The 144,179-nt window shown below is 44.0% G+C and overlaps 1 protein-coding gene across 1 annotated transcript; it reads left to right on the top strand.

Annotated features, from left to right (window-relative positions):
• The first annotated feature begins 64,996 nt into the window (after nucleotides 1–64,996).
• Nucleotides 64,997–92,136, top strand: LOC147696967 (uncharacterized). Its single transcript, XM_086936095.1, has 4 exons — nucleotides 64,997–65,012; nucleotides 88,991–89,086; nucleotides 90,661–90,798; nucleotides 91,766–92,136. The coding sequence occupies exons 1-4, from the start codon at nucleotides 64,997–64,999 to the stop codon at nucleotides 92,134–92,136; spliced, it is 621 nt and encodes a 206-aa protein (XP_086792221.1).
• Nucleotides 92,137–144,179: the final 52,043 nt, after the last annotated feature.

Here is a 144,179-nt window from a genome sequence, read left to right on the forward strand (position 1 = left end):
ATAAGTAACTAACAGTATTGTGTCCCCTATTAGGTGTTTTTAATGATAACTGTTAATATTGTCTTTTTTAATCTGTGCTTTTATGGTGTTATTTAAATGCCAAATAAAGAATATTTTGACTTTGAACTTTAAAATAGAAAAAGAATGCAACATTCACGAATATTACCTTGGTCACAGCGTCATAAAACAACTTAGTTGGCAATATTCACGTAATAAGCAACAGAGATCGTTGTCTTGACTTGATTGTAAAGTCTCATTTTCATGGCATAATGTAGATTTACATATGTTCATCATTTTGCATAAAACCATGTTAATTTTCCCCTGAATGTGTGACCACCAGAAGAAGGCTAATGTGCCAGGGAATAGATTGATTTTGCGCTGCATTAGAGCAGGAAAAGTAAAGGCAAACCCGTTCAATAGACCTTATTTGCCCTTGGATTTTAAGTGGGGAACTCATTAGCAGCATGGAGGAAAGGTTTTGGAAGCTTCTTCCAAGCAAAGTTGCGCTCGTGGTCTGTGTTTTGGCAAAAAAACAAGTAAGCAATGGAAGCCGGAGTTGTACATTTAAATTTATTGTTCCATTGTGCTATATTTTTTTTTTACTATTGTATGTTACAACCTCTGGAAAGCAGCAGGGCTTATACGAAACACGTGTTTTATTAAACAGAGCCCCTTTATGAATTATGACATTGAAATTCGTCAACTATTGTGTTAAATGAAAATTCACCGCTGCCACTATCTAGAAACAATTATAGTGACATATATTGGACAGTATATGTTAGAATCTGATCAGTTGTTGCCCCCAATCACGTTCTTTTTAACTCCTTAAATACTGAGGGACATATTTATGAAAATTGTGGAGCAGGGCGGCGCAGCAAGTCACCTTGCTGCGGTGCTTGCTGTGCTGCGACAAATGGAAAGGGCAGGAATGAGCCATATTTATCCAAAAACTGTGCTTTTCCATCATTTTCCCCTGAACTGGTGCCGTTTTGGCAGTCTATTGCTGATGCAAACACCCTCCCACAATAGTGGAAAGGAGTCAGTGTTGTAGGCAGGATTGTTTTTGTGCAGGCAGGAGCACCTTCCTGCTCAAAAACAATCCTAAGAGGAGTTTTCCTCTTTCTGTGTGTGCTGCAGAAGACAAAAATAAAGGACCTGATTACGGTCTTGGAACCGCCGTTGCATTTTGGCAATGCAACCACCCGCTACCCTGGTGATCTGATCACCGGATCACGAGCAGGGCATGTGAACCGCAGTCACGCCAACATGTCTGCTATCGCAGTGACAGTTTCAGTGCCAGCCCATAGAGGTAGGCACGGTATTTCCACCGTCGGGCTGATAATGACCTGCCTTTCCACTGACCTTTTCATCGCAGGGACACCACCATATAAAGGTTGGCAGAAAGGCTGGTTTTAGGACACAAACATGTCTCCAGGGCGAGTGTGCCCGTGAGACATGTTCCTGGTTCCAGCTGTGCTCGCCCCCATGCCTTTGTCACTGTTGCACGCACTGGTTCTCTTGCAGGCCATGATGCAGGGAAATAGTGCTCCCTTACACACAAGGGCATGGCAGCAGGTTGGCATTGGCCACGGTCTCTTTCGTAGAGCCACCGCACGCCGCCACCATGTCTGTGCTGCCGATACACCACCAGCCCTATGATAATGTCGCGATAGGGCAGTCAGGATGCCACCTTCTTTGTGGCGTGTTCCCAACCACCACCACAGCGGGCTGGCAATGTATCTGCCAGGGTCATAATCAGGAGCAAAGATATTTCTCCCTGTAATTCCTCCTCTGGGGAGGCATATCTTTTTGGCACATTCACAGGTTTGCGGTTGTTGTTATCTCCGTGCACACCTTAATATAGAACAATGTTTCTAAAGGTTTGGTTTGGCGCAATCCTTGTCGCACTGTGCCTTTCAGTGCCTTATGTCAATGTGAGAATGTGTGATTGGTAGATCACAAAGGGCGCGCTCATTTAACATGAAACCATGGGGTTTCTTCTCTCGTTGCACATAACTTAGTAATCTTTAGTTTTTCAAATTAGAGAATCATACAGCTGTTGAGATCATCAAATTATTTCATTCATTTCCAATTGATATCTTTGTCAAATATTTTGAAAAATCCATTGAAATCGTGAGAAATGAATTGCATTACTTCATGCCCAATTCATTTCGGGTTGATCAGAATAACCCTTCATCAGGGGCTTGTGATGTGGTGAAACTTCCAACCCACATGGGGGTTCTGTAGTATGCGATGCGTCCACAGTAGTTAATACTGAAGTACAGTCTCCTGTCCACCTCTAACTCTGGGTTCTCCAAGCTTAATCTCTTCAATCTGTAAACCGCATCACGCCGCGCTGACTCCTAACCGTGTTCGGTGAGACTGATGATCTCAACAGCTGTATGATTCTCTAATTTGAAAAACTAAAGATTACTAAGTTATGTGCAACGAGAGAAGAAGCCCCATGGTTTCATGTTAAATGAGCGCGCCCTTTGTGATCTACCAATCACACATTCTCACATTCACAGGTTTATTAGGTTTGGCTAATCTGGGAATGCATCAAAAACCCTGGTAGTCGTGTGGGAACACCCACCGCAATGCCCACGGAACGCCTCCTTGGAAAAGAGTAATGCAACGCAGTGATTTGTGATGCAGTGTTTTACTCAGTATTTTTTAAGCCATTCAAAGCCTCGCAAAGTGGCTTTGCATGGCCTCAAACATATGACTTAGAGGTTTGTGTCGTGCATGTACCACATTGCATGGTGAAAGCATAACTCAAGCTCTCCTAAATATATGCTGGAAAGTTTTTCACACAGATCAGGGGCAGTTCACACATGAGTCTTCATAAATTGTTCCCCTTAAAAGTATCCAGGCCAAATGTTTGCTCTTTTCCCCTCACATATTTAGGATTGTAATAGTACCCTGATTTTTTTCTTTCCACTGGAGGAGCCTGAGCAAACAGCCAAAATGTACCAAAAGTTTGGTTTGCTTTTTCACAATGAAGGTGAAAACAATTCTATGCGAAAGGGTGGTCAGTGGGTCCTATTTCTGTGGCTTCTACCCACTTGCAGTTTGTGGGGGAAGGAGGTGGGAAACCCATGTGTGAACCAGAAAGCTATACATTTCTGAAAAACAAAAAATAAAACCTGAATTCATCAATGGGTCATTTGTGTAGATCACAAGGATTTCCTAAATAATCGTATTGTAAAATAAAAAAAATAGTGGATGCTGGAAACTATGAACAAGGTTTTCATTTGTAATTGTTTGCAATGACACCTTATCGGAAAGTAATGTATAGTTGTATCCACAAGACTCTTATGGTTGTAAATATGTATAGCTTAGATGATTGTCCAAAACCTCACAATACTTGCAGCCATCACACGCGCTGCAGCAAGCAATGATTTTTATTATACACCAACCATGTTTCAATCTATAATGTAAAATATATTAAAAAGAAAATCGGTATGAAGAAAAAGCTATGCATTTTTAAATATAGCCAACAATCTGAATTTAGGCATATGGGTTATTTGTACTTCTCCAACTTTTGGGTTACCTATAATACCATATTATAATAAGGGTGTTTTTTTCAAAATCATAACAAATGACCAAGAGTTTTGCATTCCTACACTTTACCCAATAAAAATGGTCTGTTTCATGGGACATAAATATGTGACTATACAAATAAAGAAAATTATGCTTGGATATGATAGACGTTTGTGGTGATGGTTGCCTTTTGCATTTGTGGTCAGGGTGTGTCTTAAAGAAATCTAACAACCCCAGACATTGCTAAAATCGAGACAACAGGAAAAGTCCAGGTTGTTGTGGCTTGCATGGACAACACTACTGTTTCATACCCAGAATGCCCTGCAAATCTCAGACTTTTGGTGAAAGAACAGAATGTTCTCGCGTTTCTGTGACAAAAATCTCCAGAATCTGAGGGAAACAACACAAGTCTTACAATCCAGCCTTTCCACACTTCTCTAAATCAAAACAGTACGCTACGTTTTTATGAATGGGAAGGGAAAGGAAGGGCCTCAAAACACAGTGTGGAAAAATCAAGACTTTTGAATTTAGTTCCAATCATTCTTGGAATGTGGTAGCCATGATGGTATTTAGACCTAAGAACTGAGAGTACCTTGAGAAACCTACCAACCAGAGATATTTCTTAAAACAAGAGATCAAGGGGAGGCCAGGAGGCTGTAGATTTCTTGCTGAATGATACTTTTTGAAACTAAAATGACCTTCAAACATCATGAAAGTGCCTCAAACGTTAAATTTACTCTCACTGTCTATGGGGTACTGCTCCATTATTCAGGCCTGGGGTCAGACGGTACTCATGGAAACCTACCACTCCGACATTTCTAAAAATTAGAGACACAATTGAACACTTCAAGTTTTGTATAATCAGTTTCCCCTGGGGGGGGGGGGGTGGGGGGGTGATATATTAGATGTGTGCCTATCTCTGTCACACGAGTAGGGAATTAGGGTGTATCTAGTGGTGCTTTTTTAATTCCCTGCTTGATGTTGTGATTCCCTGGAACAGGCAGAGCATATAAGAGATCTGGGTACATGGTAAGAAACATACTTTCATCAAGGTCGATGATCTGCCTCCAGGAAGAGCATTTGATGCCTGTATTACACAAAACGTCCCATTCACTTGTCTCCTATTGTGGTGTCATTTCTTTTCAAGGCCCCCCACTATACATACCTCCAACCCCACTGTACTGAGAGAGTCTGTGATCTCCTGTCACATGGCAATCATCTCCACTCCACTGAGGGTTTGTGGAGGCAACTATGGGTCTTATTTACGAGAAACTGGTGCATCTGTATAGATGTGTCTGTTTCCCCTCGCCTGTGTGCGAAACCCTTGCGCCACCATGGATGTGCCATATTTATCATATGGCTCACCTTGGCACAAAGATTGAACGATGCGTCAGAAATTCGACTCATCTGTTGGCGCAAAAGTCACACATTGCTGGAGTTGTGTCGCAACCATGATGCAACTCCAGCAATGCATGGGGAGACCTATTCCTAATACACTACATCACTCCTTACGCCTGCTCCAAGCAATAGAAGGGTTTTGACGCAGTGGCGTCGTTAAAGTGATGCAGTGAAATCTTGTATATTTCACGGCATCACTTCTACAAGGCTTTCCTGTGTGGAACGCCCACCCTTGATACATTATACCTGACACAGGTATAATGTCACGTAGGGTTTTATAAGGTGATCCATCTCCCTAGATGTGTCACGTTGTAAATGGGCTGCAATGTGGCACATTCTTCACGCTGCTGCTACATCACAAAAAGTGATGCAACAGCGGCGCAAAAGTCTCGCAAGGGGTTTCGAAATCTGCCCCTTTGTAGTTCCCTGTAGTGATCTACAAGGAAGCAAACTAAAAGGTATATCTCGTCATTGAGAGTCCGGGGTGTGAGTTCAAATTGTTTGCTTCAAGTGTTAATTTTTGTCAGGTGGTTTGTTTTAGTACAGGTTAATGTTGCCTCCCTTCTTTCTTCTAATCGGAGTTCTACACAGCACAGGCAGAGAACTCCACCTCCGTCCTGTAGATCTGTGTTAAAGTCCAGTCATAATATTAATTCTAGTGTCTTTACAGTCTAAATTGCAGACGCGAATGACTCCATTTCTTTATGCACAGGATGGAGACATGCAGTACTCCCACTGGGCGATTATCTCTGCCTGGAATTAGTAAATTCCACTCAGGTGTAGGCACGTAAATCCCGCTCAGGTGTGTCCACATGTCTAGAGAATGTAGATTTGCCAATGTGAATTTGGCACATATGATGTTATAGTTGCTGAATCCTTGCTTTTAGTTGTAGAGCATGCCCTTCACAGTATCTTTGATATCTGTTGGTATATGCACCCTATTTGTTGAGTCTTTTCTTAGTATGAAAATCTTCCAGATATACTCAAATTTAAGATTACATTCTTGTAGTCTTTCGGCATAGCACTTTCATCAGTGTCTGTAGCTAGTATGCCAAGACATACAGATGAGAGGCGAAGGCAGCAAAAGAGCATAATATCCAGGAGGTGCAGCAACACAGAAGGGCAGATGGCAGACGAGCAAATAAGGGGATGTTTCTCTGTGGCAGTGTTTCCCTACTCAAGTTTCAGGGTGTCTCAGATCTGGTGCCATAGTATTCCAGAGACATTGGCAGTCCCACCCAGACATACGTGTATCAGACTGTCCCTGTCTGCATATTCCCACGTCACAATATGGGTGTGCCCGTGTCCAAGTAGGTCCATTTACAGTGTTGAAGTTGCCATAGCACATTGTCAGAAATGGTGTCCTCCAGAGTACCACTGTCACAGTGTAAGTGCCTGTGCATTTCCTTCCCAGCGTACTGGTGCCCTTGTCACAGTGTAAGTGCCAGAGCTGTCTGTGTCATATGTCCCTGTTCTAGTGTCTGTGTGCTCCAGTACCATTGTCAGTGTGCTCCCCACTCTCCCTTTCCCGGTGTCAGAGACTTCCTGTATCAGCATAACTCTATTCCAGTCTCATGGTCAACATGTTTTCGTTCAGTATCACTGAGTCGATATTCTAGTGTCAGTGGGCCCCTGACAGTGTCTCCCGTCCTGTTTTGGTACATTTTTGCCCCAGTATCAATGTTATTGAAGTTGCTTGTATCACCTTGGAACTGTTCAAGTTAAATGCTTTAAACAGAGGAGGTATTGCTATACTGCGTTATTAGAGTGCCCCTCCTAATCATTGCTGGCTGACTATAGCCATTTGTACTGTAGCCATGGCCTTCCAGTTGCTCTATTCTGAGGACCATCTGGGATTCTGCTAGACAAGAGTTCAAAGGGAGCCTCGTTTTGTGCTGCTACGTGAGTGACGTGTGTCTGCTGGAATCAAAAGCAAAGCTTCGATTATCCATCCACCGAGGTGGTTAGTTTTATGCAAATTGATTGACAGTGCATTTGGCTGTTACTGCATCAAGGGGAACCACCAGGGGGAAGCAAGGGTCACCCTAAGTTATTTTGAGGTAACAATCGCATCATGGATTCTGGAGAAACAGCAAGGCACACTTCAGTCATGCAAATTATTGTTGTGGGACGTGAGGGTGGCGAGGATTAGCAGATAATTAGCTGTATTGCGAAGGTGGAATGTTTAAGGATGAAAATGGGGCAGTGTACGCAGGAGTAGTGCTAGTTAGTGTGGGTTTGTGGTTGGGTGTCCATGAGGTTTGAAAAGGCAGATGGAGGATAAGGAACTTGTGGCAAATTACGTGAATGGCAACGGGCATAGGTTTCGACTGTGTCCTTCCAGGTGAAATCTTATGTTATGCTGCATAAGGATAGCTTTTTAACAGAGACAATGGTCCCTAAACAGACAAATTAGTTCAATGAATATAGACTAGATAGTTCTATATTGATGTCCAGCCGGACGGTTTTATTTAATTAGATGATTGATCATATCAAACTTTTAAAAATGTAAGTGGGACACCAGCCGGTGCCCGACTAAACACACTCCACAAGAGGAAACATACAACATAAATTGTAGGCAAAACAAGGGGCAGTCTGATTGGCATAAATTATGTACAGACAAATCATGAACTACACATATGCACACATAAATTCTTAATACATTCGTGACATTTGTGTATGCTGTCGACGACGTTTCGAACTTCAATTAATTAAGAGTTCATCTTCAGGACTATTGATCCTTTGCCTAATCTAAATGGCTAAGCGAGCCCGTCACGGTGGTGGAAGGAACACGACTGATCTAAGATGACAGTTCCGTGTTGAGGTGCCCCGTTACAATGTCGGAATTAAAATGCCAGACGTACAAGGCGGTCGGCACACCACCATAAAACACGGTTGCCACGGTCCTAAGTAAAAGTGTAGAATCCGGTACCAGTACGCAACGGATCCACAATGGGGGTTCGATTTCCGAAGGGGCAGTTACCCGGAGCTATTCAAAGTAGCAGGTCCTCAATGGGGGTCCATACTGCTTGCGGCTGAACTCGCGCTGAACTACCCCTTAATTGAAGTTCGAAACGTCGTCGACAGCATACACAAATGTCCCATAGGTCCCTAGCGATTGCACCTTGGGTTCCCTTGTTTTGTGAAATATGCATAAGGATAGCTTAGCAGTGACTTGCAAGGTTATTCCCTCAAGCATAATGTAAAATCAGATGGATGCTTATGTTATTTGACATGGTGGATATCTGGAGCCAGTGGAACATTAGTTAGAGTGAATATTCTTTAACATTTTATTCTATGGTATGCAATATTTCCTGGATAATGTATTTTAACCCTGCTGTAATTGCTACACAGTTGTGATAACCATTTTACCTGTCATGCATGCTGTCTAACTAGTCTACCAGACCTTTTGTTTCATGTTGCTCTCAAGGCATGATCATTTACTGAAACCTTGAGCTACTGAAACACAATGAGGTGTGTGTGAAATGCCCCAAAACTGTTTACTGTTTAATTGACTTATCCCCTCGTATGTCCATTCAAGTGTCATATGCATCTTGTGTTGTTATTCATCATGCTTTTCTGAGTCGTTTTTCCAGGTCTGTCTTACTGATGGGCTTCATAGGTGTGGTTATAATCATTTTACCCCTAACCCGCTTCTGTACTAGCTGTCACTTGACTGGCAGTTGCATTTGGTAGTATTCATTGTTCAGCTGGGCCTCCATATGCTTATTACCTTGAGCGTAGAATCACTGCAGACACCGTCCAGTAATGGAGAGCTCGCTTACAGTTTTAAGTAATGTAACATTTGATGTGGTTTAGGTTTGTTGATGGTCCATCCTTGAGGAGCTGGTGTCACTGGTGCTGTCCACTGTGGCATTTTCTATGTCAGGTATAGTTGTTTTTCTCAAGCATCTCTACCAGTGCTTAACTTGAGCTGGTGGTTGCAGCGGAGGCCCGCTTGTACTCATTTGTTACACGGAACACCAGTCTTTGACCCAGAACAAGTGAGATAAAAAACAAACAGACAAAAGAAGGTGGAAGAGAAAGACAAAAAACTGTGACAAAGGAAGAATGCAAGAATTAAATGAACCTGAAAGAGGAAGATAAAGAACCAGGGAGCATCTGGCGGTGGATTAAAGAGACGTAAGGTGGATTGAAGACTACGCACACTTGGTATTCAGTGCCATTGACATTTAATACGGCTTAGTGTGTTCTTCAGAACAAAACCTTGGGCACTAGCACTTATTCTTTTAAACATTAAGCACTGATCTCTCCAGATCTACTGTAGGTTGTCACATGAGTTGGAACTACTCCACTGACGTCCCCATTGCACTGATGTATTTGGATTCTCTTCCTGAATTGACATCTGGCATACCCTCCGTAAACTGGCAACCCTACAGGTGTCTTACATACATACATACATGCTTGTTTACAGATTTGCATGTAGTGCAACAACCTGCTATAGGAACACTGTTACACTGGTATCTGCTATCCAGGTGTTGATGTGCTCTTCAGTGGCTACATTTTTTTCCCATCAAAACAATACATTTTATTTTTTTCCCTTTAAATACTGCTTGCCGAATGGGCCAGGAATGGCATGGTGCGATTTTGACATGAAGTTGATGTAAGTTTGGGAATCAAATGTGGCCTCCTCTGTTGTGAATGAATACTCTTCCCACCCCCAACATCAGTTGTCTGCGATAATACAATTATGGTTCCTCAGGGCATGATAATATGCTGCTTTGTCACGAAGAAGTGTAGCTATTCTGTCTTGCAAGTGAACAGTAGGTGGTGTTCACAGGAGCCACCCCAAGCACGCACATTTTCTGTCATGATCTGTAGGGCTGTTTGGACCAGTGTTTGATGATGTGCCATGTTCTTCCCTTTTGCCAACTGCCTTCATCTGTGGCATGCAATTGAGACAGCCTCATGCTCCCCTATGTTACAGCCTCATGTGCCATAGACACTGTGCTAGATGTGCCCTGGTTGTGTTTTATTCTTGTGCTTTATTATTCCTAATAAGGTCAGAGTTTTTATATTATTCAATGGTATTAATGCCTTGACTTGTCAAATTTATTATTTTGGCATGTGGCATGTGTACATGTCCATGCTCCTTGGGAAAGGGAGATATAAATGAGCAATGTGTTTGCCATTCCGTTAACATTTATGGGTCATTTTTAGACACTGAGTGCTTCTTTAGGTCGCGCCTACATCATTGCTTTAGCAATGCAAGTTTGGCGAGATTATATTAAGGCTTTCAAAAGTCTACCCAAACTGCGGATTAGGTACAGTTCATGTGAGCCAGGCGCGTGCACATCGCCACCCACATCATACACCATTTGTCTGAGCCTCGGCATCAGACTTCAAAGGAATCTGCTCCCCCGCTCACCATCAGACTTCAAAGGAAGCCGCTCCCCCGCTCCACCACGCAATGCCGAGAGCTTGTTAGCTTTACTTTCTCTCTCCTTCCTTGATCCCTTTTTCGTTCTCATCTCTCTCCGTCCACACTGAGTCACACACCTTTGCAGTTCTTCTGTTTCCACTGACTGCTCGTCCCTGATTTCCCGATGCCTTACTTGCTCATTTCTTCTTTCTCTTCCATCTCACCTCCTGCTGCCTCTGTGCCACCTCGCATTTCTTGACCTGTGTTCGTCACCTCTCGAGTACTGCACCTTTGTACCTTGCCATCTTCTTTGCTTCGCATTTCTGCCTTCTCATGTCTGTCTAAAATCCCTTACTTTACCCTATTTTGCCGCCACCTTTTCTCACCCCTTGCTCTATTTCTATATTTTCACTTTTGTCCTGTGTCGTTCATCTCCTGCTGTCTCTGTCTCCTCCTCTGTTGTGTAATCTCCTGATCTTTCCTCTTTCCTTTCTTGGATGCATGTCACTGCTCTCTGCTTCTCTCCTATCATCCTGTCCAGAGTGTTGTGTTTGCCCTCTGTCTCTTTGTTCACTTCTTCCCCTCTGGACGTTTTCCCAATTGCAGTGCATGAATATTCATGACAATATATTAAATATGCCCTCGTGCCAAAGGAATTCTCTGAGAATTGATAGAACCATTGTGGTGCATATTTGACAAAATGTGCATTCTCACGATTCACAAAGGTAATTTTTTTTGTGGGGGGAGTGGTTGTGATGGCATTGTGAATTATTCTACTGTAGGCTTCCCAAGGATTATGCAGGAAGTGTGATGCGCTACAGCTGCTGCATTTTCATTATTACCTCCTTGCCAGTTTCCCACACACACAACCCCCCCACACACAACCCCCCACACACACAACCCCCCACACACACAGCCCCACACACACACACAAACCCACAACTACACCACTCCACACACACAAAACCACCCACAATCCCACAAACAACCCCCCCACATACACACATCACACACACACACAACCCCACACACACACGCACAACCCCCCACACACACAACCCCCAAAGACACAACCCCCCCCACACAACCCCCCACACACACAGGCCCTCCCACACACACACACATCCCCCCACACACACACAACCCCACAACCACAAAACCCACTCACACAACCCCACAAGCCCACACACACAACCCCACACACATACACACACCCCACACACTCAACCACAAAACCCCACACACAACCCCACACACACAACCCACCCAAACACACAACCCCACACCACACAACCCCCCCACACACAACCCCCCACACAACCACAACCCCACACATACACACCCACAACCCCACACACACACAACCCCACACCACACAACCCCCGCACACACAAGCACAACCCCCCACACACACAAACCTCACACACACAAACCCCTCACACACCCCCCCCACACACAACCCCCCCCACACACACACACACAACCCCACACACACAACCAAACACACACACACCCACACACACAACCACACATACAACCAAACACACATGACCCCACACACACACACACAGCCCCACACACAACCCCACACACACAACCACACACACACAACCACACACACACACAACCCCACACACACAGAACCCCACCCACACACACAACTCACCCCACACACAAAACCACACACCCACAACCACACACCAGGATAGCAAAACATAGCATAGCAAAACAAAACATAGCATAGCATAACATAACATAGTATAGCATAACAAAACACAACAAAACATGGCATAGCATCACAAAACATAGCACAGCATACCAAAGCACAACATAACAAAACAAAACATAGCATACCATAATACATAGCATAGCATAACAAAACACAACCAAACATAGCATAGCATAACAAAACACAACAAAATATAGCATACCAAAATATAGCATAGCATAGCACAACACAATAAAACATAGCATAACAAAACACAAAACACACAGCATAGCATAACAAAACATAGCAAAGAATAACAAAACATAGCATAGCATAACAAAACACAATAAAACATAGCATAACAAAACATAGCAAAACACAACAAAATAGCAAAGCATAACATAATACTACAAAACATAGCATAGCATAACAAAACATAGCATAGCATAACAAAATAAAGCAAAGCATAGCACAACACGACAACACATAGCATAGCATAACAAAACATAGCATAGCATAAACAAAAACAACAAAGAAGCATAGCATAACAAAACACAACAAAACAGAACGGTATAACAAAGCATAGCACAGCATAACAAAACAACATAGCATAACAAAACACAACAAAGCTTATCATAGCATAACAAAACATAGCATAGCATAACAAAACATAGCATAGCATAACAAAACACAACAAAACATAGCATAACATAACAAAACAAAGCATAGCATACCAAAACATAATAAAACATAGCATAACAAAACATAGCAAAACACAACAAAACATAGCATAGCATAGCAAACTACAACAAAACATAGCATAGCATAACAAAACATAGCATAACAAAGCAGAGCATAACAAAACATAGCATAGCAAAACAAAGCATAGCATAATAAAACACAACAAAACAGCATATCATAACAAAACATAGCATAGCAAAGCAAAAGACAACAAAACATAGCAAAGCATAACAAAACATAGCATACCATAACAAAACATAGCATAGCATAGCAAAACACAACAACACATAGCATCGCATAACAAACCACAACACAACATAGCATAGCATAACACAACAAAGCAAAGGATAGCAAAACAAAACATAGTATAGCATAGCATAACAAAACAAAGCATAGAATAGCAAAACAAAGCATAGCATAATAAAACACAACAAAACAGCATAGCATAACAAAACATAGCATAACATAACAAAGCATACCATAGCAAAACACAGCAAAACATAGCATAGCATAACAAAACATAGCATAACAAAACATAGCATAGCATAACAAACCATAGCATAACAATGCATAGCATAACAAAACATTGCATAGCATAACAAACCACAACAAAACATAGCATAGCATAACAAAGCAAAGCATGGAATAGTCAAGTCAAGTCAAGTCAAAGATTTATATAGCGCGCTACATACCCGTAGGGTCTCAAGGCGCTTGTAGAAGGGTGGGGAGTTACTTGTCGAATATCCACGTTTTGAGTTGCTTTCTGAATGCTAGGTGGTTCTGAGTAAGGCGAAGGTGAATGGGAAGTGAGTTCCAAGTTTTAGCTGCTAGGTAGGAGAAGGATCTACCTCCCATGGTGGTTTTGTTGATGCGAGGTACAGTGGCAAGGGCTTGGTTGGAGGATCGTAGCTGGCGGGAGGGGGTGTAGAAGGATAGTCGTGTGTTGAGGCATTCGGGTCCGATGTCGTAGAGTGCTTTGTGTGCGTGGGTTAGGAGCTGGAAAGTGATTCTCTTATTGACGGGGAGCCAGTGGAGGTTTTTCAGGTGATCAGAGATGTGTTCTTTACACGGGATGTCTAGTATGAGCCTGGCTGAGGCGTTCTGGATGCGTTGTAGTTTTTTCTGGAGTTTTGCGGTGGTGCCGGCGTAGAGGGTGTTTCCGTAGTCCAGTCGGCTCGTGACCAGAGCGTGGGTGACTGTTTTTCTAGTTTCGGTAGGGATCCAGCGAAATGTTTTTTTGAGCATGCGAAGAATGTTGAAGCAAGATGAAGAAACGGCGTTGACTTGTCTGTTCATCGAGAGTGAGGAATCCAGGATGACGCCCAGGTTCCGTGCGTGGTCCGTCGGGATGGGTGCTTTTCCAAGGGCCTCTGGCCACCAAGAGTCGTCCCAGGCAGAGGGGGAGGTACCTAAGATGAGGACTTCTGTTTTGTCTGAGTTCAGTTTCAGACGGCTGTGCTTCATCCATTCGGCTACTTCTTTCATTCCTTCGTGTAGGTTGGTTTTGGCCGTGTTAGGTTCTCTGGTGAGTGATAGGATCAGTTGAGTGTTGTCGGCGTAGGAGATGATGTTGAGGTTATGTTGGCGTGCGATGGCCGCAAGGGGGCTCATGTAAACGTTGAAGAGGGTGGGACTGAGTGAGGACCCTTGAGGTACGCCGCAGATGACTTCAGTGGCCTCTGACTTGAATGGTGGAAGGCGGACTCTCTGGGTTCTTCCGGAGAGGAACAAAGTGATCCATTCCAGTGCTTTTCCTTGGATTCCGATGTTTTTGAGGCGCTGTAGAAGGGTGCTATGGCAGACTGTGTCGAAGGCTGCGGAGAGGTCGAGGAGGATGAGGGCGACTGTGTCTCCATTGTCCAGTAGAGTTCGAATGTCGTCTGTTGCTGCGATGAGGGCGGTTTCGGTGCTGTGCTTGGCTCGGAAGCCGGACAGTGAGGAGTCGAGGGATTTGTTGGTTTCGAGGAATGCGGCGAGCTGGATGTTGACAGCTTTCTCGATGACTTTGGCCCGGAATGGAAGGAGTGAGATAGGGCGATAGTTTTTGAGTTCGGTGGGGTCAGCTGTGGGTTTCTTCAGGAGGGCGCTGAGTTCGGCATGTTTCCAGCTTTCCGGGAAGGTTGCGGAGTTGAGGGAGCAGTTGATGACGTCTCGGAGGTGCGGTGCAATAATGGAGTCTGCTTTGTTAAAGATGTGGTGAGGGCAAGGGTCTGTGGGGGATCCTGAGTGGTTAGAGTTCATCAGACGGATTGTGTCCTCAGTGGAGATTGGTTTCCAGTCATTGAGGATGTTCAGGGGGGGTGGGGGTCCTGCAGGGGATTGGGTGGGTTGGTCTTCGGGTTGGTTGTCGAAGCTGTTGTGGATGTCTGCAATTTTGTTGTGGAATAATGAGGCTAGGGAGTCGCAGAGGGCTTGGGAGGGGGTGATGTCGTTGGAGTTGGCTGAGGGGTTGGTAAATTCCTTGACGATGTTGAATAGTTCCTCGCTGTTGTGGGCGTTGTTATCTAGACGGTCCTTGAAGGCTGCTTTCTTGGCATTTCGGATTAGTTGGTGGTGTATGCGGGTGGCGTTTTTGAAGGCGTCCTTGGTGCTGATGGTTGGGTCTTTTTTCCAGGCCTTCTTGAGGGAGCGACATAGTTTCATGGATTTCTTAAGATCATCGTTGAACCAGGAGGCCTTCTTGCTGCCTAGTTTGATTTGTCGTTTTTTCAGTGGTGCTAGGGTGTCGGCGCTGTTGGACAACCTTTGGGTGAGGTTGGTGGCTGCTTGGTCTGGGTTTGAGGAGTGGGCGGGGGGCTTTTGGAGAAGCGATGAGGAGATCTGGTCGATGGTGATTTTGTTCCAGTTTCTTAGTAGAGTGGGTTGGGGGTGGTTGTTGGATGTGGGCTTGTTGTAGGTGAAGTGAACGCAGCTGTGGTCAGTCCAAAGGAGAGCTGTGGTGTGGCTGAAGGAAACATGCTTGCTGGAGGTGAAGATAGGGTCGAGTGTGTGACCTGCGATGTGGGTGGGGTAGTGACAAGTTGTTTAAGTCCGAGGTTTGTGAGGTTGTCCAGAAGGGTGGTGGTGTTGCGGTCGTTGTTCTTTTCAAGGTGAAAGTTGAGGTCTCCCAAAAGGATGTAGTCCTCGGAGGGGAGCGCGTGTGGAGTGATGAAGTCCGTGATGTCTTCACTAAATTGTGCGCGGGGTCCTGGTGGCCTGTAAAGGAGGGTGCCTCTGAGTGTGGTCTTTGGGTCGATGTGGATCTGGAAGTGAAGGTGTTCAGAGTTGGCGAGGTTGACGTCTGAGCTGGTTGAGATGCGGATGGAGTTCTTATGGACGATAGCGATGCCTCCTCCTGTGTGGCCGGTACGGTCCTTGCGAATGATCTTATAGCCTTCCGGGATGGCGATGGTGATGTCTGGGGCTGAGGAGGCGTTCATCCATGTTTCTGTTAGGAAGGCGACATCCGGAGAGATGGTGTCGAGTAGATTCCAGAGGTCAATGGCGTGTCTGTGGACCGAGCGAGTGTTGAGCAGGAAGCATTGTAGGTGGTTGGGATCGGATATCTGATGTGTGTTCGTAGATGAGGAGTTGTTCTTGGTGCCGTCGAACTTGCAGGAGTAGCAGGAAAAGGGTCCATGGGTGTGTCCAGGAGCGGCTTGGATGCAGATGGGGGAGCGGCCAGGGTTAAGGGCTAGGAGGGTGGTGGCATCGTAAGTAATGCGGGAGGGGTGGGCATTACGGGGTCCAGGGGCTCTGGCGCTGGGCGCGGTCCAGGCGCGGACGGGCGTAGACGGGCTTACCTTTGGCGCACCTTTGGCGCGGCCGTAGCGCGTGGACGCTGCGCTTTGGAGCATCTGGCATTTAATGGATGGTGGAGGGGCGGAGCGTGGGAGGGTCAGCTGGGAGGCGTCAGCGGGGAGGGTGGGCGGGCCAAGGGAACACACAACAAACCAGGCTCCAAAATGGAGAAAGGAAAGTGAAACAGAGCTCGGCTCCTACAAGTGTCTATTCCACTAATTAATAAGGCAGAACACAAAAAATGCACAATGCAGATGGCAACAGCAGCCACAATCAAATGAAATAAAGCTGGGCACAACCGCAGGTAACAGCACGAGGTTCGGCGCAATGCTACAGACAATGCGCCACGTCTCAAGGATAATTGCCGTTAAGCGCGATGTCCCCCAGAGATAAGCAATTAAGCGTGAGGCACGGATATAGCTGCCCGGTGGTGAAACAGTTTTGAAGATATAGCTGCCCGGTGGTGAAACAAATTTGGGGCAGGGCACTTCGGAAAATGAGCAGCTCCCTGGGTAAGCTACTCTCGCCGACGCCCAAAGAATGTGTCCTTAACGTCTGGGGGGCCAACGACCTGATGGCTCAGGAGCTCCAGTGGGCGACATTGGGGTTCCTGTTGATTAAGCGTTCTATAGCAATGAAGTGGGGATCGCCTGACAGGCCATTGGTGGTGGGCTGGGTGGCTGAAAAGGATCGGTGTATGATTGCGGAAAAGACAGTTTACAAGATTAGAGGGTGCCAAAAATTGTGGGACAAGAAATGGGGGCATTAGAATGCTTACCGAGGGGAACTATGTGACTCTCCTACAGCGGAACTGGCTATGTCCCGTATCGGACCTGCGGGTGGGATTGTACGTTAAAAAGTGATTGGCTTGACCTATACTTAGCTTATGACTGCACTGTAGTGCTCATGACTGCTTTTTGACTCCGCCTTCATTGTTTTGTTCAATTGTTTATTTAATCTAAAAAAGAAAACGGACCGCCAGTACCGCCTTACAAGCATATGGTAGTTTTGTGTACGCCTTACTTCATTACGCCGCCGGACCCCAGGGTTGTCGGCTAAAAGGCTGTGTTTATTTACCATCGATGTGCAGACTGCCGCCGGCCCCTGGGTTGTAGGCGTTGAGGAAAAGTAGAAAATGACTCAGTCTCCCCACCAGGGATCTATCCAGCAGTTTGCATAATAAAGCAGCAAAGGAATTGACAGCCAATCTGTAAAATTAAAAGACATCTTTATTATAATTAATTATGAGGCTTCGTCGTCCAACCGTAGTTTTACAATTGAAAGAGGGAGCCTGCCTGAGCTTTCTCAGGCAGGCTTTTTATACAAAAAGTTTGCCCCTAGGCTCACATTCTTGCTGTGACACACATCATTGTAGGTCGCTCCCATGGTACCATAACAAAGCAGGCTATAATTATGAATTCCATTCTACTTGCCCAAACTGACCAACCCATCTTCCATCATGAACATATGTCAAACTTCACATATTTTCCTGTGCAGGCCGGAGAAGCTCACAATAGAACTGGTTTCCTCCCCATCATATAAACAGTCACCTCCCCATTGTAAAAGCCCAGAAGCAGAGAAACAGAGCCAGGTGTGGAAGATAGAAGTGTAGGATAAGGGATGCTTGTGGGTCATAAACAGGCATGGCTACTGTATTCGGCCTTCTAATCTTGCTCAGGCCAATGTACACAACAAGTTGCTCAGATCTTTAATATAGATTGACTAGAGGGCATGGACTGGTTTGGTGAGGCCAACATCACGTAGGCAGATTCAGCCTGTTCAGGTCATGGAGAAGTCAGAGAAAGGTGGACGTGTCCTTTGGATCAATATTCAGCCTTTAATCAATTGACTATATGAGGGCAAGACACAAGATGGATGCCGTGGGCTCAGGACAAGAACAGTGGTTTAAGGGTGATAGCATCACTCGATCGTGACGCAAATACACAGGCATAATGTCCTGATCATTACCGGTCTATTGATACCAAATTCGTCGTGGTATGATGATATTTTCTGCACAAGTGTTTAGGCCTTGGTACACCATTATGGCGGGGTCCGGAATTTTCAGAACCACAGACGCTCCTTTTGCCCTTATATAGGCAATAACCTAAACCCATGTCAGTCTGAATCTAGGTCTATACTTATCAGATCATCAAGGGGTTGCTGTAGTATTATCTTACTACTTAGCAACTCTCTTGGGACAAGTCTTCTTACACACGTAGTGGTACAAAGGCCATATATGGCAGGACCAAATAGTGAACACCTCTATCTGTAGTATGTGGTATAAGATCACCCACCCAACAATTAGTGATGTTCTAGTGTTGATGTAGAAGCTGTACAGAAGGGTCTATCAGTAAACTCTGGCCTAACCAATGTATGTTCAGGTAAAATATGAAAGTCATGTGAAGAAACAGTAAAGAAAGAGTAGGTTGAGAAGTTGGTGCAGACGTCAATTGTGCAGAAGAAATAAACCAGAATATAGTAACTAATAGAATACATAAAAGTATTAAAATAGATAAAGTTATACCACACTTAGAGAACAACATTCTATAATTTCGGTTTTTCATCTCTTGCTTTTTATCGTCATTCCTCAATACAATCTCCATTTTCTAATGTCGCTCACGCAATCTTGATAGAGTACTTCAGCTGTGATTATTAGCAGGTCATAGGGACACTGCAAGTCCTGCAGGCCTACTGCCACTACTCAGGTCACAAACTGAACCGTTTGTACTCCTACGTGACCCTGCAACTGGCAAATGGTAACCAATCAAGAATTTAACAAAAAAACATAATACAATTTCAGAAAAAAAAGCAAGAGAAAAAGAAAAACAAAAGTCAAATGCAAAATACTTGCACAATCCTAAACAGAAAGCAAATCCTAGAATTATCTAATAACATTTTATATAGCTTCCTATGCATTTCAGTAATTCATTATATGTTTAAGTGAAACAATGGTGTTCCTGATCAATGTTCTCAGATGAAAAGGGATACTGTTCCACAGAGGGTGGACTTTATTCTGCTTTTACTAAACAGAATAGTACTTTAAAACAATGCCAGAAAAGCAGCAAAAATTAGTTTCCAAACTTCAAGTCTATACAAGCTCACAGAGAATACCCAGAGTCCATCAAAGCCTCTCCTGGCAGGCTTCTATTATCCATCAAATCCGCTTCCAGTGTCTTCTTCGCGTTGGGCCTCTTCAATTCAGGCTTTTTCATGAGAAGACAATATTGTTTAGTAGGAGTGCCCTCCGGGCAAACACTCACAGCTCACTCGAAAGTCTCAATGTCTCAAAACAATGCACCAGTGTCTCTTCTTTGTGGCAGACACTACAAATGATGCGCTCTTCATTACTCAAGGGCACAAAGCATCTCGTGCAGATCCAAGCACCATTTAGCAACAAACCTAGCAAGGTCAGCAGCACTTTCAGACTCCAACACTCATCATTTAGTGTCAGAGGACGCTCAAGCTGCTCTCTCATGGGCACCAGAATGTAGTGCCTTTTTCCAAACGTGGATTCTCAGGTGCACTGCCTTTCTGCTGGAGCAAAGGGAAAAGAGGTGTGTGTGGGGAAAGGCCAAAAACTCAGGCCAAGGGGGTCAGGGGACCGCGCGCTGCCAGAGGTTCAAGCACATGACAGTTTGAACAAATTGCACAAAGTGGATGACAGTCCTGCCATCAAAAGCAGGGATCCTTCGCATCTTTGCACTGAACTTCTGAGGCAAAACAGAAAATCAGCTCCTTTTTTTTTCTTTTCTTTTTACAACGCCTTCTGATGAAACAAATGGCTTGCTTAGGAGGTACCACTGGAGGCACGCTGATGATCGCTGTCCATGCTGATGACCGCTACCCACGCTGCGGATTGCTGTTCACGCTGCTGATTGCTGTTCATGCTGCTGATTGCTGTCAGGAATTGTAGGGCCAAGAAGTCTGTAGTCGTCTGCCATGCTCACTGATGGGGACCAGGCTTTTTTGATCACCGGTCTGCAGGGTAACATTCTTCCTTTTTGACTCTGGAAGATTCCCACAGCCTAGTGATATAGGAAATGTAACACAATTGTTAGTTTCCTTCAAGTCAGATACAAAAACAGTTAATGGGTTGGCTTTTTAACAAGAGGACTGCAAGCAAGAGGCCTGCAATCTGCAAAGGAGTGGCAATACGTCATGGGAACCTAAATGGATGCTCTCACACAGTGGCATTATCTAATGGGATACATTATTTAATGGGGTAAATACATATTCTCCTTAATGATGAAGCCTAGGTGTTCCTAAACTCCTTATCTAGAACATCTCAAATAGAGAAATGACATAATACACATTATCAAGGACATGAAGATTTCCCTTCTTTAAACAATGTGCATCAAATGCGCTATGTAATACAAAGGCTAATGATCAACTGTGCAGACAAGAGGACAAGAACTAGAGAGTCCTGGTATCTGCATGATTAGAACACATCTTATTAAAAAATTGAAACAGCAGAAACAGAAGGGAACTGAAAAATTAAAAATAGACATTAAAAATATGCCGTACTAAAAAGAATGTAAACTTGAGATATCTCCTATTGAGATGGAAAACTTGTATTGGGTCAATTTAACCAGGCTATCACTATCCTGACAGTCAGTCTGAAAAGATATTTGAAGTGGGCCTAAAGAAAATTCTCGAAAACTAGTCTGGTCACACAAAAGGGAATGGTATGTAGCATAAGGGGGGTTCCTAGTACATCACTGCAGTCTAAAAGTGTGAACATGAACAATACACCCATAATAATAAATGGGTTGACTGGTGAAAGGAAGATGGAGAAGGGAAAATGGAAGTAGGACACAACTAAAATCTTCAATAACTCAACATGATGCAACATTGGTCAGGGAAGAAGCAAAAAGAAAAATCTATAGGAAGGACAAGAGTTTGCTTGGGTGGCCTAAGGCATGTGACACAGCACCAAGAGCACAGGGATACATGAAAGACCAATGTTACAGAAATTTAACTCTACCGCTGACAATCTATACCCTACACGGTAATTCTAACTAATGTTCAGTTGTCTCTTCAGGGAAAAAAAATGAATCCATAAACTTATTCAGGAATCAAAAAATGCGATAAAAAAAATGCGATATCGAAATTAGGCCACCTTTAGTCACGGATCTATAATTCCATCCTTAGGTCCAATCAAGGATACATAAATGCAGAGCTGCCTGTCCTTAAGGAAAAAGGCAGTAAGTGACTAAGAACGGATAGCACACTTTAATCCAGTATATCATTTTAGTTTTCTTAAAAAAATCATTACAGCCAAATTTAGGCATGCACTGGAAAAACTGCTGCCTTACTCGCTCACAGTATGAGATCCATATCTGTGAAATTTATCTTAATACAAATTCATCCAATTTATTGTGAAACAATGCATATCGTCATATGCGTTCCTTCCCAACACAGGGGAACTTGTAATTCAAAGTAGCACCATAGAACAGAACATACACACAAAAAATTAAAAAAAATAAATACACATATCAAGCCATATCAAGCCATAAGATATACTTGCTGTATATCAAGCACAAGGAAAAAAACAGCCCAGACAAACAAACAGCATATATGAATAAGCGGTCATGCACAATATTATGGCATATGTACTTTACACTATAAACCTGCAGCCCAATCTCAATTGTCAAGTCTAAAATCCTATACCGTCCTTTTGACAGCAGGGCATCAGGTAATTGATACTCTGCTGTAAAATATAGTGTCGCTGTGTCAAATAACGCGTTTCAGTGGACCAAATGTATAAATGAAATATAAACACACTCATTTTTTCCTTAAAGAAATTACGCAAAAAAAACCCATTTCTCTCCAACCAGCCAACTCACGTGTCTTGTGAATTAATCCATGAATTATCTGTAGGAAGAAGCAGAAAAGATACACAACACACACATTTCTCATAACACAACATCAATTATAAACCCTTTTTATCAGACTACAAAACATGACACAACGTGACATACAAAAACTTTTCATTACTTACCTGTAACTTTTTTCCATGTACCTTGCAAAAAACGCCCATTCTCACTCAGGCCTAAGGCCTTTAAGTTGCAGAATTTTGGGGAAGGGCTTCTACTTACTAAAACTTAATGTAACACTTCGTTTTTCTTTTTGTCAAATAAACTTAACTAAAAAAAATTAGTTCCTAGCATGGAGACACACATATACCAGTTCTACAGATCATTTAGCAGAATGTTTGATTTTTTTCAAAGAAATCACTTTTGCATTTGCCCTTTTGAAATCATGTTCCCTCATTTTACACAGTGCTTAATTTGTAAGACATGAAGTGCAGGTGCTACAATTTTGCATGAGGAATACCTTTCCTATTTGTTTATTATCTCAGATGTGCGCTTTTAACGCAGATGTAATGTGAATGCGGCAAATGAGAACAAGCCAGCCTGCAATGAATGAAGGTTACAAATTTAAATCATGTACAATCAACTACATCTCATATAAAGCGCTTGTGTGCAGCATTTTGAAAGCAACTGGGAGCTATGTAAACCACGTGTGGGCTCTACAATTTTTCAGGGTACTGACAAATGAGGCTGCAGTTTTACAAATTAAATAGTGTTCCTTTTATTATTATTAGCGGGATGCAATGCTGTGTCAGCCCTGCCGTATTTCTAATTTGAGACAAATGTGTTGATGACATAATTTACCGAACAACAAGCGTTTTGTGGGAAACATGCTGGAGCTATTATTTATTCTTTGGCTAAAATGCAATCATCATTGCTGTACATGGCCCTGCATCCTTTGCTCATTTTAGTTCCCAAAAACGAAAATCCCATCCCAGCTAATGTCATATTTGTAACGCTCTAAGAAGATACTTTTAAATTATAAACATGAGCAGGAATTAAATTTATCGGAGCAAGTCAGGCTATTCAAATGGCCTCAGGTCAGTGAAGGACTGGGTTCTTTAAGACCCAGCGGTGCCAGGGCACAACACCTGAAATCTTCGTGGGTAACCTGCTCCGGCGTACGAATGACAGAGACACGGGACACTTCCTTCGGCGTCAAAGATTCAAGGTTTATTTACTGCAGGGAACACAGAAGTCACGACAAGTACAACACGTGCAACTTGGGGAGACTGCTTCAAATTGGTTCTGTGGATCGCTCCTTTTATACAGATTTTACCCATAGGACAACATGATACACAAAGGTTTACAACCCGGTTCCCATAATTATCCCCCAGAGGGGTCGCTTTGGTCACTTTGATACACATAAGGTCCGGAACATAAGTGCGGAAACATTTGGCGGTTCCCAACTGTAAAAACCCATCTTCCCAACATTAGTGCATTCCAATCGGCAGTAAAACAGATCGAAATAGGAACAAAGACAGGTGCAGAGGAAGACGGAGACAGTCGGGAGATCGGAAAGGGTGTAAAAGGGGAGGTATCGGGAAACACGAGATACAGGCATCAAAAGGGACGTGCCTAATGAGATGCACGGCTGAGACAATAAACCGGCACGGCAAGATGAGCCTCGAGCGGGGCCATCTGCCTTACAGTATCATCCCCCTCGTCATAAAGACACTTACAAAGAACATGTGTCTTCCGCAAATATCTTGGGAGTCCCAGGGTCGCGAAGCGGACACCGTCCGTTCGCTGGCTACTTGAGGGCAAGAGACAAAATGGATGCCGTATCTAAGATGGAACCCGTGGGTACAGATGAAAAACCCACATAACAAACGAACGGTTTAAGTTAGCACAGCGAAACTGTGCACACTTACTAAACTCGTCATTTGCGGTTCATAGATACCAGACTCGACCATATTCGTGCGAGTCGAAAACACCACTTACAATTGTCACGGAACCTCAGACGCTCCTTTTGCCCTCATGTAGGCAAGCACTAGTCGGAATCATATTCGATATTCATCAGACCATCGAGATGTTGCTGTAGCATAGCTCTGTCCAACCGAGTCCCCTTGGTAACAGGTGGCTGTCTCATACACGTTGTAGCACAGAGGCCACATAAGGCAGGACCGCACTGCACACAAAGGCAACACGTGAACAGGAACGCCACAACGACTCCGATGATCATCAGAATCTTCCAACCCCAAGTCGACATCAGGCCCCAAAACCACCCAAGTAGCGTCCAATCCCCTACATCCACGTGTATGGATTCGGAGATCTTATGCAACTTCGAGATGGCTTGATAGACAGTCGGAGCGTTATCAGGAATGAAAATACAGCAGCTCGAATGGATCACCTTACATACCCCACCTCGATCTGCTAAGATCACGTCTAAAACCATACGGTTTTGTAACGTCATAAGTCTATCCGCCTGAAGTTCAGTGGTGATGTTACCAAGGGCACTGGCAGTAATATTAGCTGTCGATTCTACCACTCGAGTCAACTGTCTCAGGTTCCTACTGTTAACCATAGGTCCCCAAAACGGGAGGAAACCCTTGAAAAAGTCTCCTGCCTCTTGACCGGCAGTATCCTCTTCGCTAATTACGCATCTCACAACTCTAGTCTTATGATAATCTGCATCTACAGTGAACGTCGGAGGCAGCAAGTTTGCGATGAAACATGAGCCCATGAAGTCAGAGGGCAACCATGCATATGCACGATCATGACAGATAAAGTATGTACCCTTGGCGGCCAGGAACACAGGGGACGAGACCATCGGCAGAATGTAATTTTCAGTGCAAGCACTCTCTCCAAGTTGGGCTTTCGATCTTCGGCCGCGACCTATGAGGCAAAAATTACCAATGTGGGGTACGACCCATATCGGAGGCGAGCTTTTAAGCTGCTTTTCACTGGTGAACACACTATATTCGCCTCTACTTAGGACCCTATAGGCTTGTACCTCTTCTTCAGGAATAAGCGAGGGATCATAGATATCGCTATCTAAATCCTCTATTGCTATCGACAAAGGTTTTTGATACGAGGTAGGACCAGAGTAGGGGGAACGTGGTTCTCGAATGGGGTGGAAACCCAGTGCGCTTCGAAACATTGTCTGAAATGCTCGAGCAGACCCTTGGGAACTATGCGGTAACACCATATATGGAATTCCCTTATCCGTAGTATGTGGCATCAACCCACACACCCAACAATTAGTAGTGTTAACCACTAACTGATGCTGATGGAGGAGCTGAATAAAGGAATTATTGCGGAATTCTGCACGTCTAGCCTGCTCGTGTTCAGGTAAGATATGAAAAGAGTGAGGAGAAGCAGTGGAGGTAAGTTTAGGGTCAGGGGTAGGAGTAGGTGTAGCAGAAGGTAAGAAGTAAAACATCGTGTAATACACCCCACCCGCCAATAATGCAGAAACAGTCAAAAACAATACGAATATTTGGAATATAAAATATTTGGTACGACTGAGTTGCTGCAGCTTGAATCTATGAGCCGGAGCTCCTTCCAAATCCGTCAGCTTCGAAAATGCCATTCCCTATGACCGTCCGCAACGTTTCTTGACGCACTTCGTTCTGTGTAGCAATAGTCAATCCCTAGGAGTTCCCAGGAACCGACGGTCTTTAACCTAGCGTCAAGACCTACTAACCAGAAGGAAGTACGCGCGCGGCCCTACGGCCTTTACTTCACAAGTGTATATGCAAAAACAATGTCTCTCAGCTGTGGAAGCAAAAAGTGTAAGGAACGAAGCTCAATGAATATGTACAAAATAATTACAATGGTACGAATGTTCAAACTGATCGTGGAAAACGGGATAATGCAATTATAAAGGGACAGAACAGGATCTTTTATTAGTCTTTAGTGCTGGATCGCAAAAAGTATCGGGTTTTCCCAGGACGTGTCTGTTCGTCAAACAAAGGATCCGTTGAAGGGACCACGTCCTGTTGATCAGCTGAATGTTTTGGTCTTGAGCCTTTTGCTGACAAATGTTCAACAGTGTCTCTCTGCTGCACTGAGGATTCTCCGACAGGTTGTGCGTCGCTGAAAGGTACAAACGCCGGCAATCCTTCGGTTTCAGTTGATGCAATGCCTTTCCTCACCCACGAGTCTGCTGGCAACGGGATAGGGACTTTTTTGGTATGGGTGGCGTGCACCCAATTCTTCCGCCCCTCAAGACGAACTGCAGTTCTCGTGGCAAGGAGGACCTGGTAGGGTCCAGTGAACCTCGGGTCCAAGTTGTTCTTGCGCGAGAAGTTGCGCGTCACCACCCAATCTCCGGGCTGGAGCTGGTGGCCTGGACCCTCCGTCTGCGTCGGCAATGCTTCGTGAACCTGTTGGTGAATTAACCTCAGTTTAGCAGTCAAGTCATGAAGATAATCGATCAACATTGGATACTCAAGATCACAGAAAATACCTGGCCTAGGAACCCCCCAAACATTCGCAGGACGACCGAACACTATTTCATAGGGACTTAGCCCTACTCGGGAGTGTACAGTCGCCCTAGTTGACAGTAATGCTAAGGGTAAAGCGTCAGGCCACGAAAGACCAGTCGTAGCCTGAATCTTCGCTAGCTTTAGTTTAAGGGTGCCGTTATACCCTTCAACCAAACCAGCTGACTGGGGATGGTTGGCGCTGTGGAATTTCTGATTAATTCCAAGGCCCTTGCATACACTCTTCATCACACTCCCCACAAACTCACTTCCGTTATCTGACCACACGATTCTAGGCATTCCATACCGAGGAAAGTATTCCTTCAGTAGGATTTTCGCAGTAGACAAAGCAGTATTATCTTTGAGAGGATAGGCCTCGATCCATCGGGAGAATGCGCAAACCACAACTAAAACGTATTTCAGGTTATTGCATCGCTCCATATGGATGAAGTCCAATTGAATCACCTCAAAGGGACATGAAGGGGAAGCAAAACTGCCAGGAGGAGTTGGGGTTCCCTTGCCAGGATTGTACATCATACACACCATACAGTTCTTAACCAAGCGTTCAGCACATTTCGTAATACCATCATTCTTCCACACAGGGGACAACAATTTACAAATACCTTTCGCGCTAATATGTGCTAACCCATGCGCCATTGTCACAACGGCCAGTACATACGCATCCGGTAACATCCATCTTTTCTGATCCGACAAATCAATCCAACAACCATTCGCATCCAACTTTCCCGTACTTTCTTTCCACTTCGTCTTTTCAGTCTCGGTGGCCTCATTCTGAATTGCCTTCACACTCTCAATAGTGTCTTCACACATGCTCGACTCTGTAGGCCACCTAACCGAACTCGTCACATACATTCGAGTGCTAAGGTTCCGGGCAGTCTCCTTAGCAGTCTCATCCGCAAACGCATTACCACGACCAACATCATCCGTCACCTTACGATGCGCACTACATTTAACAATCGCCACTTGCTTAGGCAACGTAAGTGCATCCAAAAGATCATTCACAAGCTGGCCATGCTGAATCTTCGTACCATGCGATGTTAGAAAACCTCTCTCTCTCCACAAACGTCCAAAACCATGGGCGACGCCAAATGCATATTGGCTGTCGGTAAACACATTCACACGTTTCCCTTTCGCTAACACACACGCTCTAGTGAGAGCGATCAGCTCTGCAGCTTGGGCAGAATTCTGATTTAATCTTGCAGTCTCAACAACAGTATTCAACGTTACAACAGCATAAGCAGTAGTCACATCACCATTCGGCAACTTGAAACATGAACCATCCACATACAGTGTACCATCTGGTTCTTCCAATGGGGTGTTTTTAAGGTCCACTCGACCTTTCGTTTCCTCCTCTGTCCTCAAATAACAATCGTGTTCTGTTATTTCATCTGACTCTGAGCTAATTGGTAACAAAGTTGCCGGGTTCAGAACATTACAACGTTTTATTTGAATGTGGCTTGCCAACAGCGTCAACTCGTACCCAGACAACCTCGCACTCGTCAAGTGCTGGGTTTTCGTACGATTCAAAAGAGTATCGACTGCATGCGGAACCATCACCGTAAGCATATTATCCATGACCAATCCTGCTGATTGTCGGATAGAGACCGCGGCTGCCGCTGTTGCTCTCAAACAACTCGGCAATGCTCTAGCTACCGGGTCCAAGGTCGAGGAAAAAAATGCACATGGACGTTGCTTACCACCAAAAGGTTGCGTTAAGACACTCAACGCACAACCTTCCCTCTCGTGAACATATAATGTAAACGGCTTGCTATAGTCAGGAGTACCTAACACAGGAGCCGAACACAATGAATCACGTAATTCAGAAAAAAATTTCTGACATTCTTCCGTCCATGGTAAAGGAGTCGAAACATCCTTGCACGTAAGAGCCACTAATGGTTTCGCTAGCAATGAAAAATTTGGAATCCATTGCCTGCACTACGACGTGATACCTAAAAAGGCACGCACATCTCTTTGGGTTGTTGGCACAGCCATTCGCGCAATTGCTGCAATTCTCTCTGGGGTCAACCGCCTTCCCTCCTTTGACAATAAGTGACCTAGATAGGTTACTTCTTGACAACAATATTGGAGTTTAGAAGGTGACACCTTGTGATTTAACTCGCAGAGATGTTGCAGCAGCGATACCGTAGCAATTTTGCAAATGTCCTGAGTATCTGCAGCTACCAATAGGTCGTCAACGTATTGGATTAAGGCCGCACCAGCCGGCAACCTAAACGCATCCAGTTGACCCTTCAAGGCTTGACTGTAAATCGATGGACTTTCAAAGTAGCCCTGAGGAGCGCGTTTAAACCGGAAGCTGCGTCCACCAAGAGAGAAACCGAACAGGTCTCTGCTCTCCTCTGCAATCGGGATGCTGAAGAACGCATTCTTCAAGTCAATCACCGAAAACCACGATGCAGAAGCTGGAATCAGAGTCAGTAGCGCCGTGATGTCAGGCACAACGGGGAACTGAGGAATCACAATTTTATTCACCTCCCGTAAATCGATAACAAAACGATAAACAGGTGGTTTCGAAGGATCAGTACGTTTTAGAATGGGTAGTACAGGGCTGTTGCACACGTTTCCCAGTGTTTCCTCAATAACGTCTTTCTCGATCAAATCATAGATGATCGCCAACAATGCTCGTTCACCATCAAGAGAGATACGATATTGGGGAATACGTGGCAACCGCACATTGGATTTCAGCTGAACAACATAAGGTGAGATATCAAGTAGGCCCACATCATTGGGACCTGTTGCCCACAAAGACGCAGGAAGAGAACTCAATTCCGGTGGAAGCTTATCGAGAGACAAGTACATGGGAGAGACAACCCTCTCTCCCAACGTAAGCTTTACACCCACAGGAGAACAATACAAAGTTGCATACAAACGTTTAAGCAAATCCAGGCCCAAAAGATTTTCACCACAACCCGTGGTTAAAATCAAAGGAGCTTCTAGCTCACGAGGCCCAATTGTAAGGGGCAAAGGGCACGAAACTGGATTGCTAACGGGGGCGCCAGAGAATCCAACGGAAACATTTGTTAAGCCAGACAAAGGTGCGCCAGGGAGTCTCGAATGCTTAATGGAACTTTTCGCTGCACCAGTGTCCAACAGAAAAGGCTCAACGACGCCCGATGTAGCAACTGCGACGTAAGGCCCTCTCTGATCAACCGGAACTGATACCACTCCCTTTCCTTGTCTATGGCTGTCCTAGTAATTACTGTCGTCAGTTCCCTGATCGACGTAATAATCGTCTACATTGTACTGCGCAGATCGTCCTTGCGACGATCCACGTTGATCAAAACAATTATCGGAATTTGATGAGTTATCTGAGCGATCGTTCTGGGCACCACGACCTCTACCACGTGGTGCCTGCTGCGAACCACCACGACCTCCTCTAGATGAGTTACCACTATTACGTTTGTTTAGAACAGGACAATTGAATTTAATGTGACCCTCTTGTCTACAATAAGCACATTGATTGTACCCTAACGAGGATCTTTGGGAAGAGGAGTCATTACGAGTTTGGGATCGGTTCGACTGCGGCTGCGATCTATTTTGTTGCGAATTATTCTGATTCGAACGTGGAGGATACGCTTGCTGAAGCAGCACTTTAGTTTTAAGCTCTTTCGTCTTTTTATCGGCACGGTCGTTCTCTTCTTTCTCTCTGTTCTCATAATATTGTGCCGTAGCCAATATCTGAGCTGAAGTAGAAACGGCCCACGCACTTTCTGAATTCTTTAATTTATTGCTCAAATCGGGCAATAAGTTCGAAACAAATTTATCCACAAACAACCTTTGACCACCCTCAGTGCTCATATCCTGACCACTATGATCGATGAATGCCTCCTCAAACCTCGTAAAGAAGTCGGAGACACTCTCGTCCTTTTTCTGCTTACAAGCTGACAATTTGTCCCAATTTACCCTCATAGCTGGCATAAGAGTTTTCATTAACGTTATTATTCTTTGAGGGAGAGCAGCAATCAACTGTTCAGGCTTAGCACCACCAACTTGCAACCCATCCGCCGCTATAATGGCCGCCCAATCACCACCTAATTCGTTTGCGTGATTTTCCTGACGAATCTTAGCCCATACCGGTTGCGGTACAACATTGCCAAACAGCATGTCAATATCGGCAAGATTCATTATCGTAGCATCTACAAGCTGCGATAACTCTTTGTAATACCCTGCAGGATTTTTGCGAGGGTCAGGCAAAGATTGCTTCACCTGCAACACTTCTGAGCGTTTCCATGGGAGATGTATCCATACTCTCTGAAAATACGGCAGGATAGGTGGAACGTGAGCAGCATCACCTGGCATCAACACGGGTGGAACTTCACGCATAGGAAACTGACCAGACTCATCTGGCTGTCTTTCAATATCCTCAACAAACAAGGCTTGAGGTATAGGAGTGGGACGAAAAGATAGCAACCGCTCAACGGCTCGTCGAACGTTGGTATCCACTATCAGTCCAGCCGAGAACTGAAGCTGTAGATCAGACAAAGCGGTCAGCACCTTGTCAGGTGCGTCGGCCGATATCTGATCGCGAAGGACCTTACACATTTCCTCGAACACAAATCTCTGGGTTGGTATATTGAACTGACAAAATGTATCGAGTACAACACGTGGTGGATTTCTAAGGGGGTGCGTCATCCAACCCATCGCCATATTATATAGCGAAGCACGTTCCCTATTACCAGGAAGCTGACTACGTCTCTGAGGACCATCGGAACCAGCGGACCCAAGAACAGGTCCGAGCGAATGAAAGAAGCTAGCCGCAAGAGGAGAATTACGACTACGAGTAGAGGGAGAAGTATAGGACACAGGACTAACAAGTGAAGGGGTAGAGACAGAAACAACAGCAGGGGTCAACAAAGCAGGAGCAGTAGCGTGAGCAGGAGTATGTGGAAGCGGAGGAGCAGTAGGAATAGCAACAGCCAAAGGAGCAGGAACAGTCGGAAGAACGGGTGCAGGTTGAGGAGCAGGCAAAGGAAGAATGGGTGCAGGAACAGGTACAGGGGGAATCACAGGGGCTGTGATACCCTGTACGTACGGAGGTGGCGATTTCATAAGATAGGACATTAAAGGATCCTCAACTGACTCATCCTTCTTTTCCGACTCCGTAGGCAAAGCAGGATAGCATTTATCTATAGTCATACGCTGTAATCTGTCAAACACTTCCTTTTCCTTAACCTCCTTATCATGCTGGAACTGTTCTGCTTTCTTTACAATGGTACCAGCACTATCTCTCTGATTTCGCTTAGTCTGTCTGATTTCTTTCTGCCGGGCTTCTTTACGCCACAACCGAAAGGCATCAAACATGGCCGGCCTTGACTTTTTCGCGAACAATTTAACCTCTAGATTATCTAAGATCGGGGCCTCGAAGCTACCATGTGGTGGCCAGCGAAGGTCACCGTCCTTCTTCGTGTATTTGATCCAGTATTCATTAAAAGTAATCGGGCCTAGCCCATGTTTACTGTACAGTTCATAAGTCAGAGTTCCAACCGGAGGTATCGGACACGAGTCCTCCAGTCGGGAATCCACACCACAAGGTCTGAAACAACTGAACAAAGTACTACGACCAGGCATCTCGCACACTAGCCGAGTTTCACAAACTTCAAGGGTTACGGGATTTTACCAAGTCCCAGCAAAGAACAAAAACCCTCGGTTTTTGGCGGCTGCAGTCGTCAAATAACACAACAAAGTACGCTAGCAAAGTGTCACCGACAAAAACACTCACACAGCGTCAACAACAAAAACACTCGCTAAAGTGTCAACAACCAAGAACTCTGGGAGCGACCCACAAATACTTAACTCAAAGATCGATGGCGTCTCCTGGAAGGCCCGTCAATCGTCTCGCTATACCAAGGTCTACGCCAGGCGCCAAAACAGGTCTACAGTCAGGGCAGCAGTCCGTCGCAGCCGTCAGGAGGCGGGAATCTTCGCGGGAAAAGTCTTCGGGCCACTTGTTTCGACAACAGGATCGATGAAGCGGAGTGCACCTTCCCTCGGAGATTTCACACGAAGTTCCTCACGATCGTCGGGCTTGGACCGGTACCACTGATGCAGCCCGACGTTGGGCGCCAACTGAAGGACTGGGTTCTTTAAGACCCAGCGGTGCCAGGGCACAACACCTGAAACCTTCGTGGGTAACCTGCTCCGGCGTACGAATGACAGAGACACGGGACACTTCCTTCGGCGTCAAAGATTCAAGGTTTATTTACTGCAGGGAACACAGAAGTCACGACAAGTACAACACGTGCAACTTGGGGAGACTGCTTCAAATTGGTTCTGTGGGTCGCTCCTTTTATACAGATTTTACCCATAGGACAACATGATACACAAAGATTTACAACCCGGTTCCCATAATTATCCCCCAGAGGGGTCGCTTTGGTCACTTTGATACACATAAGGTCCGGAACATAAGTGCGGAAACATTTGGCGGTTCCCAACTGTAAAAACCCATCTTCCCAACATTAGTGCATTCCAATCGGCAGTAAAACAGATCGAAATAGGAACAAAGACAGGTGCAGAGGAAGACGGAGACAGTGGGGAGATCGGAAAGGGTGTAAAAGGGGAGGTATCGGGAAACACGAGATACAGGCATCAAAAGGGACGTGCCTAATGAGATGCACGGCTGAGACAATAAACCGGCACGGCAAGATGAGCCTCGAGCGGGGCCATCTGCCTTACAGTATCATCCCCCTCGTCATAAAGACACTTACAAAGAACATGTGTCTTCCGCAAATATCTTGGGAGTCCCAGGGTCGCGAAGCGGACAGCGTCCGTTCGCTGGCTACTTGAGGGCAAGAGACAAAATGGATGCCGTATCTAAGATGGAACCCGTGGGTACAGATGAAAAACCCACATAACAAACGAACGGTTTAAGTTAGCACAGCGAAACTGTGCACACTTACTAAACTCGTCATTTGCGGTTCATAGATACCAGACTCGACCATATTCGTGCGAGTCGAAAACACCACTTACAATTGTCACGGAACCTCAGAAGGACCGTGGCAGGGGCAGGGATTTAAATACAAAGAGGCAGCTGAAGTTAGCATCAGATGCATGTTTAACCATGTCATGCTGCATTCCACAGGCGAGGCCCTAAAAAGGTCACAAATGTCAACAAGACAGCCTTACAAGATAACATCTCGGCCCGCTACTGCTGGAACACGTTATACAGGTTCTGCCAGTCCCCTGCTCGTGGTAACTGAAGCTGACAAGGCCAGTAGGTTTAACCACTTCCACATAACCTGCAATATTTCACTATATTTAAAACAATTTCTATGCCACATTGACTCGCTGAATCATAAGAAGGCACAACCTGCAAACATATATATTAAGATCTAAATATATGTATTTACTAAAGAGACACTTTAAAAAGGGGCCCTGAAACTATTCAAAACAGTCTATTTATCTGAAAATCGACTTTGGTATTCTAGATACCAAGAAATACATATCCTACAATTTTTTTGCATAATGGGTATTACTAGAATGTATAGTACCTAATTTATGAGTCATACATTTGAAAATAATTATTTATACCTTATAGAAATGAGCTTGTTTGCGCCTAGGGTAAGGGAAATTGCGCACAGAAGTGTTTGGTCATTTTCGTGGTACAACATAACTTAAATCAAACATTTTAATGCTAGGGGGTCATAGTATGAGTGTTAAGCTTCACAAATATTAAAAAACGATTTTTGTAGCACTTGTTTTTAATAATTATTTTTCATAATTAATAATTATTTTCTCCTAATGAAGCCTAATTATTGCTATTTGTGACTGTTCTACATATAAAACGCTCACTACATCCCTAGCCTATTATTTAGATATATTTTAACACACAAGCCTAGGTGCAGCTGCCTAACTGGGAATGCGTGAGATTACTGAACAGGCAATTTCGTTTTTTCATTTTTTTTTTCTTTGGAGCCTTATTTACATCTATTGAACGTGACCCATACACATACATACATTGAGCTCATTTCAGACAAAAAACAGAAGGGGGGTCAAACACTCAGGACACACAAAACAGCGTGCTCTAAACATTTCTTGTAAATCGCGCCGTCGCAATTTACAACAAAACCCACAAACAACATATACATTTAAACACACATTTTAACACATAGGTCAACACTTAGGACAGGAACAAGGAACAGCCTACAGACTGTGTTCAAAAATAACCTGCCAATACTAGTTGTAAACCATATTTACAACAAAAACGTTTTAGTTCCTATTTATTTTTTATTTTTTTAAATTCTTCAACAGATTTCCAGAAGGCTGCAAAAGGGACAGCCTCACAGACCTTTTAGAGAGAGCTCATAAATTGGAGTTCCAACCGGAGGTATCAGACGCGAATCCTCCAACTGGGAATCCTTTGTTGCAACCTAGTCAGTACTAATACAAAACAAAATACCGCGACCAGGCATCTGCGCTCACTAGTCGGGTTTCAAACTTCATGGGGCTATCTCCAACGATATACACGCAAATGTACGTGACCCACGGTTTTTGAATACTGCAGTGTTCAAATAAAACTAAGGAACCAATACTGAGGAAGATTATCCAACGATAATCTGAACCACAGCAACCAAAGGCCTACCAACTGATTCAAATGTACCGGTACCCAAACCAAAGATTATCTTAACAAAAGCAACCAGTGATAATCTACAAAAGCAACCAAGACTAAGGACCGCGTCACATTTCTGCGACCAATAAATAACTAAGGACTGCGTCACATTTCTGCGACCAATAAATAACTAAGGACTTAGAACCGAAAAAGGACTGGGAGCGACCCATTTTTATTCTTCAACTAAAATAGATGGAGAAAATATCTCTTCAACTGCCTATACAAATTGCAATTTGCATATACAAAAATATTTGTCCAAATTATAACTGTCAATTCCCCACTGCACTAACAGTCTGTTAAAAAATACTTACAGCAAAAAAAGAATGGGTTCCTTAGTCAGGAGTGGCATCTTTAGGAGAGTTTTATGTCAGAAAAATCAAAAAACATACTGGGCCACAGAGACAGATAATCCCCCAGAAAACCCTGTGCCCAGAGTACCTCTTTGTGGTAGAATTCTGTCTTGTCTTCCCCAGTAGTTTTTCCATCCTTTGACAAAACACTCCTGCAGATAACCACTCCATGATAAGGCCCGAGTTGGGCAGCCAACTGAGGAAAAGTAGAAAATGACTCAGTCTCCCCACCAGGGATCTATCCAGCAGTTTGCATAATAAAGCAGCAAAGGAATTGACAGCCAATCTGTAAAATTAAAAGACATCTTTATTATAATTAATTATGAGGCTTCGTCGTCCAACCGTAGTTTTACAATTGAAAGAGGGAGCCTGCCTGAGCTTTCTCAGGCAGGCTTTTTATACAAAAAGTTTGCCCCTAGGCTCACATTCTTGCTGTGACACACACCATTGTAGGTCGCTCCCATGGTACCATAACAAAGCAGGCTATAATTATGAATTCCATTCTACTTGCCCAAACTGACCAACCCATCTTCCATCATGAACATATGTCAAACTTCACATATTTTCCTGTGCAGGCCGGAGAAGCTCACAATAGAACTGGTTTCCTCCCCATCATATAAACAGTCACCTCCCCATTGTAAAAGCCCAGAAGCAGAGAAACAGAGCCAGGTGTGGAAGATAGAAGTGTAGGATAAGGGATGCTTGTGGGTCATAAACAGGCATGGCTACTGTATTCGGCCTTCTAATCTTGCTCAGGCCAATGTACACAACAAGTTGCTCAGATCTTTAATATAGATTGACTAGAGGGCATGGACTGGTTTGGTGAGGCCAACATCACGTAGGCAGATTCAGCCTGTTCAGGTCATGGAGAAGTCAGAGAAAGGTGGACGTGTCCTTTGGATCAATATTCAGCCTTTAATCAATTGACTATATGAGGGCAAGACACAAGATGGATGCCGTGGGCTCAGGACAAGAACAGTGGTTTAAGGGTGATAGCATCACTCGATCGTGACGCAAATACACAGGCATAATGTCCTGATCATTACCGGTCTATTGATACCAAATTCGTCATGGTATGATGATATTTTCTGCACAAGTGTTTAGGCCTTGGTACACCATTATGGCGGGGTCCGGAATTTTCAGAACCACAGCGTATAGCTGTGTCTTTCGAAACTGTATAATAAAGGTCTTTAAAAAAAAAAAAAAAACATAGCATAGCATAGCATAACAAAACAAACCATAGGATAGCAAAACAAAGCATAGCATAATAAAACACAACAAAACTACATAGCATAACAAAACATAGCATAGCATAATAAAGCATAGCATAGCAAAACAAAGCAAAACATAGCATAGCATAAGAAAACATAGCATAGCATAACAAAACAAACCATAGGATAGCAAAACAAAGCATAGCATAATAAAACACAACAAAACTACATAGCATAACAAAACATAGCATAGCATATTAAAGCATAGCATAGCAAAACAAAGCAAAACATAGCATAGCATAAGAAAACATAGCATAGCATAACAACGCAAAGCATAGGATAGCAAAACATAGCATATCATATACCATAACAGAGCATAGGATAGCAACACAAAACATAGCATAGCATAACGAAACAAAACATAGCATAGCAAAACACAACAAAGCATAGCATATCATAACAAAACACAACAAAACATAGCAAAGCATAACAAAACACAACAAAACATAGCATACCATCAAAAAACATAGCATAAAATAACAAAACACAGCAAAGCATAACAAAACATAGCATAACAAAACATAGCAAAACACAACAAAAGATAGAATGGCATAACATAACACTACAAGACATAGCATAGCATTACAAAAAAAACAGCATAGCATGGCATAACAAAACATAGCACAACATAGCATAGCATAACACAACAAAACAGCATAGCATAACAAAACATAGCATAGCATACCAAAACACAACAAAACATAGCATAGCACAACAAAACAAAGCATAGGATAGCAAAACAAAACATAGCATAGCATAACAAAACATAGCATAACATAACAAAACATAGCACAGCATAACTAAACATAGCATAGCATAACAAACCATAGCATAGCAAAACAAAGCATAGCATAATAAAACACAACAAAACAGCATAGCATAACAAAACATAGCATAGCAAAGCAAAACACAACAAAACATAGCAAAGCATAACAAAACATAGCATATCATAACAAAACATAGCATAACAAAGCATAGTATAACAATACAAAACATATCATAGCATAGCAAAACATAGCATATCATAACAAAACACAACACAAAATAGCATAGCATAATAAAGCAAAATAAAGCATAGCACAGCATAGCATAACAAAGCATAGCATACATAAGGATAGCATAGCATAATAAAACATAGCATAGCATAACAAAGCATAGCATAGCATATAACAACACAACAAAACATAGCATAGCATAACAAAACAAAGCATAGGATAGCAAAACAAAACATAACATAGCAGAACAAAACATAGCAAAACACAACAAAGCATAGCATAACAAAACACAACAAAACATAGCATAGCAAAACAAATCAAAACATATAGCATAGCAAAACATAGCATAGCATACCAAACACAACAAAACATAGCATAGCATAACAAAACATAGCATAACAAAACATAGCATAACAAAGCATAGAATAGCATACAAAACACAACAACACATAGCATAGCATAACAAAACATAGCATAACAAAGCATAGCACAAAAAAGCTTAACATAGCATAACAAAACATAACATAGCATAACAAAGCATAGCATAGCAAAGCATTGCATAGCAAAACACAATAAAACAGCATTGCATAAGAAAACAAAGCATAGCATAACAAAACACAACAAAACAGCATAGCATAACAAATCAAAGCATATGCTAGCAAAACAAAACACAGCATAGCATAACATAACAAACCATAGCACAGCATAACAAAACATAGCAAAACACAACAAAGCATAGCATAACAAAACAAAACAAAGTATAGCACAACATAACAAAGCATAGCAAAACATAGCATAGTATCACAAAACATAGCATAGCATAACAAAACAAAACATAGCACAACATAACAAAACATAGCATGCCATAACACAACATAGCATAACATAACAAAACAAAGCATAGCATAACAAAACATAGCATAACAAAACATAGCAAAACACAACAAAAGATAGCATAGCATAATAAAACACAACAAAACATAGAATAGCATATCAAAACAAAGCAAAGCATAGCATAGCTTAACAAAACATAGCATAATAAAGCATAGCATAAACAAACACAGCATAGCAAAACAAAGCATAGCAAAACACAACAAAAGATAGCATAGCATAATAAAACACAACAAAACATAGAATAGCATATCAAAACAAAGCAAAGCATAGCATAGCATAACAAAACATAGCATAATAAAGCATAGCATAAACAAACACAGCATAGCATAACAAAGCATAGCATAGCAAAACTCAACAAAACAGCATAGCATAACAAAGCAAAGCATAGCATAACAAAACACAACAAAACATAGCATAGCAAAACAAAACATAGCAAAGCACAACATAGCATAATATAACAAAACATAGCACAGCATAACTAAACATACCTGCATACGGAGACTCTGCCTATCGCCACTGGGTGCCTTTGCTTCACGCTGCCTCACGCTCCACGCCTCGCGGCCCCCGCTCCGCGGGAGCCGCTCGAGGCATTCACTGCACTGGATTGCCTGACCAAAGAGGTGACCGCCGAGGGACATCAACAGCTCCAGGGACTGCGAGGACCAGCGGGCACTGCGTTTCCTAACTCGCCGCAGCTGGTCCTCTTCCCGCCCCCTCCCGCTATTTAGAGATAGCCACTGACGCGCCAGCGGGACGGGCGCGGGACAAAGCGCGGAGCGAAGCCCGGGCAAAGGGCGGGCCCTCTTAGGCCCTCAGAGGCCTGAGGAGACTGGACTGGGCCTGACCCCCTGGCTGTGGGACCGCACCCAAGTAAGTTGCGTCATTTTCCTGTACCTCTACATCATTGGAAATGGCTACTTCTGTGCACAGTTCACCACTTGCTATTGCCTCTACCACTGTCCCTGATAAAATAGGGAGTTTGGTGAACGGCACCCTTTATAACTATTTTCCTAAACTTACCTTTGAAGGGTCAAAAGACTTATTACTAGCAGAACGCCGGGCTGATCGCCGTTGTTCTATCGAACGAATGAAGAAAAGGGCTCTATCTGAACCTATTCCCAATGTCACAGCAGACAAGGATCTGTGTGCCGATACCATGGACATTACATTAACAGGGGACAGTGTTCCTATACTTTTAAGGGAGTGTCTAGCACCTGCTAGCGGTTCAACACAATCTGAATCAGCCACCATTTCTCTTGAACCCTCTGGTACCCCTAATGCATTAAACATTATAATTTCACCAACACCTAGGCCAGGGAAGGTGGTGAGAGGAAAAATAAAGAGGCCCTTACCACACACATTCCATGGTCCTCCACCTACGAAAAGGAGACGCAAAAAGTTGGACCCAACAAAGCCAAAGATGAGTCATTCCGATTTTGGAAGGAAGCCCAATTCTACCTGCTCTGAAGCCTCAGGAATTTTGGTTGCTAAGGATGTTGCAGAAATTGCGCCAAACTCTCCAGCACTATCTTTATCTACCCCTCATCTGGTTACTGAGTTCAATACTGAATACGCTGCAAACATAGAAGGGTCTACATCTATTCCCACTAGTAATTTGCTTGACAGTATAGAACTCATTGTGAGGAGTTACACCCAAGCTATAGTTGAAGACTTAAAGGAGTGGAGTTAAGACTGGGGAAAATCGAGGTAGATCTGGCCACACAAAGGACCTTTACTAGGTCCTTAGGAAATAAAGGCCCAACAACAGTAACAACCCCCAGCCAAGCATCATCATGGGCGCTCACTCCTTCATTAGATAACGCTGTAGCAACATCTTCTACTACCACTCCTCGTAACAACAATCTGACAACAGCCTTACCAGCTGCAATTAATAAACAGTCTACAAGCATTTTATCTGCACCCAAAAACCTCCCCACTCCCAAACCAAGTCTGTCTAAAATATCAGCACAGAGACCAGCTACAACTTTGAACCATATTCCGGACACTGCTGTTAATAATAATTTAGTAAGGGAACCAGGTAACTCATCTAATGGGTTGCCAAGATTGGAAACAGTTGAAGCCAGACACACAAGAGGAGCCCAAGGCAGGAGGCCACCTACTGAACTCCCGCCAGAAGCTGTACCTTATGTGGTGGTGCTCACTGGGGTACCAGAACTATCTGGAAACAAGCGGGAAGGCTTCTTTCAACTCAAGAATAAAATTATGCACTGGTTATCCTTATACAGACCAAAAGCCAGCAATGTTAATGGTGAAATAGTTTACGTCCGACGTTTGCCTTGGCTAGGTGGAAGACCAAAGGATATAGGGGGAGACGTGGTTGTGGTCAATTTCAGAGACACAAATGCAGTTCAATATATACTGTCATGGCCACATGGTAATGTGAATAACTGTATTATACCACGCCCACTAACCTATTTTTATCCAAGATCTATAGTATTTCCACAGCAACCGGTAACTGGCAAAGCCCTCCTTGATAATTATTTTCCCAATATGGAATCTGCTAATAACCCTGTTCATATGTATCAACCACTACCAGCCCCTGTTGCTTCTGGGTGGAATACCATACACCCCAGATACAACACAAGTGAACACAGTAGAATGGCCCATCTACTCCCATTTACGCCATTGGAAACATCGAACAGGTTTGATGTGTTCAGTGGGTTGGACGAATGTGATTGATGTTTAATGAACAGTGAGGGAAACAATGGAGACAGTGGAGGTGCATATATTTGTAATACTGATGGCACTAAGGTGAAAGACGGAAGCAGCCCCTTGAGGGCTGAAAACTTTGATATTGCAATTGGCACTGGGGTTAATAGTGACCCATCCTCACTTATATTAGCGGGCAATTGTGGGTCAAATGAAGGGCCCTCTCGAGCTACACTAGTTACACTAGTTTCATGGAATGTTGCGGGGGTGCGTGCAAAAATATGTGACCCTGATTGGAATTCTTATGTGAACTCTTTTGATATTTGCATGTTACAGGAGACGTGGGCTACGGACCGGGTCCATAGAGTGGGTTATAAAACATTTCAGATAGAGGCTGTGCCTTCATTAAGAGGACGAGCCTCAGGAGGCCTACTAATATGGATCAGTGTATCTATTAATATCGGTATTAAAATTTTAAATGCCGATTCACAAGATATACTCGGTCTGGAAATAACCACTGAGGACAATAGGGTGATTAACTTTATAAATGTGTATAATAGTCCTCATCCATCTCATAAGGTGTCGCCATGTATTGAAAAACTGGAGACTTTCATGGATACCCTAGAGCCAGATGCAAGTATAATTTTATGTGGGGATATTAATTGTAATTACGAACCGATCACGGGTATGGTCAACTTGTTTGAAGAGGAGGATATGGCTAACAAGATACCTCTCCTGATTGATAATGGAACCGGAGCTGGGACTACTTTAGCTCTTCAGATCACTAGACTCCTAACTAGCCATGGTCTGAGAGCCTGTAATGGGCGCATGCCATCCCATATCCCAAAAGCTCCCACCTTTAGGAGGCGAGATTACAAAAGTAACCTAGACTATGTTATTATTTCTTTTGACCTGTGGCCATATACAATTGATCTAAAAGTTAAGGAGAGATTCGACAGTGACCATTACCCCCTGGAAACTAGTTTTCTTAAAAATTTACTAAAGGGGCAGTGAAATACAGAGGGAGGCGACATACAAGCACATTTACCAACACTAGACAATATCATAGTAAGTAATAATCGAAGGGCCGTCAAATGGGCATACATACTGGAGAGCGAGGATCTTCTATCCAGTATTTATTGCGCCTTTGCAAATACATTTGAATCGTATTGCCCTCTCAGCTATGAAACTGGGGAATTTATTAAATTACACAAGTTATTCTTTAGTCAACTGCTGGGTCTTTTAACTAAAAGACCAAAAAAAGGGACTGGTATAGGAAAACGCTAAACCAGCCGGGAAACCTTGGTATAACAAGGAATGCCGTGCTGCTAAAACCGCATTGATTGAGGCAATTAAAAGAAAAAGTCCAGAGGAAATTAGAGACAAAAGGAAATTCCACAATGTAACTCTGATAAAAGCAAAAACCTCTTGGGACGAGGATCTGTGGTCCAGCATGTTACAAGCTGCCATAACCAAGGACCAGAGGCTTTTCTGGGAATTAACGGCTAAGGGGAATAAACGCGAGAAAGGCTCCAGAGAGGTTTTCTTAGATGAGACCACGTGGGTCAAACATTTTACAATGTTGTATGCAGATAAAACCACTGAGGCCACACCCCTGGAAGAACTGACTACAAATCAGTCAGTGAATCTATTCCCACAGGTAGTTTTTGATCTACACGAAACGGAGTTGGCACTCGCTTCAGTTAAACAAGGGAAGGCACCCGGACTTGATAAAATCCCAGGCGATCTTTATTTGCATAGCACGGATGTTTCGGCGCCATATTTAAACCATTTCTTCAATGCTATTGCGGCTGGTGACCAAATCCCAGACACCTGGGAAGGAGCGGAAATCCTCACCATTTTTAAAAAGGAGGATAGGGGCGACCCAGCCAACTATCGCCCCATTAGTCTTTTAGATATGACTCAAAAGATATACGCCAAGCATATATTAAATCGCATAAACACATGGCTAGATGAAAAATTAGTTTTATCAAAATATCAGGCGGGGTTTAGGGAAAAAACTGGGACCATAGATCAGGTATTAAGGATATGCTGCTTGTATTGGAAATATGTCATCATCCGCAAGGGCCACCTGTACGTGACCTTTGTGGATTTACGAGCAGCATTTGACCTGATACCACGTGACCTACTATGGAATTCCTTGGAAAGTCAGGGACTCCCTGGGGAACTCCTAAAATTGGTGATGGGCCTGCATCAGGAGAACTATGCCAAGGTCAGGTGATGCCCAAATGGGGAACTCACAGACCCAATCCCAATAAAAAGAGGAGTGAGCCAGGGATGCGTACTGGCTCCCACATTATTTTCCCTTTTTGTCAATGATATTGCGGCCTTTATGGAGAACTGTGATAACGATTCGCCTCGACTGGGTGGGGAACGTGTACCGTCCCTCCTTTTCGCGGACGACACGATCCTCATTTCACAAACCCCACGGGGCCTCCAGATTCTACTAGACAGATTCCAGGAATATTGTTCTTTAAAAGGGTTAGAAATCAACGTAAAAACCAAATATATGGCACTAAACCCGCACAAAAGTTTTAAAAAAAATCTAATTTTAAATGGTCATAAGCTCGAATATGAACAGAGCTTCACATATTTAGGGGTCTTATTAGACTCATCAATGGGATGGAGATCCTAGATAGAAAAATCAAAAATATTGTTTAAACAAAACTGTCTTCCTATTCTAAAAAGACATAATAAATGTGTAAATAAGGCAGTAACCCCAGCAATAGAGATCTTTAGGTACAGGGTCCAATCAGCTGCTCTGTATGGGGCTGAACTATGGGGACCTATTTGTAGGAAAACCTTTGAAACATTGGAGAACAACTTTGTTAGGGGACTAATAAAAATACCCACTAATACTCCATTGGTCCCACTATTCTTAGATTTAAATATTAAGCACACTGACCACCATGCTATGCTGAGACCATTACTATTATGGGTTAGATTATGGACAACCCCTGAACTGACTGACTACAAAAATGGGTTGAAAGAAGTACTGAACCTAGATAGTGGTAGCCACATTTATTGGTTTAAACACGTAAGAGTTTGGTTATCTAAACTTGGTCTAGCCCATTTCTGGAGTGAGCCAGAGTCCTTAATTATGGCCTCTAAGCAAATTGTAAAACTGTCTTTTTGGTCCTATGTGAGCCACGATTCTGCGTACGTTAGAAAGCATGTTCCTTTAACTGAAAAATTTCTAATGGTTAAAAATGTGGCTAGTTTTGAATCATTTCTTGATGAGGTTCAGCCGCCATTGGCTAAAACCCTGTACCTTAAATATAGATACGGAACATTGAGAACTAGGGTATTAGAGAAAAAATGGGGGATGGCAAACAGTGACTGCTGCACTTTATGTCCTAAAAATATAAGGGGAAACACTTTACATATATTGTTTTTCGGCCACAGTTACAGCAAAGTAAGGAAAAAATGGATCGTGCCACTATGCCCTTTCATTGGCTCTAGATCCCATAAGGAAGCTGGTAGATTTCTAAAAACGGATACCAGCCAAGTAATTGTGTTTGGAATTAGTAGATTTCTTCTGGCTGTAAATTTCATTAGGTTGAAAATGTCTCTTCCATTCTAATCATTATATTACGTGTATCTGACCAAATTATGGACCATGTTTTCTTGCTTGTTTTACCCTTGACAAATTTTAAACCCTAGGCCCTGGCTGTTATAAAGTCCATTTAATGATTTTTTTTAAACTTGTAAGGATGTATTTTTAAAATATTTATTAATTTTGTGATGATTGTAAACTATAATTGATTATTCCATAGTGGTAACGCATAGCATTGATTACTGTTTTTTTTGTATAATGTATTCTTTCATTATTGCATAATTGTATTTCTTTTATGTTGCATTAGCAACGAAATAAAGATTGAATTGAATTGAACTAATCATAGCATAACAAAGCATAGCATAACAAAACATAGCATAGCATAACAAAGCATGGCATAGCAAAACACAACAAAACAGCATAGCATAACAAAGCATAGCAGAGCATAACAAAACACAACAAAACATAGCATAGCATAACAAAATAAAGCATAGGATAGCAAAACAAAACATAGCATAGCATAACAAAACATAGCATAACATTACAAAACATAGCACAGCATAACAAAACATAGCTAAACAAAACAAAGCATAGCATACCAAACACAACAAAACATAGCATAACATAACAAAACATAGCATAACAAAATATAGCATAACAAAGCATAGCATAGCATAACAAAACATAACATAGCATAACAAAGCATAGCTTAGCAAAACACAATAAAACAGCATAGCATAACAAAGCATAGCATAGCATAACAAAACACAACAAAACATAGCATAACAAAACAAAGCATATGATGGCAAAACATAGCATAACAAAGCATAGCATAGCATAACAAAACATAACATAGCATAACAAAGCATCGCATAGCAAAACACAATAAAACAGCATAGCATAACAAAGCATAGCATAGCATAACAAAACACAACAAAACATAGCATAACAAAACTAAGCAGAAGATAGCAAAACAAAACATAGCATAACATAACAAAACATAGCACAGTATGACAAAACATAGCAAAACACAACAAAGCATAGCATACCAAAACAAAACATAGCATAGCAAAACACAACAAAGCATAGCATAGCTTAACAAAACACAACAAAACATAGCATAGCATAACAAAACAAAGCATAGCTCAACATAACAAAGCATAGCAAAATAAAACATAGCATAGTATAACAAAACATAGCATAGCATAACAAAACACAACAAATCTTAGCATAACATAACAAAACATAGCATACCAAAACACAACATAGCATAACATAACACAACAAAGCATAGCATAACAAAACATAGCAAAAAACAACAAAACATAGCATAGCATAACAAAACATACCAAACAAAGCATAGCATAACAAAATATAGCATAGCAAAACAAAGCATAGCATAATAAAACACAACAAAACAGCATAGCATAACAAAACAGCATAGCATAACAAAACATAGCATAACATAACAAAACATAGCACAGCATAAAAACATAGCAAAACACAATAAAGCATAGCATAACAAAACACAACAAAACATGGCATAGCAAAACAAAACAAAACATATAGCATGGCAAAACATAGCATAGCATACCAAACACAACAAAACATAGCATAGAATAATAAAACATAGCATAACAAAACATAGCATAACAAAACAAAGCATAGCATAATAAAACACAACACAACAAAATATAGCATAGCATAACAAAGCATAGCATAGCAAAACATAGCATGGCATAACAAAACATAGCATAGCATAACAAAACATAGCATAACAAATCAAAGCATAGGATAGCAAAATATAGCATAGCATAACAAAACAAAGCATAGGATAGCAAAACAAAACATAGCATAGCATAACAAAACAAAAAATAGCCTAGCAAAACACAACAAAGCATAGCATAGCATTACAAAGCATAGCATAGCATAACAAAGCATAGTATAACAAAACAAAGCATAGCATAACAAAACAAAGCATAGCATAACAAAACATAGCATAGCATAACAAAACATCACATAGCATAGCATAACATAGCATAGCATAGCATAGTAACATAAGAAAACATAGCATTAATTTTGATAAACTCATAGTAGCGGACCTGCTAGCTTAACTGGGCAGTGACTGTAAGCAACTCCGTCAACCCAGAGGCAGTAACTCAGCCACCTTTGCTCTTGTATTGCAGTGGCTTCATTTATTAAACAGTGCCCATATTTAAACTGTTAGCACTTTATTTGTGCAAATTTCAGAGTTCACAAAACCTTGATGAATCGAAGTTCACAACTGAGGCTATTACGTTCGCGCTATATAAAACCCCAAGGATAAATGAAAAAACATTGCCATTTACAATGTGAATAGCTCCAACAAATACAAGACCTATTGCAAAGTACAAAACATTGCCACTTACAATGCCAATAGCTCCAGCTCCAACAAATGCGAGACCTATTGCATTTCCAATGCTTGTTAGGTCTGTGTGCATTCACACTGTGTTGAGAATGATTTTGTTATTCTTGCAGTATTTTTCAGTTTCTTATACACTGTGCCCAAGTTTTATAGCATGTGAGTGGGCATATTTCTTTCTAATATACTCATGAGCATGTGTATATGGGTGTGTTGTCATCTCGTATTCAGTGGGGCTTTGATTTGCAAAATGTATATATTTTTTTGTTTTAACTTCTTTATTTGGTTATAGCAGTGAAACGAAGACCATCATATACTTATTTATCCACCATACATGTTTGGTATACATCTTCGACCACCTTACCATTTTATCACTGACAATCAATTGATGTTTGCCATGCATAAGAGGAAGTCAGCTTTGCTTTTAGTCTCACATCTTTGTTTCCAGCGTGAGGGTTGGTACTACACCAAATGTCCTGTGTCAGCGAGCCTGAGCGACTTTCTCAGGCTAGTAATTGAGCAGTGCACAAGGTGAAAGGACCAGCGGTCTAGGTTTCCTAGTGAATTCTGCTCCATAGCTAACTATCCTCCAGTGTAGTGATCCCCATGCTGAGGGTTGTTGCTCTAGTAGAGAACTATGACCTGTAAGCCCCTCTTCGCAAATCCATGATGTTTGTCTGGGCTCATGCTACTCAGCCTCTGAATGAAAGACTTACCAGGGCCTCACTGCCGTGCCATATATTTCATGACTCCCTTATTTAACTAGGATATTCTGGAGTAATCTTTGCTGCCAATTGTGGGATGTACACATCTCAAAAGAAGGATTTGTCTTTCCCTCAGTCAAGTAAGGCTGTGTTATTACGTCTGTGTCCGCCCTGGCCCATTTCTATAAATCGTGCAACCATAGTCCCACATCCTGTGCCATGCATACTTTCCACAATATCTTAATGCATCGTTAAAAGAGTATCAGAACCAGGTCTACAAATCTGGACAGTAATATGGCATTTTTAGATCCAGGCATGAGCCCTAGGAGACAGACCCCAAGAGTAAGAGGTAGTCTATGATCCACCAATTTTGAGATTGTTTCCAGCAGGGCGGACTGCAAACACTAATCAACACTGGCAATTCTATTGGACCGGGCCCCAGGGGGGGTCCGGGTCAGGGGGTGGGTGAAGGTGCTATTGTGAAGCACTGCTGCTTCACTAAATCAGCACCCAGCACTGCTTCTTTTGTTATAGGTTGCTGATATTGCAGCACTGCTGCAAAACCAACCCTCAGTAACAAACACGGCCCCCATTGCTTCCAGCCCACCGGGGAAATGCCCAATGGCAGCTACGGCCAGTCCAACCCTGGTTTCCAGTACTGTTCCTCCATGTGTGCTGCAGTATCTGGCATTCCCACATCATGTGATAGAAATTGGCATCAGTCTGTCGGCAACACGGACAGTCAGAGTCTTCTCCCACAAACATACAATGTTTGCGTCTTGTGGTGAGATATGTCAAATGTATGTAATTAAATTTAGCGAATTGTAACCTCGAGTTCTGAGAGAAGTGCTTGACCTGAGCTATGATTTTCTTCTACTGATCAGTTGAGAACTCTTTTCCCAGATCAGTTTCACATTTAGTTTTATTGCTTAGGTTAAGATTGTGTTGTGCATTCAGTATGTTATACAGCACAGCAACTGCTTTTCTGCCAGTGTCATGGTGAAAGAGGCCCATGTTGGGGGGGGGGGGTGAGGCTGGCTGCCTTTGACCCTCTCCCCTTCTCATGTGTATAGCATGTTGTATCGCATTGCATGTTAGGAATTGACCAGCTGCTATGTCGTGGATATCCCTCATGCCTTGAAATGTAAGCAGGTTACCGTCAGTGAAGAGGGATCCCACCTGTGTCATGCCAGCAGCCATCCATAACTGTTTGTAATGACTCTGTGCCACCTTTCAAAGCTCTGGTAGTGCCAACAGCAAAAGCTGTGGGGCATATGGAGGGTTGGTGACTGTTTGTGTTTCTTCATCAGAGCCACAAGTCTCGGAAAGATCTCACATTCATTTTGGGGTTAAATCAAGGTATCATCTGCGTACAGAGCTGTCATGTGCCATCTCCCGGCTGCATGTATTTGCTAGTCTGTAGCTGTAACAATGGTTCCATGGCCAAAGAAATGACCAATGAGGAGAGAGTGCAGTACTAGCATGTTTCTCTGCCTGTTTCAAATTGATTCGAGATAACCCATCCTGTCCTGACCCTGGCCACTGGGTGACTGTATAATATGTGTATCCAACTGTGGAATACAGGGCCCATGCTCATTTTCTTGAGTACCACCAGAAGATGGAGCCATCTGAGCATATCGATTACGTTTTCTATGTCTAGAGACACTTCCAGCCAGTTTACCTTGGTGGTCAAGTGCTTTCCTATGAGGCAAAATTATCGCCTGACAGTTACACAAGTATTCTTGTCGATTTAAATAAGTTTTGTACTGAATGAGCCAGAGACTCCCCAATTGGTGATTATCTGTTCAACAGAATTTTCCTCACTATCTTATAGTCGAGTTAAGCAGGGACAGAGGTCTGTATGATCGCATGTCAGCAGGATTACACCCCAGTTTAGGTAGCACCACTATCAGTGACTTCCTGAGGGAATCTGGAAGCATTTTTTCTGCTCTCACTTCTTCATACACTTGGAGTAGTTTTGGTCTCAGGTGAGCACTGTATATAGAGTAGAATTTGTTGGGGAGGTCATCTGTTCCTGGTGTTTTATTTTGTGCTATTTGTGTGATAGCAGTTTATGTTTTCTTGGTTGATGCTGCAGGCAGGTAAGTCACAGACATACTCCATTAGTCAATCATCTGCAAATATGGGGCCTTCTTAACAGAGAGTGTTATAGTACTCACCATTGGCCACATTTATGTCTACTTGTAAAGTAGCTTCCATGATTTGGTCTTTGCGTGAAAGAAAGGTCGAAACATTTACCTACGCTGATGACCTACAGCTGGTGTTTGACATTAATTCTTCTATTTCTTCTGTTTCTAATATCCAATCTACTTTGAGTTTCATCAGTGAATGGATGAAAGACCATCAACTAAACTTAATCCTGATAAAACGGAGCTGATTCTCACGGGAGGACCAGCCAACCGGTGGAACTCTAATTTTTGGCCTCCATTGCTGGGCAGTCCCCCACTTCCAGGAGGCTCTGTAAAGAGCTTGGGGATTGTGATCAGCAATGATCTTTCCATGAAGGCCCAGACTAGCTCAGTGGTCTCTGCTTTTTTTTTCCACCTGCAAATAATCCAGAAGATCAATCGATTCTTGACCACTGAGGCTCTGACCACGGTCATCCTAGCTCTGGTAATTTCCCGCGTTGATTACGCCAACTCACTATATGTTGGTATCCCAGCTTATCAATTACATTGCTTGCAGTTGGTGCAGAACCAAGTGGCCAGGTTAATCTTCCTTCACCCTAGATGGCATCATGTTAGACCTTTGATGAAGAGTCTACATTGGCTTCCTTTGGCTAAATGCTGTGCCTTTAAGCTGGGATGTACTATCTTTAAAGCCCTCTCTGGGAATGACCCAGCATTCATCTCCTCAAGGATCCAGCTCTATATCTCCTTTCTGGACCTGCGTTTCTCCAATCTGAACTTGCTGATCATTCCTTCTTTCAAATGCAAAAAGCATGGTGGCCATAGATTTGCGGTCTTGGCTCCTCAATTTTGGAACTTTCTTCCTGTGGAACTGAGGCCCATGCCCTCCTATGCACAGTTCAGGATACAGCTCAAGATCTGGCTGTTCTCCAAGGCATAGAATTAAGTTAACTGTCTCATTGATGCAGCCTACCCTTTGTCCTCAGTGCCATGAAACCGCTTGGTGTACGTGCGCTTAATAAATATTGTTAACATAACATAACACAACATGCCTGTGGGTAGTGTTACTGTCCCTATAGAGCAACTTGTCATGTCTTTCTCAAAAGCCATGCCAGTAGCTTCCCTGCTTTGTCTTGCTCCACATTTTGTAGGGTTGTGTATTGCCTGTAGTCCAGTGTCCCTAGTCTGCCTAGTAGTTGTGCATGTTCTCACCCTAAAGTTCGAAGTTGTGAGGGTTTCTCTCACTTTGTCGGTGACTAACTCGTTGCATATCCCTTTCCTTATGAGAAATGTCTTTGGGGAAGGACTGCTTTGTCACCACCATTGTGGCAATGCGGTGACCCTCACTACCACATTGAAGGCCTGCCCTTCTATCGACCTGTACTTCTCAGTGGAATGTTGTGAAATGTTGTGAAATGTTGTGAGATGTGGGTTCCAAAGGTTTCTCGGAACGGTGCTACTTGTGGTGCCTCTGAGTGCAGCCTCTAAGTCAATCTAAGTATCTGAGAGCTGATCCTACTCCACAGCAGTACCAATTTTAATGGACAGTGGTCCAAAATAGTTCAAAACAGATATTCTGTATCCATTATTCTCATGTACAGTGATTCGTTGCAAAGGAACATGCCCAGCTGCATGTGTAGGTAGTGCACTGGGGAGTAGAATGAGTGCTCTAAGTTTAGGGTGCATCATCCTCCAGAATCGTGCACCCGTTAGCTCTCGATCCAGCACTGGAAGTATTGCATCATTCTGTGGCACCTAGTGCCTTGCATGGGCAGAGTAGACCTGTCCAAATCTATGTAAGGAACACAATTGAAATCTACCGTCATACACATGATGTTAGTGGGTCGTGTGATAGAGCTGGTGTCAACCGATCCAGAAAGCCTGAGTGGCTAGTGTTTGCTGTGTATATTGCCACTATGGTTCCCATCTAGTTGAGCCTCCACTATGACATATCTCCCATTTGAATCCATCCTTCTAATATCTATCACAAGCAGGACCCCTGACAAACATCCCACCTACACCACCCCCGGCATGTTGTGTTCCATACCTCATGCTAATTGAATTCAATAAACATATGCAAGCTCTGTTGTTTCCAATTCGAACTTTTGGGAATTATTTCAGTGTTGCCTCCGCTCCAGAACCTGAGGGCCTCTTATGACTTCACCACACCTGAATCATGTCTTCTGTTCTTTGCCTGTGGTGAAGAGGGAAGAGCAGCTCATTCTTCTCACAAGTTTTGAAAAACAGTGTCTGTATCTCAGGCTATGTCATCTGCCAGCCTGGGGGTCAATATTGGCCAATTGGTGTGTGTGCAATATGAGCCCAACTATAACATTCCTGTAACCTTTGTTTTTTTTCAGTAAAACAAAAGATACAAAAATATATATGTAAAATTGCAGGCTGGTAAATATGTGCAGATATATATATATATATATGGTGTGATCAAGAGCTCTAGTTGCTCGAAACGCGTCGCCTGAGAGGTTGAATTAAATCTCCCTTACTGCAGCCTTTGGGTCCGTGTCTTCATTTGCAGGAGTGTGCTGATTGAAGATTTGGTTTATATATATATATATATATATATATATATATATATATATATATATATATATATATATGTATATATATATCTATACTACTATAATAAAGGAAGAACTTTCAGCCTTTGAGGCGGGTAAACTCGGGAACCACAGCGCCAATCCACACACCCGATACACCGTTGGAATCGTCAGGGTGTGTAGATGGTTATAGGCTATATACATTTTTTTTTAAAACGTTGTTTAAAAAATTTACAGTAAAAAAAAAGTAGTCCCTCCGAAGTAGCACCGGCCGCGACGTGCGTGCTCACGTCAGGAGCGCGGGGAGGAGCGGGGTCCAGGAGCGCGACGAGGAGAGGCGAACATGGCGCAGGGAGGAGCGGTGACGTGAGGAGCAGCGGACAGGCGGTGCGATCAGCAGACAGGCTGGAGGAGCGGCGGCTGAGGTAAGGGAGCGGCGGACATGGCGCAGGGGAGGAGCGGTGACGTGAGGAAAGGGGACCCATGTCGGGGCAGGCGGGGGACGGGCTGGGCGGGGCCCGGGCTGCAGGAGAAAAGAGAATGCAGATGGGGGTCGGGGCAGCCGGGGGCCCAGGCTGCTGGACAATGTCGGGGCGGGCGGGGGGCGGGGAAGCCTGTTGCTCCCGGACAAGGTCGGGACGGGCTGCTAGTATATATATATATATAGTTATAGTTAGGACCTATTTTCCATAGAAAATCTGCAACATTCTATTTGGAATAACTTTGGTGCCGGTTGACGAATGTTTGCGAAATTTTCAAAACTAGTGGGGCCCTCCGGTCCGCTCCTATCCTGAAAGTCTCGGGATGATTCATGAAGCGGGGGCCAAGAAAAAAAGGGGTGTCCCAAAACGTGTTTTCCCAATGCAATTTTCCAAATTTGACAAAGAGGTAGTCCTTGGTTCAGACTTGTGCCTTTTGCTTAAATGGTGTAAATCTGTTCAGTAGTTCCTGACAAAATCACAATTAAAAGTACATATATATCTATGGCCGCGGTGGATCCGTGCATCCTGGGTTCACCCTAAGCGCACCATCCCGGTCACGCGCTAAATGCTAATTGGCTGTCAAGTAGTTGACAACATTTGAAACCAGGAAGTGTTGGCAGCCATTTTGTGCCTCGGTAGAAGTGAGTGTCTGGAAATCAGTGGAATAAGTGTTCAAAATGTATAAAGGGGGCAGGTTAGAAATATCTTGACCCTCTAAACCTGCTTAGGGGATTCCACAAGGACCCCTAGGGCCCCATAAATGTTGCGCAGGTTGCATGGATCCACCGTAATAAAAATAAAAATGAAGCGAGGGCTCCTGTGCTTGTTTAAAAATTAGCTACCCGGGGGGTCCAACTCACAGGGTCTAAAACATTTAATTTGATGTGGGTCCAGAGGGGCCCTGTAGCCTGGGGACCGCCATCCCTCGGTGCTACAAAATAAACAGGTGGGGGGCTCGAAGGTACTCCCATAGTAAAATACTTGGGTGGTGGGGCTTATAGGTCGTCTCCAGTCCCGGGGACCACTACTCCTTGGGGCTTTCAACAAAAATGGGTGGGGGGGCTCAAAGGTCCTACTAAGCTCCGGGGATCACCACCGTCCGGGGCTTTTTAAATTGTGGGAGGGGGGGTCGCGTGGCCCCCATTCTGGAGCAGTTGTGGGCCCTGGGGAACACCACTCCCCAGGATCGGCTCCTGCAGTGTCTCGGGGTGCCTACCCCCGGGACACTGCTGTTTGGTATGGCAGGGCGGGAGTCTAGTTCAGGTCTGTCATAGCAAACTTGAGGGCATATTAACAAGGGCTATTTCTCTGCATTTAAAAAAAAAGGCAAAAATGTGGTGAAAAATATGATAAATTTTTTAATATGTTTTTATAAATTTTTTACATACAACAGCACACCAATATCTAGCATTCCTTAGGGCGTACCAGCCACCACTGCCACTGTAAAATAAAAGCAAACATCATGCATGTGGGAGGGAAAGGCACAAACAGCTTGCATTCCTGTGCAGCACTTATCAGAGGTTTCCTCCATCTCATTAAGCGTCCACAAGTTCATCTGCTGTCCCAGGTGTAGCATGTGGCAAGGCAGAGCTTCCAGATTCAGTCCCATCCGAGTCCGTCCCTTCCGAACCCTTCTCCGATTCCGTGTCTATCACCAACTGAGTAAGCCTGTCTTGAGAGATTTCGGAGACGGCCTTCAACGCTGCTGACCGCTCTGTCTCCGTCTGGGTCTCTGTGGGTCTTCTCGTCCCAGGATGGTGCCGTCGGGTACACTGCAACCAACGAGAATGCAGTTCCCCACCAGGCTGTCTGGTACCGCGCCTCGCCTCTCCTCTCCCGTACCCGTCCGGTAATTTTCCAGCCACGCCCACGCCTCCTCCGGGGTATCACAGAAATAAGTTTTACCGTCCAGTACTATTATCAGGCGTGCAGGGAACATCAATAAATATTGCAGCCCCTCGTCTCGCAGTACATTCTTAACAGCCAAGAATGAGGCCCGGCGTCCTTGCACTTCAAAAGTATCGTCTGGGAACAAAGTCACAGTGCCATTGTCCACCTTATAGGGGCCAAATGAACTGGTGTTGCGCAACAGCAGGTCCCTATCTTTATAATGCAGCAATCGCACCACCACCAGTCTAGGCGGCCTTCCCGGGGCCAGAGGGCGCACCAGCACCCTATGAGCTCTCTCCAAAGTGTAGAATGAAGATAGGCCCTCCAGTGCCACTTCGGACCTTAGCCAATATTCCAGGTAGTCAACCATGCTATTCCCTTTCACTCCCTCCGGTAGCCCAACCACCCTTACATTGTTCCTGCAGTTCCTGCCTTCAGCTTCCTCAGCCCTCCTTTCCAGGGCCTGTAATCCACCGGAGACCTCCCACATCTGGGCCTGCAGCTTCGTCTGCGCCGACTCCATGGTCTCCTGCGTTGTCTCTGCCAGCGCCACCCGGTCCACTAGTTTAGTATGGTCTGCTCGAAGTAGACCCAGGCCCAATGACACCTGCGTAATATCCTGCAGAAGGGCCGCTCTTGTGTCGGTGATGACTTGCAATATTTGAACCACCTGTTTCTGCATCAAGGTCCCAGACGGTGATTCCACTGCCTCGCGTTTCCCATGTTCCATCGCTGAGTCCTTGGTGTCCAGGGACGCGCCCCCCTGTTTCCCCCTTCGTTTCCCCATACCCTGCCGCGCTCCTTGCCTCCCGCCTCGTCCGACGGCTCTCCTAGATGGTACCCCCTCCAGTACGCAACAACCACTAGGACAATTCGGCCTTCCGGAAGGGTTTCTTGTCCCCGGAGTCCAGACTCCTCCCAATCGTCCTGTATGGCTTCCTACACGTGAAGCATCCACCAGGCACTCCAATGTAAATGCTTCTTCCTGCTGACCGTACTCTTCGCCCGCTGGTAAAGTTGTATTAGAATGCATTTTGTCCCAGCCAGGATCTCCCTCGGTGTCACCAATCTCCCTGTAGTCCAGCATCAGTGGACCAGGGGCGGCAGATGGGGTGCAGCTCCCTACCTAGCCTGAGTGCACCAGTTATCAGGAGTGCCACGTCGATATCAGCTACAGGGGGAATTCCCCCAATCACCCCACTTACTCTCAATATCTCACACTTTAGCGCAATGTTCATCTACCCATGGTGCAATGAGAATGGTGACTGGGTCGTCACCTCGGTTCTCCCTCCAATATGTCAGCCAGGCCCCCGCAAGAGACAGACTCCCTTAAAATCCCCAGTGGTACTGCATTCCTCTGTGTTAACTGCGGCCGCACTGCTGTCCGACTCCTCCGGGGCCTTCTGCTCCCTCGGGCTTCCCAGCTGCCAGTTCAGCCCACTCCTGTTGCGCTCCTTCATTGCCCCCCACTCAGCTTACTATTGCCTCCAGTGGCACAGTGAAATGCAGCCCGACATGAACCATGGAGCTGCACCAGTTCAGGCAACCTCGATGGATCACTTCCGCCAGTCCCTCATCATTTCCTCCTTCCGAACCTCCAAGATGGCGTCTCCCTCCACGCTTCAGTTGTTAAGCGCTGCCGCCCTCTATGTTCACGATAACGGGAGCTCTCCCCAATACTTCCACAGATTGCCGCACAGCAGGGGTTATTGCCACCCACCCACCGTCCTCCTCTCAGCACTCCACTGTTTGCTGGTTCCACGTTCTCCTTTGCCAGCCGTTGGACTCGCACCGGTCACGTAGTTTACCAGCCCCACGCCACTCTGGCCTCAGCGAACACTCCAGCAGTAAGCCAGGTACAGTCTCCCGCCATCCACTGTTGCCTCGCGACCCTCAGAGCTCCGCTCTCCTCTCACCTTCAGGTTGCCTCTGGTCGCCAATTCGCCACTTCCATCGCCATCTTAGTGGCCCTTGGAGAGAGCTCTCTTTGTACCTTGCCCTCCAGCTGCCAACGAGGGTCCCTTCTCCGCAAGCTCCGTTGCCCGCAACTCCCAATGCCAGTCAGCAATGCCCCTAGCCCGTGGGTGATTATCAGCAGCTCTCAGTCCAGGAGAAATACTGGGGTTGGCACGGAGCTCTCAGCTCACGCGCCCATCTTCCCCGGCCCCTTAGCCATGCCTCCTAAAATGTGGTGAAAATTATATCACCTTGTTTACTGTTTAGGCGTATATACAAGGTTGGGTACTGTGGGTGGATCCCCAATGTCTCTATGGTCCTTGGTAGCTCCCGCGTCCTTCTGAAGCCGCCATTACATTTCCACAAGGGGATCTGCTAATATGCAGCTCCCCGTGGGGAAAAGCAATCTGCTTTGCATTTTGAAAGAGAGAGCAGGTTTCCCTGTTCTCTCTTTCAAAATCTAAACCAAGTTTGCTATGGCAGGACGGGAGCTCCGCCTCATACCCTGCCATAGCAAACAGCGGTGTAAAAAAAATCTCCAGGTAAGACAACAAAGGATTATCAAGCCCATTATCGCCATTTTAGCGGAAGTTTGTTGCACCTAAAGCGGCGATAATTTTAACGCTGTTAAATATGCCCCTAAGATTTGGAATATCGACAATCCTGTCTCCCATTTAAATAGACACAAAGTATTTAGTGAACTGCACACTGTGAAACGTGACGCAGCAGTGTCTGATTGGGATCGATAAAGAATTGCCCATTGTTGAGTACAGAGTGGGCAAATTGTACATAGGGTTTTATAATGCCAGTGGCTATTGCTCGCGCCCTCTCTTGAGGTTAATTCAAAGAATTGTGTAATTCTTTTGCTCCTTATGTACACAGTGTTCTGCTGTCTCTGTTTTCTTTCCCCTCTGTCATGTAGAGGACTTTGGGTAAATATGACAGTTTCTGTACTGCCAGCAACTTTGAACCCTACCCCCAAACTGCTTACTGCCTGTTACCATAGTAACAGTTCATGGAACACTTAATTGAACACACAGTTCACGAGTTCAGTACACAATGTTGCTAATCCAAACAGCAAGTGTGCTTCCATAGGAACTGTTAATCGCAGCTACAGCCTCTGGTAAAGTGCTGGTAAAGAGTTAGCCTCGGTATTACACTTCTGGTTATAAATATCATTCTTTTCTTAGTAAAACTTTGAGCCCCATCAGTTATTCTTTTACAAATTAAGGGGTATAATTTTCCAGCTTCCTTGTAAATATGCCCCCAAGTACTGTGTTAATGTCACATGTGAATTGGGAGTGGAAGGGTACAGAGACGTTTTGTGGTCTAGGAGATGGCCACCTTCCCGAGAATTATTTACTAATTGTTCGAAAAGTTCGAGGCAATTTAAGTCCGGGAATTGTCATACTGAGGATCTTTATTTTAATATGCAGGGTGTGCCTCGGCAGTCTCTGAAGCCTCAGTGGTGCAAGGCAGTGCCTTATTTGTTTTGTAATCACACGGACAGTACTTATGGTGTTATAAAGTGATACACTCATAGAAATCTTGTAGTTGTATAATACTCAGGATTTATGTGCCTAAGAGTTACTTACATTATTTTTTGTAGGTGCACTGTAATGTTAAATAGTTTTGATTCTAAAATTTTCTCAAAGCACATGATTATCACACTAAATAATAGTCAAATGTTGTCAGAAAAAGAAGACGTATACACTCAGTTATTTTGTATTATTTTTTATTATCCTTTATTAAAACAGAAATAAATAAATAGAAACGTAACTTTAATAGAACAGTATAATAAACAAAACGTGAGATGGACTCCAGTGGTAGCAGCGTAAGTAACCTGCAAAACAAAAATGAAACATAAGTATGTGTGCTATGTCGAAGAAGTAAAAAAAGCTAGTTTGAATTAAAGGATCAGAGTGAAAAGGGAAGGGAGGGTAGTGGGAGGAACTGAGAAGGGGAGGGAGAGTTAAAAGTAGAGAGGCAGGAGGAGATAGAGCATTGGCTTATTGCACTCAGTCTTTAGTGTTTACTGTTCGTCATTCGTTTGTCTAGGATGCAGGGATCTGCAAGATAGAGTGTGGTTTAAAAAGTCCTTAAAATTAAATACATGAAGCCAGAGATTGCCGTTGTTTGATAATATATTCCTACATTATTACTTACTGGAAAATCGCTTGTATGCACCTGTGCACCCAGAGTGCTGCACCCCAGTCCCTACCCCACAATGTGCTCAAGTGTAGGTCTTGCACACTGAGGCTTCACAGCTCACCTGCCACCACTGGTGTGTCCCACGACGTGTTGGTGCAAGCTGCGAGTCCGGGATACATTTGTATGGAAGAGCAGGTCTCCACAATGGAACGGTGTCTTGATACTGCCATGGAAAGTGTTAGAATGCTGAGGGCATCATTGCAGGAGAGAGTTCCCGCTCAGCCCCTCTCAGTCAATCAATTTATCTCTGTAAAGAGAGAAGTTATTTAATGGTGGAAACGTTTTCAGGTAAATGAATGTTTATTTTATGCTTGGTAGAAAATAAGAGTTGAGTGCATCCTTCGTTTTTGAAGTACGATTAATCGTTAGTGATAATCGTGGTTCAAAGAGGAGTTAGAATGCACGAGAAAACACAAGGCTAAATTATAATATATCATGCTAATGATAATATACAGAGCAATAGAGCGTATGATAGAAGCTTAATGTTCGCATGCAATGCAGTGGCGGGAGCCTGTGTGCATGTACACTCAGTAAGGAAGTAACTAAAGTGTCCTGAAAGCTAATGTCTGTAGAGCAGCGCTTGTTGCTGGCTGAGGTCTACAGTACGGTCCAGTAGGTCCTTAAAATTAAATCGAGGTGATTGAATGAGGTGAGAGATTACATCATTATGGAAGGCAATATCGCTTTTTCTCACATACACACTCAGAGTAGTGCACCTCACCCCTCCCGCAGAATAACCCTTAACAGGAGTCTGTAGGGCAGCACTGCTCGTAGGCTTAGGCCTATCTTATGGTATAGGTGGTATTTAAAATGAGACAGAGATGTGACTGAATGAGGTCAAAGATCACAAGTTAACATAACACTTGCCAATATTGTTTATTCGCACGTGTGCAGTGTGCCTGATGCATCCCACCCTTCTCGTAGGTCCGCGTTGATGAGGTGTCTGTAGGGAAGTGCCCGCTGGCTCACATCTACAGTATGGTCCAGCAGGTGTTTAAAATTATTCAGGGATGTGACAGATTGAGGTGAGAGATCACGTCATTATGCAGGACAATATTGGTTTTTCGCACCGCGTTTAATTGGAGACCTTGTGCACCTAGGCCGCTCTGCTTTTTGCAAACACTGCATCTAGCAGAGCTCACAACTTGAATTCTGCTTTGGATCTATACTGCAGAGAGTGTTTATTTCAACCTTGATTTATTTATATGCAGTGTGGACAGCAGGGTTCATAACTTGAAAAGAGAAAGAGAAACAGTGTGAGAGAGAGGAAGAGAGAGAAAGAAAGACATTGAAAGTATTAGAGAGCGAAAGTAATAGATGGAGCAGGAGAAGTACTGTTGATACTGGAGAAAATCTTCGCAGCTCACCTTTTTGCCACCGGTGTGTGTGGAACCGCTTGCCGGGTTATACTGCACCCTCAAGTTTAGTGATCTGAAAGATAGTATACAATTAGTAATTGCAAAGTACATACAACTGCACACGTATATTTCTGCGTTACGCCTTTGCACACCCAGGCTACTGTATTACATCAACTCACACTGCAAGGAGGTGTCTGTGCACTCTTTTCCTCCCAGGGTGCTATACCCCATGGCCTCCCACTCAGAGGCGCAACTAGAGTCAAATTTTGGGGCGGCTAAGAAAAAGATTCAGGGGCGGGCTGATTCTTCAAGCAAAATGCTGAGTGGAGCTGCAGGGGCTCTAAGCAGGGGGGTACATCAAGCCTCATTAACAATCAAAATGTATTTAAAAGACCTGTGAAGTACTTGGGTGCGGCTATGTGTGTGCCTGGGAAGCGGTCTCATACCGGGCTGCCACACACGACAGGGGGCTGAAGCCCTTTGAGTCCAATGTCCATAGCGGACCTGCTCCCACCTCATAGGGGTGAGTTTTCATTACTGCGCACCTAGACTGCTGCACCCCATCCACTCCCAGTGTCCAGAGATGATTGCCCATTCTTGTGCACCCAGACTGTTGCAACCTATCCACTCCCACTGCCTGGAGGATTGTACATTCCTATGCGCTCAAGTTGCTGCACAGTATCAACTCTCCCAGCCCACAGGTGACTTTGCGTTGCTTTGAATACAAGCTTCTTTGCTCACCTTGTGCCATTGGCCTGTTTCAAAGAGGGTCCACTACGTGTCCAAGCAACCTTCTTAGGCGTTGTTACGATGGCCACGCATCATCGCAGATTCCTCAAACCCTGAGCTTTGGAGGTGTTGGAGGGGAGGACGGCAATTTGTGACCAGTTAGATAAAAAGGAAAATAAGATTGTGCGTCATTTGTTCATCAAAGGAGAGAGGAAGAGAGAGAGTGAGAGAGTGACTCTGAAAAAAATATTTGCAGCTCACCTTTCTGTCACTGGTGTGTCTTCCACCACGTGCCGGGCATAGTGCACCTTGAATCTCCACATCTAAAAGATAGTAAAAGAAAGATGTTATGATTGGTAATTGCCACTATCTTAACGTGGAGAAGAATAACATTGCCCTTTCACACACCTTTCCTCCCCGATTAAAAATACAACCATTTGTACGGTTCCAACTTGTTTAATGGGCTTTGATTTATGAACAATTGGTAGAGTAATATTGTTTTCCATCTGGTTATAGAAAAAAATGGTGCGCAATCTTACACGTGGTTTTAATCATAACGCCCATGTCTGGGCACGATAATTACAACCTCATGTGCTATTGGAGTCTATTGCGCGCAGCACACGCGTAATGAATACCAATAGGCCATGGACGGAGCAATGTGTTCGCCTCTGGCCAATTGCGTGCAGTATTTTAGAATAAGTCGCACGCAAAGGCCAATGGTTTAGCACAGAAGGAAACAGACACGCACAAGCATGTGTGAATCGAAGGTTAGGTTCATATCTCTGGGCCCGATTCACAGAATAAACTTAAGACTCAATCCTAAACTTACTACTGTTTTGGTATTCACAGATTGCACTTACTACTTTTGGTATTCATAGAATGAACTTACTACTTTTGGCATTCACAGAATGCACTTAATTCTTTTGTTATTCACAGAACGAACTTACTCATTTCGGTATTCACAGAAGTTAGGACTCCTAACTTTAGGACTCCTAAATGCCTTCTGTGAATACCGAAAGTCCTAAAATTAAGATTTTTCTCAATTTAGTAGTAGTAAAGTTAGGACTACTAACTTTACTACTACTAAATTGAGAAAAATCCTAATTTTAAGACTTTTGGTATTCACAGAAGGCATTTAGGCGTCCTAAAGTTAGTAGTCCTAACTTTACTACTACTAAATTGAGAAAAATCGTAATTTTAAGACTTTCGGTATTCACAGAAGGCATTTAAGAGTCCTAAAGTTAGTAGTAAGTTCATTCTGTGAATACCAAAAGTAGTAAGTGCAATCTGTGAATACCAAAACAGTAGTAAGTTTAGGATTGAGTCTTAAGTTTATTCTGTGAATCGGGCCCTCTGTTTTTTTCACCTAGTAAATATCTCGCAATCCATGTTGCAAGCTATTAGATTGGAGGTAGGCTTGACGGCATGGGGGGTAAAGGCTCAAATGTCATTGCTAAGATTTTGGAACCGCCAGACGCCCGGTGGTGATCAGAAGGTGTCAATTTGGTGTAGAAAGGAAATACAAGCAAGCAGTTTACATTGGGCACGGGAAGTGAGGAAAACCCTTCAGCTAGTAACTGCGCAATTAAAGTTGACCCTCGAACAACCCTTATTGGACCTAGTTTTTAGCAAGAAAATGCTTAGGGACCGAGGGCAAGAATATTCCAGATCACAAGATCTGGAGTACCTGAAGTTGAAAAAATCAGTGAACTGGGTAAGGAATGAATGGGAAAAGGAGGTCCGGTTCCCTTATTTGGATGTGTTACCCAGTAAATGGTTAAGGTACGAAATCATGAAGGTTCGGGTAGGCTTAAATCCATGGAAGATCGATAGTAAATTAAAAGTAGCCCTGATCCAACCTGATGGTATTTGTAAATGTGGCCTAGGTGTGAAGAATGATATTTTACATATATTACTGGACTGTACATGGATTTTAACAGTGTGTAAAATGTTTTTACATCCAATATTTTTAAAGTATAAGGTAAACACACGATCAGAGGCTGTTGTTCTCCTTACTGAAATGTCGTTTTTAGATATCACAATTGCGTTGGGGAAATTTTTGAAAGCAATAAGAGAAGCTGTAAAGGAGACAACCAAGGAAGTTGGGAAATTTTAAGATATTAAGGTTTAAAAAAATGGAAAATATAAATTTAGTGCTTTTATGGTTTTAAATGTGTACTGAGTGTTAAAATGAAATATGATGTAAAATTTCTATTGCTAAGTGGATCCATGATCTTGTGTATGGTTTATAGACTATTGCCTAAATAAACTTTGATTTTACTACTACAGTGCTGTACACTCCAACAAAGGCACGAGCTGTACGGCGCACAGCAACGGAGGCGAGGGTCCTAAATGAATTGAGAAAGGAAAGGTTGACAAAATAAGATGGTAAAGTTAGGTGTACATACGATAAAAACGAAATACTCATCTACTTCGCTACGCATGTGGGAGCGACGGACATTTGACCGACTATAAAAACGTTCCTGCTATTGGAAAAAAAATACAAATGCAACAAGATAGGGTATGTAGGACTGCGTACGCCTAAATCACTGCGTCGACTTTTTGTATCCAGTCTGCTGTATCGCATCTACTCCCTCCAGTGCGCACCCAGGCCTCACTGCTCACCTTTTTGCAGACAGAGCACCTTCTACTTCATGCAGTCCCGCTCTGCCTCCAAGAAGTCTCACATTTGGTGCTGAGTCTTGATATCGCTATGGCAAAGGACATACTCATGCAGCCATCATCATCGCAGGTTCCTCACCCGCTCAGTCCTTCTGGTACCACTAACTCAGTGACCAAAGAGGCCAAGCACGTGGTGGTGGGCCCCCCTGTTTGGTAGTTCGGGCCTACATGAGGCGTCCGAACCACCAGGACGGGCCATCACATCACTTTCGATGGGCGCAACTCTAAAATGGTGTAGAGCACGTGCGCCTGGTATTTTTTATTGGTAGGGTCACATGCGTTGTGACGCCTGTGCTGGATGGTTGTGGTGTGGGTGTATACCAGCCATGAGGGAGTGTGTGTGTGTCCCATTCTGACAACTAGACCTGGAACTAGCAAATCATTACGATAAAAATCTGGGCCATGTAGCGTGGTTGTGTTTACCAGTAAGCGTAAGCAGAGTGCCCTGGCCTGACGTATGCCAGTGCCGCGCGAGGCTGTGAACAACGACTCCGGAGCTATGGGCGTGGCTCCGTCGTGAGATATATCAGAAATCAACTGATTCAGGTGTCTGTGTTGTAGTGCTACTGTGACCCGGGTCTTAAACGCAAATGTGTCATTATGTCTGTGAAGTCCCACAACATGGCCAACCTGGAAGGTACAGGGAATCACGGACCCTACATTCATCCATAGTTCCACACATAAAAGATGGTAAACATGATGCAATTCTGCGATTATGAATGTTTGTTGTACATTCAGTGGAGTGTAGTAGCTGTAGTAATACAGGGATATTAAAGCTTTAGGTTAAAGTTTTTGGCACATGAAGGGCAGGTAATATATATACGTATGTGGTCATTCGGGTATACTGTCGAACTTGGTGCTGGAAACCAGTGTTCGAGCCTCAGAGTCGCATCCACATCCTGTTATTGTAGACAAATCACATGATCTAAGCGTGCCTGAAAATGTACTGTAAATACGGTGCTCATGTAAATCGCTGACATAGTCTTGGATCTACTTCGCGCTATATAAATATGCTACAAAAAAAACTCAAGCAATAGCACACACTTATAAATTTACTATACACTTTGCTTGCAGCATTGTAATGATCCAGTTTGTACGTTCGTATTTGTAGAATGAGTGAGAGAAAGTTATATAACCGACGTTTTTGTTACTGCCAGAGGTAAGATGGCTGCATACGCTGTTTACAGCACAATATAATGTAATAGGGACCAGGGGCAGCATTTTACAAACATAATGAATACACAGACGCAAATAGATAGTTGAAGTGGGTACGGGCACATGCGCTCAACTCCATTTTATTACGTTGCTGTTTGTAACAAGTACAATAGTTATTAGCATATCATACACAGATATTCCATCATAAACGGTTTATCACTTCTGTTGTACAAAGGTAGGAGCACTACATGTGAAATAATACACAGAAGATTCGATCGTAAACGGTTCATGAGTTGTGATGCACTGAGGTTGGGGCGGTTTGTGTGGAACCTGCGGTGATGTGTGGTCAAAACGAATTAAGAAAAGGGGGTGGTGATGGACAGAGTATCTGAATTAAACAAGACACTCCTACCCAGTCAACAGATCAGGGCTTGATCCATCACCGTTTTTTAGCTCACTGCACCATCCCAGCTCAGAACCTGGCTACATGCAAATTAGTCTGTCCCTGGCCCAGTGCATCATGGGAACAGGGCAGACCAAACTACCAAGCCAATTCTTTTACTGGAAAGGAAACAAGCTTCCGGGGACCGGTTTCTGGCATTACAGCCGTCTTCGGCCCGGCTTGCTTGAATCCTGATGGTACAGTGAGCAAGGGACTCATGTCTGAGCATACCCTTCCACGCTTAGGGTGGACAAAACAAATTAAGAAAAGGGGGTGGTGATGGACAGAGTATCTGAATTAAATAAGACACTCCTACCCAGTCGACAGATCAGGGCTTGATCCATCACCGTTTTTTAGCTCACTGCACCATCCCAGCTCAGAACCTGGCTAAATGCAAATTAGTCTGTCCCTGGCCCAGTGCATCATTGGAATAGGGCAGACCAAACTACCAAGCCAATTCTTTTACTGGAAAGGAAACAAGCTTCCGGGGACCGGTTTCTGGCATTACAGCCGTTTTCGGCCCGGCTTGCTTGAATCCTGATGGTACAGTGAGCAAGGGACTCATGTCTCGTTGTCCTGTTTTGCGCTGCCTTTGAGGTAGTAGATGAGGAGGGGCAGGAGAGGTGGTTGTAGTGGTGGTGGCGCTGGCTGTTGTGATTTTGTTGGGTGTCGGAAGTGCGTAATCAGTACCTCTATCACATATTCGTCTCTAAATGTGAGTGTGAGTTGGATGTAATTCACGCAGTACAAACTCGACGTCCTTACACTAGTTAAATGTTGATATTAATTTGTTAGTGGTAAGTGGAACTATTGTTTGCTTTTTTGGTAGCATTGTAGATTTGGCTTGTTGTTGAAAATATGGGGAAGTGGTGTTTTTCTGTTTTTTTTCTACGGGAACACCTAGTTTATATATTATTAACGTTAGTTGTGGTTCTGGTTTGTGGCGATTTTGTTGGAGGAAGGAATCAATTGAAGAGTAGTAATATTTGCAGTTTTTACTAGGTTGAGAATGGGATGATAATAAAAAAATAGAAAAAAACAAATATGCCTAATGAACATTATGATTAGGAATTATCATTTAAAAAACCTTTGAAATGCACTGAAAAAACCACAGGTTTCAGGTATGTTAGAGTTAGGAATTATCATTTGAAAAACCTTAGAAAGTCACTGAAATAAACATAGGTTTCAGGGGTGTTATAGTTAGCTGGACATTTCAATCATACAAAACCATTGAAATTCCTCTGTTATAGTTAGTTGCACTAACTGTAACTCACGCGCCCGCAATGCACTGCTAATGATGTCACATATTACATCATTCATGACATGGTCGGTGACATCACGGATGACATCACTGATGACATCTCAAATGACATCACTGATGACATCACTGATGACATCAACCACATAACAATCAGATACACCTCATGATACACGAGTATAACCTTTCATCACTCTCTGTAAAATACAGAGTACTATATTTGAATCCATTCACACACGAATACAAGTTTCTGAAAACCCACTCAGTGATTTCTAGATCTACACACACATCTAATCACTTGCCTATACATTCACTCATACATGCTGTCAATGATCAATAGAACACTATCAAATATACTTATACACCTATATTGACATTACACACCAGCCCACATCCTATTCAGTAATGCAGCCATCCTACACTCTTATACAAACAATGAATCATACTTACATTTAATCAGCTACACACCTATACAGACACCACTTTATTTATTCATATAGATAGTACCTCATACTTAGTGTGTTATAAAATCACTATTACAAGTATACAGTTATCCATACAGTCACTCATACAATCACTGAGTCTTATGTATACTTATTTATTTACAACAACTGTCACATACACTGCCTTTTATATTTCTACTTTGTCGGACATGTATCATTGAGAAATATATTTACTCCTCACTACACCCATAAAGACATTCACTCACCCAAACAACTGTTTCCACATGTAGTCTTAACCTCATATACCTACTAAATCAACCATTTACACATCTTTGGACTGTCACACACCTCCCACCCAACCACACACACATTCACTGTTCCATACAAATACTCAGATAACTAATCAATGAATAATATAGACTTTCACATAGCTAGTAACCAACTGGTACAGCAGTTTACACAACAACTGACAAAGTGGTACAGATATTCACACAGTTTGGTCAATATCCAATATATTTAGTGACACAATACAAATAGTCAAGTAAACAGTCAATCACACTGTTACTAAATCCTCCATCCAGATATTTATATATCTACTCATTCTTCAATGCAGATTGCTATATATATGATACATATTTAATAACAAACCAAACCACATTCACTGGATGTTGTCATCAGTGATGTCATCAGTGATGTCATTTGAGATGTCATCAGTGATGTCACTGACCATGTCATGAATGATGTAATATGTGACATCATCAGCAGTGGATTGCGTGCGCGCGAGTTACAATTAGTGCAACTAACTATAACGGAGGAATTTCAATGGTTTTGTATGAGTGAAATGACCAGCTAACTATAACACCCCTGAAACGTATGGTTTTTTCAGTGTATATATATATATATATATATTCACTGAAAAAAACATAGGTTTCAGGCACATTATAGTTAGAAATTAGCATTTAAAAAACTTTAGAAATTCACTGAAAAAACCATAGGTCTCAGGGACATTTTAGTTAGTTGGACATTTCACTGATACAAAACCATAGAAATTCCACTGTTATAGTTAGTTCAGCTAACTATAACTCGCGCCCCGCAATGCACTGCTCATGACATCACATAATACATAATTCCTGGCATGGTCAGTGACATCACTGATGACATCTCAAATGACCTCTAAGCACTACGACAGAACTTTCCTGCACTCTACAGAATATAAAAGTAAAACATATTTTTTGTAGCGACTGTTATTCTTCTTCTCCTGTGGAATACCATAAACTCACCCTGTATATTCTAATACTGTGTGTTTATAGTACTTCAAAGGGGTTGGACATCTATCTGTGCGTCAAATGTACAATACATACTACAGTTATTTCCGTAGATAACGTAGCACCTCACAGTTGTTACACAGCTAATGTTTTTTAAAATAGTAGTTGCTAAAAAGAAATTGTATGCATAGTGCTTCATGTAATGCTTTGATGAAGCGTACATTTCTATGTAATATCACGTCATTGGTGTTTAACAGTTTTTTACTGGTAATTGTTGTTGAGACCTCAGATGATGTAGTTCGAAAGTGCTTCTTGTAGCACTTCTTTTCTACTCTATCTAAAAGTAACTGATGCCCTTTTATAATAACAAGAATATAGGGCAACATTTTTACAAACTATTCCCGACAAAAAAAGAGAGGGTGTGCCCACGATTAAGGGATATTTTATAAATTGCATTTTTATTTGTAAATCCTCTGATATATACAGCTTCACTTTCCTAGGAAAATATATTTTTGTGATTGATTAATAAAAACTGTTTCAAACCTAGACTGAAATTTTTGCAGCGCAACCACACCTCCCCATCAGAAAAGTAAATTGCATCATAAGTAAATAGTGCTTCTGAGAAGTATCCCACCCACAGACTTAATAAAAAGAAGTCCACAACACACACTGTTATTTTTCTACCTTGCGTTGTAAGGCCGACGCAAATGATATAAATGGCCGTTACAATATACAAAAATCAATTTTTACTTCACAGTCCCTATCCACCACCTTGTGAGCACTGTACAAAGTTAATAAAATTCCTACCCTCCCGCCCTTTTTTTTCTGTACTCCTTTGAACTGCGTCACAAAATGGCTGACAACAGTGAACCGTTCCCAAAGAATAAGAAGCAATCTTGTCTTCGGAACACTTTAGCCAATAAAATGTCTATGGTGTTCTGCAGATGAGGAGGATTAGCTCCCAACACTTCTACTTTTAATGCTTCACAGCCTATGGACATTAAACTTGGGAAGCTACTGCTTGAGCACGGTACCCAATCAGATGTCCCCGATACGCCGCGGAGGGGGAGGCAATGGCTGGCAACACTTCTATTTTCAATGATTTACAGCCGACAAACATTAAGCTTGGAAAGGTCCTGCTTGAAACACGTTACCCAATGAGATGTCCCTGATGCTCCGTAGAAGGGGAGTGAATGGCTGCCAACACTTCTACTTTCAATAATTTACAGCCACTGAACATTAACCTTGTGAAGGTCCTGCTTGGAACACATAACTCAATCACATGTCCCTGCTACTCTGCAGATGCGGAGGAAATGTCTGGCAACATTTCTACTTTCAATGGTTCACAGCCAATGAACATTAAGCTCTGGAAGGTCCTGCTTGGACATGTGATCCAATCAGATGTCCTTGCTACTCCGCAGAGAGAAAGGGAATGGCTGGCAACACTTCTACTTTCAATGGTTCGCAACCAATAAACATTGAGCTCGTTGTTGGACCCCCTCAGCCAATTAAACGTAAATTTTCTTCAGAGCACAGGGACAGAACACACCCTCCCACATAATATTACATTTTGTCAAAGAAAGTGACACTGTCCGTGATAAAAGTGAGCACTGCATTATAAGCAAACATTACTGCACATTATATTAAAGGAACGATGCAATAGAGCGCATTGTTTTTTTCCTGATATGATTTACACAGCCTAGTGAACATTGCTGCAATACTGCAGATTCACACCACCTGTGTGTGCACCGTGACACAGCCTACTGAACATTGCGCAATACCGCACATTCAAACTTCCTGCGTGTGCACCCTACACACTGCTTGCCACAATACGGTGCATTGTTTTCCAGACGGGATTTGCAGAGCTTACGCAACATTGCCGCAATACCGCTCACCGTTGTTCTGCAGACAAAATTTCCACGGTCTACGCAACATTCAAACTCCCTGCCTCTCCAACATTCAAACTTGCTGCCTCAACACCGTACAGACTTCTTAAACTAAGACCACACTGTCCATACTATACCCTTTTATACAATTATTCTTTTTTTTCCTGCCATTCGCCTTCCAACTCTGTCACAAAATGGATGCAAAGACTTCCTAGTTTCAACAGCACGCAGCCAAATAGCTGCATGCTCTTGCTTGTAACGCCCAATCAGATGTCAGAATTCTCAAATATTGATATCTGTAAAATGTCATATTTCTCAAAAACTACTGAACAGATTTACACCATTTAAACAAAAGTGTGCTTTCTGGACCAAGACCTTTCTCGCTGCCAAATTCAGAGTAATTCCGTTCAGCAGTTTGACCTGAAGCCTTGTCTGAAGTTTCCAATGGAAATTGCATTGAGAAAACACGTTTTGATACTCCCTTTTTTCTGGCTCCCCCTAGACCAATCACCCCCAAGCATTCAAGATAGCAACTGATCAAAAAAGAGAAACTTTTTGAAAAATTTCCTAAAGATTTGTCAAACGATGCCAAAGTTATAAGCACATGGAAGGCTCCAGAAGGGGTACCACACAACTCTCCTCCCAACATGAGTGAAGCCCCAGGGCTGCGGGGTCCCCAACAGGCCCCCGCAGTGCCAGCAAGCCACCATAATATTTTTTTAGAAATGCCCCGCAACTTTGCCCACCCAGATTAAATTAAATTGCCCACCTCATTAAAATAAAACGCGAGAACCCGCGACCCCAGCACAAATTGCGCCAATTTATTTATTTTTAGTCTCTTTTTGGCCCAGGGAGTCCTTCTACGACCCCCTGAGCACGCCTAGAGGGTCAGGGTGTTTCTACCCTGCTCCCTTCTCTTGTTTTACATCTTTGTTTCTCTGTTTTCTGGTGATTCGCTTCTACCGAGTCACAAGATGGCTGCTAACACTTCCTGATTTTGAGTGTTGGCAGCCAATCACAGTAAAGTTGCGCACGCGACTTAGGCTCTGCCCAGATATCAAAACTTTCATTTTTCTAATTTCTCAGCAACTACTGAACAGATTGACACCATAAAAAAAGTTGCTTTATGATCCATGCACTACCTTCCTGCCAAATTTGGGGTAATTCCGTTCAGTAGTTTCGGCTGTAGCCTTGCACAAAGTTTCCTATGGAAAAATGATTTTTTGATTCTTAATTTTTGAATTTATCAAAAACTACTTAAAGGATTTACACCATTTAAAAAAAAAAAAGTTGCTTTCTGAGCCAAGCTCTACCTTTCTGCCAAATGTGGGGTAATCCCATTCAGCGGTTCGGGCTGTAGTTTGTTGCAAAATTTCCTATGGAAATTTACATAAGGAAAACAAGTTTTGGACCACCCCTTTTTTCTTACCCCCACTTGACAAATCACCTCCAAACTTTTTAGGATAGTAGCTGCCCTGGATAGACTTTTTATTTGGAGAATTTCAGGAAGATTCGTCAAACAAGGCCAAAATTATTAGCAAATCAAAAAATGATTTTCCTAATGAAACTAGGTTCTAACTATAACTACCTACTGGCGAGCGCCAGTAGGTGATATATATCTATTTACGTAATTGTCTGCATGCGACTGAGACTCAGAGAGAGAGCCTGTAAGACCCTCTCCCTTAGCCAGATGACAGAGCCTCTACCAATCCGCATGAGGAGCCGTGTATTTTAAGTGGACTGCGAATAGCAAGAAGGATATTTGCATTTGATTAAGGCAATTGGAAGCGGAAATGCGTCATGCAGCCCAACTTGCGGTATTAAAAGGTGTGCATCCCTGGTTACCTGTGTGGGCTACTTTCTTCCGGAGAGGGAAGGAGCTGGATGTATATAAGTAGGTGCGGCCACGAGCACCTTGGTTCCCCCTCCAACAAGCAGTTTGGCGTTCTAGTGGCGAAGTGTGGAGGTGTCTCAAAACTTTTGAAAAAATGCCGAACCGCTGCGTCTGGCAGCACGTTTGCGAGGCCGGATAATGCTGGATTGTGACTGCACAAGGACACGTGCACTCACTGAAGATGCCGGTGTCCCTGCATGCTGCTGGAGTAACGCGGCTGGAGAATGGACTGGGATACAACACCTCATCTCCATGGTAACCATCTGGCACGGAGGGGAGAAGCTGCAGACACCGCCTACTGGTGCATGCACTTACGTAATTGTCTGCATGCAGCTGAGACTCGGAGAGAGAGCCAGTAAGACCCTCCTCCTCAGCCAGGTGACAGAGCCTCTACCAATCCGCATGAGTAGCCTTGTATTTTAAGTGGACTGCGAATAGCAAGAAGGACATTTGCATTTGATAAAGGCGATTGGATGCCGAAACGCGTTATGCAGCCCAACTTGCGTTAATAAAAGGTTTGCATGCTTGGTTACCTGTGTGGGCTACTTTCTTCCGGAGAGGGAAGGAGCTGGATGTATATAAGTAGGTGCGGCCACGAGCACCTTAGGTCCCCCTCCAACAAGCAGTTCGGCGTTCTAGTGGCAAAGTGTGGTGGTATCTCAAAACTTTTTTAAAAATGCCGAACCGCTGTGTCTGGCAGCACGTTTGCGAGGCCAGATGTTGCTGGATTGTGACTGCACAAGGACACGTGCACTCACTGAAGATGCCGGTGTCCCTGCATGCTGCTGGAGTAACGCAGCTGGAGAATGGACTGGGATACAACACCTCATCTCCATAGTAACCATCTGGCACGGAGGGGAGAAGCTGCAGACACCGCCCAATGGTGCATGTACTTACGTAATTGTCTGCATGCAGCTGAGACTCGGAGAGAGAGCCAATAAGACCCTCCCCCTATGCCAGGTGATTGAGCCTCTACCAATCCGCATGAGGAGCCTTGTATTTTAAGTGGACTGCGAATAGCAAGAAGGACATTTGCATTTGATGAAGGCGATTGGATGCCGAAACGCGTCATGCAGCCCAACTTGCGTTATTAAAAGGTTAGCATCCCATGTTATCTGTGTGGGCTACTTTCTTCCGAAGAGGGAAGGAACTGGATATATATATATATATATATGTATATATATATATATATATCCAACGAAACAGGAACCCCTTCGAAGTAGAGCCTCACAGGAGATGATATTGCTCATAATTCTTTATTGAACATCTTGCCAGCAGGAACGAAATCCACAGCATTTGTATTCTTAAACTCAATTTCAGACGCCAGCTGTGTTTCAGGAGGGAAGTCCTTTCTTCAGTTGTGTAGCGAACGAGACTCCAATCAGCAAAGGGTATTGCACACACCTCTATTTCAACACCAGCCCCCCCAGTGGTCGGGGCCAAGAAATGGCCTTCTGGGAGTTGTAGTGAGCAAAACAGTAAAACCCAAGTGGGTGCGCTGTTCGTGTCCCTCATTTAGTCCGAGTAAAAGAAGCACTCTCATGATGAAGACTTGCCCCGCTTTGTAAATGCCAACATGAGCAGATTAAAGGCTGGCACCACCCTGCTGTAGCGCCAGCTCTCCTCTGTTCCGCCCATTGCAGCACCACTGTGGTGCCGTCGCGGATCCTCCTGGAAGCGGCGGGCTCCTCTGCACGACCGGCTAGGGCCGTCTATAATCCAATGAAACAGGAACGCCTTCGAAGTAGAGCCTCACAGGAGATGATATTGCTCATAATTCTTTATTGAACATCTTGCCAGCAGGAACTAAATCACGGAGCATTCCAGGTGGATCTTAAACCCTTTGATGCTCATGATGAGCTCAGCTCGTCATGAGGTATACCTCTTGTGTGCTCATGACGAGCTGAGCTGGTCCTGACCACACCCATTTCCATTATGGCCCAGCACAGCAGAGGGATCTTCTGAGCACCCAAGGTGTTAACCTCATAAACCTACTAAATCAAATATTTACACATCTTTGGACAGTCACACACCTCCCACCCAACCACACAAACATTCATTCACTATCCCATACAAATACTCACTTAACTAATTATTAACTAACATAGACTTTCACATAGCTAGTAACCAACTTATGTAGTAGTTTACACAACAAGAAATAGAGTGATACAGGTATTCACACAGTTTAATCACTATCCCATATATTTAGTGAGACACTTTAAATTCGTCACTTAGACAGTCAATCACATTGCTACTAAATCCTCCATTCAGACACTTATACATCCACTCAGTCTTCAAGGCAGATTGCTATATATATAAAAAATATTTATTTAAATATCGAACGAAACCAAATTCTCTGGTGATGTCATCAGTGATGTCATCAGTGATGTCATTTGAGATGTCATCAGTGATGTCATCAGTGATGTCACTGACCATGTCATGAATGATGTAATATGTGACATCATCAGCAGTGGAGTGCGGGCGTGAGAGTAATAGTTAGTACAACTAACTGTAACGGGGGAATTTCAATGGTTTTGTACGACTGAAATTTCAAACTAACTATAACACCCCTAAAACCTATGGCCTTTTCAGTGAATTTCTAAAGTTTTATAAATGGTAATTCCTAACTTTAACTTGTCTGAAACTTATGTTTTTTTCAGTGAATATATACATCAGTGAATATATATATATATATTCAAGCTCCGTTCTACCAGGAATCACGGGGCACTCGTCGGCGGGTGCTCTAACGCGCTGGTAATCGCGTGACAAAATGCAGGCTCAGTAATCAATTTACTTTCTTGAACAAGATTTAAGCAATCCAGGTACGTGGCAAAGTTTTTATTTCGCCAGCAGCAACAGTGATATAGACAAACGCGCTTCAGACAAAGCCCTTCGAACACCTGTGCAAAGGGAACGGAGTGTGCAGCATGAACAGCGCGAATACAGCAACAGACTGTGTTAGTTTTATTTTTTTCACCCCACTGTGGTTATTATTTTAAGGATGTTGGGATCACAGCGCCACCCACTTGGGTAGTATTTATGGATTTCGGGACTGCAGACACCATAGTGCACTGGAGGCATATGAAGAATAAGGACACGCCCACATGGGTGTAACACTTTCAATAAAGAGCAGGTGCCCTCAATCCGTTGGTTGCTGTGTTTTCCTTATCTGAGGGGCTCGTGAACAAGAGCAGACAGCTTAAAACGCGTTGAGCCAGAATTGGGAAAAGGTAAACCACGAGGCTGCTGCAGCTTTCATATTTAGAAGTCCGCACTCCGGGAGTGCCTTCCTCACCAGGGCAGCTTGTTTGATGGAATGTTAGCGGCTATGTCCAGCCGCGAGGGAGGCCCACCATAAGTATGGATCCTTTGGTGTTGGAAGATTCGAACACCTGTGCAAAGGGAACGGAGTGTGCAGCATGAACAGCGCGAATACAGCAACAGACTGTTTTCGTTTTATTTTTTTCACCCCACTGTGGTTTTTATTTTAAGGATGTTGGGATCACAGCGCCACCCACTTGGGTAGTATTTATGGATTTCGGGACTGCAGACACCATAATGCACTGGAGGCATATGAAGAATAAGGACACGCCCACATGGGTGTAACAGTTTCAATAAAGAGCAGGTGCCCTCAATTCGTTGGTTGCTGTGTTTTCCTTACCTGAGGGGCTCGTGAACAAGAGCAGACAGCTTGAAACGCGTTGAGCCAGAATTGGGAAAAGGTAAACCACGAGGCTGCTGCAGCTTTCATGTTTAGAAGTTCGCACTCCGATAGTGCCTTCCTCACCAGGGCAGCTTGTTTGATGGAATGTTAGCTGCTATGTCCAGCCGCGAGGGAGGCCCACCATAAGTATGGATCCTTTGGTGTTGGAAGATTCGAACACCTGTGCAAAGGGAACGGATTGTTTAGCATGAACAGCTCGAATACCGCAACAGACTGTGTTGGTTTTATTTTTTTCACCCCACTGTGGTTATTATTTTAAGGATGTTGGGATCACAGCGCCACCCACTTGGGTAGTATTTATGGATTTCGGGACTGCAGACACCATAATGCACTGGAGGCATATGAAGAATAAGGACACGCCCACATGGGTGTAACACTTTCAATAAAGAGCAGGTGCCCTCAATCCGTTGGTTGCTGTGTTTTCCTTACCTTAGGGGCTCGTGAACAAGAGCAGACAGCTTGAAACGCGTTGAGACAGAATTGGGAAAAGGTAAACCACAAGGCTGCTGCAGCTTTCATGTTCAGAAGTCCGCACTCCGGGAGTGCCTTCCTCACCAGGGCAGCTTGTTTGTGGAATGTTAGCGGCTATGTCCAGCCGCGAGGGAGGCCCACCATAAGTATGGATCCTTTGGTGTTGGAAGATTCGAACACCTGTGCAAAGGGAACGGAGTGTGCAGCATGAACAGCGCGAATACAGCAACAGACTGTGTTGGTTTTATTTTTTTCACCCCACTGTAGTTATTATTTTAAGGATGTTGGGATCACAGCGCACCCACTTGGGTAGTATTTATGGATTTCGGGACTGCAGACACCATAATGCACTGGAGGCATATGAAGAATAAGGACACGCCCACATGGGTGTAACACTTTCAATAAAGAGCAGGTGCCCTCAATCCATTGGTTGCTGTGTTTCCCTTACCTGAGGGGCTCGTGAACAAGAGCAGACAGCTTGACACGCGTTGAGCCAGAATTGGGAAAAGGTAAACCACGAGGCTGCTGCAGCTTTCATGTTTAGAAGTTCGCACTCCGATAGTGCCTTCCTCACCAGGGCAGCTTGTTTGATGGAATGTTAGCTGCTATGTCCAGCCGCGAGGGAGGCCCACCATAAGTATGGATCCTTTGGTGTTGGAAGATTCGAACACCTGTGCAAAGGGAACGGAGTGTGCAGCATGAACAGCGCGAATACAGCAACAGACTGTGTTGGTTTTATTTTTTTCACCCCACTGTAGTTATTTTTTTAAGGATGTTGGGATCACAGCGCACCCACTTGGGTAGTATTTATGGATTTCGGGACTGCAGACACCATAATGCACTGGAGGCATATGAAGAATAAGGACACGCCCACATGGGTGTAACACTTTCAATAAAGAGCAGGTGCCCTCAATCCATTGGTTGCTGTGTTTCCCTTACCTGAGGGGCTCGTGAACAAGAGCAGACAGCTTGACACGCGTTGAGCCAGAATTGGGAAAAGGTAAACCACGAGGCTGCTGCAGCTTTCATGTTTAGAAGTCCGCACTCCGGGAGTGCCTTCCTCACCAGGGCAGCTTGTTTGATGGCATGTTAGCGCCTATGTCCAGCCGCGAGGGAGGCCCACCATAAGTATGGATCCTTTGGTGTTGGAAGATTCGAACACCTGTGCAAAGGGAACGGAGTGTGCAGCATGAACAGCGCGAATACAGCAACAGACTGTGTTGGTTTTATTTTTTTCACCCCACTGTGGTTATTATTTTAAGGATGTTGGGATCACAGCGCCACCCACTTGGGCAGTATTTATGGATTTCGGGACTGCAGACACCATAATGCACTGGAGGCATATGAAGAATAAGGACACGCCCACATGGGTGTAACACTTTCAATAAAGAGCAGGTGCCCTCAATCAGTTGGTTGCTGTGTTTTCCTTACCTGAGGGGCTCGTGAACAAGAGCAGACAGCTTGAAACGCGTTGAGCCAGAATTGGGAAAAGGTAAACCACAAGGCTGCTGCAACTTTAATGTTTAGAAGTCCGCACTCCGGGAGTGCCTTCCTCACCAGGGCAGCTTGTTTGATGGAATATATATATATATATATATATATATATATATATATATATATATATATATATATGTGATCAAGGCTACCGTGACGTAGCCGAAACGCGTCATGCTGGCGACAAGGAGTCAATAAACAACCTTTGCATTTAATTTGTAGCGCTGTGGAGTGGTCTGTACCTGTGGCTTTCTCTTTCTTGGAATGCTTTTCCTCTATCGAGACGTAGCAGGATCTTGAATCGGATATATATATATATAAATATACACCACATACATAAATAGTTGCACATTCTCACATTTACAAGGCTATATTTACTCAATGCTATTGATGGCTGTATGGCAGGGCATCCACCTTGAGCCTGGTGCCCTTCTCCCCACTCTGTCTCCTGTTGGGTTGTATATGTTTGTATTATGTGCCGTGCCTTACGTGACTGTTGGGAATTTCCATCTCTGTGGAATTCCAGAACGGAAGGTATGGTGGGGAACAGTGATGGTTGAGCTGATGAGCTGATACCTGAGACCTGTGGTCGTTGCTCCTGTCTTTTTGGAGATATATATGTAAATAAAGAATTGAAGTACATACGTTTTAGCTTCCTTTCACTGGTGATGAGGTACTTCTACTCCAAAACATCCATGTTTGCCTGAATTTTATCCACCACCGGAGCGGCAAACTTATTTCAAGTTGTCGAGGAGGTGAGGTCTTTGACAGATAAGGGAATACTGCTAAAAGGCATCCGCAAAATCTGTGTTTTCCTGTGTGCTTGAGGTGAGACTTTTCATAATTTTAACATTTTGGCTGTCTTGTAAGCCTTAAAGAGTCTATATCGCACTTCCTCGCATGCATGGCAACTGAGTTCATGATGTCTATGTGAGCAGTGCCTGTTTGCCTGGTGCCGCTCAACGCACATCTCCCCGTTTCCTGCCGCCATTTTAGATTTATTCAATACGCTACCTCAGCAACGTAGCGGCTTCCATCAACGCTGGCAAGAAGCGTTTAAAGGATTACGCACATGGCTGATTTAAATATCGCTGTTGCGCACAGCTTATTTAAAGTTTCAAGCTCATGCACACAACTGAAAAAGATATCGCTGATGCGCACAGCTCATTTGTAGTTTTAAGGTTTATGTGCAGAGCTGACACTTATAAATATATCAATAATGTGCACAGCTCCTAAAAACTTTCAACGTTAACACTCACAGTTTTTCAGCATTTGTACCCTAAATTCAAGAAGTTAAGATGCCCACGCACACAGTTTTTGTTTTAAATTTTCACATTTGTGTGTATCCTCATTATATGCAATCCAGCATATAATAGCACACCTTGAAGGTTGCAACATACAGCAATCTTTGTCACCTCCTCCTGCATTCTCACCAAATCCTGCTTCTCCTGAGTTGAATTGGGAGAAGTGGAAGGAAAGTTTTGAGGCATACCTAGATGCCCTAGATGGTGACTCCCTTACAAATAAGTAAAAGGTTGCTATTTTATTTGATTCAGATGCTCCGTCCATCACCACCCCCTTTTGTACCACCATAAGTGTGGCAGGGTATGCTCAGACGGGATTCCCTTGCTCACTTTGCCACTGGATTCAAGCAAGCCGGGCTGAAGACGGCTGGAATGCGAGAAACCGGTCCTCGGAAGCTTGTTTCCGGTCCAGGGAAGACATGTATTGGCAGTTCGGGCTGGACTGTTCCCATGAGGCACAGGGTCAGACTGATTTGCATATAGCCATGTCTGAACTGGGGTGGCAGAGTGGGCTAAAGAATTGTAGCGGGAATTCCGTTCTCCTACAGAACTGTGCATAGAGACCTGGAACCTCGGTGAATTAGGATGGTCCAAAACTCACCTCAGTACCGAAAATCCCCTTACCGAGCTAGCTACAGTGTCTCATTGGTCATAACAAACTCCCAATGTTTAGACAAACCAGAACATGAACTTAGGTTACCTCAGGTATCGTGAAACACATGGACATATGGCCGGGATGCCCGCCACCCCCTCCCAACACCAATCCCCAATGGATGGGATAACGGACACAGGTTTGAACTTTTGGAAGGCGGGGGGAAGTTACCCCCCGGCCGTATTTATTAAAATATGAAACAAAATTTAAAACATTAAATAAAAGTTTCATGAATTATGTACAATTTTACATTTATTACATTTCGATGAAGACATGTTCTTTGGCTGGCCTTAACAGATCTCTAATACAAAGGTTTCCTAGCCGAGTCTAGCATCCTGAAAATGCATACATTCTAAATTAAAATTGTACATCCTAGCATTAAGGGCCAACGGCAAGGTCTTAACCGGTGTCAGATCCCTACTACCAAAATCTCGCCCTCGCGGTGTGAGTGGCGCATGCGCAGAGGACTCTACCCTCATTGCCAACTGTAACTTCCCTTGCCGTGGGGGCCCCCTTTCCACTCGATGCCATCTTAAAGGTTGTCCGAGTTCCCGTGTGAGGTATCTGTAGGAAGGACAGCGTGGACTCCCCCCCATCCCCACACTCTCTATCCGCCGTCGCGGATATCCGGCCCCCGGGAAATTTGTAGGAGGGGCATCTAGCCGCCTCCCCCCTGGGAGGGGCCTATGGCCGTCTCCCCCTAGGCGACCCATCCTTAGTGGGTGCCGCCTCCCCGTGGAAGGGGCCAATGGCCGCCCCCCCCCGGGCGCTCCCATCCATTCTGGGTGGCGCCCCCCTCTAGGGACCTTGAAATTACTGCTCACCGATCATGACCTTACCGCCACAGGCCGGATAGTTGACCGACTATCCGGCCCCCCCATCTCCTCCTAAAGGTCATGCTTCCTCAAACCCCTTAACCATGCTATGAAGTCTCCTATGAGTAAGTCATTCCCCTCCCTGGACAGGTGAACCCCATCATTCAGATACATGTGATCACCCCGAATACACCCGTGAGGAATGCTATGCAACTGCGAAGAGCGAAACAATTTATCAATTTTATTGTTAACCCTTTTCACTGAGTGGTTCAGGCAATCGTGCAACCCGGGACTTTTTTAGCCAACCAGCTAACAGCCGACAGGATGTGTTCTAATAACACTCGTCTACCCAGTGTCACCAAGTCATTGCCCCCAAGGTGTACTATGACTACAGATGGCGGTGACCTTTGCCGCCCTAAAAGACCCTCAAAAAACGCTTGGAATTGGTCAAAACAGAGCCCGCCCTTCCCATGGAAGGCCACTCTGTACCCGTATTCCCCAGATGCGTGAGTCGCGTCACCTGCCTTGAATACGTCCCCGGCGCGCCTCACATATGAGTGGCCCACGACCCATACCACTCTCTCTCCAGTCGGTGATCCTTGACCGCTGGTCTCCTGATGTTGGGTCGACTGCAAATTCCGCCCCGCGTGACAGGCTCGCGAAACTGTAATTCAAACAAAAGACAAGAAGCATGAGTGCATGCCAATTGATCTTTACAACATGTGCAATCGCACATACCTTTTGAAGCAATTCGAGGACCAACGGCCCAGCTGTTTTACTTCCTCCGCACTCTGACCCCTGGCTGTAGCCTCAGTAGCAGCCCCTATCCTAAAGGAGTGGGTCCCAAAATCGCAAGGGTCCATGCTCGCGGCAGCGATTGACAGTGCCAGCACCCTCTGAAACTGAAATCTCGTCAGTGGGGTGCCATCCTTGTGCCTAAGCAAACTCCCCCCCCCATGTAGCCGTCCTTAGTGCCAAATATTCCTCTAAACACTTTATCGGACACGTGGGGGACTCTCGCGCGCGCTGCACGATAACACTATTTCCCATAGCTCCCTGGTCAGTCTTGGACCTGGCTATCGAGATCACCATCGAATCTCCCCTTATTTGGACGTGATCCCTGCACAAGCCTCCCTCCATATCTTTCTTGTTCCTTGCGACGAGTTCTTTCACCCGCATAGCTCCATGGAATGCCAAGGCGAAAGCTGCCCGGAACAGAACTGCTTCGAAAGGGGAGGAGCACGTCTCATCCAGCTTTGCTACAAGTAGAGACAACCTGTCTAAACCAATCGGGCGCCTCGCATCCTGCTTGCGGCCCTCGAGGCGTTGCCAGCCGCGGAGCGCCTTCTTAACCAAAAAGGAACCCGTCGGGTCTCTTATGCCATGCACCTGCGCCATGAATGAAATGGCCGCCCTATGCCTATTGGCCGTCGCCGCTGATTGGCCTTCTCTGTGCAGCGCTACCAGGAACCCCAGGAAGGATTCCTCCTGACCCCAGCTCTGTCTCCCTGTTGGACCCAAAAATGTGCAGTAGGAACGAAACGCTCCTTCGTATGCCTTCCTTGTCCTGGGGGCTAAACTGGCTGCCACGAGGTCTTGTAATCCGGGGCACCGATTAGCCATAGTGCTTCGGGGAACGGTGCCGCCACTAGGTCCGCTGTGGGTAGATAGCCCCTGAACGCCTGCATATGTGAACAAGAGAGTGCATCAGCTGCATGGTTCAGTACGCCTGGCACATGTTTTGCCCTGAACTGTACATTCAATCACATGCAAAGTAGTACAATTTCTTTCAACAATCTCAAGATCCACTTGCAGCGGGCTGCCTGCTGGTTAATGCACTCAACCACAGTCATATTATCCGACCAAAACACCACTAAGCGGTCCCTGAAATGGTCTGGCCATGCCATCAGAGCAACCCAAATGGGGAACAGTTCCAAGAACCCAATGTTACCTGTCAGACCGCTGGAGTGCCACCACGTCGGCCATACTTGCGCCGACCATCGGTTACCAAAGATGGCGCCAAATCCCACGCTCCCAGCTGAGTCAGTCCACAGACCTAGTTCATCTGAAGACGCTGGTGGCTTATTCCACACAACTCGACCGTTGAAGTCCGCCAGAAATGCCAACCAAATGCGCATATCCTGGCGAACCTCTGCCGACAGTCTCGTACGGTGGTGTCCCTCCCTGAGACCAACCATAGCTTGTGCAATAGAGCATGAGAAGGGGCGGGCCATTGGTATCACCCTCAAGGCAAAGTTAAGCTGACCCACTGTTTGCTGTAACTGGTGCAGGGTCACCTTCTCCTTGCCCAGGCATTGTGTCAAGGAAGCCCTAAACTTGGCCACCTTTTCGATCGGTAAACGGAAACATTCCTCCACAGAATCGAGCTCAATTCCCAGAAACTCCAGTGAAGTAGATGGTCCGACCGTCTTACCTGGTGCCAATGGGACTCCAAACTCCCGCATGAGGATGCAGAAGTCCTGCAGCGCCTGCGCACATTTCGTATCGCCGGCTGCTCCCAGGAACAGGAAGTCATCCAGATAGTGCATAACATGCCTATGCCCTGTGGCCTCGGTGAATGCCCACTCCAAAAAACAGCTGAACATTTCGAAATAGGCACAAGAAATAGAGCAACCCATAGGCATGCATTTATCCATGTAATAACTCCCCTGAAAAGCAAAACCTAGCAATCGCTGATCTCGCGGGTGTACCGGGAGCAGCCGGAATGCCGATTCGATGTCTGATTTCGCCATCAGCGCTCCGGGGCCCAGGTGATTTAAAATGGCCACGGCATCGTCGAACGATGCGTACCGCACTGAACAAATATCCGGGTCAATGGCTTCGTTCACCGAAGAACCTTTTGTTTGAGGCAGACAAGTTATGAATGAGTCTAAACTCCCCCGGGTCTTTCTTTGGGACCACCCCTAGCGGAGAACACACGAAATCCACCACCGGGGGGCGATGAAAAGGCCCCGCCACCCGCCCCAAGCTAACTTATTTGGAAATTTTTCTTGCAGCTACACTTGGGTTATGTTGGACAGATAACTGATTTTTACAAAAAGAGTCCCCCCGAAAATCTCCCGCCGGGATGTTGAAGCCATATAGGAATCCATTCCTCAACACCCCGGTGGACACATGATCAGGGTATCTGTTCAACCAAGGAGTCAGTGCCATGATATCGACAGGTGTAGGCAACCGGGTACAAAGTACCACCTCACTCCTGCTTAGACCCCCCTTTTCCGCCCGTTCCGCTGTTTTTTGATCTACAGCTACTCTCCGGGTGTGAGGAGTTCCCACAGCCCGCACACGCATGCCGGAACCTACATGTTCCCTGGGGCCTGTTACAGTTGCCCCTATTGAAGCCCCAAAAAACCCCCCGCTTGCCGCCATTCCCGCCGGTCTTGGGCTGATATTCCCCACCGGCGCCCGCTGGAAAGGGCACCGTGGGTTTTTGGCGGACTGACCCAGACCCGCTCCCGCCCGGCGAGGACGTACCTGCTGCCCCAGGCAAGAGCTGCTTGTGCCATGACACCGAGTCGAGGCAATCCCAGGTCAAAGTCGCATCAAACTCTTTCGCTTTACGGAATTTCATATCATATCCTTTCCACTCATCCCCCTCATACATGGTATAAAAATCCATAATCCTATTCTGATAACAAGTCAACTCGGTCATAACTTCTGGTTTGCGTTCCCCCATGACTGCCGTAAATATTGAAAAGGCCTTGACCCAATTTGCTACAGTCTCATCGACCCTAAATTCCGCTATCTTGGCCCGCCATACACTGGGGTGCCACAAATCCTTCTGGGATTTTGCATATTCCATCTCGCGATGGTCAGTCAACAAGGAAAACATATTCACATATTTCTCCCCCCATATCAGTTCCTTCGTGGCCGCAGGGATGTGCTGGGCCACCCTTTCACGCCTTGAAGGTAATGAACCCTCCCCTGCCATTGGCAATGTGTGCTTACCAGGTTCGACCATCGTGTCTGTCGCCTTTTCCCGGCTATCTGCAGGTCCTCCCGGCGCCACCTATGGAGGAACAAGAGGAACATTCGCCGTCGCGGCCTCTCTCGACTGCCGTAACTGCTCGATTATTAGCCTAGCTTCCTCGGCCGGGTCTCCTGCGGCCACTGCCCCCCCGCTTTCTTCTTGAGCCAGGGCAGCACTGCCGCTAACTGGATGGCCAGTTCCGGGGGCATCTCCTTTTCATTAACAGGGGTAATTACAACCGGGATCGGTAAACCTATATCTGAGTTTGGTACCGGGCTGACCGCCGGTGTAATGGGGGCGACTGGGGGTACCCCGGGAACTGGATCTTCCCCAGAAACTGCCCTCCTCTTAACACGCTTCCCCCTACCCTCAGGGACTACTCCCGGCAAGGCCGGGCCTGTTACCTTTTTAGGGCGGCCTGAGCTGTTCTGGGCCGCTAACTGTTTCTTAACTTCGGCCAAACCCCGGCCGATTGAGTCAACTTTTCCGAGCTTTCGGTCCATGCTCGCCATTCGGTTCGGCAAATGGCGCAATACCTTCTCCATCTCTGAGCCCTTTCCCGCTTTCTTGCCGGCCATGGCTTCGAGTACTCAGCTCTAGTTGATCAACGAGGTCCTGGATCCTTCGTACTCCAAATAACTGAAAGAGAAATAACAGGATTACAAGTTCTCAAAATTGCCGCTTCTTCCGTCGAGGGCTCACGAGCAACGAGTGGGTGCAGCCTTCAGAGCACAGGAACAAGAGGACGCTTCTTCGGATTCCCGCTCTATTTATCCATCTGCGGGAGGGCGGGGACCCTCCTCCGGTACGCCTACTGGGCATGGTCTTCCGTGCGGGTGTCTAGGACAACCCCTCCTGGGCGGGAAAAGGCGCGCCCCGGCTACGCCACTTCGGGCATACCAGCCAAGCCACGCCTCCAGCCCAAAATGGTTTCCCGGGGGGATCCGGGCACCCAACCATACGTTCGGGGGGACCGAGTGGTCGCCCCTTTCCACTCTTTCGCTATATAATCATTTCAAATCAGAACGTGGAGTAAATGAGGACACGTGCATATTTGAAATATTTATTTACTAATGTAGGGTTCTCAAACACAGTATCTTATATAATACAAGCTAACATATTATGAGCAACAAAGTTATCAGCAAAGTTATAGTCCACAAAAGGCGAATGGTGGCAGCATACTAAGATGCTGTAATGAATAGGAATTAACATTACCTATTCCTCACCCTCCCTAATTAGCATATTATATTATATCTATGAAGGTCTCTTTTGGGTTTTAGCAAGGCGGGCTCATACCTCAAAATCTCAGTGGCAGAGGATCACATCATCTTCCACCAGCTCTCTGCATGCGAAGCAACATCAAGTGTGTTACTTGTGAGTTCAGCACAACAATATAAAACCCGCCTAGAGCCAGATTTTGGCAGCAGCATGTGTGTTATGTCTATGGGGGTGCGAAGATCAGACCTCACAACAACACTGTGTCGAGTTATCCTTGGAGCCTTCAGCACTCACTGTGCAGACAGTGTACCGAGCAAAACTGATATCAGAGCAATAACATATTATTTCTCAAGTAAATCACAAAGCCTTCTGGGTTGAAAGCCAAAACAACGTAGTTCGCGGAGTCGGACTCTGCGGACCTACGCGAAGCCGCACTTGCACTCCGCGAACTACGCGTAGCTCCGCAGCCATGCGTAGTTGCTTGCTAGACCCGTTCGCATGCCGTTTTTTGTCTTCGGGAGCGCGGTGCACGTGTTCGTGGCGTTGCCTGCATGCTCGGGATGGCTAGCGCGCTAAGTTACCCAAGAGGTTTGTCCCGCCCACTTGCGTTCCCTTATTTCCTGTTCCGGGTCACAAGTAACGTGTTCGGTGTGTGCAAGACATGTTCGGGAACTCATCTTCTCGTTCGCACTACAAAAGTGCGTGATCGCGTTAAACATCGCGCGAACCTACCCACGCGCTCACGATGGGCGCAGCCATCTTGGATCACACACTCAGGCTATGGTTTTGGGCCTACTTTAGCATCTTGCTGATATCTCTTCAATCCTGGTCTTTTTACTTACTTTTTCAAACTTTCTTTAGTTATTTCCTATCTTTCTCTGTGCCTAGGTTTATATTTTTCATTTTATTTCTACTTTTACATCTTTTCTATTGTTTTATTTTACTTCCTTCTTTTACCTTGCTTCTTCTTTCCCCTACCTGTTTTTCTTGAACTTTTCTTCTCCCCTCCACCCAGAACCATGGTAAAGGGCGCCAGCAGCAGCGGCGGCTCAAAGGGCAAGGCGCCTGTGCCCCAAAAAACCTGGCTGCCTTGCGGCAGAATGCGTCCCCTAGGGGTGAGGCCCCGCAAACTTTTTGGGGAGGAGGAGGTGGCTGCCCTCGTCTTTTTTATCCAGCGCCACCTCCCCTTGATGTTGGCAGCAGGCAACAGGCCCGGCTCCGGCTACCACCAGATTGAAGAGCGTCTCCGGCGGTGGGCGTAGGTGCGCCGGGCAGTCTTCCGATGCTCCGGTATCCGGCGTACCCACCATCAGCTGACCCACCGCTGGGCAGACATTTTGGACCGGGAGCAGGACCTGTTGGACCTGCTTGGTGTCGAGGTCGTGGGTCTTGGTGAGTGGCTTCCCCCCAAAAAAAGTGTGTGTATAATATATATCTATAGTAGTATAAGTATTGTTATTGTATCTTTGTAAATCTTGGCTGAATAAGTAACGCAATGACTGGTGCTCCTAGTTACATTTCCGATGTATTCCGTTAGATCTACTGTAATTGTATGACACTGGTCTGTGCTGCGCTTCTTCATCTTCACTGACTCTTGCGTGTTCAATTTGGCGCTAGCTTTTGCTGTTTATTGATGTGAGATTTTCTTTATTGTAGAGAACTGAAGTCAGTTAATGCTATTAATAGAGTCTTGTGACTCTTGTCCTTCCTTTGTCCGTCAGTGAAATAGCGGATTGATGGATAATTGTACGTGTTTGCATATTGTATCATTTTTTTTTCACGGCCTTCTCTTCTGCATGAATCCTCCTCTGGCAATGAATGCTAAAGTTACTTTGTTCTTCTTACCTCTGCCAGGGCCGGCTTTAGGCATGTGCAAGCTGTGCAACTGCACAGGGCCACCAAACGCCAGGGGCCACCACACCAATATATATCCTTAATTTCATAATCCTCATAGGATGGCTACATATTTGTGTGGCGGCCCCTGGCAGGGATTTGGTGCCTCCGGCTCTGTTCCACTTCCAAACACCCTGACTCCCCCCATTTCACTGGCCTCCATGCTCTGCCCCGACCTCCTCTTCCGGGCCCCCCTACCTACGCTCCCTGGCCAGGACCACCATGAGCATAGAGCCGCCCCTGCCTCAGCCCTCCATAGAACTGATGTAGTTTGCTTACTGAGTGGGTAGGGCAGCAGTAGCATTCAGTGAGTAGCAGGACAAAATATGATGCAATGAACGTACAATTTCGTGTTAGTATGCACAAAGTTAAGCATGTCTCCTCCTTGTGATCTATGCATTTTGCTGGCAAAAATAAAAAAGAAATGCCTACTTACAGATAATTGATGACCCCATACTTGAATCGGTGGTGTTGTTCAGGTGTTACTGCCTCTGTGTTACTTAGTAATCTGCAATCAGAATGTTTATGGAACATTTGATTTGTTTTCTCCAAGTATAGAGTCAGTGAATCATGCAAGGCAGTAGTCATTTGGTAGATCAATGTTTCTTTCTTTGAATGTTGTAGCAGTCATTTTTGAAATGCTGTGCTGTCTATGTTTCACAGCACTCAATGCTTTTCTCTTTCTTTATTATTTCTTACATGAACCACAGAACCCAAGGGCAAGCAGAAGGCTGGGACCGAGTCGGCGGGTGAACCTGAACCACAGGCACAGAGCTCCTCTACTGAGGATCCTACTGCTGTCCCCAGTAAGTCCAACAGTGCTTTCTTTTGGAACAATGATATTTCCCTAACTTTCTAACGGAGCTTTTTTTTCCAACCGATTAATGACATTTCATTCCTAACTAAATTTTGACAAATGCTTTTTTGATTTTGATTATGTTTTCAAAATTTTGGGTATCTGTCCCTGCCTTTCTGTTCCTTCAAAGAGCCTCTGTTAAGACTATCTGTGCTACTACTAGACCGTCTGTAGGTAAGCTTGCCCTGTTGCCCACTCTTTAGTTAAGGTATTAATCTTTTCAAAAAATCTGTGATAGAATAGCTGCAGGCACAGGGTCCACTCCTGTCTTATGCTTTTTTCTCGGTAATGTCTCTTCTTTGCCAATTGACACCAACGAAGTATGCATCCAGATGTTGGTCTAGTATTTTGTAAAAGTTAGTATACCACTACTACTCTTGTGGGTATTCTATTCTTCTATGCAGTCACATACATAACTATGTAACTATGCACCACAAAATTGGATGTTGGTGATAGGCAGGTTGGACCTTACTTACAGTCTTACACCTCAGTCACAGAACTCTGAGGAACCCACAATTCACTGAACGACAACCTATATGGGCTCAGTCATTGTTCAATTATTCAATTATCCCACTCCTGAACCCCAATACCAAGATGCCCAATGCTTTTATTACACAATCCATAACCTAAGTAACCCCCTTTTGCTCACTCTCTCATGTAAGTCTACAAGACAACAGACACTGAAAATATACTTCCCAGTCAATGTGGTACTTCAAAAGCTTTATTTTGTTACAAGTAACTAAGTAAGTAACATCAAAGTTTTTTTAAGTTGTTCCGTGAAATACATCAAGGGCAGGCCCACCATAAAAAATCCAGAGTTAAAAAAGGCTGAATAAAGTAATCTGCATTTGTACAGCTACCTGTTCACGATAGGGAAATGTGGGAAATGTCGGAGACCCCTCACCATTGACCGTATACTGGTTACATATGCCTCTTTTTGGTAAGCCCTGGAAATCTCTGCTTCGTAGAAGGAAATCTTCTCATCTGCTGAAAAATAATGACAATAGTGGTGCACGTTAGACAGTATGAAAAAATTAAATACATTTATGCAAGTTTTTACTTTTAGTAGTCATGCTAAAAAAAAGGTGTAACTTGAGGCTGTAAGCAAACTCGATTCCACAATCCACATTGAAAAAGTAAATAAGGGCCTTTTTATTTTCCAAACTCTTCAGGTGTATGCTTTGAACAATCATGTGGCCTCAAAGGCGTCTTCTCGTACTGCGCAACAAGCTGCGAGGTAGCATGCCCAAAACTGTAGACATTAATGTACAAACTGGTTAGGTTACATGGTTCAGTCTAACTTTCCAAGGACTAGAGTAGCAGTAGAGATGAGATGAGCTTGGGTACCATACCATAACAAATGAATGCTAAATGTGTAGTAGTGAGTTACTTACTCTGCTGTACTAGGCAATGTGGACTTCTACTGATTACGTTGTACTTAACTGTTTTGCAGAACTCCATTCTTGGTGAACAAGTACAATGGGGACTGTGCATCCATCTAAAAAGGTGTACTTATTTCTATAGGTGCAGAACCGGTACCATCCACCAGTGCCGACGGGGACAGCGGCGCAGCGTCAGCAAAGGTGATCCTGGAGGGGACAGGAGGACCAGAGGCACCTACACCAGCACCAGTGGGGGAGGAGCCAACAACATTGGGCGATGGTAAGTTACATTCAATAGTGATCCGCATTACTTGGTGGGTGGGGAAAACTTCCTCACTGTACTCTGGTATTTATAATGAACTTGAAGTTCTACTGGACAATAACAATATATGACGCCACCTTTATTTGTCATTACCAAGCTTAGCATTACCACCGGCAACAATTCATAAAATAACAGGCCTCTTCTATCTGACTACAACTAAGCTGTGAAAGGTTGGTGGCAGACAAAAAAAGTCTTATCCACAACATTACATGAACGCGATGGTTTAACACTAAGGAGATGGATTTCAAGTACGATGAAAGGAGCAAGGAAAAAGCACCAATCATCTAATATAGAAGGATACTTTGGAATCAGCAATGCAGGTGGCTGATAGCAGTCGGATGCATGGGTTGTTGTGGAAGCATAGAAAGGAGAAAACACAGCTGCCTGCGTGGGTGGGAGACACATCCAATATCGGTAGGTAGTGGTGGATAGTGTCAGCAGCGGTGTTTTGGTCAAACCCAAAGGCAAGGGAAGGAGAGGACGACTGGATGCATTCCGGGTCGTTGCTGGCGAAACACAAACCACCTAAGGTTTGTTGCGCGATATAAAGAATGATAGTCTCTACTAGACATTTACTAGTACTAGCTGGCCCCTGTTAATTAATGTTAGTTTGAGACTTTCACTGTTCCCGGAAGCACAGAGTATATGATATAAAAAAAAGAGATATGAAAAAGACAGGTGTTCGTATGTGTGTGACCGTTGAAGTACACCCATGCTATGCTACTAGGGCAGGCATAATGCCGTGCCAAAAAGTCTAACAAATTAAGTATATAAGCCGTAGAATGTTCAAGATAGATAAAACACCATTTTTGTACTCAGCTTGCTTGCTAGTGCTACAGTACTGTGGCACTATGTGTTGAATACATTTTGTGTTCTTGATTTGCTGGGATTTTGGATTACAACAATTCTGTCTCTTTCTTTATAGTTACTCCTTCAAAACCAACGAGAAAGGAGTTGGCAGTCCGGGCCCGGCAGCGGAAACTGCAGGCCATCGTTGAGGCCTACCGCCGGCTGGTGGCTAAGGCCGAGGAGGAGGAGGAGGAGGCGGCGGCAGCAGCTGCTGCCTCTTCCAATGCCCCGGCCCCCAAGCCTGCAGGAGTACGTCACCGTGGTCAGGCAGCTGCCCGCCTCCTGATTTTTACAGCATCGCCCACCCCCCCACAACAACATGCATGCCAATGTAAGTGCCGTCAGTTCCAAAGAAAGATTCTTCTCCGGGTAGCCAGGCTGGAGGGTGACATAGAGGAGCGTGTGAAGGTCATTGTTGATAAACACTTAAAAGCCCGCCGGCTTTGAGATGGACCCTGTTTGTTTGCCCCTTTTTCAATCCTTTTGTTGGTGGGTGGGAATTGGGTGTTGGGGTCACATTGAACGTGGAAATTTGGTTGGGGTTAGGGGAGGCGGGTAGGGACAGCTGTGGGGTAAGATTTAATATATATTTTATTTTTGTATCATCTTCATTTATATTATTTTAAAATAAACGATAAACGAGACACAAAGTTATGTTCAAAAGAAAACATTTGAAGTTCATTTGCGTTTCTTGGGGGGGGGGTGGAGGGGGGATTGTTTCACCAAATAATGTACGTTGTGCAACATCGCAAGGTTTAATTGGCCATGCAGGTCGGCGGACAGTGTTTTCTAATAAAAAAATATATTGCCCACATCTTTAACATGCAGACAGATAGATGCGGTAAACCCTCACCGAGTTATATTTGTAGTATTAGAAGAACTACAAGTCTGTCTTGTGTTATACCTCACAGCAAACTTATCTTACCTGTGATTGCTGATGATGATTTATGATGAAGTGTGGCACTGCAAGGGCTGCATTTGTTTCCCAAGACAATGGAGAAGAATCTGTGGTTCTGAACTTCTGTGATAGTACTAGTAGTAGACAGACCCTGGCAGTAGCATTTTGAGACAAAAAGAAAGAGGCAGTCATTTGCGTGACAGATAATGTGGGGGTAGTATAAGTAAGTACAGTACATTACACGACTGACCCAATATTGCAACTGCTAAACTGAAACAAAACAATGGTTTTGGGGACTGGAAAGTAAGTGCAAGAGAAGATAAGAAGTTCAACTGTAGTTGTAGTACTCACGGCAACGTCAAACTTTTCTAAATCATAATGCTTTAAACTTAAACCCAAACAATTACGCCAATTCATTAGATGTATTCGTTGTTTGATGGTAATGGTAAATTAATTGCCATTATACACAGAGCTTGATTTGGGAAGCCGAAGAAGATCCTGGCCATGCCTTGTTGACATTTCACTATTGTTGCTTTCACCACATCTGCCCCAGCAAGCGCGTGATCAAATTGTTGGTGTATATTTAATGTAAGAAACATCACACCTCACACCTCAATGAAACCACGCAGCCCGGGGGAAGAGGGTTAGGGTTTGTTGAATGGATGGGTACGGGGGTTTTGGGAAAGGTTTGAGAAAGAAAAACAGTACGCAAGGAGACAACAAAAGCAAAACAATGAAGACGATGATTTATGATGTTGATCCACTACCCAATGAATGTAAGGAATAAACGTAAGAAAAGGACACTCTGAATATCATTCTTGGTTTCCAGCCATGCAATTGCTTGATGATGAGGATTAGTGGTAAGGGTGAGTTGATGCTCATAGTATAATAGCAGTGGGTGAAAAACGTCCAGCCTGAAAAAGAAAAGGCAAATACAAAAGAATGTGAATGACCTAAACAAATTGTAATACAGTAAAGATCAAAAAAATACTACAAGAGGAGTAGTCGTATGAGAGGACTTTCAGACTGAGGCGGCTTGGATACAATATGTATAAGTCTAGTTGCACATCATTATTAATCTAGAAGTACAAGAAAAGACAGGAGCCAGCACAGAACAGGCCCACGACGACGACACAGGGTCGCCTGTAATACAAACTGCGTTTCCCTAAAAATTTCACAGAGCCACAGAAAGGCGAATAAAAAAGCAACCTACCATTTACAAAATTTATCTACAAAATCAATGCGTCATTCTCAGTGATCAATCATACCACTATTGTACTCTACCACTGCACAGTGCACACACATGTAGTAGCCTGGGTCTACTGTGCTGTGCCTCTTATTTGTATTTATTACCTTGTATTCCACTCCAAGAAACATCGTACATCAATCAGCTCAGATCCAACTGCCTGACAGCAAAGATATGGTGGTCATCATCATTATCAGGTGTGGCACGTCAAGTCCAACAGCAACAGCAACTCAGTCTGTAGTGAGTGATTACGATAAATTAAGTCCTGACTGCATCTGTGTAGTAGTAGGAACACAAGTGCGTAAATAATGTATATTATTAAATTAAATGGAAAATTGGCTATCACGTGAGTCTGAAGTTACTAGTATACTTCAACTCCATGCACATTTGCTCAGAGTCAGCAAAATAATACATCCAATGCAATGCATGGCATCATTCATTTAATATACCTGTCTTGCTCTTCTCTTTCACTGTCAGATGATTGATCACAGATGCTGCCGAGCCTTTTAAAAGTAATGCGAGTCACAACAAGTTGACTTCAGTTGTGGATGCCTGCTCAAGTTTCTTTTGACACTGAAGAGTCGTCTATGAATGCCTGCTCAAGTTTCTTTTGTCACTGAAGAGTCGTCTATGAATGCCTGCAGACAGAAGTGGTAGCCTTAAGACTCAGTAAGGCAGTGATGAGTTGCAGATTCCAAATGAAATAGAGGATGGCTGTAGTCATGTACGGTACACTTGTTATGGAGGGACTGTTAGAGGCTACATTATTGTTATTGTACTATACTCCATCTACAACATCCAATGTATGGCTGGCAAGATGGAATTGTATTGACTTGAGTGGGAGTCAAGAAGATGGAGCAAGACTCTAAGGAGTGCAGTCAACATGGAACATAAATGCACAGGCGTGCGACTCCAGGAGGTAAATAAAAAGATACAGTAAAAATAAAAAATGCACAGGCGTACAACTCCAGTAGGTACATAAAAAGAATCAGTGGTGGGGATGGATTTGGTTGTGGTTTTTATTAGCAGTTTTGCACCAGAAAGCCATTGTTAATAAGAAAATTGTTGTATCCCTGTCACAGATCATTCCTAGAATGATCATAGGTCATTTAGAGTGTTTAACATGTCATGTAGAATGTGAGCAAGGAGGAGCTTCAGTTGAGACTACCTGCTTGCTGTGTATGTTCAAGCTGTCTTATCTCTGCAATAAAACTACTTGCAACCTTCTCATGTGTGGTCTCACTGGAGTGATTACCACATAATTACTGGCGACGATCGGGAGAACATTACCACCGTTTGCAGAAGATTTCAAGACAGCGCTCACTATTGGAAAATTTAATTCAAGTCTTAACTTGCAAAGAACTTGCTCATTTACATCTCTTTCGAGGTAAAATCCTTACCACGCTAAATGATTTCCCAGCTACGTTTGTTCTAAATTCTTTCAACCTAAAAACAACAAGAACAGCTACAACAACGTTTCTGAAAAGCCACTGCCGATGGGAATTTCAGAGGACCAAGCGCATTACCAAGCTACAACTGTGAATGAACTTTGAGCGCATAACGAACCTACAACTGTGAGTGAAAATTAGTTTTTCAATATTTTTCTATCTTTTCAGCTGCTCTTCGCGCATCTCACCGTTGTATGGTGCATTTTTTAAATGTCAGCACGTTCTTGCGCGCCTGCCACAGTACTGAATCTTCGTGTGTCTTAGCAACACACTAAAGACTCCATCGCGCTGTCAACAATCCCGCGTCCGTGAGCATCTCTCCGGCGGACGAACGAAGTGCATCCTGGGTAGTACCCTTTCACCCTACTGACGTCTGACGTCAGCAACGTGCCACCATTTTGGAAATTTCCTCGTCTCTGTTTACAAAGATCTCTTCACGGAGCGTCTCTTCAAAACTATACAGTTTGACCAGCGCAATCATTTGGAAATTACTTTTTGCAGGTATCGACTACTTTTACCAACATTCAACAAGGTAATAATTTTTTTTTTTTTAAAAAAAAAAAAATATATATATATATAATAAATAACATTTTCGACAATTTTAAATTTCACCTGCAATAATCACAATGTCCAACATTGCTGCCCCACCTCATTTTTTACAATCTGCTGGCGATCCTAGCATTGAGTGGGATCTATGGTACCCAATGTTCTTAGCTTATGTCGATGTACTGGAAAAAGATGGGTGTTCAGCAAAGCGCAAGTTAGCACTCCTTAGACACTGTCTTGGTGGAGCAGGAATCAAAGAATTTGATAATCTCCCGCCCATTGATGATGCTGGAGATATTGATGTGTTTGAAAAAGCCTCTAGACAAATGAAAATCCGTTTTGGCAGGAAAATAAACACAGTTATGGAACGTTTTAAGTTTTATTCCCGCGTCCAGAAACTGGATGAATCGATTGAAGACTATGTTTCTGCCTTACGTTCGTTAGCTTGTTCTTGTGCATTTGAGACTATTTCCTATGAACAAGTTCTACGAGATCAAATAATGATGCGTACTAAAAGCAAGAAAATTCAGGAACGTCTTTGGTTAGGCACTGAATCTTCCTTAAGTTCTGTCATTAACATTGCGAAGGGAATTGAACAATCCGAATTGTTTGTCTCGGAAATCAGAGGTCAAGCTTCCAAATCTCAAGTTCCTGAAACTGAAGTTTCTTTAGTGAAGAGCCAAAACACGTCTTCTAATTTTAATAAGTTTCCTCCTAGAAAAGACAATGAAAAGAAAGTTTCTGAAAATAAGTTTGTTGTTGAAAACAAGTTTTCCTACAGGAAAAATGTGTATTGTTATAGATGTGGTAGCCCTAATCACTTGGGAAATTATAAAGGGTGTCCAGCTTGGGATAGAGTTTGTGTGAAATGTAAAAGGAAAGGACATTTTGCCAATCTTTGTCGTTCTTCCCAAAGGGTCAATTACATTTCACAGGAAGAAGAGGAAGTTCTACAAAGCTTCAATTGTATTCTATCTGTCGATGATTCTGAACAGAAAGAATTTCCCTCTTACACTATTTTGGTGGATAACCAGCCTATTCTCCTAATGATGGATTCTTGTTCATGGTATTCCATCATTGGTTTGAATCTTTTCAGAAACCTTTGGGGTGACAGAGAGCTCCTTACCTCTGACATTTCTCCAGGTGGTTACACTGGAAAAAAAATAAACATAGAAGGTTTCTTTTGGGCTGATTTTCAGGTTGCTGATAGATTCGCAAAGGGGAAAGTTTATGTTGCCACCAAAGGTGTCGCTATCTTTAGTTGGCCACATCAACGTCTACTTGGTATCAAACTTGATCCAAATGCCAACCCCCCTGTTTACTTGGGTGAACCTTATGTTTTAAGCATTTGTGATGTGGAAGACAATTCCCTATTTGTAGAGTACACTAAGAAAATGTTCCCTGATGTTTTCAAGGACACCTTAGGTAAATTTGTTGATTTCCAACACAAGATTATCCTGAATGACAATGCCATTCCAGTCAGGCATAAGGTCAGGAATGTTCCATTGGCCTATCGTGAGAAACTAAAGGACATTTTGAGCGATCTTGTATCTAAACAAATTATTGAGCCCATAGAATCCTCACCTTGGGTTTCTCCCATTGTTTTATCGCTCAAAAGTTCTGGGGAACTCCGTCTGTGTGTGGATCTCCGCAGTTTAAACAAGGAGATTTGGGTAGATAAACACCCTCTCCCTAACATCCATGAATTAATTTCTTCCCTCACAGGTGCTACTGTTTTTTCTACCATCGATTTGGCTAGCGCCTATCATCAGGTTGAGCTGCACGGAGACTCCAAAAGACTTACAGCTTTTGTGACTCCTGAAGGCATGTTCCAGTACTTGCGAATGCCTTTTGGACTCGCTAGTGCTGCTTCTGTGTTCCAACGCCTAATGAAAGATGTTCTCCTTGATTGCAAAGGAGCCATCGCGTTCCAAGATGACATCCTGATTTTTGGCGCAGATGTCAATGAACATGATCAAAATTTACATTGTGTGTTGTCTAATGTACAAAAAAAAGGCCTTACCTTAAAATTTAACAAATGCAAATTTAGGCAACCCAAGGTTGAATATTTGGGACACGAAATTTCTAAAGATGGCATAAAACCTAAACTTAATCATGTAAAAAGTATCACTCATGCTCCCATTCCTTCCTCAAAGGAACAACTGTTGTCTTTCCTTGGTCTCACTGAATTTTATGGGAAATTTGTAAAAGACTACTCTACTATTGTGCACCCCTTGCGGTCTTTGCTTAAAAAACAGGCCAAATTTGTTTGGGGTACAGAACAACAAACCTCTTTTGATTCTTTAAAGAACAAAATTGTTAATGCCCCCTTTCTTAAACCCTTCTCTGTCCACAAAAGCTGCATTGTTTGTGTAGATGCCAGTAACGTAGGGCTTGGTGCCGTACTTATGCAAAAAGACCGTTTTGGTGAATATGTTGTGTCTTATGCTTCTCGTACTTTACGGGACGCCGAGTTTAATTATTCTACTATAGAGAAGGAGCTTCTTGCTTGCACTTGGGCTACCCAACATTTTCGACAATTCCTCTGGGGCACGAAGTTTATTTTGAGGACCGACCATAAACCTCTTGTCAACATGTTGTCTGCTGGTGGTGGTCGAACTCTCACTGCTCGCCTGGCTCGTCTCGCTGCCAAGTTGCAAGAGTACCGGTGTGAAGTTGTTTACGTCCCTGGTCGACTAAATGTACATGCTGACTGTATGTCACGTCTCCCTGTTGGTGATTCTTCTGACATGTTTCCTTCTGACGAATGTGATGTCGCTTTCTCTCTTAGTGATGTTAATCTAATTTGTGGCAAGGATGTAGGAAATTCTATTACTGAGAGTGTTTGGTCTGATGCTATGTGTCATGATGAAGTTCTTGTTAAGGTCAAAACCTTCTTGTGCTCTGGTTGGCCTGAAGAGAGGAAGTTGTGCGGTGATTTAGCCTCCTTTTTCAAAGTTAAAGATGAATTATCTGTAATTGATGATATGGTTTACAGAGATGATAAAATTGTTCCTCCCCTCAACGTCCGAGAGTCCATTTGCAGGTTAGCTCACGAAGGTCACATGGGGATGTCCACGACTAAACGGAGAATTCGAGAGTATTATTGGTGGCCCAGTATGGACGCTATGGTTGACAGATGGGTAAGAAACTGTGCTCCGTGCTCTTTGAGCGACAAATCTGTCAAACCTATTTCTTCTGGGTTTTCTCCTGTCGAATTTGTGTGTGGGCCTTGGAGGAAGTTAGGAATTGACATCATCGGTCCTTTCAATTACCAGTCAGGGAAGGATATGTTTGCCGTGGTCCTTGTAGATTACTTTTCCAAGTGGCCCGAGTTAAAAATTGTCGAAAAAGTCAATTCTGAAGTTGTTGTTGAATTCTTAAACGAAGTTTTTTGTAGAGAGGGCCTTCCTGAAGAAATTGTCTCTGACAATGGACCTCAATTCTTAAGCGAAGTTTTTTCTACTTTTCTAGGGACTTGTGGTATTCTCCACAAAAGAGTTTCGAATTATTCTCCACAATCCAATGGCCAGGTGGAACGTTTTAACAGAGTCATTAAGGAGTCCTGCCAGTTGGCTTTACGGAGTGGACTGAAGTGGAAAAAAGCTCTGCAGGCCACTTTATTTACCTATCGCATGTCCCCCAACTCTGTTACGGGTCTGTCCCCCTTTGAAATGTTGCGTTGCAGGAAACCCGGTACCAAGATGTTTCCGTGGTGGTTGAAGACGAAAGATTCTGGGTATTTAGAACTGGATATGAGTAGTATTAGAGACCGTATTAGTAAATACCAAGACAAAATGATTCAAAACTCTTCCCCTAAATTCAGTTCCCCCAAAATTTCTGTTGGTGATTTGGTCAGGGTGAAATTTGGAGGTATCATTCCTAAAGGCATATCTAGGTGGTCTTCGCCTGTCAAAGTCACAGAGGTTTTTAGCAAAGCTGTCAGGGTTGAGGGTGGTAAGATCTGGAATTTCAGGCGCATTTCAGCTTGCAGATCTAATGTCTTTAACGAGAAGCATGTCCTTTTGGATCCTGTTTCCTCTGTTTCTAGTTTCCATGGTTCTCATGAAGCTTTTGATCATCTGCATCCTCCTCAAGTATCTCTGCCTAACAACATTCCTTTTCAGGTTATTCCGTCTAACTCTCATTATGATGTTTCTCAAAGTACTGTACCTCACGATGTGTCTCCCCAAAATGTTTCTCAAAGTACTGTACCTCATGATGTTGCTTCTCAAAAGGTTGCTTCTCAAGCGTGCTCTTCCTTGCCTGTCAGTTTACGCAGTAGTTCTCGCGTAAGACATGTTCCTGTAAAGCTTAAGGATTATATTTGCTCCTAATGTGTTTTTTTTCTTTCTTCTTCTTTTCTTTTCCTTTCTTGTAAAAGTTCATCATTTTTTTTTTTTTTTTGGTGTTTTGTTTTTTTTGTTTTTTTCGGTGGGAGGTGTGTTGTATCCCTGTCACAGATCATTCCTAGAATGATCATAGGTCATTTAGAGTGTTTAACATGTCATGTAGAATGTGAGCAAGGAGGAGCTTCAGTTGAGACTACCTGCTTGCTGTGTATGTTCAAGCTGTCTTATCTCTGCAATAAAACTACTTGCAACCTTCTCATGTGTGGTCTCACTGGAGTGATTACCACAAAAATAAATAACACAAATAAAGGAAGTGAGAAAGTAACAATTTAAAAGCCTATTTGTCAGGGAAGAGGAGCTCGTCCTCAAACTCAGGGGGTTCAGACAGAAGTAGGTCATGTAACACAGTAGTGATGATGTCTTCGGACTCGCTTTCTTCATCCAGCTCTGATTCACGTACAGTATAGTCTGGTGGTATGAAGTGTTGATTCATTTTTATCATTGTCAGCCTCTCCACGCTTTTGGGGGAGAGACTGGTCCTTTTCGATGTCACAATTGCACCAGCAGCACTAAAAACCCGCTCAGAAGGGACACTGGCTACAGGACAAGCCAGATACTTTATCGCCAGCCTGCTCAGCACTGGCCACTGTCTCCTTCTTTCATACCAATAGACCAATGGGCTTTGCTCCATGAACACCTCTGTTGTGTCATCCAGATAGGCCTGAACCATCCGCTCAGTGTTCATTGGTGCTCGGCTTTGCTGGTCCTCTTTCCCCTTTGCAACAGCAGCGGGCTTACCCATCCCTTTTTGTAGAAAAAAAGCAGTTATGCTTTTGGTTGTGTCTGCTGAATCAGATCGTGTAGGTGCTGCTTTTGGTACTGTTGGTGCCTGCTGGGAAGCAGACGCACTGCTCTCATGCTCTGATGAACTTGCCTCAGGAGGATGGCCTGGAGTACTTTGACTGTCCTGGGCTGGCACTGACAGGCCTTTAAGTAACAGCCGTTCGGTTTCTAAATCATTAGCTTCCACAGCTATGGAAGTTTTGTAATTGGCAACATCCCTATCTGAAAAAGGAATTACTGCGCTACTGCTGACAAACAATTTGTACCGTGGATCCAACATTGTTGCAGTTATGTAATGTTGATCTGACACAATCCCTTGAAGCCTTGCATTTACAGATAAGCGGTTGGCTAAGGCCTGGGCCAAGGTACATGGATCAACTTTTTCTTCGTCACCTTCGTATCTTTCACAGACCTCCTTCAGCTGTTGCTTGAGCATGTACAACAATGGGATGGCTTGGCCCATAGTACAGTCCTCCCTGCTAACTGCATGTGTGAAGACCTCAAAAGGTTGTAGCATCTCTGTCAAGCATTTAATGATGTCCCACTGCCACATCTCAACGGTCAGGGTTTTAAGATTAACAGTAGGATCCCCTAATCTTCTTGACATGACATAAGCATTCAGTGGTATGTACTGCTCAAAGAGGCGCTCTAGCATGAAATAAGTAGAGTTCTAACGTGTTGGGACCTCCTGGATCAGTGCTTTGACTGGCAATCTATGCTCACGCTGAATGACGCGTAGCAGCTTCCGTGCTTTAAAAGAATGGTTAAAATGCGTGCATATTCTTCTGCAGATGGTCAGTATGTTGCTGACTTTGGCTTCAGTTTTCAGAAAGTCTTGCACGACTAAGTTAATGCAGTGTGCCAAACAGGGTACCCTGAAATATTGTCCTTCTCTCATTGCCTTCACTACATTACTGCCATTGTCGGTGGCAACAAAACCAATCTTAAGGGCTCTTGGTTGCAGCCATTCAAAGACCTTGCTGTTAAACTCTGACAAAATGTTTTCAGCAGTATGATTTTTCTCCATACCAAACATGGCTACAGTTGCATGTCTGCGAGTATCATTAAAAATCCCAGCAACGTCAAGGCCTGAAGTTAACTTGTCTTTAACACCTGCAAAAGAGATCCAGTGTGCGGTGATGCACATGTAATCTGCTGTGGCTTCGCGACTGCTCCACATGTCTGTTGTCAGGTGGATACAATGGACAACACTCTGTTGTAAGGATTTCCCAATCAATTCCAGCACGTCGTGGTGTAGTGCTGGAATAGCAACTCTTGCAAAATAGTAGCGGCTGGGAACATACCATTTTGGGGAGAGTGTTGCCACTAATTCCCGAAATCCCACTGCCTCAACAAATGAAAATGGGAGAAGGTCGAGTGCCAACATTTTAGCAAGTTTCACATTATATAAACGTGCTATTGGGTGGTTCCGCTCGTACTTTCCCTCCTGCCTAAACATGCTAGTAATGGTAAGCTGCTTGGTATTTCTTTCTGTTATGCTAGACGGACCACCTTTTAACGCAGACTTTGCACTCCTTGGTGTCTCCGGCGGACTCTGGTGCCACTGAGAAGTTGCTGATGCGGAGGATGTGGACTGCACCACTCCAGTGCTGGCGACAGGGCTCATTTGTATACCACTCCCAGATAGAAGGTCATCGTCTCCCTCTTCTTCCTCCTGGTCAACCATGAGTGGACCTTGTAGTACTGTATCCCCACCAACACCAGTGCTGACATTTTTTAAGCTTGCAAGGTGTTTCTCCCACTGGATTACGTGAGTTTTTTTCAAATGGGTCGTTTGGCCTCCAGTACCATAGTTTGTACCAATCTTACCACGACTAACATTGGTATGACAAATGGTACATATAGCAATGTTCTCCTGATGGGGGTGAACCGTAAAAAAATCCCACACTGGGGAGGTAAACTTTTGTCTCCTGCCAAAGGAAGAGGACCCACTTCCAATGCCGGATGAACTGGAGGATTTTTGTTGAATTTCCCTATGCGACAGCTCAGTACTAGTACTGCCACTACCTCCTTCTGTTGAGGTGGCGCTTGTGCTGGATCTCGGACGCTGCCGGGCCTTCGCTGATGAAAAAATGGGAGCTGGTGTTACTTTGGGTGCTGAGTGTGTAGGAGTTATACGTGCTATCTGCTCATCACTAATCGCAGCCCTTCTGGATAGGGTGAAAATGTTGGTCTCTACATTCTCTGCACCAGGAATAACGCTTGTGATGATAACAGTGTCAGACCCGTCTTTATCACCAGCAGTATCCTGCTCACCTACATCGACCTCCATTTCAAGCCCTGGTGGATCCTTCCTTTTTCCTAGCCTGGTCTTGGGATGTCTCTCCTTTGAATGCTCAGATACTTTTGGATGCCACTCCTCATCAAGGTCATCTGAAGGGATGCTTGGCGAAGAAGTTGATGCACTGCCACCACTAACCCTCCTTTTCCTTGGTAAATTGAAAGACAATAGATCACCTCCAGAAGTGGCTTCCTCTTCTTCTTCCTCGGAATGAGGCTCTACTTCCTGAACTGCCCCGACTTCAGGAGGAACAACTACTAATATTGCGTGCGGAGATGGTGGTTGTTGTTCTTGAGGAAGTACTATAGCGGGCTGTGGTTCTTCAACAACTACTATTGTGGGATTTGGTTGTTGTTGAACAACTATTGCGGGCGGTGCTTGTGGTTGTTCAACAACTATTGCGGGAAGTGGTTGTTGAACATCTAGTGCTGGCGGTGGTTGTTGAGCATTTTCATCTTTCAAGGATTGTGTACTACTTTGAGACAGCGATAAGTTTAGTTCAGGCTCAGTATCACTGCTTTGTAACACTAGGCTGGCTACCTCTTCGACCCTCATGTGCTTGGCCCTGGGTTGGTGGCTTGGCCCCGTTAATGCGGATGTGCTGGCCCCAGCTTGCGCCCCTGACACCGCTGCTGCAGGCGTACCTTTTGGGGGCCCAAAAAAGATTTTGGGGTCCATACCACACTTAAGTGACACTTCCTTCTTCTGTACTTTCTTCTCAGCAACTTTCTTGGTGGTGGAGGACCTGGTACCTGCTTTCTTAGGGCCCATCTTCTTCTGATGTCAGCACACAGCAGCACTCAGTAGCACAAATTGCAGAGATGTGTGGTCAGATGAGTCACACACCACACGTGGCGTACAACTGAAGGATGTCCGTCTGGCAGTAGAACGGGTGATGGATGAAAACAAACAGCACCTCCTCAGTCTTTCTTTGTGCACCTACAAGCAAAGAAGACAGAACAACATCAGTCAAACAAGCAGTAAGCCAACATGAACAATTGAAAGACACACAGGCCAATGTATAGAACGCAAAACAGAAGACTAATACTACCAGCACCACAGCTCCCAGCCACATGAAGTCCAGAAAGAACCAATAAAGTCAAGTGGGCCTATATACCAATATGGACAGAAAAAGGAGGATGCATGCTACACATGACAGGTTAATGCAAGGAATAAAAAAAATAGTAATACCCCATGGCTAAGAGGTTGGAAACCTACACCGCAAAAACACATACAAGGCGCAAAAACACATACAAGGCATAACATTATTATACACACAAAAAAAGTTACCTACACCCCTGCCCAGACAACACATTTGGGAATGCAATGCCATACACACATGCACTAATGATGTTAATTGAATAGACCAAATAGAAACAGCTACATAGAGCAGCCCCGCTAACTACTACCTCTGGGACTCTGGCCTACTGTCAGATCAGACCAAAAGCAGGGAGGCCAATGACAAATTCACAAAGGAAGTACCTACAAAATGGCCGCCACCACATGGCCTGGCCACCAACAACAACATGGCAGAATCATCACAAAGGAAGTACACACAAAATGGCCCCCACCACATGGCCTGGCCACCCACAACAACATGAAAAGAAAGAGAAGACAGACAATAAAAGCCTATGGCAAAGGGACAATGCTTAGCTTCACAAAATGGACACACCACTGCCCAAATTGGTCACCCCACCCATAAACAAGAAATCATTACATAGAGGACAGAAAGAAAGTGGAAGAGGTCCATGCTCCAATAAGACAAAACTACAACCAAATGACACATAAATGAGGACTTTTTGTAGCACAAGAAACACATTAAACATTTTCGAGGAACTTTTATGCAACTCGGGACATATTGTTCGCGAGAATGCAAAATCGGCGTGTTCGGCAGCGCGAATTGAATGAAACGTCGTTATCGCGTTCCCGAGCCAGTACATTGAGCGCGCAAACAAGACAAAAAATGTAAGGTCGCGTGTCCACACTGTGCGACGTTACCAAAAGTACGCGAGCTGTATTCCTAAGGTTACCTACTGGCAGGGAGTGCCCTATTAGTTACACACAAGCAACCAAAAGCTGAAAGTACCAACATAAAAAAATGTGAAGCAATCCAAAGCCATACAAGATGTAATTAAAGATACAGCACAAAAAGAGTTGATTAACTTTAATGCACCTATGGCTGTGAGTAGTAGTACCACTGCCCTACTGCCAGAATAGTCAAAATCTTTGGATGCCTATGGCAAAAGCACAAAGGAAGGACACACAAAATGGCCACCACCATAGGGCCTGGCCACCAACAACAACATGGAAGGGGAAGTATTCTGGTCCCTATTTTTAAGAAGGGAACTAGGGATAGCCCCAGTAATTATCGTCTGATTGCCCTCCTAGACTCCATCGGAAAGGTTTTTGCGAAATGTCTTTTAAATTTACTTTCCGAGTGGGTCGAGGAGAACAATATCCTGCCATTTGAACAAACTGGTTTCCGTCGGGGGCACGGCACTTTAGACAACCTCACCACCTTACATGTGGTATCTGATAAATACGTTCAGGTGAGAGGGGGGTGGTGTACGCTGCTTTTATCGATTTCTCCACAGCGTTCGACAAAGTGGATCGTAGATCGCTGTGGAGGAAATTAGCAGCTCTTGGTGTCCCTTCCTACCTATTAGATCTAGTTCGTGCTCTCCATACGGAGACTTGGTGCAGAGTCTTACAAGGGGGCGAAAGGGGTCTCTCCCATCAAATCCCATCTCTGAATGGCCTTAAACAAGGCTGCTTATTGGCTCCTCTCTTGTTTTCTTTATATACTTTAGACCTGCCGGCTGCCCTGTCTGCTTGTGAGGGTATTGCTCCAGTGATTGGGGGGACCCCTATCTCTTGCTTGATGTATGCCGATGACGTTCTTATTTTAGATTTAACTCCCAAAGGCCTGGCAAATCGGCTGCAAGTTCTTCATGATTTTGCTGTTTCCCACTACATGAAGATTAACACATCTAAAAGCAAAATGATATGCATAGCCGGGAAAAAGAAGTGCCGATCTGAAAACTTTGGATGGCATATCGGTGGCCAAAAACTGGAGGTTGTTAAATCTTACACTTTTTTGGGGAAAATTGTTGCGGCTAACCTGAGTGAGAGACCCCACATCGAGCATAGCTCACGCAAAGCCCTCGCCCATGGTAAAGGTCTAAATTCCCTTTATCATGCCACCGGAAAAAGGCACTTCACCTGTTTACTGGAGGTATATAGGGCTAAGATTCCTGCCACAATACTATATGGTATCGAACTTATAGAGTTGAACTACTGGGACTTTTGTCATAAAATTGAAGGGAAACTCTTAAGATCCCTATCTTCCCTAAATACCGCGTGTTCTTTAGCCACTTGTAGGCTTGACTTTGGTCTCAGGAGCAGCTGGGTACAGGGATTATGTGCCTTAGTAAGATGGGTGGCCTGCTTGGCTAGAGCTGAACCGGGGACGATGAGAGCCCTCCTTAAAAATGAATTATTGGGCAATTTTAAAGAATTTTCACAACTTGTAAGGAACTTTAGAAGAGCTGTTTTTGCAAAACGTGCCAACATGTTGGATGCTTGTTCCTCATATTTGATGGTATCAGATGCAATCCGTTTGACACAGAGAAGCTGTGAAAATGGGAGGTGATTTTTGAGTGATTTTTGGTGATAGGAATTGTAGTGAAGGGTATTGTTTTTGTCTGTGTGTTTCCTGTAGAGATCAGTCTCCAAACGATCCAGGAACCTTGTCACCCTCACATCAAGAAATGTGATGGTGTGTTGATTGATCTCGGAGGTAAATTGTATTCGATCATTGATGTGGTTCAGATCTGCTACTGCTTTGTCTAGAGATTCATGGTCTCCTTTCCATAAAACGAAAATGTCATCAATATATCGCAAGAATGCCATGGCATGCGTGATCCAAGGTGCCTGATTCAAGATATGATTCTCCTCAAAATAAATCATGAATGCGTTAGCATAGACAGGAGCAGCACAGTTGCCCATGGAAGTCCCGGACAACTGTGCGTAACATTGGTCGTCCCAAGAGAAATAGCTCTGGTAAAGAGTAAAATGCATCAATTGCATCAAGAAGATCTGAAAGTCATTTGAAAGATCAGAATGTAGTAAGATGTTTTCCACTGCTTCCATACCAAGGTCGTGAGGGATGCTCGTGTATAGAGATTTAACGTCAATAGAACACAGCCAGATGGTTTCATCTTCATCAAATCTGATGTCATTTATCTTCTGTAAGAAGTGTGTGGTGTCTCTTATATAGGTCCGAGACTGCTGGATTAGTGGCTGAAGATATCGATCAATGAATTTACCAGTATTCTCATGGATGCTGCCACGTGAGGACACAATGGGTCTAAACGGTGGTTGAGTGATACTTTTATGAACCTTCGGCAGCATATACATGTTTGGAGTACTGGAGTTTACAGGAGTCAGAAATTTCTTAGTTTTTATGTCTATGATTCCATTTTCCTCAGCCATGGTTAAGATGTTGATCAAAACTTCTCCATATTGTCTAGTAGGGTTAAAATGGATAAGACCATATGTGTTCGTGTCTGACAAATGTTGACGAACTTGTTCATTGTAGAATGTGGTGTCCATAAGGACTAACGCACCCCCCTTGTCAGCGGTTTGATATGTGATATCGTTCCTGTTGGCTAGGTTGTTGAGCAGTGAATATTCCTTTTTAGTTAAATTCAAATGTTTGGTCCTTTTAGTAAAGTTGATGCCGCTGATGTCATTCTTGACCAAACTTTCAAAAATGTCAAACGATGTATGACTGATAGGTGCCATAAAAGTACTTTTGGCTCGTAGTCCTCTCAGTTGATCCTCATGATTTGTATCTTGTGGAGGTAAGACGTTTTCAAAAAAATGTCTTAAGCGTAAATTGCGCATAAATTTAAATAGACTAACCTCAAGCTCTAATTCATTGGTGTGGCTGGTAGGGATGAATGAGGTGCCTTTTTGCAACACATTGACTTCTTGGTCAGATAGAGTGTATGAGGATATGTTGATTACTAAGTTGCCTTCTTCTTCGGTTTTTCTACCCTCTGATTCAGCGTTGTGCTTCTCAATTCTCTGTCCCTCTCCTTCTCTCTCTCTTTTTCTTTTTCCTTTGATCTGGCTCCTCCTGGGTCGTCTCTTTCTCCCGGGCCTTCCTCTAAAAAAGGAACCGCAGAGAGGGTAGAGGATTCGGCACTGGTTGAAGGTTTTTGTAAGTTAGCACGTCGTTGTTCAGGTCGTGTGTCTTCCTCTGAGGATGAAGTCTCTGTAGTAGTATTGGTGTTGTCCCTTGGTGGTCTATTTTGACGTCTCCTGGCATAGACCTCAGCCCAAGAATATACTTCACCCAGTTTATAGTCTATAGTATCTCTGCGATACTTGCGTAATTTCCGTTCATTTATCTCCCTGGTGTGTTTGTCCAGTTGGATGGTGATATCTTCCAATATCTTGGACCATTCTTCCTTGGGTAGCATGTCACTTAGTTCTTGTTTGCATTGTTGTATGTCTTTGTTGAGTTCTTCCAACGCTCTGGATAGTTCATCAACTATTAGTAATATTAAGTCCAACGAGCATTTATTTAAGATGGCATACCATCTTTCCACAAATTTCGAGCTGTTCCTGCATAAGAGTGGCTTTAGCGAGACCCGGAGCCCCCTCGGGATGCGCTGAGCTCGATGATAACGAATTACTGTGCTGGCATGAAGCCTTTGACTAATTTCCTTCTTGGAAAAGTAGAGTAGCTGTTTTAGGCAACTTTCTTTATTTCTGATGGACCCTTGAGGGTTATCCACCTCGGGGATCAAAGCATAGATTTTGTCTACATCATCAATGTTGAAAGCAAAAGTGTCTGCTTTTAGGTCAGTTAACGCTGTGATGTCATCATATGCCATTTTAAGATCAACAATCAAGTTGGTTTGGGGTGCAGTCTCCGTTTAGGTATCTCTAATGTGAATATGTTTCTCCAATCATTATATCGGCTACTAATGAAATGTTCTGTTTCCATATTTTTAATTTTTTTAAAGGTTTTTTAGCTATTTATTAATATGTTACTGGAGAGGTTGGACATTGCTTCTTGTTGTAGATTTGACATTGTATGTTTTTTACTTAAATGTGTTATTGCATGTTATTTTTTTGTTGTTTGGTATGTACTTGCTTTTTTTATTGTTGTGAATTTTATGTGGCCCTCGTTGAGAGCCAAAACATAATAAACAAATTGAATGGAAAAATCACAAAGCATGTGTATACCCAAAATGGCCTCCACCACATGGCCTGGCCACCAACAACATGGCAAAATCAGTCACTAAGGAAGCATACACAAAATGGCCGCCACCACATGGCCTGGCCACCAACAACAACAAGGCAGAATCATCACAAAGGAAGTACCTACAAAATGGCCGCCACCACATGGCCTGGCCACCAACAACAACATGGCAGAATCATCACAAAGGAAGTACACACAAAATGGCCCCCACCACATGGCCTGGCCACCCACAACAACATGAAAAGAAAGAGAAGACAGACAATAAAAGCCTATGGCAAAGGGACAATGCTTAGCTTCACAAAATGGACACACCACTGCCCAAATTGGTCACCCCACCCATAAACAAGAAATCATTACATAGAGGACAGAAAGAAAGTGGAAGAGGTCCATGCTCCAATAAGACAAAACTACAACCAAATGACACATAAATGAGGACTTTTTGTAGCACAAGAAACACATTAAACATTTTCGAGGAACTTTTATGCAACTCGGGACATATTGTTCGCGAGAATGCAAAATCGGCATGTTCGGCAGCGAGAATTGAATGAAACGTCGTTATCGCGATCCCGAGCCAGTACATTGAGCGCGCGAACAAGACAAAAAATGTAAGGTCACGTTCTCACACTGTGCAAAGTTACCAAAACTACAAACGCTGTATTCCTAGGGTTACCTAATGGCAGAAATTGACAGATTCGTTAAACACACCCAAAACCTGACATACCCCACACATAAAAATAAGATTTTCTAAATCAAACCAAGCCATCCATGATTTTCTAATTAAGGGTACACCACAAAAACAGTTGATTAACTTTCATGACCCTATGACTAGTACCTCTGGCCTACTGGCAGAGTAGGCCACAAGGTTGGAGGCCTATGGCAAGAGCAAAGTGGCTGGGAATCATAAAATGGCGGCCAACACATGGCCAGACCAACCACACAAAGTTAATACAATGAACTCAAGCATGCCTACACACTAACTACATGGAGTACTAGGGTCAGCTATTGGCTTAAAAAAAATTAAAACCATTTAAATTACACAAACAGAAATTCCACAACAGACATTGGTATTGCATAATGACCATAATCCAATGCCAGCCATGATGTTTGTTTACAAACTTGAATACAAATTTAAACACAGACCACAGAATTATGATTTTACCCATGGGTACCTCTCTATGTAGCCTGGATGAAATTTTAAAAGAAATACAAGTTGGGACCTCATAAAAGTACAGGCCCCCATCAATAATTTAAATCCAGGAATGAATACTGTAGTTAAAAAAATCTCAAATCAAACAAACACAAGTCTACAACATCATACTCACTCATACATTACTGAAACTTACTTGAAAAAGAGAATTCAAAATCCAAAGGTCCTCAATAAAATCCAAGAAAAAGCAGTAATGCAGTCAACACACACAGAAAGTGATCCTTCCAGCTCAAAATCCAAATGAAAGTGAGCAGCTCATGGACAAAGCACTGGGAGGAGCCTGGTGGACAGGAACAGGAAGTTGTAAACTCAAGAGCCCTTCCTCCTTAATCTTCAAAAATAGAGTAGAAACAAAAAGAGGACTCCTTGCCCCCAAAAAATACAGCCAAAGGTACAACTTTAAGGGGTTTCTCACTTTTTGGCTAACCAAAATGGTAATTTATTATTATGGTTTAACTTTTAACATGCTCGCGAGTTATTCTGTGCAAGATTGCAGGTTCTGCGTGTTCGGCAACTCCATCTTACGAACAAGCATCCTCGCGCGTCCTTATGACGCTATCGCGCATCCAAATGACGTTATCGCGTTCGCACAGTCGCACAGAATGGTGCGGGAGGGTTTACAAACATGGTGGCACACGCGACCGGGAAAAAGCGAACGCAGAACCAAGGTAAGCCATTGCCGCGCGCAAGATAATATTATTCAGCACGCGAGAACTACGCTACGCACCGGATCGCGGAGTAATCGACAGCTACGCGTACTCCGCGGAACGCGGAGTTGCCGAAACTCCGCAAACTCCGCGAACGGAGCGTAGTTCTTCGCCCAGGGTTAGTCGTGTGCAAAATGAAGCAAAAAGGAAAAATGGCGTTTAAACATTTAATAGGCTCATGCTAACTTAACATAGTATATAGAAAAGAATTAGCTATATGACAACCCCCCCAATGATCCGAGCACGGTCAAAAATTAAGGTAAGGTAAGACCAGAACAGGGGCATAAAATGAAAGCACGGTTCAATAATAATGAGCTAAGCTAATTTTCAAAAGCATATATGATGGCCTACAGTGTCCAAATCAAATGGTCTAAACTTTTCAATACAAGGCCCCTTTAGTTTAAGTCAATAGGCCTGGGGCGCATAAAAAGAATTGTTTGTAAGAAAAAGGCACCTTCCAAAAATACAAACAGGTACGTGCCTAAATAATAAAAGTCTCCAAGGCATCTCAGGATAGGACTGAATATGCAAAATATGCAGCAACAGCCTCCAACATGAAATCACTGTCATCATCCGAAAACAGTTCAGCCATCCAATTAAGTAGTGGCAAAGAACATACGTGCTCCTCCAGCACTGGATCCTCTAGCAACATCAGAGGACAACTCGGTGGGTTCTCAAGAAAGCTCTGTGTCAAGAACTCATGCGCCGCTGCGAGTATGTCCCAATGACCCATTAGTCCATGCATCGCTGCCAAGGCCATAATCCTTTCGCCAGTACAAACCAACTCGTGAGCAACTACGGGGCTCATCAGATGATTAAAATCGACGTCAGGAGACACCGTCAAGCAGAGACACAAATCAAGGGCCCAGTCGAAATTGCAGCTCAGGCAATGAAACACAGGCTGGACACACTTGAAATAGGAAAATCAAAACGATAATCCAAATGCCGTGCTTAAAGTCGCCAGCGGCAGGGTGCCATAGTAATCAAGTATCCGGTTGCGAAACAGTGGCAGGAGGGGCTCTGCGGCTTCTAACGCAGGACGGGCATCCATGTTTAATAAAACAAAATATCACCGAAACGACCGCAGCTAATGCTAGCAAAACAGGGAAGCCACCAAACAGACTTGAAAATATAGAATGAAAGAAGGCAGGGATGACTCCAAATATTTTCTCGAATGAAGTCACAAGACCACTGCTAACTATTTTAAAAAAGTGAGCAAGGCCAGAAGTGGAGGAGACATTAAAGATTTGATGAACCAGCTCGCTGAAATGTAACGGCAAATCAGTATTTAAAAGCGCCTGCACCTCTGTGCGCGTGTTAGCTATGTGAAGAACAAAATGTTTCTCAGGCCGAACTCAGGGCCACCTCTTTTGAGACAAAAGGGCTCTTATTCTACTCATACCATTGAACTCCGCTTTCAAGGTTGGGATGCGCGGCCAGATGGAAACATCTGAATTCCCATGCGTAGGGGGATTCAGACGTTTTTGCAACAGACAACACGCTATGATACAGTAACCACATAAGCGATACCTTTAATTAGCCCACAACACTCTTCGTTATTCAACAGTAAATAACTTCCGTTCGCCAGTAATGTGAAAGTGGGAACGATAGCGGGAACCGGAGTGCCTTTCAAAACACATGCCAAATTAGGCCGGTCCTGATTACAGGAACCATATAACTGGATGTGCTTGCATATCAATAAATGGTCAGGAGACTCTATGCATTCTTCCCCATTAAGATACACTTCTTTCTCATCTTTCAGGCACCTATATGTGAACGGAAGAGACCAAGCCTCGTGGAGGAATGAGCTCCTTAATGGTTCATATCTCCCTATCGCAATATATTGCATACAATTAGTAAACTTGTATAAGGCAAATGGTAATGTTATTGATCCGTGGATAAGCCACGTAGCAGCAGTAGCCTCAGCTACAGAGAACGGTAAAGATTCCAATCTCTCAATGTGTAACATGGAAAAGGATGAGTCACGCATAGAAAGCATGCGCTGTTTGTCAGTCAAATTAAATGGGGCAAAGAGGGAGGACACGTTCATGTAATTCCAGGGCACTCTACCTGCTTTAAGTGTCTGCATGGTCCACGCAAATTGCATTACAGAACGCAATTGATTTTGATCGTGGTATAACACAGACACATCATCATTTACAATATCAACCACAGAAGAAACAATATTATTCAATGTGTAGATGCTGGAAGAAAGCATGTTAATACTGTTATCGACAACTGCAAGCACCTTTTCCAAATTAGCTTGATCAATAGCCCTCAGGCGCTTAGCAGCCTCAATTTGCGAAAGTTTCCAGATTTCATTGTAAACAGCATAAATCCACCGTTTAGATCTACCACTAGCCGGGCCCTTTATGAAATCATTTAAATCAACATTGTCAGTTAACTGGGATAGATGTAGTTTAACTGCAGTTAATGTAGAATGTTGTAGCCAATTCTGACATAACTTGCCGACTGAGTAATTGGTGACAGTAGGATCAGTATCAAAACGGGGATCAGGCCTGACTTATGTAAAACCTTCAGTTAAACCCAAAAAGCGACGTTGGCAAGAATCAGGACTTCTGTGCCACATCAGCCAACCCTTCGGATCCAAGCCGGATATATTAAAGGATGAATTGTGCAATAATGTTTGCAGTTCTCGAATGTAAAACTTTGTGAAATTATTCCAACCGGAATATTCTTCCAAATCAGGCATAGTAGGGGTATTCAACTTTTTTGAAGTAGCCAATCCAAAGCATGTTGTCTGGGAAATACTAGTATTCAAAAACAACATATGATTTGGGATGAGACATGCACGGTGCAAAGCCTCAGTGCCTTGTACCTTCCAACTTTTAGAACCCCAAACCGATTTAAGGTCAATGGTTTCCTTCCATAGTTCGTAGCCCTCAACTGCCAATTTGTCTAGAAAGGATTTCGAATACAACAATTTAGTATTGGTAAGTCTAACTTTGGGCATGGGCTTCTGTGTCATTTTAAAATAAAAGGACTCAGGACTTGATTGATTAAAGTCGGTAAAATAAGTGTACTTTTTCAAAAATGTCCTGGAGCTGCCTTGTAATGGTGCTGGGCAATGTTCCCACTGTGTGTAATTTACAGTACCCCTTCTGGAACTCGTTTTTTATGCAGAAAATTGTTACCAAAATGTTGAAAGCAAAATAAATCACCATAATTAGCAGATTCTAAATACAAATCTTCAGCATCAAAGGCAGCATAATATTTCAAATCAGAGAATAATGATTCTATGGCCTGAACATCCCATTTATCAGAACGTATGTTTTGTTTCACCACATCCCCCATGTTCACTCTGAGTACATTAGGAACATTAACCACTTCAGTAGGACCATGGATTTGAAATTTAACTGCATCCCACACAATCCCATCAAGAACCGGCCAAGCAGTGATGTTAACAAAATTCAAGTCTCTTTTCAGTCTTTGTGCTGAATGTAATGAGGAAAAGGGGGCCAAAGTTCCATTAAGATGTCCAATGCGGTAAACAGTCATAATATCGATTCCAAAATATAGAATGGACATAATATCGAAGTAAAAATATAGAATGGACAAAATATCGAATGGACACAATATAGTGGTTAAAAATATCGAATTTAAGGTAAGTAATATCGATTTTCAAAATATAGAAGTCAAAATATCGAAGTATACAATATAGGCATTAATTATATCGATTTTTTAATAATATCAATTTTTTTAAAGTGTTTTGTATGTTAGTATATGTGTGAAAAGTGTATATTATTTTTGTAATGTATGTTTAATGTATTTTAAGTAATGAATTTTATGTTATTTAATTTTAGCTATTTATTAATATGTTACTGGAGAGGTTGGACATTGCTTCTTGTTGTAGATTTGACATTGCATGTTTTTTACTTAAATGTGTTATTGCATGTTATTTTTTTGTTGTTTGGTATGTACTTGCTTTTTTTATTGTTGTGAATTTTATGTGGCCCTCGTTGAGAGCCAAAACATAATAAACAAATTGAATAGAAAAATCACAAAGCATGTGTATACCCAAAATGGCCTCCACCACATGGCCTGGCCACCAACAACATGGCAAAATCAGTCACTAAGGAAGCATACACAAAATGGCCGCCACCACATGGCCTGGCCACCAACAACAACAAGGCAGAATCATCACAAAGGAAGTAGCTTCAAAATGGCCGCCACCACATGGCCTGGCCACCAACAACAACATGGCAGAATCATCACAAAGGAAGTACACACAAAATGGCCCCCACCACATGGCCTGGCCACCCACAACAACATGAAAAGAAAGAGAAGACAGACAATAAAAGCCTATGGCAAAGGGACAATGCTTAGCTTCACAAAATGGACACACCACTGCCCAAATTGGTCACCCCAGCCATAAACAAGAAATCATTACATAGAGTACAGAAAGAAAGTGGAAGAGGTCCATGCTCCAATAAGACAAAACTACAACCAAATGACACATAAATGAGGACTTTTTGTAGCACAAGAAACACATTAAACATTTTCGAGGAACTTTTATGCAACTTGGGACATATTGTTCGCGAGAATGCAAAATCGGCGTGTTCGGCAGAGCGAATTGAATGAAACGTCGTTATCGCGTTCCCGAGCCAGTACATTCAGCGCGCGAACAAGACAAAAAATGTAAGGTCACGTTCTCACACTGTGCGAAGTTACCAAAACTACACTCGCTGTATTCCTAGGGTTACCTAATGGCAGAAATTGACAGATTCGTTAAACACACCCAAAACCTGACATACCCCACACATAAAAATAAGATTTTCTAAATCAAACCAAGCCATCCATGATTTTCTAATTAAGGGTACACCACAAAAACAGTTGATTAACTTTCATGACCCTATGACTAGTACCTCTGGCCTACTGGCAGAGTAGGCCACAAGGTTGGAGGCCTATGGCAAGAGCAAAGTGGCTGGGAATCATAAAATGGCCGCCAACACGTGGCCAGGCCAACCACACAAAGTTAATACAATGAACTCAAGCATGCCTACACACTAACTACATGGAGTACTAGGGTCAGCTATTGGCTTAAAAAAATAAAAACCATTTAAATTACACAAACAGAAATTCCACAACAGACATTGGTATTGCATAATGACCATAATCCAATGCCAGCCATGATGTTTGTTTACAAACTTGAATAAAAATTTAAACACAGACCACAGAATTATGATTTTACCCATGGGTACCTCTCTATGTAGCCTGGATGAAATTTAAAAATAAAATACAAGTTGGGACCTCATAAAAGTACAGGCCCCCATCAATAATTTAAATCCAGAAATGAATACTGTAGTTAAAAAAATCCCAAATCAAACAAACACAAGTCTACAACATCATACTCACTCATACATTACCGAAACTTACTTGAAAAAGAGAATTCAAAATCCAAAAGTCCTCAATAAAATCCAAGAAAAAGCAGTAATGCAGCCAACACACACAGAAAGTGATCCTTCCAGCTCAAAATCCAAATGAAAGTGAGCACCTCATGGACAAAGCACTGGGAGGAGCCTGGTGGACAGGAACAGGAAGTTGTAAACTCAAGAGCCCTTCCTCCTTAATCTTCAAAAATAGAGTAGAAACAAAAAGAGGACTCCTTGCCCCCAAAAAATACAGCCAAAGGTACAACTTTAAGGGGTTTCTCACTTTTTGGCTAACCAAAATGGTAATTTATTATTATGGTTTAACTTTTAACATGCTCGCGAGTTATTCTGTGCAAGATTGCAGGTTCTGCGTGTTTGGCAACTCGATCTTACGAACAAGCATCCTCGCGCGTCCTTATGACGCTATCGCGCATCCAAATGACGTTATCGCGTTCGCACAGTCGAACAGAATGGTGCGGGAGGGTTTACAAACATGGTGGGACACGCAACCGGGAAAAAGCGAACGCAGAACCAAGGTAAGCCATTGCCGCGCACGAAATAATGTTATTCAGCGCGCGAGAACTACGCTACGCACCGGATCGCGGAGTAATCGACAGCTACGCGTACTCTGCGGAACGCGGAGTTGCCGAAACTCCGCAAACTCCGCGAACGGAGCGTAGTTCTTCGCCCAGGGTTAGTCGTGTGCAAAATGAAGCAAAAAGGAAAAATGGCGTTTAAACATTTAATAGGCTCATGCTAACTTAACACAGTATATAGAAAAGAATTAGCTATATGACAACCCCCCCAATGATCCGAGCACGGTCAAAAATTAAGGTAAGGTAAGACCAGAACAGGGGCATAAAATGAAAGCAGGGTTCAATAATAATGAGCTAAGCTAATTTTCAAAAGCATATATGATGGCCTACGGTGTCCAAATCAAATGGTCTAAACTTTTCAATACAAGGCCCCTTTAGTTTAAGTCAATAGGCCTGGGGCGCATAAAAAGAATTGTTTGTAAGAAAAAGGCACCTTCCAAAAATACAAACAGGTACGTGCCTAAATAATAAAAGTCTCCAAGGCATCTCAGGATAGGACTGAATATGCAAAATATGCAGCAACAGCCTCCAACATGAAATCACTGTCATCATCCGAAAACAGTTCAGCCATCCAATTAAGTAGTGGCAAAGAACATACGTGCTCCTCCAGCACTGGATCCTCTAGCAACATCAGAGGACAACTCGGTGGGTTCTCAAGAAAGCTCTGTGTCAAGAACTCATGCGCCGCTGCGAGTATGTCCCAATGACCCATTAGTCCATGCATCGCTGCCAAGGCCATAATCCTTTCGCCAGTACAAACCAACTCGTGAGCAACTACGGGGCTCATCAGATGATTAAAATCGACGTCAGGAGACACCGTCAAGCAGAGACACAAATCAAGGGCCCAGTCGAAATCGCAGCTCAGGCAATGAAACACAGGCTGGACACACTTGAAATAGGAAAATCAAAACGATAATCCAAATGCCGTGCTTAAAGTCGCCAGCGGCAGGGTGCCATAGTAATCAAGCATCCGGTTGCGAAACAGTGGCAGGGGGGCTCTGCGGCTTCTAACGCAGGACGGGCATCCATGTTTAATAAAACAAAATATCACCAAAACGACCGCAGCTAATGCTAGCAAAACAGGGAAGCCACCAAACAGACTTGAAAATATAGAATGAAAGAAGGCAGGGATGACTCCAAATATTTTCTCGAATGAAGTCACAAGACCACTGCTAACTATTTTAAAAAAGTGAGCAAGGCCAGAAGTGGAGGAGACATTAAAGATTTGATGAACCAGCTCGCTGAAATGTAACGGCAAATCAGTATTTAAAAGCGCCTGCACCTCTGTGCGCATGTTAGCTATGTGAAGAACAAAATGTTTCTCAGGCCGAACTCAGGGCCACCTCTTTTGAGACAAAAGGGTTCTTATTCTACTCATACCATTGAACTCCGCTTTCAAGGTTGGGATGCGCGGCCAGATGGAAACATCTGAATTCCCATGCGTAGGGGGATTCAGACGTTTTTGCAACAGACAACACGCTCTGATACAGTAACCACATAAGCGATACCTTTAATTAGCCCACAACACTCTTCGTTATTCAACAGTAAATAACTTCCGTTCGCCAGTAATGTGAAAGTTGGAACGATAGCGGGAACCGGAGTGCCTTTCAAAACACATGCCAAATTAGGCCGGTCCTGATTACAGGAACCATGTAACTGGATGTGCTTGCATATCAATAAATGGTCAGGAGACTCCGTGCATTCTTCCCCATTAAGATACACTTCTTTCTCATCTTTCAGGCACCTATATGTGAACGGAAGAGACCAAGCCTCGTGGAGGAATGAGCTCCCTAATGGTTTATATCTCCCTATCGCAATATATCGCATACAATTAGTAAACTTGTATAAGGCAAATGGTAATGTTATTGATCCGTGGATAAGCCACGTAGCAGCAGTAGCCTCAGCTACAGAGAACGGTAAAGATTCCAATCTCTCAATGTGTAACATGGAAAAGGATGCGTCACGCATAGAAAGCATGCGCTGTTTGTCAGTCAAATTAAATGGGGCAAAGAGGGAGGACACGTTCATGTAATTCCAGGGCACTCTACCTGCTTTAAGTGTCTGCATGGTCTACGCAAATTGCATTACAGAACGCAATTGATTTTGATTGTGGTATAACACAGGCACTTCATCATTTACAATATCAACCACAGAAGAAACAATATTATTCAATGTGTAGATGCTGGAAGAAAGCATGTTAATACTGTTATTGACAACTGCAAGCACCTTTTCCAAATTAGCTTGATCAATAGCCCTCAGGCGCTTAGCAGCCTCAATTTGCGAACGTTTCCAGATTTCATTGTAAACAGCATAAATCCACCGTTTAGACCTACCACTAGCCGGGACCTTTATGAAATCATTTAAATCAACATTGTCAGTTAACTGGGATAGATGTAGTTTAACTGCAGTTAATGTAGAATGTTGTAGCCAATTCTGACATAACTTGCCCACTGAGTAAGTGGTGACAGTAGGATCAGTATCAAAACGGGGATCAGGCCTGACTTATGTAAAACCTTCAGTTAAACCCAAAAAGCGACGTTGGCAAGAATCAGAACTTCTGTGCCACATCAGCCAACCCTTCGGATCCAAGCCGGATACATTAAAGGATGAATTGTGCAATAATGTTTGCAGTTCTCGAATGGAAAACTTTGTAAAAATATTCCAACCAGAATATTCTTCCAAATCAGGCATAGTAGGGGTATTCAACTTTTTTGAAGTAGCCAATCCAAAGCATGTTGTCTGGGAAATACTGGTATTCAAAAACAACATATGATTTGGGATGAGACATGCACGGTGCAAAGCCTCAGTGCCTTGTACCTTCCAACTTTTAGAACCCCAAACCGATTTAAGGTCAATGGTTTCCTTCCATAGTTCGTAGCCCTCAACAGCCAATTTGTCTAGAAAGGACTTCGAATACAACAATTTAGTATCGGTAAGTCTAACTTTGGGCATGGGCTTCTGTGTCATTTTAAAATAAAAGGACTCAGGACTTGATTGATTAAAGTCGGTAAAATAAGTGTACTTTTTCAAAAATGTCCTGGAGCTGCCTTGTAATTGTGCTGGGCAATGTTCCCACTGTGTGTAATTTACAGTACCCCTTCTGGAACTCGTTTTTTATGCAGAAAATGGTTACCAAAATGTTGAAAGCAAAATAAATCACCATAATTAGCAGATTCTAAATACAAATCTTCAGCATCAAAGGCAGCATAATATTTCAAATCAGAGAATAATGATTCTATGGCCTGAACATCCCATTCATCAGAACGTATGTTTTGTTTCACCACATCCCCCATGTTCACTCTGAGTACATTAGGAACATTAACCACTTCAGTAGGACCATGGATTTGAAATTTAACTGCATCCCACACAATCCCATCAAGAACCGGCCAAGCAGTGATGTTAACAAAATTCAAGTCTCTTTTCAGTCTGTGTGCTGAATTTGATGAGGAAAAGGGGGCCAAAGTTCCATTAAGATGTCCAATGCGGTAAACAGTCATAATATCGATTCCAAAATATAGAATGGACATAATATCGAAGTAAAAATATAGAATGGACAAAATATCAAATGGACACAATATAGTGGTTAAAAATATCGAATTTAAGGTAAGTAATATCGATTTTCAAAATATAGAAGTCAAAATATCGAAGTATACAATATAGGCATTAAATATATCGATTTTTTAATAATATCAATTTTTTTAAAGTGTTTTGTATGTTAGTATATGTGTGAAAAGTGTATATTATTTTTGTAATGTATGTTTAATGTATTTTAAGTAATGAATTTTATATTTTTAATTTTTGCGTAATTTAATTCTGTAGCGGGTTGTGGGTTTATAGGGGAACAGGGTGGGAAGTAATTTAATTATATTAAATTAAATATTAATTTTTAGCAATTATTATTAATTTTTAATTACATTTTGCTTTTTAGTTCTGTAGCGGGTTGTGGGTTTATAGGGGAATAGGGTGGGAAGTAATTTAATTGTAATTAATTAAATATTTTTATTTATTTATTGGTATTCATTTTGAATTTATTGTTATTTTTTAATTGTTAATTAATTTTTATTAATTGCCGATTAATTTGGATTAAATGATTAATTGTTAATTATGTTAATTTTCTAAATTTATTTTCTGTAGCGGGTTGTGGGTTTATAGGGGAATAGGGTGGGAAGTAATTTAATTGTAATTAAGTAAATAATTTTTTTCCTTCATTGGTATTGATTTTAAATGTATTGTTAATTAATTTTTAATTGGTAATTCATTTCTATTAATTGGCAATTAATTTGTATTAATTGGTAATTATTTTGTATTAATTAAATATTTGATAATTATGATAATTGTATTAATGTATTTTCTGTAGTGGGATGTGGGTTTATAGGGGAATAGGGTGGGAAGTAATGTAATTGTAATTAATTACATATTAAAAATACGTTTTGTGTATTGATAATTAATTTACTGTTAATTTTTAATTGGTATTAATTTGTATTATTAATTAGTTTTTGTTATTAAAAATTGATCAATTGTTAAATAATTATGAATAGGTTATTAATTTTTAATAACTAATATGTAGTTGTTTTTCTAATTAATTATTACATAATATTAAATTGGTTATTAATTTCAATTACTGTTTTATTGGGGTTGATATTTAATGTATTTTTAATAATATATTAAATCATTACTTTCCCTACTGTTAAACTCACTGAAGTGGGAATAGTAATTTTCACCCTCCCGCTATCCAACGCTTTCCCTACTGTTGCACTCTCTGGAGTGGGAATAGTAATTTTTACCCTTATGCTATCCAACGCTTTCCCTACTGTTGCACTCACTGGAGTGGGAATAGTATTTTTTACCCCTACGCTATCAAACGCTTTCCCTACTGTTCCACTCTCTGGAGTGGGAATATTAATGTTTACCCCTACGCTATCCAACGCATTCCCTACTGTTGCACTTTCTGGAGTGGGAATAGTATTTTTTACCCCGACGCTATCCAATGCTTTCCCTACTGTTGCACTCACTGGAGTGGGAATAGTATTTTTTACCCTCCCGCTATCCAACGCTTTCCCTACTGTTGCACTCTCTGGAGTGGGAATAGTAATTTTTACCCTTACGCTATCCAACGCTTTCCCTACTGTTGCACTCACTGGAGTGGGAATAGTATTTTTTACCCATACGCTATCCAATGCTTTCACTACTGTTGCACTCTCTGGAGTGGGAATAGTAATTTTACCCCTATTCTATCCAAAGCTTTCTCTACTGTTGCACTCTCTGGAGTGGGAATAGTATTTGTTACCCCTACGCTATCCAATGCTTTCCCTACTGTTGCACTCACTGCAGTGGGAATAGTATTTTTTACCCCTATGCTATCCAACGCTTTCCCTACTGTTGCACTCTCTGGAGTGGGAATAGTAATTTTTACCCCTACGCTATGCAATGCTTTCCCTACTGTTGTACTCTCTGGAGTGGAAATAGTAATTATTACCCTTCGAATATCCAACGCTTTCCCTACTGTTGCACTCTCTGGAGTGGGAATAGTAATTTTTACCCCTACGCTATGCAATGCTTTCCCTACTGTTGTACTCTCTGGAGTGGAAATAGTAATTATTACCCTTCGAATATCCAACGCTTTCCCTACTATTGCACTCTCTGGAGTGGGAATAGTCATTTTTACCCCTACCCTATCCAACGCTTTCCCTACTGTTGCACGCTCTGGAGTTGGAATAGTAATTTTTACCCTCCCGCTATCCAACGCTTTCCCTACTGTTGCACTCTCTGGAGTGGGAATAGTAATTTTTACCCTTATGCTATCCAACGCTTTCCCTACTGTTGCACTCACTGGAGCGGGAATAGTATTTTTTACCCCTACGCTATCCAACGCTTTCCCTACTGTTGCACTCTCTGGAGTGGGAATATTAATTTTTACCCCTACGCTATCCAACGCATTCCCTACTGTTGCACTTTCTGGAGTGGGAATAGTATTTTTTACGCCTACGCTATCCAACGCTTTCCTTACTGTTGCACTCACTGGAGTGGGAATAGTATTTTTTACCCTCCCGCTATCCAACGCTTTCCCTACTGTTGCACTCTCTGGAGTGGGAATAGTCATTTTTACCCTTACGCTATCCAACGCTTTCCCTACTGTTGCACTCACTGGAGTGGGAATAGTATTTTTTACCCATACGCTATCCAACGCTTTCACTACTGTTGCACTCTCTTGAGTGGGAATAGTAATTTTTACCCCTATACTATCCAACGCTTTCCCTACTGTTGCACTCTCTGGAGTGGGAATAGTATTTGTTACCCCTACGCTATCCAATGCTTTCCCTACTGTTGCACTCACTGCAGTGGGAATAGTATTTTTTACCCCTATGCTATCCAACGCTTTCCCTACTGTTGCACTCACTGGAGTGGTAATATTAAATGTTACCCTCCTGCTGTCCTACGGTAAAATATTGTACATTTTTTATTAATAACTTAAATTAATTATATCTCAATTTTAATGTTATTTGAGTATTTTTAAGTATGTTTTAGTTAATTATATTTATTATTTCATTAATTTTAAATTACTTTTAAGACATATAAAAAAATCGATATTTTGACTGACTATATTTTTTACAGACTATATTTTGGATTCGATATTTTTGTACTTACCTGTTTGTAGATAGGAATTCGATATTTTGGCATTCTATATTTTGGTGACTATATTTTGGTAAGTCTATATTTTGTCATTCTATATTATGTCAGTGATCCGTCAAATGCATGTTCTCTCCTCGACATAGTGTCCATCGATGAGGCGGAAAAAATAAAACACAAAACCAATTGACATAAAAAGCTAAACAGAAAAAAGTACTAGCCAAATATATGTCCAAGGGGGAATCAAAAAATGTTTTTTAAATAAAGAGGCATAAACAGCACAACGCGTAGTGTTTTTCCGAAGTCACTGAAACAGAGTCAAAGGAGAATCTGGATTCTGTGGCCAAACGTGTTTGTAAATCAGGCATCGACAAATCAGCAGGATAGGCATAATCTAGGTCATCAGTGTTATTAACGGGATAAGTATTCAACAAAGGATTGGAAACAGCAGGCATCTCGAGGGCCACTCCTGACTCAGCATTAGAAGTAGTGGCCAAAACAGAATTTCTCACAATCGAAGGACAGGAGACTGCCGGTGTCATACTATGAAGAATCGGCCACCCTGTGTATCTTGACATTGTCAATAGAGATAAACCTGTTTTCCTTACGACCTGGAAGTGGTGGTAAAATGACTGTTCTTGTGCCCTTCACTCCAAGAACGGGAACCGGTGCTCGATAGGAAGGACCAAATTCTTTCTTGTTATCGATCTTCTCTCGAACCAGTTCTCCAACTTTGGGTAACCAGCCAACTACCGGGATCTGCAACGCATCATCCATTGTGGAGGGCAAATGTTCCTTTGCAAGACTGCCTCTGGTCTTTTGTAGATCCTGTAAAACATTGCAATGTTCATCTACGTCAAAGGCCGTGGCTTGGGCCACGCAGTCTAGACCGTCGAGGTCAGGGACATACATCTGGATACCAAAGAGCATTTCGTACGGGGTCCGCCCACCCAGAGACCTTCTAGGGAGATTATTTAGAGCACGCTGCACGCCATTGAGATGGGCCAACCAGTTTCTGCCAGTGCCTATAACTCGTGCTGTCAAAGATTGCTTTAAGTCACGGTTCATTCGCTCCACTACACTATTACCCTCAGGTCTGTACGGAGACGAAAACTTGACTGGGACTCCCAACGAAATCATAACATCCTTATACGCCTTAGAGGCAAAAGCCGGACCCTGATCCAAATGGAAGGTACTACAGGCAAAAATCCCTACAAAGACACGCAAATCTCTTATGACAGTCCGTGAATCAGCGCTGCGATGAGGCTACACCCACACAAAGCGTGTGCATGAATCAACTGCTACTAAGATGTACTTATACGCAGTATCAGAGGAAAAAGGACCGCAGTGATCTAAATAAACGCATCCCAGTGGTTTATTAGATATGTACAACTGTGTCTGTGGCGGACGCGCAGTAGTCGAAGGCTTAATCTGCTGGAAAACGTCACATTGAAGTACATAATCGCGCGTCTATTTGTACAGTGCCCGCCACCAGAGCCATTGTTGTAGCTGAGTTACAGTGGCCAAGACGCCCGCATGCGCAGACGCCACACCTTCATGCACCGCTGTAATCAATGTAGCCCTGCGATCCAAGTTGGGAATCAACCGTTCCCCAACATCAGGAATATTCACATAAGGAACCTTATCAGGACTTAAGTGGTATGTGTACTTCGAAGGGAACCCCGCAGGATATTTACCTCCCTTCTCAGTGGCAACAACAGCCGACAAGATGTCATCATCTATTTTACTTTTGGACCGTGGAACTGCTGCAACTAAATATTTTGATACTGCAGATTTCGCTGCTTCATCAGCAAGCGAGTTACCGACAGCGTGAACTCCAACACGCTGATGGCCAAGAGTATGAATCACAAACACAAGTGGCAACTGCTCTTTAAGCTCAGCCACTCGGACCCAGATCATTTTATGTTTTATTGTGCTACCCTTGGAATCACAAAGTCATTCTGAATCTAAAAGAACAAGTTCTCATTGTAAGACTGGACACAGTAGTAAGAATCACTCACAATTAAAGTTGTCACACTAGGATCTGCATACTCCAATGCAAGCATCGGAGCACAAAGTTCTGCTAATTGTGCGGTGCAGTCCCCTAGTGTCTGCGTGTGCACAACACTGGACTTGAACTCATCGTTCACCATGGCACCGACCACAATGGCGCATGCGGAAACGTAGGCATGTTTAGAGCCATGCGCAACCTGCGCCGAACCATCAGTGTAAATGATGCAAAGGAAATCCTCCAAGGGTCGCAGTGCTAAAGGAGCCGGATGAACGAATTCATACTGTAAGTACTCCTGCGACCGTAACGAGGCATCAAAAATGAATGTGACATCCTGGGACGTCAAGGATGCAGCCCATTGAATCCACCGAGGGTGCAAAGCTTAGGAATTTGGTACACTGGCTTTCGTGACTGCCTCCAAGGCAGGACACGGGGTAACAACCAACATGCGCTTTCCTTGTGACAGGGCACGTTCCTTAAGAATTGCCATCTGCACAGCCGCCAAAACTTTCTCCACCGTGGAAAAGTGAAATTCAGCCGAAGTGTACAAGTGCAACTTGTAAGCAATAGGTACTGTGTCTCCTTCATTAAAAGTGAGGTACGTGAAACCTACTGTCCCAGGGATAATTCTTATCACCAGGTTGGTCTGGTTATCAGGAGTCAGTAAGAATTTAGAAGCGAGCAGATCAGCCTGCAAAGACTGCAGAACAGCTGAATGCTCAGGCAGCCAGCATGATTTGGAAAAAGATGGTTGTATCAAAGCATACAAAGGCTTGATACGCTGGGCATATTCCGGAATGTATGTCCTCCCGAAATTTAAGAAGGCCAGTAAAGATTGTAATTTTTTCAGTGTTGTCGGAGCGCACAGCTGTGCACATTTCTCCAGGAAGTGAGGAGCCAATCCTTTTTCCTCATTGTTGAGCTCGTAGCCCAAAAACAACACTGTGAACTCTGCAATGTGCGATTTTGCAAAGTTGAATTTGTAACCCAAGTTTGCAAAGGTACAAATAATCCTGTTTACTCGACACAGATGCTCCCAAAGTTCGTCGTCTGTGAGATATATGTCATCCACATACGAACAAGCATCCAGGTCGATTCTATCCAAAAGAGAGACTATGCGGGCAGTAAATATCCCAGGACTATACCTATAGCCCATGGGCAAATGCCGAAATTGCTCTTTGACACCGCCGCAAGTAAAGGAGGTCCATTGGGAACTTAAACCATCCAATCGATGGGCATAAAAAACCATTGGAAATGTCAAGCGTGGTTTTAAACCGCTTACGCACAAGACTATTCACGAGGGCAGAGCCGTGAGTATTCTGTACTGCACAGTTACGGCACTGCGAGTTTAAATGCCGGTAATCCAATACCAAACGATATGAACCGTCTGGCTTTTTTACAGTAAAAAGAGGGTTATTCATCGGTGACAGACATGTTTCAATTACACCTTGATATTCCAATTGTTCAAGGATAGCCGCGACGGAAGCCTTTGCCTCACGCCGTATGGGATAGTGAGGTTGAGGTTGTGGCTGAGACCGTAAAGGAATCTCGTGGCATGGGGACAATTTATGTTATGTTATGTTATGTTATGAAAGCTTTTATATCGCGCTCCATTACTAGCAAGTATCCTGGCGCAGTGAGTGAGGCTGCAGAAAGTAGTGGGAAATAAAAAAGAGCTGACAGTTAAAGGATCATATGGAACAAATGAGTTTTCAGCCCTTTCTTGAAAGCAGCAACGGTCGGGGCAACCCTAAGATGCAGAGGAAGAGCATTCCAGGCCCTAGAGGCTCTGACAGAGATAGACTGGCCTCCTAATCTAGTGTACCAAAATCTAGGCACAGTCATTTGGTACAGGTTGGCCGAGCGGAGGCAGCGGTTCGGGACATATAAGTTAAACCTTTTCCTCAAGTACACAGGGCCAAGCTGATGGGTCGCACGAAAGGAGAGAACCAGTGATTTAAATAAAATTCGGTGTGCAACCGGAAGCCAATGAAGACTGCGTAAGTAAGGGCGGACGCTAGATCTCCTGGGGAGCTGAAACAGAAGTCTTGCGGCCGCATTTTGGATAACCTGAAGCCGTTGGATCAGATAAGCCGGTAAGCCACTAAACAGGGCATTCGCATAATCAAGCCTTGAAAGTATTAGAGCACGTGACACCGTCTCTTTGGCCTCTCTCGGGAGGAGGGGAAAAAATCTGCGTAAGGCTTTAAGAGTGGCGAAGCAAATGCCCGTACGTTTTTTAATATGGTCCTCAAACTTAAGATCATTCCCAAACCAGACCCCCAAGTTCTTAGCTGGGCCACCCATAGAATTGGGACAGGGCAAATCTGGTGGCCATAGGAGGTCTCTGAAGTTATCGGGAAAGGAGCGATAGAACAGAACCTCCGACTTGTCTTCATTACACTTGAGCTGGGCAAGTGCTAACTGTCAGGTCCATGCCGGGCTCCATTAATAGACCTCTTCCCATCCCTACACTTAAACGAAGATTTACTGCTTTGCAACCATTTCCACTCTGGGGCTCCATCCAGAAATTAGTCCATGTCCGCAGTCAGAGTGAGGATTAGTTGCGCTTCCTGATTGTGCCACCGAGTGGTAGGGTTAGCGTTCTAGTCTTTCCTATTCAGTCCGTCATTTCCTTATCCCGCGCGTTCTATGTGGCGCACTTCAACTGTTCTATTCAGGCAGTTCGACGCCCTGATTTTGGCTCCAGTCAAATCACTGCGTAGTTCCAAGATTTTCCCCGAATTCCAGTCAGAATCCTTAGAGACTTTAGTTCGTGGCATTGGGAGCTAGTTTCGCTCCAGTTCCAGACTGATTCCTGCATTTCGAAATCAGCCGCAGCTCCGCTTTTCCAGTGTTCGGCGGAGTCGGCTTGATTCTTGAAAGCGGCATTCTTCTGTGGACTATTCCAGTAACTCTTCCGCATCACCTCAGTCTATCGCGGTAAGAATATTCTTTCCTCAAAGACTTCTTGTGGCGCTATCTCTGTCCAGTGCAATTGGGTTTCTTCAGCCACAGAGTTTCCATGGTCTGGAAGAGTAGTTTGGTTTCCGAATAGAACTGTATATGTGAAAGGTCAAATATTGAGCTTCAGAAAAGACTCTTCAGTGACTCAGCCTATGTCGTGAAGTATAGACTTTTATCAACAGTCCAGCGTCAGTGTGACTCAACAAGTAAATGAGAGTATATATTATATGCATATGGTAATACTGTTGTCTACCACCTCTACTCATCTCAACTCAACCTTTCACCTAATGACACAAACATCAACCAGAGTCTTCAATCTTCTCTAAGAATCTTTACGGGCTCTCAAGAGAGCGGCAATTTCCACACTGAATCAGGTATGAGAGAAGTGAGCTAGAGAGTGAGTGGGTGGTGTTTTCCCAAAATAGGTTTGAACGTTAGTAATGATCTGTTAACTGTTTCAGGTGCTCCCAGCTACTCATCCCAGAGGTAGTGACGAAGACACCAGTGTGGAAGTCTCTCTTGTTGTTGTTTGTTATCCACTTCCCCTTTCCCTTCCATTCCTGGGCTTGGAGCAATCCGGGTGCAGGGGTGATTGGGAATATGGAAATAATCATCATAGAAGCCTTGGTCACTCGCTCCCACGGAAACCAGGACAATTCAGGTACTGCTTCTGACAGATTGAAGTGCCTTTATTACCTTCCGTCTGGGCGAGATGGCAGAAGGATTGGATGTCAAAGCCTTGGCTTCGGTGTTAGAGGGATTACAGAAACAGTTGAGTGAAACTAGGGAGGAAGTTAGGAAATCTAATCAGGAGGCTAGTTATTTGCGTCAGAGACTAGATGAGCTTGCTGAGAGTCCTCGTCCAAATTTTGGGAGTATTAAGTCATCAGCCTTTGGTTCCACGCCTTCTTCCTCTTCCTCTACAGAGTTAACCACACAGGTAGTGCACGCAATGTCCCCCACAATCCCATTGGCCCCCCCGAAAGATTTCAAGGAGACCCCCATAAGGCCCAAATTTTCCTTACCCAGTGTTTGTTACATTTCCTTTGTAAGCCCATTTTGTTTAAGGAGGATCAGTCTAAAGTGGCGTTTGTGCTGTCCTACCTGAGCGGAGATGCAGCAGCGTGGTCATTGCCCCTGGTGGCTTGCAACGATCCAGTGTTGTATACATTTGAAGAATTTAAGGCCGAATTCTTGCGAATCTTGGATCGAAGAAACGTCTCACAGACCACAGACAATGAACTTCTAGAGTTGAAGCAAGGAAATCGAGATTTGGTGGCCTATTTAGCACAATTTAATAAATTAATAGTTGAAACTAGTTGGCCCGAGTCGAAGAGGGCGGCCATTTTCTACAGAGGTTTAAAAGATGAGCTGAAGGATGGATTGGCCCAGATTCCCAAAAGACCTACCGATGTATCAGAACTTATTGATCTAGTGTTACAGATAGATCAGCGGCAGGCGGAAAGACAAAGTGAACGTCGGTGGGATGTTCGTACTCTCCCACCACGATTTGATCGGGCTAGGTCGGAGTTTGCTAAGAACCAAGAAGGCCAAAGTCAAGAAGAACCCATGCAGGTGGGAACGATTCGAGGTCCTCTTACCAAGGAGGAAAGAGAAAAGAGACGTCAAGGCAGGTTGTGCATGTATTGTGGTCAGTCAGGCCATTTTGTCAAGGAATGTCCGAAGAAACCAAAGGCCAACACGTGGGTAAAAGACCGGCTCCACCAGTAGATGGAGTTGCACTGGTGGGAGCGAGTGAAGAGACAACTCCAAAGTCACAGTCTTTAGCAAATACCCTGCAATCAGCAGCCCGCATCTGAATTTGCCATGTAGAATTGTGTTTGGAAAAACTCAGATGGAGGAAGTTTCCGTGATGGTAGATTCGGGGGCTACAGGGAATTTCTGTGACATCCAGTTTGCCAAATCTTTAGGAATTCAATTTGAAAAGAAGTTAAGACCAGAACCAGTTCGAGCAGTGGATGGCACCAATTTGTCTTCGGGGCCAATAGCCTTTGATACTGAACTGATAATCGTAGTGGGACCAGGAGAGCATCGGAGTTACATTCGATTCAATCTCATTGACGCTGCTCAGTTTCAGCTAATTCTGGGTTTGCCTTGGCTCACCGAGCATAACCCCCGGATTGATTGGTCTCGACGTTCAGTTGAAATGAACTCGGATTTTTGTCTAGAGCATTGTTTTCAGTCTACACCAGTGAATACCAGTTCCACGTTGTCATCGAATTTGGCTAATCAAGTTCAGATGGTCTGTGCCTTGGAGGCTCCAGAGATTCCAGAAGAATATCAGGACCTGAAGGAAGTTTTTAATGAGAAAGAAGCTCAAAAATTACCACCTCATCGAGAGTATGACTGTCGGATTGAATTGGAACCGGGGGTTTCTCTACCATGCAGTCTAATCTATGCTCTATCGGAGCCCGAGAACATCCATTTGAAGGACTACATAGAACAAAATTTTGCCAATGGTTTCATTCGACCCTCACAATCACCTGTGTCTTCACCCCTCTTCTTCATCCCTAAGAAGGATGGGACCTTGAGAACCTGCATCGATTATCGAGCCTTGAACCTAGCCACTAAAAAGAATCGTTATCCACTACCCCTCATCTCAGAACTGCTGGATCAGGTCAAGGATGCGTGTGTGTATACTAAGTTGGACTTACGAGGGGCATATCATTTGGTGCGCATGGCTGAGGGAGAGGAGTGGAAAACTGCCTTCCGAACCAGGTGTGGTTTGTTCGAATACCAAGTGATGCCCTTTGGGCTTTGTAACGCCCCAGCTGCTTTCCAGCATTTCGTGAATGACGTGCTTCGAGAGTTCTTGGACCGCTTTGCGGTGGTTTACATAGATGATATCCTCATCTATTCAAACAGTCGAGAGGAACACGTTGGCCATGTACGGGCCATTCTGGAACGGCTGCTGGAGAACCATCTGTTCGTTAAGCTGGAAAAGTGTGTCTTTCATTCCTCCAGGGTGGAATTTTTGGGCTTCGTTTTATCCGACGGAAGGTGTATCCATGGATGATTCCAAGTTACAGGCAATCAAGTCTTGGCCTGCGCCAAGGTCAGTGAAGGAGATACAGAGCTTTTTGGGATTTGCCAATTTTTATAGGCGTTTCATTCTGAATTTCTCTGAAAGAGTGAGCCCAATTACCCGTCTTCTGAAAAAGAATGTACGATTCGTCTGGGAACGTGAATCTGAGGAGGCTTTCCAACTGTTAAAGGAAGCATTTCTTACAGCTCCAGTTCTGCAACACCCTAACTTGAATGAACCATTCTTCATCGAAGCTGACGCATCCAATTTGGCGATAGGAGGAATTCTGTCTCAACGTCAGAAGGACACCGGTCAACTTCATCCAGTGGCCTATCATTCTCGTAAACTATCCCCTGCTGAGGTCAACTACTCCATTGCAGATAAAGAACTTTTGGCAGTAAAAGAGGCCTTCAAAGTGTGGAGACACTACTTGTTGGGAGCGAAACACGTGGTCACAGTCTTTACAGATCATCGGAATTTGCAATTCTTAAAATCAGCCCGCACATTAACTCCCAGGCAACTGCGCTGGTCACTCTTTTTTGCAGACTATGATTTTGTCTTAACCTATAAGCCAGGTTCTTCTAATGGAAAAGCTGACGCCCTTTCACGTTTGAGTATGGGAGAAGAAGCCAAAACCAAAGTGGAGGGATTTATCATTCCTGAAGAGAAGATCGTAGCTATTGCAGTTGAAGATAAATTGGAGAATCGGATTAGAGAAGAGTTTGCTAAAACAGAGTTTTCTAAATGGGAATTGGAAGGTCCAGATCGCAGTGTAAGAGATGGGAAACCATTCTTGCAAGAAAAGATGTTTGTTCCCAGTGAAGAGTTGCAAAATGAAGTCATTCAGCAATTCCATGACCATCCGTTAGCAGGCCATAGAGGAGCCGAAAAGGCTTTGGAGTTAATCAAGAGAATCTTCTTCAGGTGAGGCAGTACATCGCCACTTGTGAACCGTGTGTTAAGGGCAAGAGTTTGAGACAATCCCCGCAGGGCCTTTTAATGCCTTTACCAGTAGCTCCCTCCCCCTGGCACACGGTCTCCATGGATTTCATTGTCGACCTGCCTACTAGTCAGGGTTATTCAGTGATTTGGGTGGTGGTGGATCAGTTTACTAAAATGAGTCATTTCGTCCCTTTGAAGTCACTCCCCACAGCATCTCAGTTAGCTACACTATTCATTGAACACATCGTCAAGCTGCATGGGGTTCCAAAAGTGGTTATCTCAGATCGGGGACCTCAATTTGTTTCTCGATTCTGGAAGTCCTTCCTTGAGGGTTTAGGAGTCGACTCTCGTTTGTCCACCAGTTTCCACCCAGAAACGGATGGACAGACGGAAAGAGTGAATCAGGATTTAGAACAATATCTCCGGATATATTTGATGGATCAGGGGGGGGGAATGGCCCTCTTTGTTGAGCACTGCAGAGTTTGCCTACAACAATGCAATCCATTCCTCTACAGGTTTTTCTCCATTCTTCTTGAACTCTGGTCGTCATCCCAACATGCTAGCGGGACGGGTGGATGTTGAGGTCCCTGCAGCTGGGAAGGTGATACAAGAGTTACAAAGATCCTATCAGGTAGCCTCTTCAAATCTCCAGAAGGCAAAAGATGCTTACAAGGTGCAGGCAGATAAGAAGAGAAGAATGAGTCCCATGTATGAGTCCGGGGAAAAGGTTTGGATTTCCACTCGACACATGCGGTTGAGGGGGAATCTGAAGTTCCAACCCAGGTTTGTGGGTCCTTACCCTGTGGTTCGAATGGTTAATCCGGTGAGTGTCAAGGTAGCTCTCCCAAAGTCCTTGAAGATTCACCCAACTTTTCATGTCTCGTTGATTAAAAGAAACCCTCCAAATTTCAGACGTGTCCTACCACCAGCTCCAATCCAAGTGGAGAGTTCAGAAGAATTTGAGGTCAAAAGAATCTTAGATTCTAAGTTTAAAGGAGGAAAATCTTTTATTTAGTGGACTGGAAGGGTTATGGCCCTGAGGAAAGGTCATGGGAACCCAGCAGTAATGTTCATGCTCCCCGATTGGTCACAGAATTCCATAAGACTCATCCTCTGAAACCCAGGGAGGGGGCTTTGGTGGGGGGTACTGTCAGGTCCATGCCGGGCTCCATTAACCCCTTCCACACTCATGACGAGCTGGGCTCGTCATGGTGTAGCCTCCTCGTACACTGATGACGAGCCCAGCTCGTCATGAATAATGGGAAAATCACTAAATCAGCACAGGGGGGGAAAAGCCTTAGCAGCCATGGAGTTAATAGACCTCTTCCCATCCCTACACTTAAACGAAGATTTACTGCTTTGCAACCATTTCCACTCTGGGGCTCCATCCAGAAATTAGTCCATGTCCGCAGTCAGAGTGAGGATTAGTTGCGCTTCCTGATTGTGCCACCGAGTGGTAGGGTTAGCGTTCTAGTCTTTCCTATTCAGTCCGCCATTTCCTTATCCCGCGCGTTCTATGTGGCGCACTTCAACTGTTCTATTCAGGCAGTTCGACGCCCTGATTTTGGCTCCAGTCAAATCACTGCGTAATTCCAAGATTTTCCCCGAATTCCAGTCCGAATCCTTAGAGACTTTAGTTCGTGGCATTGGGAGCTAGTTTCGCTCCAGTTCCAGACTGATTCCTGCATTCCGAAATCAGCCGCAGCTCCGCTTTTCCAGTGTTCGGCGGAGTCGGCTTAATTCTTGAAAGCGGCATTCTTCTGTGGACTATTCCAGTTGGCAAGTAATTCTTCCGCATCACCTCAGTCTATCGCTGTAAGAATATTCTTTCCTCAAAGACTTCTTGTGGCGCTATCTCTGTCCAGTGCAATTGGGTTTCTTCAGCCACAGAGTTTCCATGGTCTGGAAGAGTAGTTTGGTTTCCGAATAGAACTGTATATGTGAAAGGTCAAATATTGAGCTTCAGAAAAGACTCTTCAGTGACTCAGCCTATGTCGTGAAGTATAGACTTTTATCAACAGTCCAGCGTCAGTGTGACTCAACAAGTAAATGAGAGTATATATTATATGCATATGGTAATACTGTTGTCTACCACCTCTACTCATCTCAACTCAACCTTTCACCTATTGACACAAACATCAACCAGAGTCTTCAATCTTCTCTAAGAATCTTTACAGGCTCTCAAGAGAGCAGCAATTTCCACACTGAATCAGGTATGAGAGAAGTGAGCTAGAGAGTGAGTGGGTGGTGTTTTCCCAAAATAGGTTTGAACGTTAGTAATGATCTGTTAACTGTTTCAGGTGCTCCCAGCTACTCATCCCAGAGGTAGTGACGAAGACACCAGTGTGGAAGTCTCTCTTGTTGTTGTTTGTTATCCACTTCCCCTTTCCCTTCCATTCCTGGGCTTGGAGAAATCCGGGTGCAGGGGTGATTGGGAATTTGGAAATAATCATCATAGAAGCCTTGGTCACTCGCTCCCACGGAAACCAGGACAATTCAGGTACTGCTTCTGACACTAACCAGCGAAAAACAGATAATATGCAAAGCTGAACCGCCGACGTAACCAAATTATCTTTTGACCAAGTGAATAAAAGTTGGGTATCGTCGGCGTAGGCCATTATTTTAGCCCCCAATTTATCCCAACCACATTGATTGTGGTACACAGCCGGCGCCAGAGCCAGAGCCCACTCTTCTGAAAACGCAGCGCATCCTCTTTCAAGACTGTGCTTGCGAAACTAGGGAGGATTACCTCCTCCCCTCGCGGAGCTGCGAGAACAAAAGGTGGGGGCCAGTCAGCCTCCGGAAGCAAAATGTCATAGGTAGACGAAAGATTTTGCCAAAATACCCCTTTTATGGTTCGTTGTATGTCATCCTCTATTAACAGGACAATTTCAAAAAGTCTATCAGGGGGAGCAACTATTGTATCAGCTGTTTCAATCACAACATAAGTATCAGTCGCTGTCACCTTCAGTAGTGGACGGAGGGCCTCTCTCTCTATGGTAATCTCCGCCGCGCTGTCCAGCAAGGTCAGAGCCCACGTCAGATTCTGAAGCTGCGTTCTCACAATCTGTGGCATAACGATGCGCTGTTAAAGCCCAACTTTCTTCTTGGGAAACTGCGGTCTCTTCGGTGTCGAGCCTTCCTGCCTTTCTGCACCGTTTCTCGGGCGGGGCTGGTCACGTCCTTGCTGGCCACCCCAACCCCTGCCGCCCCCTCCTCCACCGGTTGTCGGGGCCAATGAGTCCTGAAAGGAACGAGGAGAGTGTTGGTCAAAAGCCTGAAATCGATCAGGAGATTTAATCATCATGCGATCGCGCAAGTCATAAACACGTTCCAACTGCGCAGGTAACGGAGACGCAGGACGAGAAACCTGTGTTTGTTGTTGCTGCTGTTGCTTACCTTGTTTCTGTTTTTTAGGCCAATTTTGTTTTTTGGACTTTGGCTGAACTTCCGTTTCCGAAGCTTGTCCCTGGGGCTGCTTTTTCTCCTTAACAGAAAAAGGCTTAAGACCCTTACTATTGCGACCCACAGTTTTATAAGCTGCCACAATAATTTTCTCTAACTGTCGGGGTTTCTCGGCATCGGGGAGCGCTGCCAACGCGTTAGCTACCTGAAAGTTCACTGCATCCCCCTTGACATTAGCAAGGATGAGATCGCAAACCACATCAAAGGTGCCACACAGGCGCTTGCCCAACTCAACCGCAGACTCCGGTCTGTGATCATCTTGATCATGTTTAAGGACCATAGACAGCAATGACATAGACGGGGTGCCGTAGCACCTTGCATATACCGCTGCAAAAGTCTTACCACACGTCTCACAATCAACGAGCTCAGGGGCCAAATCTTTCGGCAAACTAAGCGTAAGAATCTGGTGTTTTTCACCAGGAGTCGTATTAGGAAATACAGCTTCCAGCTGGTCAAATTTCTCGGCAAGCCAGAAAGGAAAATCATCCTTATCCTGGGGTTTCTTGCCCATTACGGCATTGACCATGACGGGACTGGGTTTCAAATCACCCTTTCCGGCCGGAAGCGCCACACCCCCCGGGGCTCCACCCGGAAGATTACGGTCCATGTAATGCACTAAGGCTCTAATCATGGCAATTGCGACTACATGTAGTCGTCGAAGTTCAGCCACATTACAATTGCCGTGTAGAGAATGAGGAGTAAATCCAGCCAAAACAGGCCAACTAGCGCCTGGAATGGACAAAGGACCTAACCCCGGAGCGTTCAAAGTATGGGGTAGGGCGCCACCAAACCAAACTTGATGCTGCCAAACGTCAATAGGAACTTCCTGTGCCCTGTACGGAGTATACTCATTAGGTACAGCCGTGGGAGTGTATGTGTGGAACACACGAGAATTAGCGCCCACCTCCGGAAAAGTCACCCACGAATAAAACTGTTCGTGAGGGTAAGCAGCATCCGCACTCACCACCATTATCACAGCCAAGCCTTCCAAAGGGACATTGTCAATCAATCAATCAATCAATCAATCAAGGCATTTGTATAGCTCGCTACTCACCCGGGAGGGTCTCAAGGCGCTGGGGGAGGGGTAGGTCACTGTTCGAACAGCCAGGTATTGAGCTGCTTCCTGAAGGAGAGATGGTCTTGGGTTCGCCGAAGGTGGGTGGGGAGGGAGTTCCAAGTCTTGGCTGCCAGGTAGGAGAAGGATCTTCCTCCGGCGGTGGCTCTGCGGATGCGTGGTACGGTGGCGAGTGCGTGGCTGGTCGATCGTAGCTGGCGGGTGGGCGTGTAGAAGGTCATGTGGTCGTTGAGGTACTTGGGGCCCAGGTTGTGGAGAGCCTTGTGTGCGTGGGTGAGGAGTCTGAACGTGATTCTCTTGCTGACGGGGAGCCAGTGCAGGTCTCTCAGGTGTCCGGTGATGTGGCTGTGTCGGGGGATGTCGAGGATGAGTCGTGCGGACGCGTTCTGGATGCGTTGGAGTCTTTTTTGGAGTTTGGCAGTGGTTCCGGCGTAGAGGGTGTTCCCTTAGTCTAGTCGGCTGGTGACGAGTGCCTGGGTGACGGTCTTCCTGGTTTCCGTGGGGATCCATCTGAAGATCTTGCGGAGCATGCGCAGGGTGTTGAAGCACGAGGATGAGACGGCGTTGACTTGTCTGGTCATTGACAGGGAGGAGTCCAGTATGAAGCCCAGGTTTCGTGCGTGGTCCGTTGGTTTGGGAGCGGTGCCCACGGCCGGGGGCCACCAGGAGTCGTCCCAGGCGGTAGGGAGACAAAATATCGAAATTTAAATATCGATATATATTATGTTATGTTATGTTAAAGGTGTTTATATAGCGCGTGGCTGCCCCAGCCAAGGGGCGTCCCGGCGCTAGCTGGCAGTCCAAGGGACAGCTAAGATGGAATTTTAAGGGGTTGTCCAGAAGTGTACATAACATAACTAATTGGAGAGGTAGGTTTTAATGGCTTTCCGAAAGGATAAAAGGTCGTTCATTTCTCGGATCTGAGCTGGAAGTCCATTCCAAAATTTGGCAGCTATGTATCCAAATGAGCGACCGCCCATTCGGCTTAACTTGGTGCAGGGGATAGTGACCAAGTTCTGACCCTCTGACCGGAGGGTGCGCCGAGGGACGTAGGGGGAAAGCAGTGGACATAACATCAGTGGGGAGGAGAGTTTCAGAATATACAATAATATCGATGTTTTAATTTCGATGGTATAGAATATGGATGTCCAGAATATTGACAGACAGAATATCGTTTTTATGGTATGTATGTTACTAATATCGAAATTTAATAATATCGAAATTATGTTTAGTGTTTTGTATTTTATTATGTTGTTTATATGTTTGTTAAATATGTTAATAAATGTATGTTTGAAAATTATTAATTTTGTTTACATTTTGCGTTTTAGTATCAGAGCGGGTTGTGGGTTTATAGGGGAATAGGGTGGGAAGTAATTTAATAATAATTAATTAATTAATAAATATCTAAAAATACTTTTAAATAATAATTAATTGGTAATTACTCAATAATAATTAGTTAAATAAATTAATTAGTTAATGTGCTAATATAATTTATATTTGTTATTGTTAATTAATAATTAATTGGTAATAATTTATATTATTAGTCAATGACATTAATTAGAGTTATTGTGCAAATAAATAGAAATATTTGTTATTGGTAATTAATAAATAATTGGTAATTAATTATTATTGATTAGTTAATTACAATAATTAGAGTAAATGTGCTAATATATGTAATGTTTTTAAATTGTTAATTAATAATTAATTAGTAATTAAATAATATTAATTATTTAATTAAATTAATTAGAGTTGATGTGCTAATATATTTAATTTTTTGTTATTGTTAAATAATAATTAATTGGTAAATCATAATTATTAAGTGATTAAATTATATGATTTATTTATGTGTAGTGGGTTGTGTGTTTATAGGGTAATAGGGTGTCATATAATAAAATGTAATTAATTAAAGAGATAGTATTTATTTATTGGTATTTATTGTTAATTAATTGGTAATTAATATGTGTTAATAGTTCAATTTAAATTACATCAATTTAATATAAATAATTGTTATTAATTGAATATTTGATATTTATATTAATTGTGAATTTTTGTATGTGTACTGTGGTGTGTGTTAAAGGGGGAGTAGTGTGTGAATTAATTTTTACCCCCATGCTATCCAATGCTTTCCCTACTGTTGCACCCTCTGGAGTGGGAATAGTAATTTTTACACCTACGCTATCCAAGGCTTTCCCTATTGTTGCACTCTATGGAGTGGGAATAGTAATTTTTACCCCTACGCTATCCAACGCTTTCCCTACAGTTGCACCCTCTGGAGTGGGAATAGTAATTTTTACCCCTACGCTATCCAACCTTTTACCTACTGTTGCACCCTCTGGAGTAGGAACAGTAATTTTTATTCCTACGCTATCCAACGCTTTCCCTACTGTTGCACCCTCTGCTGTGGGAATAGTAATTTTTACCCCTATGCTATCCAACGCTTTCCCTACTGTTGCACCCTCTGGAGTGGGAATAGTAATTTTTACCCCTACGCTATTAAACCTTTTCCCTACTGTTGCACCCTCTGGAGTAGGAATAGTAATTTTTACCCCTACGCTATCCAACACTTTCCCTACTGTTGCACCATCTGGTGTGGGAATAGTAATTTTTACCCCTACGCTATCCAACGCTTTCCCTACAGTTGCACCCTCTGGAGTGGGAATAGTAATTTTTACCCCTACGCTATCCAACGCTTTCCCTACTGTTGCACCCTCTGGAGTGGGAATAGTAATTTTTACCCCTACGCTATCCAACCTTTTCCCTACTGTTGCACCCTCTGGAGTGGGAATAGTAATGTAAACCCCTACGCTATCCAACGCTTTTACTACTGTTGCAATATGTGTAGTAAGTATATATATTAATTTAGATGTACACTTTCTAATTTATTTTAAATGTATATGTATTAGTTATTATTTTTTAAATATGTTTTAATGTTTTAATGTAATAATTGTAACATTATATGTAATTTTAAACTATTTTTACATTATTATTAATACATAAAAAAAACGATATATTTAATTTCGATATTTTTGTACTACGATATTTTTTTTCCGATAATTTTGTACTTACCTTTATGAAGATATAACTCCGATATTTTTGCTGTCGATATTTTTGTGTCAATATTTTTGTATGTAGATATTCTGTCTGTCGATAATATGTCAGACATTCATCCCATGCGGAGGGTGATGATCCCAGGATGAGGACTTCCGTCTTGTCTGAGTTCAGTTTAAGGCGGCTGTTTCTCATCCAGTCGGCGACGTCTTTCATCCCTTCGTGTAGGTTGGTTCTGGCGGTGGTGGGGTCGTTGGTGAGGGAGAGGATGAGCTGGGTGTCGTCGGCGTAGGAGATGATGTTGAGGATGTGCTGGCGTGCGATGGCAGCGAGGGGGCTCATGTAGACGTTGAAGAGGGTTGGGCTGAGTGAAGATCCTTGTGGTACGCCGCAGATAACTTCGGTGGCCTCGGATATGAACGGAGGGAGGCGGACTCTCTGGGTTCTTCCGGTGAGGAACAAGATGATCCACTCCAGCGCTTTCTCACGGCATTCCGACGTTGCAGAGGCGCTTTACTAGGGTGCGGTGGCAGACTGTGTCGAATGCTGCAGAGAGGTCCAGGAAGATGAGGGCCGCTGTTTCCCCGTTGTCGATCAGGGTTCTGATGTCGTCGGTGGCGGCGATGAGGGCGGTCTCGGTGCTGTGGTTGGCCCGAAACCCGGACTGCGAGGGGTCGAGGGATCCGTTCGTCTCGAGGAACACGGCAAGCTGTTTGTTGATGGTCTTCTCGATGACTTTGGCCGGAAAAGGAAGAAGTGAGATGAGACGGTAGTTCTTGAGGTCGGTGGGGGCCGCCGTTGGTTTCTTCAGGAGGGCGGTCAGCTCGGCATGCTTCCAGCTCTCCAGGAAGGTGGCGGTGTGGAAGGAGGAGTTGATGGTGTCTCTGAGGTGGGGTGCGATGGTGGCGTCGGCTTTGTTGAAGACGTGGTGCGGGCACGGGTCGGTTGGTGATCCGGAGTGGATGGAGTTCATCGTGCAGGTGGTATCTTCGGTGCTGATCGGAGTCCAGTTGCAGAGGGTGGTGGTGGCGGGCTCTGGATCAGTGGTAGGGTGCGTGGTCTGTGCGTCGAAGCTGTTGTGTATGTCGGCGATCTTGCGGTGGAAGAACGAGGCGAGTGAGTTGCAGAGGTCTTGCGAGGGAGTGATGTTGTTGTCTCTGGCTCTGGGGTTGGAGAACTCTTTGACGATGCTGAAGAGTTCCTTGCTGTCGTTGGTGTTGTTGTCCAGTCGTTCTTTGAGTGCTGTCCTCTTGGTGGCGCGGATCAGCTGATGGTGTTTGCGGATGGCGTGCTGGAGGGTGGTCCTGTTGTGTGTGGTGTGGTCGAGCCGCCAGGCTTTCTCAAGGGTGCGGCAGTTCTTCTTGGATTCCTTGAGTTCGTCGGTGAACCAGGGGGTTTTCTTGCTGCCGGGTCTGCTGGGGGGGTTCTTTAGTGGTGTGAGGTCATCAGCGCAGGTGGTCAGCCACTTGGTGAGGTTGCTGGCTGCTTCGTTGGGGTCCGTTGTGCTGGTCGGAGTGTTCTGGCTGAGGGAGGCAGTGAGCTGCTCGGAGGTTAACTTGCTCCAGCTTCGGCGGGGGACCTGTTGCGGGTGGTGGTGGGTCGTAGTTCTTCTGAAGCTGAAGTGGACGCAGCTGTGGTCGGTCCAGTGGAGTCCCGTGGCGTGGCTGAAGGAGATATGCTTGCTGGATGAGAAGACTGGGTCAAGCGTGTGGCCGGCGTAGTGCGTGGGGGTGTTCACCAGTTGCTTGAGTCCAAGGTTTGTGAGGTTGTCCAACAGGGCGGTGGTGTTTCTGTCGTTGTTGTTCTCCAGGTGAAAGTTGAGGTCCCCTAGGAGGATGTAGTCGGGGGAGGGAAGGGCGTGCGGGCTGATGAAGTCTGCGATGTCTTCGCTGAATTGTGTGCGTGGTCCCGGTGGTCTGTAGATGAGGGTGCCTCTGAGGGTGGTCTTGGGGTCAGTCAGTGTGTATCTGGAAGTGCAGGTGTTCAGCGGCGGTGAAGGTATCGTCGGAGTTAGTCGAGATGCGGATGGTGTTCTTGTGTACGATGGCGACGCCTCCTCCCGTCTGGTTGACGCGGTCCCTCCGGGTGATCTTGTAGCCGTCCGGGATGGCTATGGCGTTCATCCAGGTTTCAGTGAGGAAGGTGACGTCTGGTGCTGTCGTGTCGAGCAGGTCTCAGAGTTCCACGGAGTGCCTGTGGACGGAGCGGGTGTTCAGCAGGATGCATTTCAGGTGGTTGCTGTTGGCGTTGGAGTCAGTGGGGGTGGTACAGGTCCGGTAGCAGGTGAATCGGCAGGCTCTGCAGGCGAAGGGTCCGTGGGTACGCCTCGGGGTGGATCGGTAGCAGGCAGGGTTCCGGCCGGCATTGAGTGCGTGGAGGGTTGCAGCATCGTAGGTCTGTCGTGTAGTCTTGCCTCGGCGGTGGGGGCCAGGGGTCCTGGTGCTGGGCGCGGTCCAGGTGCGGACGGGTGCAGACAGGCTTGCCTTTGGTGTGCCTTCGTCGCACAATCGGCGCGCCCGCTGTGCGTCAACGCTGCGCGTGCGTGATAGCATCATAAATAGGGAGCTGTGTGGGCAGATCAGCTGGTTGGCGGGAGCGGGGTGGCGAATGGGCTGGCGGGGGCGGGGCCGCAGGGAGGCAGCGGCAGGAAGAAGCTGGTGCGGGCTCAGCGGCGGCTGGGTCACCCGAACAGGAACTCGATCTGGAAGACAGCGGCTGGGTCGCCCGAACAGGAACTCGATCTGGAAGGCAGCAGAAGGCAGCAAAAAGTAGGAGCAGCGCAGGAGCGTGGGGGCGACCAGGCCTTGACAGGCACAGCAGTCGCTCCCGATCAGGAAGATACTATCCCCTTAAATAGGGAGCCGGGTGGGCGGATCAGCTGGTTGGCGGGAGCGGGTCGGCGAATGGGCTGGCGGGGGGCGGGGCCGCAGGGAGGCAGCGGCGTGAAGAAGCTGGTGCGCTGGTGTAATTCCGCAAATGATCTCACACCGCAATGCGACTATGCTGCGGTATGTCCACGGCTTGGGCCATGACAGCACAGGAATGTTGAAAAACAAAGGAAACTTTGTAGCACAACTGGGTAGTAATTCAAGGAAACCGTTTTAGAAAGAATCATGCTTGAAAAGACCTATTTCAAAAATAGGTAGGTTTTTCCGACACCACCGTTTTCCGGAAACGGCAGTGAAGGGGTCAAGGATTGAATGATATACTACTCGAGTGTCATGATATAAGGCCAACAACGTATGGGCGCCATGTAGCGGGAACTCCGTTCTCCTACAGAACTGTGCATAGAGACCTGGAACCTCGGTGAATTAGGATGGCCCAAAACTCACCTCAGTACCCAAAATCCCCTTACCGAGCTAGCTACAGTGTCTCATTGGTCATAACAAACTCCCAATGTTTAGACAAATCAGAACATGAGCTTAGATTACCTCAGGTATCGTGGAACACATGAACACTCTTTCGCTATATAATCATTTCAAACCAGAACGTGG

Source organism: Lissotriton vulgaris, chromosome 8 (assembly GCF_964263255.1).
Source record: "Lissotriton vulgaris chromosome 8, aLisVul1.2, whole genome shotgun sequence".
In the NCBI taxonomy this organism is placed as follows: Eukaryota; Metazoa; Chordata; class Amphibia; order Caudata; family Salamandridae; genus Lissotriton; species Lissotriton vulgaris.

What these genes read in the sequence shown, in the direction of transcription:
- LOC147696967 (XM_086936095.1), top strand. An exon ending in GGATCCTACTGCTGTCCCCA is followed by an intron (nt 89,087 to 90,660) that starts GTAAGTCCAACA and finishes TTATTTCTATAG; the next exon opens with GTGCAGAACCGGTACCATCC. An exon ending in GCCAACAACATTGGGCGATG is followed by an intron (nt 90,799 to 91,765) that starts GTAAGTTACATT and finishes CTTTCTTTATAG; the next exon opens with TTACTCCTTCAAAACCAACG.